Source organism: Triticum urartu, chromosome 5A (genome assembly GCF_056163025.1).
Source record: "Triticum urartu cultivar PI428250 chromosome 5A, HENAU_Tu73, whole genome shotgun sequence".
In the NCBI taxonomy this organism is placed as follows: domain Eukaryota; kingdom Viridiplantae; phylum Streptophyta; class Magnoliopsida; order Poales; family Poaceae; genus Triticum; species Triticum urartu.
This window is the reverse complement of record NC_141877.1, coordinates 72,791,798-72,935,976: the sequence shown is the minus strand read 5'-3', so window position 1 is coordinate 72,935,976 and position 144,179 is coordinate 72,791,798. Positions and strand designations below refer to the sequence as shown.

The 144,179-nt window shown below is 45.6% G+C and overlaps 5 protein-coding genes, 1 non-coding gene and 3 pseudogenes across 6 annotated transcripts; 6 read left to right on the top strand and 3 right to left on the bottom strand.

Moving 5' to 3' along the window:
* Window positions 1-33,607: 33,607 nt before the first annotated feature.
* Window positions 33,608-41,440, top strand: LOC147970314 (uncharacterized). Its single transcript, XM_087523394.1, has 7 exons — window positions 33,608-33,862; window positions 34,672-34,792; window positions 36,799-38,076; window positions 38,926-39,047; window positions 39,170-39,322; window positions 39,415-39,544; window positions 41,075-41,440. The coding sequence occupies exons 1-7, from the start codon at window positions 33,608-33,610 to the stop codon at window positions 41,110-41,112; spliced, it is 2,097 nt and encodes a 698-aa protein (XP_087379520.1). The 3' UTR covers window positions 41,113-41,440.
* Window positions 41,441-41,971: 531 nt separating this feature from the next.
* Window positions 41,972-45,669, bottom strand: LOC125507229 (protein SINE1). The gene is made up of 3 exons (XM_087525541.1): window positions 45,450-45,669; window positions 43,207-44,552; window positions 41,972-42,789 (listed from the first exon to the last, which is right to left on the bottom strand). Exons 2-3 carry the CDS (start codon window positions 44,542-44,544, stop codon window positions 42,307-42,309), a joined length of 1,821 nt encoding a protein of 606 aa, XP_087381667.1. The 5' UTR covers window positions 44,545-44,552; window positions 45,450-45,669; the 3' UTR covers window positions 41,972-42,306.
* Window positions 45,670-52,239: 6,570 nt separating this feature from the next.
* LOC125529067 (uncharacterized) lies at window positions 52,240-67,011 on the bottom strand. The gene is made up of 15 exons (XM_087523392.1): window positions 66,954-67,011; window positions 66,655-66,756; window positions 65,534-65,697; window positions 64,869-64,979; window positions 64,125-64,183; window positions 62,916-63,040; window positions 60,863-61,116; window positions 60,533-60,738; window positions 59,924-60,129; window positions 58,237-58,388; window positions 57,498-57,601; window positions 56,468-56,554; window positions 54,433-54,911; window positions 52,999-53,127; window positions 52,240-52,856 (listed from the first exon to the last, which is right to left on the bottom strand). The coding sequence occupies exons 1-5, from the start codon at window positions 67,009-67,011 to the stop codon at window positions 64,154-64,156; spliced, it is 465 nt and encodes a 154-aa protein (XP_087379518.1). The 3' UTR covers window positions 52,240-52,856; window positions 52,999-53,127; window positions 54,433-54,911; window positions 56,468-56,554; window positions 57,498-57,601; window positions 58,237-58,388; window positions 59,924-60,129; window positions 60,533-60,738; window positions 60,863-61,116; window positions 62,916-63,040; window positions 64,125-64,153.
* LOC147970313 (heat shock 70 kDa protein BIP1 pseudogene) lies at window positions 54,510-54,872 on the bottom strand (annotated as a pseudogene).
* Window positions 67,012-67,819: 808 nt separating the features above from the next.
* On the top strand, window positions 67,820-72,753 carry LOC147970312 (uncharacterized). Its single transcript, XM_087523391.1, has 2 exons — window positions 67,820-68,038; window positions 71,509-72,753. Exons 1-2 carry the CDS (start codon window positions 67,820-67,822, stop codon window positions 72,751-72,753), a joined length of 1,464 nt encoding a protein of 487 aa, XP_087379517.1.
* A 3,741-nt stretch (window positions 72,754-76,494) lies between these two features.
* Window positions 76,495-85,088, top strand: LOC125529063 (receptor-like protein EIX2). Its single transcript, XM_087522627.1, has 2 exons — window positions 76,495-77,896; window positions 84,265-85,088. The coding sequence occupies exons 1-2, from the start codon at window positions 77,242-77,244 to the stop codon at window positions 85,086-85,088; spliced, it is 1,479 nt and encodes a 492-aa protein (XP_087378753.1). The 5' UTR covers window positions 76,495-77,241.
* Window positions 85,089-86,804: 1,716 nt separating this feature from the next.
* Window positions 86,805-94,988, top strand: LOC125529065 (receptor-like protein EIX2; annotated as a pseudogene).
* Window positions 94,989-96,025: 1,037 nt separating this feature from the next.
* On the top strand, window positions 96,026-118,802 carry LOC125529064 (disease resistance protein RGA2). The gene is made up of 3 exons (XR_015603477.1): window positions 96,026-97,110; window positions 97,200-97,551; window positions 116,183-118,802. It is a non-coding gene; the product is annotated as a disease resistance protein RGA2 (transcript).
* LOC147970311 (small nucleolar RNA Z247) lies at window positions 98,324-98,462 on the top strand (annotated as a pseudogene).
* Window positions 118,803-144,179: the final 25,377 nt, after the last annotated feature.

The following is a 144,179-nucleotide window of genomic DNA, read 5'->3' as shown; positions in this document are numbered from 1 at the left end:
CAATCTTGCGGTGTCCTTTCCCAGTGACAGTAGGGGCAGCAAGGCACGTATTGTATTGTTGCCATCGAGGATAACAAGATGGGGTTTATATCATATTGCATGAGTTTATCACTCTACATCATGTCATCTTACTTAAAGCGTTACTCTGTTCTTATGAACTTAATACTCTAGATGCATGCTGGATAGCGGTCGATGTGTGGAGTAATAGTAGTAGATGCAGGCAGGAATCGGTCTACTTGTTTCGAACGTGATGCCTATATACATGATCATACCTAGATATTCTCATAACTATGATCAATTCTATCAATTGCTCAACAGTAGTTTGTTCACCCACTGATGTCTACTACACAACCTTCTCCTTGTAGACGTTGTTGGGCCTCCAAGTGCAGAGGTTTGTAGGACTGTAGCAAATTTCCCTCAAGTAGATGACCTAAGGTTTATCAATCCGTGGGAGGTGTGGGATGAAGATGGTCTGTCTCAAACAACCCTGCAACCAAATAACAAAGAGTCTCTTGTGTCCCCAACACACCCAATACAATGGTAAATTGTATAGGTGCACTAGTTCGGTGAAGAGATGGTGATACAAGTGCAATATGGATGGTAGATATAGGTTTTTGTAATCTGAAAATATAAAAACATCAAGGTAACAAGTGGTAAAAGTGAGCGTAAACGGTATTGCAATGCTAGGAAACAAGGCCTAGGGTTCATACTTTCACTAGTGCAAGTTCTCTCAACAATAATAACATAATCGGATCATATAACTATCCCTCAACATGCAACAAAGAGTCACTCCAAAGTCACTAATAGCGGAGAACAAACGAAGAGATTATGGTAGGGTATGAAACCACCTCAAAGTTATTCTTTCCGATCAATCCATTGGGCTATTCCTATAAGTGTCACAAACAACCCTAGAGTTCGTAGTAAAATAACACCTTAAGACACACATCAACCAAAACCCTAATGTCACCTAGATACTCCAATGTCACCTCAAGTATCCGTGGGTATGACTATACGATATGCAGCACACAATCTCAGATTCATCTATTCAACCAACACAAAGTACTTCAAAGAGTGCCCCAAAGTTTCTACCCGAGAGTCAAGAAGAAAACGTGTGCCAACCCCTATGCATAGGTTCATGGGCGGAACCCGCAAGTTGATCACCAAAACATACATAAAGTGAATCACGTGATATCCCATTGTCACCACAGATAAGCACGGCAATACATACATCTAGTGTTCTCAAATCCTTAAAGACTCAATCCGATAAGATACCTTTAAAGGGAAAACTCAATTCATTACAAGAGAGTAGAGGGGGAGAAGCAACATAAGATCCAACTATAATAGCAAAGCTCGCGATACATCAAGATCGTGCCAAATCAAGAACATGAGAGAGAGAGAGATCAAACACATAGCTACTGGTACATACCCTCAGCCCCGAGGGTGAACTACTCCCTCCTCATCATGGAGAGCATCGGGATGATGAAGATGGCCACCGGTGAGGGATCCCTCCTCCGGTAGGGTGCCGGAACAGGGCCCCGATTGGTTTTTGGTGGCTACAGAGGCTTGCGGCGGCGGAACTCCAGATCTATTCTATTCTCCGAAGTTTTTAGGGTATTTGGGTATATATAGGAGGAATAAGTACGTCGGTGGACGTCCGGGCTGTCCACAAGTCAGGGGGCGCGCCCTAGGGGGTGGGCGCGCCCCCCACCCTCGTGGGCAGCCCGGGACTCCCCTGGTGCAACTCCGGTACTCCGTGGGCTTCTTCTGGTCCAAAAATAAGTTTCGTGGAGTTTCAGGTCAATTGGACTCCGTTTGATATTCCTTTTCTTCGAAACTCTGAAATAGGCAAAAAAACGGCAATTCTGGGCTGGGCCTCCGGTTAATAGGTTAGTCCCAAAAATAATATAAAAGTGGATAATAAAGCCCAATATTGTCCAAAACAGTAGATAATATAGCATGGAGCAATCAAAAATTATAGATAGATTGGAGACGTATCAAGCATCCCCAAGCTTAATTCCTGCTCGTCCTCAAGTAAGAAAATGATAAAAACAGATTTTTTTTATGTGTAGTGCTACTTGGCATAATTTCAATGTAATTCTTCTTAATCGTTGTATGAATATTCAGATCCGAAAGATTCAAGACAAAAGTTCATATTGACATAAAAATAATAATACTTCAAGCATACTAACTAAGCAATTATGTCTTCTCAAAATAACATGGCCAAAGAAAGTTCATCCCTACAAAATCATATAGTTTAGTTATGCTCCATTTTCGTCACACAAGAATGCTCTCATCATGCACAACCCCGATGACAAGCCAAAAAATTGTTTCATACTTTAGTAATCTCAAACCTATAAACTTTCACGCAATATATGAGCGCGAGCCATGGACATAGCACTATGGGTGGAATAGAATATGATGATGGGGTTTATGTGGAGAAGACAAAAAGGAGAAAGTCTCACATCAACGAGGCTAATCAATGAGCTATTGAGATGCCCATCGATTGATGTTAATGCAAGGAGTAGGGATTGCCATGCAACGGATGCACTAGCGCTATAAATGTATGAAAGCTCAACAAAAGAAACTAAGTGGGTGTGCATCCAACTTGCTTGCTCAAGCCATGAAAAATTCCCACTAGTATATGTAAGTGACAAAACAAGAGACTCTATATCATGAATATTATGGTGCTACTTTGAAGCACAAGTGTGGCAAAGGATAGTAGCATTGTCCCTTCTCTCTTTTTCTCTCATTTTTTTGGGCCTTCTCTTTTTTTATGGCCTTTCTTTTTTTTGGGCCTTTTTTCCTTTTTTATGGCCTCTTTTTTCGTCCGGAGTCTCATCCCGACTTGTGGGGGAATCATAGTCTCCATCATCCTTTCCTCACTGGGACAATTCTCTAATAATGATGATCATCACAATTTTATTTTCTTACAACTCAACAATTACAACTCGATACTTAGAACAAGATATGACTCTATATGAATGCCTCCGGCGGTGTACCGGGATATGCAATAATTCAAGAGTGACATGTATGAAACAATTATGAATGGTGGCTTTGCCACAAATACGATGTCAACTACATGATCATGCTAAGCAATATGGCAATGATGGAGCGTGTCATAATAAACGGAACGGTGGAATGTTGCATGGCAATATATCTTGGAATGGCTATGTAAATGCCATGATAGGTAGGTACGGTGGCTGTTTTGAGGAAGGTATATGGTGGGTGTATGATACCGGCAAAATGTGCGCGGTATTAGAGAGGCTAGCAATGGTGGAAGGGTGAGAGTGTGTATAATCCATGGTCTCAACATTAGTCATAAAGAACTCATATACTTATTGCAAAAATCTACAAGTTATCAAAGCAAATTATTACGCGCATGCTCCTAGGGGGATAGATTGGTAGGAAAAGACCATCGCTCGTCCCCGACTGCCACTCATAAGGAAGACAATCAATAAATAAATCATGCTCCGACTTCATCACATAACGGTTCACCATACGTGCATGCTATGGGAATCACAAACTTTAGAACAAGTATTTATCAAATTCACAACTACTCAACTAGCATGACTCTAATATCACCATCTTCATATCTCAAAACAATTATCAAGCATCAAACTTCTCATAGTATTCAACACACTCATAAGAATTTTTCTTTTACTAATCTTGTATGCCTATTAAAGCAAACTACCATGCTGTTTAAGACTCTCAAAATAATATAAGTGAAGCATGAGAGTTCATCTATTTCTTCAAAATAAATCCACCATTGTGCTCTAAAAGATATAAGTGAAGTACTAGAGCAAATGACAAACTACTCCGAAAGATATAAGTGAAGATCAATGAGTAGTCGAATAATTATGCAACTATGTGAAGACTCTCTAACATTTAAGAATTTCAGATCTTGGTACTTTATTCAAACAGCAAGCACAACTAAAGAAAATAAAATGACGCTCCAAGCAAAACACATATCATGTGGTGAATAAAAATATAGCTCCAAGTAAAGTTACCGATGAACGTAGACGAAAGAGGGGATGCCTTCCGGGGCATCCCCAAGCTTAGACGCTTGGTTATCCTTGAATATAACCTTGGGGTGCCTTGGGCATCCCCAAGCTTAGGCTCTTTCCACTCCTTATTCCATAGTCCATCGAATCTTTACCCAAAACTTGAAAACTTCACAACACAAAACTTAACAGAAAATCTCGTGAGCTCCGTTAGCGAAAGAAAACAAAACACCACTTCAAGGTACTGTAATGAACTCATTCTTTATTTATATTGGTGTTAAACCTACTGTATTCCAACTTCTCTATGGTTTATAAACTATTTTACTAGCCATTGATTCATCAAAATAAGCAAGCAACACAATGAAAACAGAATCTGTCAAAAACAGAATAGTCTGTAGTAATCCGTATCAAACGTATACTTCTGGAACTGCAAAAATTCTAAAATAAATTGGTGGACCTGAGGAATTTGTCTAGTAATCATCATCAAAAAGAATCAACTAAATAGAACTCTCCAGTAAAAAGTTTAAGCTAATCTCGTGAGCGCTAAAGTTTCTGTTTTTTACAGCATGATCATAAAGACTTCACCCAAGTCTTCCCAAAGGTTCTACTTGGCACAAACACTAATTAAAACATAAAAACACATCTAAACAGAAGCTATATGCATTATTTATTCCTAAACAGAACCAAAAAGCAATAAACTAAAATAAAATTGGGTTGCCTCCCAACAAGCGCTATCGTTTAACGCCCCTAGCTAGGCATGATGATTTCAATGATGCTCACATAAAAGATAGGAATTGAAACATAAAGAGAGCATCATGAAGAATATGACTAGCACATTTAAGTCTAACCCACTTCATATGCATAAGGATTTTGTGAGCAAACAACTTATGGGAACAAGAATCAACTTGCATAGGAAGTTAAAAGAAGCATAACTTCAAGATTTTAAGCACATAGAGAGGAAACTTGATATTATTGCAATATGTAGAAGCATATGATCCTATCTCATAATAATTTTCAGTAGCATCATGAATGAATTCAACAATATAACCAGCACCTAAAGCATTATTTTCATGATCTACTTGCATAGGAATTTTATTACTCTCCACATAAGCAAAATTCTTCTCATTCGCAATAGTGGGAGTATCATAAGAGACTTGAATACTACAAATTGTTTCCACATTAAAAGAGTAATGTTCAGAAAAAGGGTAATCATAATCATGACAAGTTTTATAAATATAATCATCACTACTTTTTATAGCATAAGTTTCATCACAATAATCATCATAAGTAGCAACTTTGTTCTCATCATAATCAATTGAAACCTCTTCCGAAACAGTGGATACATCACTAAATAAAATCATGACCTCTCCAAATCCACTTTCATAAATATTATAAGATTCAACATCCTCCAAAATAGTGGGATCACTACTTCCTAAAGTTGACGCTCTTCCAAACCCACTTTCATAAATATAATCATCATAGGTAAAAGGCATGCTATCATCATAACAACTTTGCATATCAAAACTTGAGAGGCTAAAAGTATCATCTTCATTAGACATAGAATCCCCAATCTTGGGACAAACATTAATTGCAGGAAATATATTCTCAAAGACATCATCTTCATCAAACATAGCTTCCCCAAGCTTGGGCCTTTTCATATCATAAGCATAATCACTCTCATCATTAATAGTATGGATAGCACCAATAGTATAGCAATTATCATATTCTTCCAAGCAAGTGCCAAAAAGATTTTCAAGATCATAAGAAGTATCATTATCTTCCCAATCATAATCATAACAACAAGCAATAGGCATAACGAGATCATCATCAAGTGCATCATCTTCCACAATTATTTTTGATTCATTTTCATGAGGCACAACAATAATAGGAGCAACATTATTTGGGAGAGATACCTTTTTACCTCTCTTCCTTTTTCTTTCCTTCTTCTTCACCACATCATGTGTGGGTTCAATCTGTTGGAAATATGCCCTAGAGGCAATAATAAATAAGTTATTATTATATTTCCTTGTTCATGATAATCGTTTATTATCCATGCTAGAATTGTATTGATAGGAAACTCAGATACATATGTGGATACATAGACAACACCATGTCCCTAGTAAGCCTCTAGTTGACTAGCTCGTTGATCAATAGATGGTTACGGTTTCCTGGCCATGGACATTGGATGTCGTTGATAACGGGATCACATCATTAGGAGAATGATGTGATGGACAAGACCCAATCCTAAGCATAGCACTAGATCGTGTAGTTCGTATGCTAAAGCTTTTCTAATGTCAAGTATCATTTCCTTAGACCATGAGATTGTGCAACTCCCGGATACCGTAGGAGTGCTTTGGGTGTGCCAAACTTCACAACGTAACTGGGTGGCTATAAAGGTACACTACGGGTATCTCCGAAAGTGTCTGTTGGGTTGGCACGAATCGAGACTGGGATTTGTCACTCCGTGTGACGGAGAGGTATCTCTGGGCCCACTCGGTAGGACATCATCATAATGTGCACAATGTGATCAAGGAGTTGATCACAGGATGATGTGTTACGGAACGAGTAAAGAGACTTGCTGGTAACGAGATTGAACAAGGTATCGGGATACCGACGATCGAATCTCGGGCAACTATCGTACCGCTAGACAAAGGGAATTGTATACGGGATTGATTAAGTCCTTGACATCGTGGTTCATCCGATGAGATCATCGTGGAACATGTGGGAGCCAACATGGGTATCCAGATCCCGCTGTTGGTTATTGACCGGAGAGTCATCTCGGTCATGTCTGCATGTCTCCCGAACCCGTAGGGTCTACACACTTAAGGTTCGGTGACGCTAGGGTTATAGAGATATTAGTATGCGGTAACCCGAAAGTTGTTCGGAGTCCCGGATGAGATCCCGGACGTCACGAGGAGTTCCGGAATGGTCCGGAGGTAAAGAATTATATATAGGAAGTGCTATTTCGGCTATCGGGACAAGTTTCGGGGTCACCGGTATTGTACCGGGACCACCGGAAGGGTCTCGGGGGTCCACCGGGTGGGGCCACCTGCCCCGGGGGGCCACATGGGCTGTAGGGGGTGCGCCTTGGCCTACATGGGCCAAGGGCACCAGCCCCTAGAGGCCCATGCGCCAAAGGGACAAGAGGAGGGGAGAGTCCTAAAGGGGGAAGGCACCTCCGAGGTGCCTTGGGGAGGATGGACTCCTCCCCCCCTTGGCCGCACCCTTCCTTGGAGGAAGGGGCAAGGCTGCGCCCTCCCCCTCTCCCTTGGCCCTATATATAGTGGGGGGAAGGGAGGGAAAACCTAACCCAAGCCCTGGCGCCTCCCTCTCCCTCCCATGACACATCTCCCTCTTCCCGCAGCGCTTGGCAAAGCCCTGTTGGAATCCCGCTACTTCCACCACCACGCCGTCGTGCTGCTGGATCTCCATTAACCTCTCCTTCCCCCTTGCTGGATCAAGAAGGAGGAGACGTCGCTGCTCCGTACGTGTGTTGAACGCGGAGGTGCCGTCCGTTCGGCGCTAGGATCATCGGTGATTTGGATCACGACGAGTACGACTCCATCAACCCCGTTCTCTTGAATGCTTCCGCTTAGCGATCTACAAGGGTATGTAGATGCACTCTCCTTCCCCTCGTTGCTGGTCTCTCCATAGATTGATCTTGGTGACACATAGGAAAATTTTGAATTTCTGCTACGTTACCCAACAGTGGCATCATGAGCTAGGTCTATGCGTAGTTTCTATGCACGAGTAGAACACAAAGTAGTTGTGGGCGTTGATTTTGTTCAATATGCTTGCCGTTACTAGTCTTATCTTGATTCGGCGGCATCGTGGGATGAAGCAGCCCGGACCAACCTTACACGTACGCTTACGTGAGACCCGTTCCACCGACTGACATGCACTAGTTGCATTAGGTGGCTGGCGGGTGTCTGTCTCTCCCACTTTAGTCGGATCGGATTCGATGAAAAGGGTCCTTATGAAGGGTAAATAGCAATTGGCATGTGACGTTGTGGTTTTTGCGTAGGTAAGAAACGTTCTTGCTAGAAACCCATAGCAGCCATGTAAAACATGCAAACAACAATTAGAGGACGTCTAACTTGTTTTTGCAGGGTATGCTATGTGATGTGATATGGCCAAGAAGAATGTGATGAATGATATGTGATGTATGAGATTGATCATGTTCTTGTAATAGGAATCACGACTTTCATGTCGATGAGTATGACAACCGGCAGGAGCCATAGGAGTTATCTTAATTTATTTATGACCTGCGTGTCAACATAAACGTCATGTCATTACTTTACTTTATTGCTAACCGTTAGCTGTAGTAGTAGAAGTAATAGTTGGCGAGACAACTTCATGAAGACACGATGATGGAGATCATGGTGTCATGCCGGTGACGATGATGATCATGGAGCCCCGAATATGGAGATCAAAAGGAGCAATATGATATTGGCCATATCATGTCACTATTTGATTGCATGTGATGTTTATCATGTTTATGCATCTTGTTTACTTAGAACGACGGTAGTAAATAAGATGATCCCTCATTAAAAATTTCAAGAAAGTGTTCCCCCTAACTGTGCACCGTTGCGACAGTTCGTTGTTTCAATGCACCATGTGATGATCGGGTGTTTGATTCAAACGTTCACATACAACGGGTGTAAGACAGATTTACGCACGCGAAACACTTAGGTTGACTTGACGAGCCTAGCATGTGTACAGACATGGCCTCGGAACACAGAAGACTGAAAGGTCGAGCATGAGTCGTATGGTAGATACGATCAACATGAAGATGTTCACCGATGATGACTAGTCCGTCTCACGTGATGATCGAACACGGCCTAGTTGACTCGGATCATGTAATCACTTAGATGACTAGAGGGATGTCTATCTGAGTGGGAGTTCATAAGATGAACTTATTTATCCTGAACATAGTCAAAAGGATTTCGCAAATTATGTCGTAGCTCGCGCTTCAGTTCTACTGTTTAGTTATGTTCCTAGAGAAAAATTAGTTGAAAGTTGATAGTAGCAATTATGCGGACTAGGTCCGTAAACTGAGGATTGTCCTCATTGCTTCATAGAAGGCTTATGTCCTTAATGCACCGCTCGGTGTGCTGGACCTCGAATGTCGTCTGTGGATGTTGCGAACATCTGACATACACATTTTGATAACTACGTGATAGTTCAGTTAAATGGTTTAGAATTGAGGCACCGAAGACGGTTTTGAAACGTCGCGAAACATATGAGATGTTTCGAGGGCTGAAATTGGAATTTCAGGCTCGTGCCCACGTCAAGAGGTATAAGACCTTCGACGATTTTCTTAGCCTGCAAACTAAGGGAGACAAGCTCAATTGTTGAGCTTGTGCTCAGATTGTCTGAGTACAACAATCATTTGAATCGAGTGGGAGTTGATCTTCCAGATAAGATAGTGATGTTTCTCCGAAGTCATTACCACCAAGCTGCTAGAGCTTCGTGATGAACTATGATATATCAGGGACATATATGATGATCCTTGAGATATTCGCAATGTTTGACACCGCGCAAGTAGAAATCAAGAAGGAGCATCAATTGTTGATGGTTGGTGAAACCACTAGTTTCAAGAAGGGCAAGGGAACAAAGGGATACTTCATGAAACGGCAATTCAGCTGCTACTCTAGTGAAGAAACCCAAGGTTGAACCCAAACCCGAGACTAAGTGCTTCTGTAATAAGGGGAACAGCCACTGGAGCAGAATTACCCTAGATACTTGGTAGATGAGAAGGCTGGCAAGGTCGATAGAAGTATATTGGATATACATTGTGTTGATGTGTACTTTACTAGTACTCCTAGTAGCACCAGGGTATTAGATACCGGTTCAGTTGCTAAGTGTTAGTAACTCGAAATAAAAGCTACGGAATAAACGGAGACTAGCTAAAGGTGAGATGACGATATGTGTTGGAAGTATTTCCAAGGTTGATCAAATATCGTACGCTCCCTCTACCATCGAGATTGGTATTAAAACCTAAATAATTGTTATTTGGTGTTTGCATTGAGCATAGACATGATTGGATTATGTCTATCGCAATACGGTTATTCATTTAAAGAGAATAATGGTTACTCTGTTTATTTGAATAATACCTTCAATGGTCTTACACCTGAAATGAATGGTTTATTGAATCTCGATCGTAGTGATACACATGTTCATGCCAAAAGATAGTAATGATAGTACCACCTACTTGTGGCACTGCCACGTAAGTCATATCGGTATAAAACGCATGAAGAAGCTCCATGTTGATGGATCTTTGGGCTCATTTTTTTTGAAAGGATTGAGACATGCGAACCATGTTTGTTGGTAGATGTGCATGAAGAAACTCTATATAGATGGATCGTTTGGACTCACTTGATTTTGAATCACTTGAGACATGCAAATCATACCACATGGGCAAGATGACTGAAAGCCTTGTTTTCAGTAAAATGGAACTAGAAAGGAACTTGTTGGAAGTAATACATTTTGATGTGTGCAATCCAATGAGTGCTGAGGCATGTAGTGGATATCGTTATGTTCTTACTTCACAGATGATTTGAGTAGATGTTGAGTATATTTACTTGATGAATCACAAGTCTGAATTATTGAGAGGTTCAAGTAATTTCAGGGTGAAGTTGAAAGATCGTCGTGACAAGAGGATAAAAGATCTATGATATGATCATAGAGATGAATATCTGAATTACGAGTTTGGCATAGAATTAAGACATTGTGGAAATTGTTTCACAACTAATACAGCCTGGAACACCATAGTGTGATGGTGTGTCCGAACATCATAACTGCACCCTATTGGATATGATGCATACCATGATGTCTCTTGTCGAATTACCACGATAGTTTATGGGTTAGGCATTAGAGACAACCACATTCACTTTAATAGGGCACCACGTAATTCCGATGAGATGACACCGTATGAACTATGGTTTAGAGAAACCTAAGCTGTCATTTCTTAAAAGTTTGGGGCTGCGACGCTTATGTGAAAAAAGTTTCAGGCTGATAAGCTCGAACCCAAAGTGGATAAATGCATCTTCATAGGACACCTAAAACAATTGGGTATACCTCCTGTCTCAGATCCGAAAGCAATAAGGGGTTGTTTCTAGAATCGGGTCCTTTCTCGAGGAAAAGTTTCTCTCGAAAGAATTGAGTGGGAGGATGGTGGAGACTTGATGAGGTTATTGAACCGTCTCTTCAACTAGTGTGTGGCAGGGCACAGGAAGTTGTTCCTGTGGCACCTACACCAATTGAAGTGGAAGCTTATGATAGTGATCATGAAACTTCAGATCAAGTCACTACCAAACCTCGTGGGATGACAAGGATGCATACTACTTCAGAGTGGTACGTGATCCTGTCTTGGAAGTCATGTTGCTAGACAACAATGAACCTACGAGCTATGGAGAAGCGGTGGTGGGCCCGGATTCCGATAAATGGCTCGAGGCCATAAAATCCGAGATAGGATCCATGTATGAAAACAAAGTGTAGACTTTGGAAGAACTACTTGATGGTCGTAAGGCTGTTAGGTACATATGGATTTTAAAAAGGAAGACGGACATGATGGTAAGTATCACCATTAAGAAAGCTCGACTTGTCGTTAAGATGTTTTCCGACAAGTTCAAGGAGTTGACTACGATGAGACTTTCTCACTCATAGCGATGCTAAGAGTCTGTTGGAATTATATTAGCGATTACTGCATTATTTATGAAATCTTGCAGATAGGATGTCAAAACATTGTTTCCTCGACGATTTTTGAGAAAAGGTTGTATGTGATACAACCGGAAGGTTTTGTCAATCCTGAAAGATGCTAATAAGTATGCAAAGCTCCAGCAATCCTTCTAAGGACTGGAGTAAGCATCTCGGAGTTGGAATGTATGCTTTGATGAGATGATCAAAGATTTTGGGTTTATACAAAGTTTATGAGAAACTTGTATTTCCAAAGAAGTGAGTGGGAGCACTATGGAATTTCTGATGAGTACATGTTGTTGACATATTGTGGATCAGAAATGACGTAGAATTTCTGGTAAGCATATAGGGTTATTTGAAAAGTGTTTTTCAATGGAAAGCCTGGATTAAGCTACTTGAACATTGAGCATCAAGATCTATAAGGATAGATCAAAACGCTTAATGGTACTTTCAAATGAGCACATACCTTGACATGATCTTGAAGGTGTTCAAGATGGATCAGTCAAAGAAGGAGTTCTTGCCTGAGTTGTAAGGTATGAAGTTAAGACTTAAAGCTCGACCACGGCAGAATAGAGAGAAAGGACGAAGGTCGTCCCCTATGCTTAAGACATAGGCTCTACAGTATGCTATGCTGTGTACCGCACCTGAAATGTGCCTTGCCATGAGTCAGTCAAGGGGTACAAGAGTGATCCAAGAATGGATCACAGGACAGCGGTCAAAGTTATCCTTAGTAACTAGTGGACTAAGGAATTTTCTCGATTATGGAGGTGGTAAAAGAGTTCGTCGTAAAGGGTTACGCCGATGCAAACTTTGACACTAATCCAGATTATTCTGAGTAGTAAACTGGATTCGTATAGTAGAACAGTTATTTGGAATAGCTCCAAATGTAGCGTAGTAGCTGCATCTACAAGATGACATAGAGATTTGCGAAGTACATACGGATCTGAAAGATTCAGACCCGTTGACTATAACATTTCTCACAAGCATAACATGATCAAACCCAGAACTAATCGAGTGTTAATCACATGGTAATGTGAACTAGATTATTGACTCTAGTAAACTCTTTGGATGTTGGTCACATGGCGATGTGACCTGTGAGTGTTAATCACATGGCAATGTAAACTAGATTATTGACTCTAGTGCAAGTGGGAGACTGTTGGAAATATGCCCTAGAAGCAATAATAAATAAGTTATTATTATACTTCCTTGTTCGTGATAATCGTTTATTATCCATGCTAGAATTGTATTGATAGGAAACTCAAATACATGTGTGGATACATAGACAACACCATGTCCCTAGTAAGCCTCTAGTTGACTAGCTCGTTGATCAATAGATGGTTACGGTTTTCTGGCCATGGACATTGGATGTCGTTGATAACGGGATCACATCATTAGGAGAATGATGTGATGGACAAGACCCAATCCTAAGCATAGCACTAGATCGTGTAGTTCGTATGCTAAAGCTTTTCTAATGTCAAGTATCATTTCCTTAGACCATGAGATTGTGCAACTCCCGGATACCGTAGGAGTGCTTTGGGTGTGCCAAACGTCACAACGTAACTGGGCGGCTATAAAAGTACACTACGGGTATCTCCGAAAGTGTCTGTTGGGTTGGCACGAATCGAGACTGGGATTTGTCACTCCGTGTGACGGAGAGGTATCTCTGGGCCCACTCGGTAGGACATCATCATAATGTGCACAATGTGATCAAGGAGTTGATCACAGGATGATGTGTTACGGAACGAGTAAAGAGACTTGCTGGTAACGAGATTGAACAAGGTATCGGGATACCGACGATCGAATCTCGGGCAACTATCGTACCGCTAGACAAAGGGAATTGTATACGGGATTGATTAAGTCCTTGACATCGTGGTTCATCCGATGAGATCATCGTGGAACATGTGGGAGCCAACATGGGTATCCAGATCCCGCTGTTGGTTATTGACCGGAGAGTCATCTCGGTCATGTCTGCATGTCTCCCGAACCCGTAGGGTCTACACACTTAAGGTTCGGTGACGCTAGGGTTATAGAGATATTAGTATGCGGTAACCCGAAAGTTGTTCGGAGTCCCGGATGAGATCCCGGACGTCATGAGGAGTTCCGGAATGGTCCGAAGGTAAAGAATTATATATAGGAAGTGCTATTTCGGCTATCGGGACAAGTTTCGGGGTCACCGGTATTGTACCGGGACCACCGGAAGGGTCTCGGGGGTCCACCGGGTGGGGCCACCTGCCCCGGGGGGCCACATGGGCTGTAGGGGGTGCGCCTTGGCCTACATGGGCCAAGGGCACCAGCCCCTAGAGGCCCATGCGCCAAAGGGACAAGAGGAGGGGAGAGTCCTAAAGGGGGAAGGCACCTCCGAGGTGCCTTGGGGAGGATGGACTCCTCCCCCCCTTGGCCGCACCCTTCCTTGGAGGAAGGGGCAAGGCTGCGCCCTCCCCCTCTCCCTTGGCCCTATATATAGTGGGGGGAAGGGAGGGAAAACCTAACCCAAGCCCTGGCGCCTCCCTCTCCCTCCCATGACACATCTCCCTCTTCCCGCAGCGCTTGGCAAAGCCCTGTTGGAATCCCGCTACTTCCACCACCACGCCGTCGTGCTGCTGGATCTCCATTAACCTCTCCTTCCCCCTTGCTGGATCAAGAAGGAGGAGACGTCGCTGCTCCGTACGTGTGTTGAACGCGGAGGTGCCGTCCGTTCGGCGCTAGGATCATCGGTGATTTGGATCACGACGAGTACGACTCCATCAACCCCGTTCTCTTGAACGCTTCCGCTTAGCGATCTACAAGGGTATGTAGATGCACTCTCCTTCCCCTCGTTGCTGGTCTCTCCATAGATAGATCTTGGTGACACGTAGGAAAATTTTGAATTTCTGCTACGTTACCCAACACAATCCTCTTTTTGGAGCTCCTTATTAATGAGATTGGTTGAATAGAAGGCTCCTCCTCGTTACCTGATTCATCATAAGAAATAATAGGAGGATATTGGGAAGTCTCTTCCCTTTCGTTAGTATTCTCTTCATCTTCTATTTGTTTTCTTCTCTTTATGTAATTGGCAATATAAGGATTTTCAATGCAATTCACCGCACAATACATATAAATCTCTTCTAGATCAATATCGAGGAATTTCTCAAGGTTATATTCTGGAATATGCTTAGTTTGATGTTTCATTTCTTCATAACCCAAAAGCAAACTAATTTCATTATGATGTGCAAGGGAAATCAAGTCATCACAATTTTTGGACACGATTCGATCATGAAACAATTTGCATTTGATATTTAAATGACCATGTTCATTGCAAAGTTCACAAGTACGGTAAAGATATTTTAAATTTTCAGCACTCACATTTAGCCTTTCTTGCAACCATTTAGTTTCTAAATACTTATGCCTCTTGCAATATCTATCTTCCCTATTTGGTGTGTACTTGCAAACCCAATGCACTCCACAAAAATTGACATGTTTATAGGAGACATTTTCATCATAACTAGTGCAATCATCATTAGTACCATGGATATTCAAGGAGTTCATACTAACAACATTGCAATCATGCTCATCATTCAAAGATTTAGTGCGAAACATTCTATGTAATTCTTCTTCTAGTACTTTGGCACAATTTTCCTTTCTATCATACTCACGAAAGATATTAAAAAGATGAAGCGTATGAGACAAACTCAATTCCATTTTTTTGGTAGTTTTCTTTTATAAACTAAACTAGTGCTAAAACAAGAAACAAAAAGATTCGATTGCAAGATCTAAAGATATACCTTCAAGCACTCACCTCCCCGGCAACGGCGCCAGAAAAGAGCTTAGTTCACGGGGTGTGAGTGCCGCTTACCTAGCCTCCCCGGCAATAGCGCCAGAAAAGAGCTTAGTTGACGGGGTGTGAGTGCCACTTACCTAGCCTCCCCGGCAACAGCGCCAAAAAAGAGCTTGATGTCTACAACAAAACCTTCTCCTTGTAGACGTTGTTGGGCCTCCAAGTGAGAGGTTTGTAGGACAGTAGCAAATTTCCCTCAAGTAGATGACCTAAGGTTTATCAATCCGTGGGAGGTGTAGGATGAAGATGGTCTCTCTCAAACAACCCTGCAACCAAATAACAAAGAGTCTCTTGTGTCCCCAACACATCCAATACAATGGTAAATTGTATAGGTGCACAACTTCGGCGAAGAGATGGTGATACAAGTGCAATATGGATGGTAGATATAGGTTTTTGTAATCTGAAAATATAAAAACAACAAGGTAAAAAGTGGTAAAAGTGAGCGTAAACGGTATTGCAATGCTAGGAAACAAGGCCTAGGGTTCATACTTTCACTAGTGCAAGTTCTTTCAACAATAATAACATAATCGGATCATATAACTATCCCTCAACATGCAACAAACAGTCACTCCAAAGTCACTAATAGGGGAGAACAAACAAAGAGATTATGGTAGGGTACGAAACCACCTCAAAGTTATTCTTTCCGATCAATCCATTGGGCTATTCCTATAAGTGTCAAAAACAACCCTAGAGTTCGTAGTAAAATAACACCTTAAGACACACATCAACCAAAACCCTAATGTCACCTAGATACTCCAATGTCACCTCAAGTATCCGTGGGTATGATTATACGATATGCATCACACAATCTCAGATTCATCTATTCAACCAACACAAAGTACTTCAAAGAGTGCCCCACAGTTTCTACCGGAGAGTCAAGACGAAAACGTGTGCCAACCCCTATGCATAGGTTCATGGGCGGAACCCGCAAGTTGATCACCAAAACATACATCAAGTGAATCACGTGATATCCCATTGTTACCACGGATAAGCACGACAAGGCATACATCAAGTGTTCTCAAATACTTGAAGACTCAACCCGATAAGATAACCTCAAAGGGAAAACTCAATTCATTACAAGAGAGTAGAGGGGGAGAAGCAACATAAGATTCAACTATAATAGCAAAGCTCGCGACACATCAAGATCGTGCCAAATCAAGAACATGAGAGAGAGAGAGAGAGATCAAACACATAGCTACTGGTACATACCCTCAGCCCCGAGGGTGAACTACTCCCTCCTCGTCATGGAGAGCGTCGGGATGATTAAGATGGCCATCGGTGAGGGATCCCCCCTCCGGCAAGGTGCCGGAATAGGGTCCCGATTGGTTTTTGGTGGCTTGATACGTCTCCAACGTATCTATAATTTTTGATTGCTCCATGCTATATTATCTACTGTTTTGGACCATATTGGGCTTTATTTTCCACTTTTTTATTACTTTTGGGACTAACCTATTAACTGGAGGCCAGCCCAGAATTGTTGTTTTTTGCCTATTTCAGTGTTTCGAAGAAACGGAATATCAAACGGAGTCCAAATGGAATGAAACCTTCGGGAACATGATTTCCTCATCAGATAAGATCCAGGAGACTTGGACCCTCCGTCAAGAAAGCCACGAGGCGATCACGAGGGTGGAGGGCGCCCCCCTAGGGTGCGCCCCCTGCCTCGTGGGCCCCTCGAAGCTCCACCGACGTACTCCTTCCTCCTATATATACCTACGTACCCCCAAACGATCAGATACGGAGCCAAAAACCTAATTCCACTGCCGCAACTTTCTGTATCCACGAGATCCCATCTTGGGGCCTGTTCCAGAGCTCCGCCGGAAGGGGAATCCACCATGGAGGGCTTCTACATCATCACCATAGCCCCTCCGATGAAGTGTGAGTAGTTTACCTCGGACCTTCAGGTCCATAGTTAGTAGTTAGATGGCTTTTTCTCTCTTTTTGGATCTCAATACAATGTTCTCCCCCTCTCTCGTGGAGATCTATTCGATGTAATCTTCTTTTTGTGGTGTGTTTGTTGAGACTGATGAATTGTGGGTTTATGATCAAGTTTATCTATGAACAATATTTGAATCCTCTCTGAATTCTTTTATGTATGATTGGTTATCTTTGCAAGTCTCTTCGAATTATCAGTTTGGTTTGGCCTACTAGATTGGTTCTTCTTGCAATGGGAGAAGTGCTTAACTTTGGGTTCAATCTTGTAGTGTCCTTTCCCAGTGACAGTAGGGGCAGCAAGGCACGTATTGTATTGTTGCCATCGAGGATAACAAGATGGGGTTTATATCATATTGCATGAATTTATCCCTCTACATCATGTCATCTTGCTTAAGGCGTGACTCTGTTTTCATTAACTTAATACTCTAGATGCATGCTGGATAGCGGTCGATGAGTGGAGTAATAGTAGTAGATGCAGGCAGGAGTCGGTCTACTTGTCTCAGACGTGATGCCTATATACATGATCATACCTAGATATTCTCATAACTATGCTCAATTCTGTCAATTGCTCAATAGTAATTTGTTCACCCACCGTAGAAATACTTATGCTCTTGAGAGAAGCCACTAGTGAAATCTATGGCCCCCAGGTCTATTCTCATCATATCAATCTCCAATCACTTTATTATTGCTTTGCTTTTACTTTTGCCTTTTTATTTTACCTTGCATCTTATATAAAAAATACCAAAAATATTATCTACCATCTCTATCAGATCTCACTCTCGTAAGTGACCGTGAAGGGATTGACAACCCCTAATCGCGTTGGTTGCGTTGAGCTATTCGTTTTGTGTAGGTACGAGGAACTCGCGCGTGGCCTCCTACTGGATTGATACCTTGGTTCTCAAAAACTGAGGGAAATACTTACGCTACTTTGCTGCATCATCCTCTCCTCTTCGGGGAAATCCAACGCAGTGCTCAAGAGGTAGCAAGAAGAATTTCTGGCACCGTTGCCGGGGAGTCTAGGCAAAAGTCAACATACCAAGTACCCATCACAATCCCTTATCTCTCGCATTACATTATTTGCCATTTGCCTCTTGTTTTCCTCTCCCCCATTTCACCCTTGCCGTTTTATTCGCCCTCTCTTTTCCGTTTGCCTTTTTCTCGCTTGCTTTTTGTTTGCTCGTGTGTTGGATTGCTTGCTTGTCGCGATGGCTCAAGATAATACCAAATTGTGTGACTATACCAATACCAACAATAATGATTTCCTTAGCACTCTGATTACTCCTCTTGCCAATACTAAATCTTGTGAAATCAATACCTCTTTGTTGAATCTTGTTATGAAAGATCAATTCGCCTGCCTTCCTAGTGAAGATGCCGCTACTCATCTAAATAGCTTCATTGATCTATGTGATATGCAAAAGAAGAAAGATGTTGATAATGATATTGTTAAATTGAAGCTATTTCCTTTTTCGCTTAGAGATCGTGCTAAAGCTTGGTTTTCATCTTTGCCTAAAAATAGTATTGATTCTTGGAACAAGTGCAAAGATGCTTTTATCTCTAAGTATTTTCCTCCCGCTAAGATCATCTCTCTTAGAAACAATATTATGAATTTTAAGCAACTTGATCATGAACATGTTGCACAAGCTTGGGAGAGAATGAAATTAATGATACGTAATTGTCCTACTCATGGTTTGAACTTGTGGATGATTATACAAAAATTTTATGCCAAATTGAATTTTGCTTCTAGAAATCTTTTAATTCGGCCGCGGGAGGCACTTTTATGGAAATCACTTTAGGAGATGCTACTAAACTCCTAGATAATATTATGGTTAATTATTCTCAATGGCACACTGAAAGATCTACTAATAAAAAAGTGCATGCGATAAAACAAATCAATGTTTTGAGTGAAAAGATGGATGAACTTATGAAATTATTTGCTACTAAGAGTGTTTCTTCTGATCCTAATGATATGCCTTTGTCTACTTTGATTGAGAATAATAATGAATCCATGGATGTGAATTTTTTTGGTAGGAATAATTTTGGTAACAACGCGTATAGAGGGAATTTTAATCCTAGGCCTTATCCTAGTAATCCTTCTAATAATTATGGAAATTCCTACAACAACTCTTATGGAAATTTTAATAAGATGCCCTCTGAATTTGAGACTATTGTTAAAGAGTTTATGAATTCGCAAAAAAATTTCAATACTTTGCTTGAAGAGAAATTGCTTAAAGTTGATGAATTGGCTAGGAACGTTGATAGGATTTCTCTTGATGTTGATTCTTTAAAACTTAGATCTACTCCTCCTAAGCATGATATCAATGAGTCTCTCAAATCCATGAGAATTTCTATTGATGAGTGCAAGGAAAGAACTGCTAGGATGCGTGCTACGAAAGATGCCTTTATTAAAGCGTGTTCTTCCAATTCCTATGAAAATCAAGATGAAGATCTAAAAGTTATTGATGTGTCCCCTATTAAATCTTTGTTTTGAAATATGAATCTTGATGAAACTGAATATGATCCACCTTTACCTAGAAGACGTTCCAAAAATTTGGAGTATTTAGATCTTGATGATGAAATTGATAAAAGTGGGATTGAAAAGAATAAAACCCTAGATGTTGCTAAACCCACTATATCGGATTTCAAGGAATTTAATTATGAAAGTTGCTCTTTAATTGATTGTATTTCCTTGTTGCAATCCATGCTAAATTCTCCTCATGCTTATAGTCAAAATAAAGCGTTTACTAAACATATTGGTGATGCCTTGATGCCATCTTATGAAGAAAAACTTGAGTTGGAAGTTTCTATCCCTAGGAAACTTTATGATGAGTGGGAAACAACTATTAAAATTAAGATTAAGGATCATGAATTTTATGCTTTATGTGATTTGGGTGCTAGTGTTTCCACTATTACCAAAACTTTGTGTGATTTGCTAGATTTCTGTGATTTTGATGATTGCTCTCTAAACTTGCATCTTGCGGATTCCACTATTAAAAACCTATGGGAAGAATTAATGATGTTCTTACTGTCGCAAATAGGAATTATGTTCCCGTAGATTTTATCGTTCTTGATATAGATTGCAATCCTTCTTGTCCTATTATTCTTGGTAGACCTTTCCTTAGAACGATTGGTGCAATTATTGATATGAAGGAAGGGAATATTAGATTCCAATTACCATTAAAGAAGGGCATGGAACACTTCCCTAGAAAGAAAATAAAATTACCATATGAATCTATCGTGAGAGCCACTTATGGAATGCCTACCAAAGATGGCAATACCTAGATTTGTCCTTGCTTTTATGCCTAGCTAGGGGCGTTAAACGATAGCGCTTGTAGGGAGGCAACCCAATTTTATTTTTAGTTTATTGCTTTTGTTTCTGTTTATGAATAAATAATCCATCTACCTTCTGTTTAGATTTGGTTTTATATTTTAATTAGTGTTTGTGCCAAGTTAAACCTATAGGATCTTCTTGGATGATAGTTATTTGATCTTGCTGTAATTTCCAGAAACTTTTGGTTCACGAAAACAATTATTCAAATTCACCAGAACGTGATAAAATAGTGATTCCAATTGCTTCTGATCAATAAACAAATTTACTAGTTCGTCATATTTTGTATGAATTTTTGGAGTTCCAGAAGTTTGTGTTAGTTACAAATTACTACAGACTTTTCTGTTTTGGCAGATTCTGTTTTCCGTGCGTTGTTTGCTTATTTTGATGAATCTATGGCTAGTAAAATAGTTTATAATCCATAGATAAGTTGGAATACAGTAGGTTTAACAACAATATAAATAAATAATGAGTTCATTACAGTACCTTGAAGTGGTCTTTTGTTTTCTTTCGCTAATGGAGCTCACGAGATTTCTGTTGAGTTTTGTGTTGTGAAGTTTTCAAGTTTTGGGTGAAATCTTTTGATGGATTATGGAACAAGGAGTGGCAAGAGCCTAAGCTTGGGGATGCCCATGGCACCCCCAAGATAATCCAAGGACACCAAAAAGTCAAAGCTTGGGGATGCCCCGGAAGGCATCCCCTCTTTCGTCTACTTCCATCGGTAATTTTACTTGGAGCTATATTTTTATTCACCACATGATATGTGTTTTGCTTGGAGCATCTTCTATGATTTGAGTCTTTGCTTTTTAGTTTACCACAATCATCCTTGCTGTACACACCTTTTGAGAGAGCCATACATGAATTGGAATTTGTTAGAATACTCTAAGTGCTTCACTTATATCTTTTGAGCTTTATAGTTTTGCTCTATGTGCTTCACTTATATCTTTTGAGCTTTATAGTTTTTGCTCTAGTGCTTCACTTATATCTTTTAGAGCACGGTGGTGAATTTGTTTTATAGAAACTATTGATCTCTCATGCTTCACTTAGATTATTTTGAGAGTCTTAAATAGCATGGTAATTTGCTTAATAATAATAATAATATGCTTGGTATTCAAGATTTGTAAAACTTTCTTTTGAGTGCGTTGAATACTAAGAGAAGTTTGATACTTGATAATTGTTTTGAGATATTAAGATGGTGATATTAGAGTCATGCTAGTTGAGTAGTTGTGAATTTGAGAAATACTTGTGTTAAAGTTTGTGATTCCCGTAGCATGCACGGTGGTGAACCGTTATGTGATGAAGTCGGAGCATGATTTATTTATTGATTGTCTTCCTTATGAGTGGCGGTCGGGGACGAGCGATGGTATTTTCCTACCAATCTATCCCCCTAGGAGCATGCGCGTAATACTTTGCTTTGATAACTTCTAGATTTTTGCAATAAGTATATGAGTTCTTTATGACTAATGTTGAGTCCATGGATTATACGCATTTTTCCTTCCTTCCACCATTGCTAGCCTCTCTAATACCATGCAACTTTCGCCGGTATCATACACCCACCATATACCTTCATCAAAACAGCCACCATACCTACCTATCATGGCATTTCCATAGCCATTCCGAGATATATTGCCATGCAACTTTCCACCATTCCGTTTATTATGACACGCTCCATCATTGTCATATTGCTAGCATGATCATGTAGTTGACATCGTATTCGTGGCAAAGCCACCGTTCATAATTCTTTCATACATGTCACTCTTGAATCATTGCATATCCCGGTACACCGCCGGAGGCATTCATATAGAGTCATATTTGTTCTAAGTATCGAGTTGTAATTGTTTGAGTTGTAAGAAAAATAAAAGTGTGATGATCATCAATTTTTAGAGAATTGTCCCAAGTGAGGAAAGGATGATGGAGACTATGATTCCCCCATAAGTCGGGATGAGACTCCAGACGAAAAGTAAAAAAAAGAAGAAGAAAAAAAGAGGCCATAAAAAAAGAGAAGGCCCAAATAAAAAATGATAGAAAAGGAGAGGAGAGACAATGTTACTATCCTTTTACCACACCTATGCTTCAAAGTAGCACCATGATCTTCATGATAGAGAGTCTCTCATTTTGTCACTTTCATATACTAGTGGGAATTTTTCATTATAGAACTTGACTTGTATATTCCAATGATGGGCTTCCTCAAAATGCCCTAGGTCTTCGTGAGCAAGCGAGTTGGATGCACAGCCACTTAGTTTCTTTTGTTGAGCTTTCATATACTTATAGCTCTAGTGCATCTGTTGCATGGCAATCCCTACTCACTCACATTGATATCTATTGATGGGCATCTCCATAGCCCGTTGATACGCCTAGTTGATGTGAGACTATCTTCCCCTTCTTTTGTCTTCTCCACAACCACCATTCTTTTGCCTTTTATTTTACCTTGCATCTTATATAAAAAATACCAAAAATATTATCTATCATCTCTATCAGATCTCACTCTCGTAAGTGACCGTGAAGGGATTGACAACCCCTAATCGCGTTGGTTGCGTTGAGCTATTCGTTTTGTGTAGGTACGAGGGACTCGCGCGTGGCCTCCTACTGGATTGATACCTTGGTTCTCAAAAACTGAGGGAAATACTTACGCTACTTTGCTGCATCATCCTCTCCTCTTCGGGGAAATCCAACGCAGTGCTCAAGAGGTAGCATGGCTACAGAGGCTTGCGGCGGCGGAACTCCAGATCTATTCTGTTCTCCGATGTTTTTAGGGTATTTGGGTATATATAGGCGGAAGAAGTACGTCGGTGGACCTCCGGGCTGTCCACGACGCAGGGGGCGCGCCCTAGGGGGGTGGGTGCGCCCCCACCCTCGTGGGTAGCCCGGGACTCCCCTGGTGCAACTCTGGTACTCCGTGGGCTTCTTCTGGTCCAAAAATAAGTTTCGTGGAGTTTCAGGTCAATTGGACTCCGTTTGATATTCCTTTTCTTCGAAACACTAAAATAGGCAAAAAACAACAATTCTGGGCTGGGCCTCCGGTTAATAGGTTAGTCCCAAAAATAATATAAAAGTGGATAATAAAGCCCAATATTGTCCAAAACAGTAGATAATATAGCATGGAGCAATCAAAAATTATAGATACGTTGGAGACGTATCACCCACCGTAATACTTATGCTCATGAGAGAAGCCACTAGTGAAACCTATGGCCCCCGGGTCTATTTTCCATCATATTAATCTTCCAACAACAAGCTATTTTTATTGCCTTTTATTTTTCTTTTATTTTACTTTGCATCTTTATCATAAAAATACCAAAAATATTATCTTATCATATCTATCAGATCTCACACTCTCGTAAGTGACCGTGAAGGGATTGACAACCCCTTTATTGCGTTGGTTGCGAGGATTTATTTATTTGTGTAGGTGCGAGGGACTTGTGCATGGCCCCCTACTGGATTGATACCTTGGTTCTCAAAAACTGAGGGAAATACTTACGCTACTTTGCTGCATCACCCTTTCCTCTTCAAGGGAAAACCAACACAGTGCTCAAGAGGTAGCATTGTTTTGGTCTTACCCTGATATATATACTTGTGTTCTGTCCTCTACATCATTCACTTATAGCTATATCTTCTTGTTTGAATCTTTTGATCTAAGTGAATGTGATCGGACCCTAACCTCGTCTATGCTTCTACCTCAGATTCTATCTATCTAAAATCATATGCATTCTATTGAAACTGTCGAATGTCTTCTCTGCGTCCTTGTCAGCAGAAGATACAGAGACAAAAGTTAAATCTGCTTTTAATGCTATATTGTGATTGCCTGAAACCCGGAGAAGACGGAACGACCACCCGACAGTCCAGGCGTGCGTGGGAACATGGAACAACTTCCAATGTGTTGCAAGTTTGCCACGTGTCCCTCAGATGTGAACCGCCAGGGGCATCTGTGTAATTGTGCTGCGTTGTCCCTTTCCTTATATATACACAACTCACCGTGGTCACAATCTCTTCTTCCACCTCGCCACCTCGCACAAACCCTATCCCCTCCACTAGCTCGCGTCGACGCCGAAGACGAAGCGCTTAGCTGCCGCAACCTCTTCGACGCCGTCCTCACGCTGGCCGCGGACCTCGTCCTCTCCGCCGCCGCCGTAGGTGTCTTCGGTCGCCAAGTTAGGGCACGGGAGATTGAACTGCTCGGCCTCCCTTCTATCTTCGTCTAGCAGTTCTTCGTGTGGTAATTATATCTTACTTTTACTGCCTTTTTGATTCATCAGATCCATCCACTTTCACCAAAAGTGGTTTCTTGACTTCCAAAACTGGATCTATCTTCTTATGCATCTCACACCTTGCAAAGTATATTCACTTATGCTTCACAACTAATTAGATTCCTCACTTGTACTTATTCTTGGATTCGTACAAATCTGGAACCAACTCTCACTAAATAAGTGAATGTCTTCACGCTATGAGGTCAATGTCTTCAAACTGATTTATCTTCAAAATCTTCTGAGAATGCATATGACCTCTTCCCTTCCCTCGCACCTCTAATGTTGTCACAGGTACATGTCCGTGGGAGAATCCCTTGGTTCTCATAGTCTGCATTCATTTGCAGAATTCTTACAGCGACACATCAACTCTCCTGAAGCCAGTTCCTGTCTGACCAGCAGACAGAAGCCTTTCACAGTTCTGAAGCCTTTCAGCTTGCATATCATGGCCACTAAAAAATCTGCACGGAAAGGCGGTAGACAGCATCGTGGAGATACATCTAAGGATTTGCCAGCAGATCTGTATGAACTGTACAAGACTGACCCTGAAGAAACTTATGGTCAGCGCAATACTCGAATCCAATGGATTCGAAGATATTGGGCAGAACAACGGTTTCTATACAGATATGTGGCTGCTGAGTATGCAGAGAAGAATGCCATCAAGCGACCATATATGGGGAGATATTCTCTACAAAAATCTGCAGCCCAAGTCCAGGACCAAAGCCATTGCTCAAGGCTTCTATCCTTGCATGGTCCGAGGACCACAGCTAGAGAATGCTGACCCATCTTCTCTGCTATGGTGTCGCGATGACAATCTGTTCAAGCGCAATTACAAGTTTGCCAAAGATTCTGCTGCCAAGAACAAGAAAGCATTTGGACTCGACTTCAACACTGGTCCATCTGCTCCTAGGGCTGATGGCACTCGTGATGCTGAACCAAATGTCATCAGGCCCTTCTACAACCTCGAGGGTCTTCTCACTCACATTGTTGTTCAGGGGCAGCTGTGGAGCACTCTGCTATGACGCAAATTCTGATGAAGCGCCAGCTCCACCAAAGCCTCAAAAGCAGAAGAAAACAAAGGCTTTAGAGCCCTCTGCTGCACCAAGAGCTTCGCGTACGAAGCCATTGGCCACTGCACCACCTGAAGCTAGTGTGTAGTCTGAAGATCTTTCTCGTATCTCCAAGAAGACCGAGAAATCTTCAAAGAAGAAGAAGCTTATCAAGAGTTCTGCACCAGAACTGACTCCTGCTGCCGTTCTGCGCAATGAGGATGCCACAATTGATCTGTCCAGTGATGAAGATCTGGCTGATGACGCGCTTGAGTTACTGATCAAGAGCAAGCAACAGGCGGAGATCTTCAATGACCTGCCCCTCTTTGATGTGGACATCTTGAACAACTTCATTGATGAATGGTTTGACAACCCCAGCCTCAGCATCGATGATCTTTAGCTTCCCATTGACATCAGTATCACCTTCCACGGAGCCATTGCTAATGAGCTGGCTCTGGCTCAGAAGATCGTCGAGCTGAAGAATAAGATCGACTATGAGAAAGCACAATTCAAGAGGAACATGGCCAAACTCAGTGTGGCTGATGTTCAAATCTTCAAGCAGATGTTGCATGACCTCAAGGAGGAGTTTCACAAGAAACGTGAAGATGCAAAAGGTTCAAGAGAGCGAATGAAGTATTTTGCTGAGAAATGTGTTCAAGCACACAATGACGCTGAGAAGCGCAAGGCTCTTGGGCGTCCTGGCATCGAGCCCAAGATGGCTGCCAAACAGTCAAAGAAGCATGCTGTGACCCAAGCTGAAGCATCGGGACGGGAAGAACCTCGCATTATCTTCCCTGCCAGCATGACAGGCTCGAAGCCTAAGGTCCCTACAGCAACTTCAGAACTTAAGAAGACAAGGGCAGCTGAGGCCGAAGCCAGAAAGTGCAAGCACTCTGATGGTGCTCCATCAACCAAGAAGTCGAAGACAATGTCTTCGCGAAAAGATCGTGCTGCTGCCACAGAGCCACTTGTTGTCGAGCCCATCTCAGTTGCTCGTCCTGCCTCCACAAACCAAGAGCGTCAGCTAGTTGTTCATGAGCCTACTTCCACAGAGGCTCCTGAAGCCGAAGATATTCCAGCTGTCGACCCCATCACAGCTGAAGACGTTGGTCATCACGACAATGTAGAAGATGATGAAGTCCTTCCTCAGATCGAGCACCAACTGGTATCATCGCCTGTTCTCACGAACATCGAACTCATCAGCATTGGTCGTCCCTTAACGCCAATTGCTCAGGATGCATCATGGGCTGATCACCCCCTACAAGACACACCAAGTCAAGAAACACCCAGTACTCCCCCACCTCAAGCCACCACTCATGTGCTTGATGACGATAATTACATGGTGTAGACCACCCCATCACCAAAGGCATCGCCCGCATTTCGCAGGCTTCGCAAAGGCCCTAGGCCACAGGTCACCATGCCGAGCGTTCCAAAAGGAGAAGTGCAACACAGTTTAGTAGCATGTCAAGTGTTTCCTGAAGCCACTTCAACTGCGGACGTCTCTGTGACTGAAGCAAAAGTTGTTGGGGAACGTAGTAATTTCAAAAAATTTCCTACGCACACACAAGATCATGGTGATGCATAGCAACGAGAGGGGAGAGTGTTGTCTACGTACCCTCGTAGACCGAAGCAGAAGCGTTGACGCAACGTAGAGGAAGTAGTCGTACGTCCTCCCGGTCCAACCGATCCAAGCACCGTTACTCCGGCACCTCCGAGTTCTTGGCACATGTCAGCTCGATGACGCTCCCCGGGCTCCGATCCAGCAAAGCTTTGGGGAGGAGTTCCGTCAGCACGACGGTGTGGTGACGATCTTGATGTTCAACCGTCGCAGGATTTCGCCTAAGCACCGCTACAATATGACCGAGGTGGAATATGGTGGAGGGGGGCACCGCACACGGCTAAGGAACGATCACGAAGATCAACTTGTGTGTTCTAGGGTGCCCCCCTGCCCCTGTATATAAAGGAGCCAAGGGGAGGGGGCGGCCGGCCAAGGAGGGCGCGCCAAGGGGGAGTCCTACTCCCACCGGGAGTAGGACTCCCTTCTTTCCTAGTTGGAGAAGGAGAAGGGGGGAAAGAGGAGGAAGAGGGAAAGGAAAGGGGGGCGCCGCCCCCCTCTCCTTGTCCTATTCGGACTAGGGAGGGGAGGGGCGCGCGGCCACATCTTGCCTCCTTTCCTCTTCTCCCTTAGGGCCCATGTAGGCCCAATAACCCCCGGGGGGGTTCCGGTAACCCCCCGGTACTCCGGTAAAATCCTGATTTCACCCGGAACGATTCCGATATCCAAATATAGGCTTCCAATATATCGATCTTTATGTCTCGACCATTTCGAGACGCCTCGTCATGTCCATGATCACATCCGGGACTCCGAACAACCTTCGGTACATCAAAATACATAAACTCATAATGAAACTGTCATCGTAACGTTAAGCGTGCGGACCCTATGGTTCGAGAACAATGTAGACATGACCGAGACACGTCTCCGGTCAATAACCAATAGCGGAACCTGGATGCTCATATTGTTTCTTACATATTCTACGAAGATCTTTATCGGTCAGACAGCATAACAACATACGTTGTTCCCTTTGTCATCGGTATGTTACTTGCCCGAGATTCGATCGTCGGTATCTCAATACCTAGTTCAATCTCGTTGCCGGCAAGTCTCTTTACTCGTTCCGTAATACATCATCTCACAACTAACTCATTAGTTGCAATGCTTGAAAGGCTTATGTGATGTGCATTACCGAGAGGGCCCAGAGATACCTCTCCGACAATCGGAGTGACAAATCCTAATCTCAAAATACGCCAACCCAACATGTACCTTTGGAGACACCTGTAGAGCTCCTTTATAATCACCCAGTTACGTTGTGACGTTTGGTAGCACACAAAGTGTTCCTCCGGCAAACGGGAGTTGCATAATCTCATAGTCATAGGAACATGTATAAGTCATGAAGAAAGCAATAACAACATACTAAACGATCGGGTGCTAAGCTAATGGAATGGGTCATGTCAATCAGATCATTCACCTAATGATGTGATCCTGTTAATCAAATAACAACTATTTGTCCATGGTTAGGAAACATAACCATCTTTGATTAACGAGCTAGTCAAGTAGAGGCATACTAGTGACACTCTGTTTGTCTATGTATTCACACATGTATTATGTTTCCGGTTAATACAATTCTAGCATGAATAATAAACATTTATCATGATATAAGGAAATAAATAATAACTTTATTATTGCCTCTAGGGCATATTTCCTTCAAAAGCTGCTGCAGACATTCCGGCTGCATCAGCCGATGACACCCAAGAACCGCGTCATGAAGGAGAGAGAGTTGCCACACCCCCCATCACTCAAGAAACTGTTCTCTAGGAGAACGTGTCTGTGCCCGACCCTCCTGCTACTCAAGGGGAGGTTGAAAACATCGAGGCGGCCACAAACAACACTATTGAAGCCAAAGACGTTGTCATGGCTGAAGACAAAGTGGCGCCTGAAGCGAATATGGCACCTGAAGCTAATGTTGCGCCTGAAGCCAATGTGCAATTTGAAGCCCCTGTCAATGCCAATGCTCCTGTAGCACCTCCAAGGCCTCATACTATTGAGCAGGCATTCGATCACGGCCAACTTTTCACTGTCCGATGACCTATTCTGGTTCCTCCGCCTGCTCTCGGACCATAATTTGACTACCATGTGGAGCACAGGCCTCAGGTCTAGAAGCCAAAGCCCAGACTGCCAAGATTTCCCAGCGCTGCAACTTCACCAGGATCATTTAATGTCAATAGCTTCAGGGCTCACAACACCTTCTTTGACAGTGCAAAGAACCCTTACTCAAGGCCAAGGATCTCACCTGTTCGCTTCTGGAGCTATCAGCAGCGCAACTATTACTCTTGCATCTTATACAATCAAGGGCGAATCTTTCCTCACATGCGTTTGGATTGTGAAGCCATTGCTGGTCTGCCCTGCTTGGAAGAAGCTTTAGACTGCTTCAGAGATGTTGGCCTTCTGCAATTTGTCACCGACAAAGAGCATTCGAATGAGGAGCTGTTGCTACAATTCTATGCCACTCTTCACATTCGTGGCTACAACAGGGATCCGAATACTTGGATCCTCGAGTGGATGACAGGTGATGTGCACCACGAAGCCAAAGCCCAAGATATCATTGAGCTTACTTCCCTGCCCACTCCAGGTGAACTCTATGAACCTGGTTGTCAGCTGCACCGCAATGCATTGGAGAGCATATTTCAGAAGCCTGAGCCCAACATGAGTCAGATGCTCAGCATGATGAAGCCTCTGCCACAAGATGCTGAATATCCGAAGGCATTCTTTGTCGAAGACCTAGAGTATCTGCCCCGCACCATTTATCACATTATCAGGCGAACTCTATGGCCTGTCAAAGGACATTCTCCTGCAGCCAAGCTTGAAGGCACAATGAAGACATTGGTATTCTATATCCTCAATGGCATCAGCTTCAATGCTCAAGATTTCTTCATCAGGCAACTTGCAGCATCTGGAGTTGATCTCTTTGGCCTGAAGTTTTATGCTCCGTGGGTAATGCGCTTAATCAAGCTTCACTCTTCTGTCAACTATCAGCCCTCTACACGCAACCATCTTATCTTCTTGCCAGAGGTTGATATGTCTGTCGAAGCCATCTACCCTGAACCTGCAAAGGAGCCAACTTATCTTGATAACATTGATCACCAAAGCTTTTCGCAACCAATTGAGGGAGTTCTTGCTGCAGCTCGTGTTTATCCTCTGGCTGGTACCACACGTGCACCTCATTGTGCAACTACTGAAGCCACTGAAAGCACCATTGCTCAAAGGCCTCGGAAGCGATCTCGTGTACTCAATGACAGAGAGCTTCTTGTGGCCCTGCATCAGAAACAAGATAAGCACCATGATTGGCTGAACCGTCAGATGCAAAGCCTCTTGGTGGATGTTAAACGCATTCGCAATCTTGCCACCAAGAATGCCTTCGTATCACATGAAGCCTGTCGGAGGTCATGGAAGAGTCTGACTTTGCTAAGCTCCGAAGATGATCTTCGTAAGATGGCTTCACTAAGCGCTACAAATTTGATTCCACGCCTCCCCGGAATGCCGTCTTGAGTCGTACTCCTTCCTTAGAAGACTCGGAGTATTCATCCTCGGTTGCCACCATCAATGCAAGAGTCGTCGATGACGAAGACGATGCTACCTCTCCAACCACTACTTCGCCGCGTCTCGACACTGCACCAGGCCCCTCTGCACCACCGGACTCCAACGTCGACCCTGCACCTTCTTCTACTCCTGATGGGAACGAATAGATGCTCTATGTCTTCAAACCTTTTTGGTCCTTACTGACAAAAGAGGGAGAAGCATACGTGTTGATAGTCTTCAAGCGGGTCCATATGGGTGGTTGCTTTATATTTTGCCAAGTGGTTACACCTCCCATTTTGATATATTTGGTTCTTTGGGTTGTAACACTTAAACTTAATGGTCGTCTGCTACTTTGTTTGCTATTCTGTGAGGCAATGATAAATTCCGCATGAAGTCATTCCGCAGACGTCCATTTTTCATTATGCATGTCATTATCTTCGTTACATCTTTGTTTGCATAATGAATTGTCTTCATAAGTTGAAGAGGATCTCCACAAGTAAAACCTGCCATGTGCATTTGCATTCAAGAGCAAGCTACTTATATGCACATCTTCAGGGGGAGCCTTTTGCTACTTATGAAGATAATGCCTTATTCCTCAAAATTTCACATACTTTTATCCCCGTCGAAAACTTCAACCAGTTTGTCATCAATCACCAAAAAGGGGGAGATTGTAAGTGCATCTAGTGCCACCCCTAGTTGGTTTTGGAGTATTGACAACAAACTTGGTTGAGGGACTAATGTGTTTGTGAGAATTGCAGGATAACACAGGTAGTAGTCCCTCATTGATTCGGTTTACCTACTAGAGATGACCCCTAAAAATGTGTGAAGACATTGAAGACAATGGTGGCATGTGAAGATATTCACAACAAAGATTATGACTTGAGAAGACATTCACGTGAAGACTATGGAGTGCGAAGACATAGTTGTTTCATAGTTTCCTTTTCTTCTATGTTGAGTCATAGGAACTACCATACTGTTAAGTGGGGTCCAAGTGAACAAAGTCAGAGTGACTGAAGTGATGCTCAACCAAATCCTATGTCTTCGAGCGAAGACAATGAGAGCAAATCTTATCCAGAGCTGGATGAGTCAGCTTTACTTGTAGCCCAAGTCAAGCTGTCGCTTGTGTTTGAAATCTGACCGTTGGACACGTGTCAGTTCCTTAGTGACCTAGGGTCATTTCGGACAAATCAGGTCGGGTTGCCTCCTGGCTATAAATAGCCCACCCCCTACACCATAAATTGGTGGCTGCTCAGATTTAGTGCACGGCTTTTGTCATTTGAGAGCAACCCACCTCCGAAGTATTTGAGAGAGTGATCCTTGCGAGGACAAAGCCCAAAACACCTAGAGCCAAAGAGTGTTAGGCATCACTGAAGTCTTTCTGTCCGCGTGATCTGAAGACTTGTTACACTTGAGGACTGTGCATCCTTCAGCCGGTTAGGCGTCGCGCTCTGAGCATCCAAGAGTCATTCTGGATTGCCAGTGAATGAAGTCTGTGAAGGTTTGGAAGTCTCCCTTGAAGACTTACCCGAGTGATTGGGCGAGGACTAAGTGTTCTTAGCTCAAGGGGAATAAGGTGAAGACGCGGTCTTCTGAGTTCAATCTCAGCCTCCCTAACCAGACGTACAGTTGTCACAGCAACTGGAACTGGTCCAACAAATCCTTGTCCTCACCAAGCAACTGGTTCTATCTCCTACCTCTCCTTACTTACAGTTTGTCTTCGTGAAGTCATTGCTTGCCTGCTTGATCTGTTTGACTTCACTGAGTGAGGACTGTTGTTGTTTGGCTTCATACTATCTTTCATCCTGATCCATACTGCCTAGCTGTTGATAGTCTTCGTGCTTTCGCTTCATTGCTTACTTGACTATGGCTTGTCTAGTGTAGTCTATCTTCCACTGCATATCAATAGGTTCACTTTTAGTGTTTGTCTTCAAAGCCCCGTGTTTTGAAGACTTTCATAAAAATTGCCTATTCACCCCCCCCCCCCTCTAGTCGATAACTAGCACTTTTAGAGGGACATGCTAGGGTGGCTATGGGCATCCATATCCAGCAGGATAAGGATAGCCATAATTTCTGTTTGGTTGATGGATGAGGTTAGTCTATGTTTTGTTTGATTTGAAGGTTGAATCTTGGTTGGGGATAGCCTCTCTTTTTGGTCAGAAGATGTAGTAGTCGCTGACTTCCCTTTAGCCTTTGACCTGAGCTGCTGCAGCACAAAAAATCAAAAAATGATTAGCAGGTTGGATAGAAAATCAATAGAGAAAGCACACATCAGTACATATGGCCGCCACAGTACATGGAGCAAGTTTGGCAGCACAACTAGCAAGGCCGGCGCAACACGCGCAGCAAGCAGGGCAAGCAGGGCCAAGCAGCTAGCACGGCCGGCGTAGCGCGTGCAGCACCTGCTCACGGGGCTCACAACATGCGCACCTGCCGGACAGATGCGGGGCAGGTGCAGCACGCGCAGCACCCGCGCATGGGGCGCACTGCCGGCGCACTGTACGGAGAGAAGAAGGGCCAGCGTCGCCATCCGCAGGTCTTCGGCGGCCGCGCACGGCACTGGCCTGTGTTGGCCGCCGCCGCCATGGCCTTTGCTGACAGAGGAGGAGAGGAGGCAAAGGAAGGAGAGAATCATGCCGCAGCGCACTCACTGTCGTCCCCGGGCTTCGATCTGCCAGTGCCGCTGCGTCGTCGTCGGGCTTCGATTGCCGCTGCAACGGAGAGAAGAGAGATCCGAGTTGGAAAGGGCCAAAGGGAAAAGAGATAGACAGGGCAGTGAAAAACGTTTCGTGGGCTGCCTTCGCGCCCCCTGCGCGCGGCGGGATGCCCACATCCACGAGATTTTCGCGGACGCGCGTAGCCGTGTTTTGGGCGAATATTCAAAGCATCTGACCATCCCTATCCCAACTCGCCCGTGATCCAAACGACTGGCATCCATGTAAAAAATGGCTATCCCTGTCCCACAGAGGGATAGCCCAACATCCAAACGCATCCACAGATACATAGTAGTAGCGCAAGGACATGAAGAGCGCCACTGATACATAGTAGTAGCGTAGGGACATGAAGAGCACCACTGATACGGCTACTAGTAGTAGCGCTGGGTTAGACCGTGCTACTACTACCAGTTAGCTGTAGCGGCGTAGTAGTAGTGCGGCTATACGCACTACTGATAGCAACAAAACCCGCGCCACTACTAAGGTTTTCCCTAGTAGTGTGTGGGAGGGGGGAGGCGGTGAGTTGGGGGCGATGTGTTGGAGACGTTGGGAGATTGGGAGGAGGCTGCGGTGGAGGGAGAGGGGCCAAAGAGGAGGGTGTTAGGGTTAGGTTTTTGTACGAGGAACAATTAGTCGGGCTTTAGTGGGCTTCAGCGGGCTTGCGGGGCTGTACCAACTCATCCATGACAGTATCTGGAAATGTCATCAGCAATCCGTCATGGATTAACAGGCTCTTTGTAGTGTTTGTTGTACAAGACGTATGGTTTTTCAGGAGGGTATGCATGTCACCTTCGATCTTGGTGATCCTGAAGATGACATCGACGAAGATAATGTCGATGAAGATAATATCGACATTTGGGTCATTGTTGATACGCTTCCACTTCTACCTCTATGTGAGTTTCTCAACCATATTTATTAAGTAATTTAAATTGTTTATATAGTTGTCAGCTTATACATTTCCATTGACAGCTTATTTTCATTCTTCAAAAATATTCGAAAAGTAGTAGACAAAACTCACTACACTGATGGCTCTGAACTAACTTACAGGGAGAAAGATCATCTTGTCTCATTTATTATCGATGTTGAGACTTACAATAAGAATTATGAAACTCCTCCACATTATGGTCAATACATGCCACTAGTCCACGTGTTAAACTACGGCAACATCCATGGAAATGTGACAGTAAGATTTTTTAATATTATGACACCAGTGCATCTTTTGCATACATTTTTCTAAAGCTAAGCTACATTGCTAACCACGTTACTATTATGCTCTTCAACAGATACTCCCGAAGGACTGTGTGCCTGATCTGATGTATATGGAAGGTCACATTGATGTTGCTAGCTTACGATCAAGTCTGCCTAGGCGTCACCGCTGTTCATACAAGATTTCTCGAATAGCTGAAGACCTTACAATCAAAGAATGGAAAAAAGTTACGAATGATCGTAGGGAGCTACTTGGAAGCAACATTGTGTGAAGCCCACGAATTGGAGACATGATAATCTCCATTCTCCATAATGGAGAGTCAGGGGCTATGTTTGTTTTGTGCTATGTTACCTTAGAGAGGGGTAGCAGGTCCTAACTAATACTCATGATCATGTGGTAAGAACTATTAACTAGGGTTGGTTATGACTATGATGATGATGAGTATGACTTGTTATTATGATAACGAGTAGAAGTTGTTAGATGACTATGATGATGATGAGCATAACTTGTTATTATGATGATGATGCTGAGTTGTCATATGAGTATGATGAGTTATTATATATATCAATGGGTGAAATAAGCGTGGACTGGATTCAAGTGGAGGCAATACGTTGGAGATCGAAAGTACTACTAATCCAAACTTGATCATTTAGTTTGGATTAGTAGTACTTTTCGATCTGCACCATGTTGACTCCATTTGAATCTAATCCACGTCTCTTTCACCCACTGATATAATAACTCATCATGATTATAAAAGTATATGATGAGACAACCGTGTAAAATCTTTACAAATACAACGACAATACGTAGAAAAAATAGAGGAGTTGGTTTATACGTAGCGTGTGTTGGTAACAACGCTACTGCTATGCAAATTTAGCAGTAGCGCTGGTGAGCCTACGCTACTGCTATGCAAGTTTAATAGTAGTGCTGGTAAACCCACGCTACTGCTAAGGTTTAGCTATAGCACCGTAGTAGTAGCACGACCACCCACGTTACTACTAGCACTATATCCAGCGCTACTAAGTAGTGCCGGAGCCAGCACCAGCTCCTCCTATGGCTGCTCCGCCTCGTCCTCCTTGGGATCCGCCACCTCCATCGGAGCTGACTGATGCTCTCCTCTTTCTCCTCCTTGTTCGACTCCTCCTCCTCCTCCTTCTCCTCCTTCGGCTCTGATGAGTCCGGAGGCAGGCCGACTGCAACGTGGGCAGCATGCCTCGCCCGGATCTCATCCTCAAATTTGAAATCGGCCAACATGGCATACATCGTCTTATTTTGACGAGCCATGGCGAAGCCGGACGGCGTGGGAAGAGCGACAGAGCAGGATAGAGGTGGATGGACTCGGGCTGGCGGCGCAAAGAGGGAGGAGGTGGATGTGGCTAGGGTCCGACGTGTTTACATATCTGATCGGGTGATTTTTTTTCACGCGGATCTGTATTTTAACGATTATTTTATGGGTTGGGGCATATTATACGGGGTCTGCTAGAGATGCTCTTACGCCAGGAGCCGGCCGGCAAGTTTTTTTAGAACAAAAAATGAATTTTCGGTGACAAAATCGGGATTCGAAACACAGGGCTAAAATTCAGGCGTTGCTCACAGCGTAATAAACGAATTTTCCGCTACATCAGAATAGGACTAGCTTTCGTGCCGCTTACGTTTGGATTCGAATTTGGGATTTTGGGCGTTGCCTCACAGTACATCACAAGGAAAGGGACGGCAGCGTGCCTACCAAATTTATCCCCGCCCACCCCCTTCGTTACCGGGCGTCTTCCCCCGCCGCCCGCTCGCCAAATCCAGCCCGCCGCCCCCAAAACCCTAGCCTCCGAACCTCCATTCCACAACCATGGGAGGGCGAAACAGACCCACGGACAAGCGGGGTGAGCGGAGGAGACCGGTCCGCCGCCGCGACCGCCGCGGCCGCCGCTGCTGCGGCGCATCGGGCCATCAAGGAAGCCTGCGTGGAGGCGCTCGGGAAGAGGAGATCCGGGGATACCGAGGGCGCCCTCAACCTCGCGTGGAACCTCAAGGATAGGTATCCTATGTTTCCCGCCCCGTTGAACCTCGTCGGTAATATCCACGAGGCTGTTGCTGATGAAGTCGAGGCCGCCCTTGCGGACCTCGCCACCAAGGACCACGACGACATAAAGGGATTCGATGACTACAGCGCCAGGATGAGGGCTAAGGTGCGCGCCTGTCGTGAAACAGCGGCCGGATTGTACGCCAAGGCTGTAGAGCTGGCCCCCAAGTGCGCATACACCCGGGCAAGCCGTGGGCGGGCGCTCGCCCTTTGCGGCCATGAGGCGGAAGGCCACATGGAGTTGATTTCGGCCGTCCGCATCAACTTCCCTGACAGCCCTGATGTGGCGAATCCTTGGGTGCTCCCAGATGACAGTTCGGCACAGGAAGAGCTTGCAGTTTTTTTGCATAACTGCGAGGTTGAGGTGTACTCTCGTTCCAAGGTGCTGCTCAAGATGGTTCGGAATGGGTTTGCTGCACAGGCCAAGCACTTGTCATCCGTTCTAGCTTCCAAGTACCCATTTTCTGCTCGCGCTGTGATGCTTGAACCTTATCTAGACAGAGAGATTGCTGAGAAATCCAACAGTACCAGTTGCAAGTATTATGAGAAGCTTGTGAAAGAAACTCTGTGCATGGCAGACACCTTTGACAACTCCTTGGTTGTAGCCTTGTTCAGGATCGAGCTGATGATTGCAGCAGGACAATACAACAGTGCTGCCAAAGCATGCGCAAAAGCTCTGGATATGAAATCACCTGACGATCCGTTGTTCCAGGAGATCCCTCCTGGTGACCGCACATCAGGAGTTGAGCGCCGCCGCGACGCGCGGGTCAAGTGTTTCACTGACAGACTTAAAGAACTGATGGTGCAAAGTCAGCTAAGCTTGAAGTATGATATTCACCAAGTCGATAATAGTTCTGCAAAGAAGCAGGGTCATAAAAAACCCAATCTCATGAAAGGTAATGGAAGAATTAATGTTACATGGGCCCTTTTGCTAGTCATATAGCATACTGCATTGCTTTGTCATATGTTGTAGAGTGGTTCTTGCGTGGTAAGGTTAGCTTGCTTCTTCGTGTGCATTTTGTTATCCTGGAACTAGTTGCAGCTGATTTATTTCACATGTAATGAAGAACATGAACACATATAGGTTTACATGTATCTGTGTGCACATGTAATGAAGAACATGTATCACTATAAAGAACATGAATGGTACAAATACATTAACACATATAGGTTTAGTAGCTTACTTCTTTACAATGATTATTCATTACTGTGTCACGCTTGCAGAAATTCAGATTCTACACTAAAACAGAGCATATTTTCAGTTTTCGTAGTTAAACAAAGAAAATGTTCAGTTTTATCTGAATAAACATTGCATATACTTTCATTTTTCCTAGTTACACAAAAAAAAGTTTCAGTTTCTGAACTTAAAGGTTTTGCACTTGTAAAAACTGAATGTTTGCACTTGCAGTGGACAGTAAAGATCAAGTGAAAACTGAATGTCTGCAAGTGCAAACTGAATAAAAACTACTCCCTCCGTCCCATAATGTAAGACGTTTTTTGACACAGCATCTTACATTATGGGACGGAGGGAGTAATTGTTTGCACTTACAGAGAACATTCAGTTTCTGAATAAATTGAATGTCTGCACTTGCACACAGTAAATCTTTAGCCTTTTCAGTTAACAAAAGATCAGTTGTTCAGTTCTTCCACATGAACAGAGCACATGTTCAGTTTTTCACTCTGTTTTGCACATGTTTTCACTCTGACTATGTTGAAACATGACGGATCTTTGTTTTTCACATCAGTCACTCCAAAGAACCGAAGGCCAAAGCTCAAGCTCTACACGGACAGCGAGGACATGGACATCAACGACTCAGCTTTGAACACCAAGAAGGCTGACACTCCTGTTATTATCAGAGAGGAACAGGTAACTCCCAATTTTGCTCTCTCTTCAACACACGCCTGTCATTATCTTTGTTTTGAAGTATGTTTCTGTTTTTTTTGTTCACGAATATGGCTAATTGTATCTGTTTCCGATTTTATGTGTAGATCATGGGCGACACAGTGGTGCCTCTTAATGTGGTTGATGCGTACGCTGATTATTGTCGCTACCGGGATACTTGTCCCAAAGGAAATGTCGTGTGCCACTTCTGTGTGATCGAGCTTGGGGAGGAACGTCGGTATCACTTTCGCAGAGGCAATGTAAGTATTTATCAATATCTAGATGACTGTAACTTCACATGGTGGCTATGACTTATCTCCTGCGCTATGACTTATATCCTGCCTTCCTATAGCTAATATGGCACTCTAGGAAGCACCAGAAGGGCTCCACAGTTCAGTGTGATGAAAAAGGTTGTGAAACAAGATTGTGCACACAAGAAGATATCGATCGCCATAAGTTTTATTGCCATGAATTTCGAGCAGGTAAGAGCTTCTTGCCTGTTCTGCTACTGTTGAGTGCTAATTACTATTTTGTGTGTGTGAAACAAGAGATTCTATTAACTCACATCATTTCATGTCATGCTGAATGTGTGCAGCCATGTTTGCTTCCTTTCTAAAAAAGAACCATGAGAGAAGAAAAAAAATCAATGTAGACACAGGAAAGCCATGTATAGTTGCCCCCATCCCCATAGATTGAACTTCTCCTCTCCCACACCCCTGTTTTATAAACGTAGTTGCCCCAAAACACGACATTGACAAAAGAAGCATGATATTACCGTTCCTGCTGTTCCTTATGTTGCAAAATTGGATGCGTAGTTGCCATACCCTTTTTAGCAGATGGATGATCATCTGTAGACTGATCTCTTGAATCAACACTCTTGCTTCAATGCCTTGCCCCTGTTGCATGTGGGGAAAATATATTACTATAGTTAGGCAAATTTTCAATATAAGTCGAGCCAAAGTGTTAAAAAGAAGAAACTGTGTGGTAGGCAACTGATTTTGGTTTGTCTTTTAACAAGTCCATGCAAAAAGAGAGTGTGCTATTGCCTGTGACGTCCAATAAATTGTCGGATTTAGGCAGCTTTGCTAGTAGGGTTTTAGGCGATTCAATACTTCCTTCTCGTTGTTCCGCGATTTGCCTACAAATGTTCAGTGCTATTGCCTATCCCCTTCCACGATTCATCAATGCTTTTGCCTACAGAATCCCCTAAAATTTGCCTACAGATGTTCGGTGTTGTTTTCTATCCCCTCCTATGATTCATCAGTGTTGTTGCCTACGAAATTCCCTAAAATTTGCCTATAAATGTTCAGTGTTGTTGCCTATCCCCTCCCACGATTCATCAGTGTTGTTGCCTACAAAAAATCCCCTAAAATATGCCTACAAATGTTCAGTGTTGTTGCGTATGCCATCCTACAATTCATCAGTGTTGTTGCCTACAAAAAATCCCCTAAAATTTGCCTACAAATGTTCAGTGTTGTTACCTATACCCTCCCACGATTCATAGATGGGGTTACTTAGTGATGGATTAGGCGATTTAGAGTATGTGGGTTAGGCGACTCAATGGATGGATGAAATGACTTAGTGTATGGGGTTATAGGCAACTTGGTGGATGGATGACGCGACATACGAGACTAGCTGACCTGCTGCATATGTTAGACAATTTTTAGATATAAGAACTTACATAAAAGTAAGGAGCTGAGCTGACTGTAAACTTGTACTGCTAAAAATGAAAAACAAAACTGCATGTTACCTTTATCTCCATCAACACTCCCTCTTGATTTTTGATACACAAAACATACACATCTAATAGGTAATGTATTGATTGATGTTGAACAGCAAGATTGATAATGGGATTAACTATAGAGTGACATAATTACTTAAAAAATGTAAGGTGTATTTGGTGTTTATAATTACCTGCTTGTTCTTCATTGTGTATTCAGGTTGTGCTAGTCGTCCGTTTGAATAGATTTAATACAAAGTGGGATGATTACAATTTGCATTTTTTTTGCCAGGCTGGTGGAAGAACTGGCCCCCTCTTCATAAAAACTGATGCTTCATGCTGCGGAGATACGGATGAGGTGCTGAAACTGATGGGCTGTACAAACGGATACGGATGATGTGGGTAAATGAGATGCCGGTGACTTGTTGAAACTGATGGGTTGTACAAACGGATACGGATGATATGGGTGAATGAGATGCCGGTGAATTGTTGAAACCGATGGGTTGTGCAAACGGATACGGATGATGTGTGTGATGTTACAGCTTGTGGAACAAGGAAAGATACGTGGGATGTTAATCTGAATATTGTCAGGTACTTGTTTCTGTACAATAGAATCGGGCAAGGCGTTTATGTCTAAAAATTGATGTCTTTGTTTGCATGTTGTCTTTTTGCAACAAGAAAAAAACGCCGAATCAATAGCTAAAGACCTGCATCCTGAGGCCTACTCGTGAGACACATGCCTCGCATGCACCAGCCAGGCTCAAGATGTCCAGCCCGTCCTGGAGCCGATGGCCGGACCTCGTTGCCGTCTCTTCGAGAGCCACAACAGCCACCTGCGTCGCCACTCCACTGACCTTGCCGTCGTCGCAGGAACTGCTCCGTCGACGTCAAACGCCAACCGAGCCGCCTACACGCCATCGCCACGGAGCTCCTCCTTGAGCTCGCCTGTCTTGGAACCAGGCAGGATTGAGTTCCCCGCAACGGTGCTGATCTATCTTCATATACTAACTCTGTAATTCCCCACGACTGTGTTATTGGACAAGGAAACATTTGCATTTCCTTGTCAATCTAGCTTCTACTCCCTTCATCCCATAATGTAAGACGTTTTTTGACACTACACTACTGTCAAAAAATCATCTTACATTATAGGACAAAGGGATACTTCTATCCAGATGATAATGAAATTGGGTGAACAATACCATCAACACCAGTAGAAGACTACATGCCACTCATGTATCTGCTACACTAGCTGCATATACTCTGTAAAACAAATGCTATAAAGTAGAGTAAATCAGAAAATGCAGCAAGGTATATTATGTGCTACGCGTCAGCTTCCCACTGAACACAAAACTATCATGGTATTCATGCCAACAATCAGAATGTACAATCCAGCAAACTATCACTATCGTCTATTGTTCGACTAAATCGACACAACTTCTCAACCCTTACCCCACTTTAACTTGCAATCTACACCAAAGCCAACGCACATCGAAGAACAACCTGCATACGGGCAGAAAGACGCTACTACGTGGGTACAACATACAGCTCCCTCTGATCCTCCTTCCACCAAGCTAGCAAGAGCGCAACGACCAGTATCACTGCAGCACAGACAAGGAGAAAAAGTAGGGTGCCAGAGCAGTTTCTGCTCCCTTTCCTGACTCTGGTCATCTTCTCGTTCTCAGCTCGACATTCTTCGCTTCGAGATTCGCCTGCACTGTCAGAACGCTCACTGTTGGTTGGTGGTAGCTTCAGATCTTCTATCGAGGTATCATTGCTCTGTGCATGACACTGGCTGTCATGCTGAACAGAATCACAGTAGCCGTTCCTTTCCTCAACTTCACCATTTGTACATTGTCCTGAACAGTGCCGTATCCGTCTCAGAGATGGGCTGTCGGGTAATCTGTGAGTATCTCTTTTTGATTCACTGCTAGAGCTATGAAACTGGAGCTGCTTCCTTGGGGTTGACTGCATCCAAACATCTTCTGAGAAAGTTCCTCGCCTTGATATCTGAAACAAGTCCATGAAAGAGAAAGAGAAAGAGCTGTAAATTTATTTGTACCAAAAAAAAGTCAGGCTTCTGCAATTTCGTTCTGCAGCCCAAAAGCATGTATAAAGTGGAACCACTAAGAAACAGTTCTTCAATGCATCAATGGAAATACCATAAGCAATCTACAACATACATGTGGAGGATCTGTTCTGTATACGTGGAGGATATCTGTTTTGCGCATGATATTAGTAAGTTCCTTTTGTACCATACATCAAAAAGTTTGTTATTCCTATCATTTGAAAGATACCATTCCAGAACAGAGTACAAACGCTAACTCAGACACCATAACTTGACACGATAAGCCCCAAAGTTACTATAATTGCTCGTACATATGAGAAGGCAATCAAGTCATCAATCAATTAAGATGTACTGTATACCTGAGAGCATCGATTAGTAGTTCGGGGTGTTAAACACATAGGGCATGGATCAGCAATCCTTGTTGATACATCTGAATACCTCCTCACTGACTTATCTAGCAGACCAGCAGAACCATATTGTGCTAGCACACCAACACCATCACGATAATCAGATACAATAGTGCGAGGAAACTCATCACTGGACATTTGATGCTGTCTGTCAGAACCATTACTCAACAGTCGCCTCCTTACCTGTGCACTTACAGGTACACCTGAGTATTGCCCCACTGAAGGTTGGGAATCATGGTCTCTGAACCGATTAACAGATTGTGTATCATCGTACAGAGATTCATTTGAACCGCAGTCTCTTATCTCCGCATCATCCATAACAGAATGTGAATATGATCCCCTCCTCCTATGTCTTCCATCATGAAATTTTGCCAATGGGCTAATTCTTTTGCCATGTCCACACTCTTCCTGCTTGTACAGTTTATTAGCAGTCTCAGCTGCCTGAAAAGCTGGAGTGCTGATCTCTGGCATGCAATCATTTCGCAATTGCTCCATAGCTTGGATAATGCTACTGATCTCAGAAGATATGATGCTCAAATCCAAAGTCTTCATGATGGAGTATATCATTTGAATGGATGATATGATCATCTGAGAATTGCTTGCTTTAGTACTCTTGTCCAATATACTTAAGCCTGATCTTATCAAAGACCGCCCGTAAGGCTCAAGTGTCAACCAATTCTGTTCTAATAGAGCAACCACTAAGCCTAAGTGTGAAATGGTCTGGCAGCATACCTCCTCTAAGGCCCCTGAGACTTTTAAGCAGATGTCGTTAACTAACTCATGAGATGCAAATTGCCAATTGTTGGACTGGATAAGTGCAGTGACGCAGAGAGCAGAACCAGAAGATACACTCTCCTTGGTGCTCATCAAGCAACCAGAAAAGGGACTGCAGAGAGAGCTAATGATCCCACTTTTCTCTTCTTCTGTTCCCAGGGGATCAATGACATAGCGTGATAGTGTGCGTATCACCTTGGAGCAACCAACACTATGCAAGGACCCTGTGACTGAAGACATGATTCTAATGATGGCTGAAACGATCTGGCTGATATGTGGCACAATGTTGCAGCCATGGACTTCCGCAGCAGTCTCAAACACGCATAAGAGCTCCTCCTCAGAGTACGAGCATGGCTTGTCAGGGTCACAAAGGCGGGTGAGAAATGGTGGGAGTGTGTTCGAGTTGAGTTCTTTCACATACTGCTTCCAACCTCTGAAGGCTTGCTTTTCGCTGACAGGATCTGCCACCGAGTCTTCCAGTTCTGCATGGCGTCCCGCTCTTAAACTCCTCCCCATTGCATACACTGGATATGTTCAAGAAATAGAAGAAGAATCCATAAGTAAAAACCAGAGCCAGTTATGGAAGTAGGTAAATAATCTTAGCTGATCAACAAAGGATGGTCTATCCAATCTGAAAGTACCAAATACAGCATCATTTATTGAAAATGCTTCACTTGATTTGCCACCACCCACACTCTACCAAAAAGCACATACAACGCAAAAGAGAGGACGGATTCCACAACCCATAAAAGGAAATGCACAACTAACTACCAAGCTGAAGACAGGATCCCTACATGTCTGTGTTAAATGCTCCTGATGTAGCACAGAAATGTAGAGCGATAAACCGATAAGACGCTCTCTTTAATTTCTAAAAAAACTTCCGAGATAATGTTCAAAGAGATCATGAGAAGCATCCTATACATGAAAAAAGAAAATCTCCAACATATTAGTAACACCCCATAAAATTCAAAGAACACATGTGTGAGTGCTACTGTAAATTACAGCAGCAAATCTGCAGCAACTGCTGATACCCTTGTGTGGTACCTTCCTGCAAAATCCCCCATTTTTTCAGTACGTACTTCCCAAAAAAGAAAATCCCCAGTTTTCAATCAAACCACCCGATGCAAGTCGGAGGTCTTGGGTCAAAAGAGACCGTGCTCTTCTTACTACTCTCCACCGGATGCCCGGATCTCCCGCACCAACGGTTCGAGAACAGGGGAAAATTTTAATCACACGGAGCGACCAAATCTTCCCCCCAAAACATACCGCAATCCGCGCTAACAGTTGACTAGGGGATTACGGGGAGATCCCTACCGGCGGAAACTAGGTTCGAAATCACGTCAGGAACACGCGGCCGGATTCGGCTGTCCGCGGCGCGGCAGAGACGGGGGAGCAATCCAAGAAAGCTAGGGCTTGCTCACCAGCGAGGGGAACCCTCCCGAGTCCGGTGGAGGCGTGGAGGAGGAGGAGGGGAACGCCGACGAGGGAGGGCGCCCTCCGCTCGACGTGGCAGGCTTGCTCCGGCGGGGGACGGGGAGCGGTTGCGGGCGGGGGCGGCGGCGGCGGTGGGGGTTTCTTGTTTCTTTCCTTTTTTTCTCTTTCCGCTGACTTTGTGGGGAAACCGAAACGGACCGGCCGACGAAGAGGGGGAGCGGGAACCAAATTTCATTGGGTCCGACGGTTGGGAGTGGTAAGTGGGCCTCGTTTCGGCCCAGCCCGTGCCAAGGGCACGTTGTTAGGAGGGTGTTGTTTCGGGTTTCTCAGAAGAAGAAAAAAGGAGGGTGTTGTTTCGCAAATTGCTTCTTCTTTTTTTCGTTCTGTTTATATATAGTGCATCTCATTGATAGATAGAGTAGAACCTATGTTTCATGCATCCACTGGAACCGATGGTCATGAATGCTTGCTCCACCTCAATTTCGGAACTAACTAATTGCCGGTGCGGAAGCATACATATTCTCGTGATCCTTTCATCCGATGCTCGATGATACTCTTCATAATAAAATGTGGTCCTTCCGCCCAAAAGATGATATTCTTCATAATTATGGTGATCTTCCCTTCCAATGAATGATATTCTCCATAATTAATATTATCCTCCCGTCCAATGCTCGATTATATTTTTCATAATTAACATGATCCTCTCGTACAGAGAATGATACTCGCCATAATTATCATGAAACCAACAAGCATATGAAATCAAACCAAACCACGACGTACCATCATGACCACAGAATAACTAGTAGTACAGATATGCATGTAAACTAAAAGAATGATATCATCTAAATCCTCCTCATGCAACCCCAATTCTCTCATCGTGGCTTCCACCTAACTGGCATCTACCTTCGATGAACCAAACGCCCGCTGCTCCATTGCTTTTCTCCTCACCCGACGAATGACTCGTCAAGTAACCAACCCTAAACCCTTCTGCCTCCCCCAACTCCTCAATCAAGACCGTGCAACAATGTGTGATCACCTTTGAGTTAGTCTGAGCCATAATCACGAGGGATCGAGGAATAGGGAAAAGTTTTCAAAATCGTCGTCGATAGGAGATACACCCTAACAGAAGGGGAAAAATTATACATGCATACAATTATACACATCTAAGAGTAATGCTAGACCTGTGGAAGATAACCTATGGATTTAATGGATGGGCAAATGTGAGATGTATAATTGGAAAACACGGATGGAGAGGGTCACCCCAATGAAAACCAGGGGAGGAGGGAGAGTAGAACATGTGTAACTCGTATGTGGGTGTAGGATTATTGCACATGTAATGGCTACATAATTATACACATGTAATCTCTTAGAGATCTCTCCTGCAAAAATAATTCCTGAGGTCTAAACAATAACGAAATAACCGGCTTATCAATATCAGGATCTATAAAAAAAACATGTCATCACGAAAAGACTATTAAGATACGATACACAACAATGAAGATGATGGAGGCTTAGTGCCGACCACCACAACGTTCGCCACCGACACCATCTCACCAGGACGATTGACTACAGTACATCGGCGATCTCATGTGCTAAAGATGAACATCGATGCCTTGTTCTCAGAACTGAATGAGCATGGGGGATGGGGCTAGCGATTCTAGACCACCTTGGTACTCTCATCTATGCTCCTGATAGGTGGTACGAATAGGAGGGCCAGCGCGCCGGCTCCTTCCGCGATGGAAGGGCATCGGGGCCAGGCTTTGCTTATGCCGCCGCCGCAACCCTTCTCGCTGGAACTGTGCGGCGAGGGAGAGTATGGGGATGCGTCGTTCCTGCAGTCGAAGCAGCCCCTCCTTCCCGTTGTTGCCACTGAGTTCGTCCATCGATCTGGTGCTTTTTTTAGTTCGTTCGGTTCCTCAGCTATACTTGTTGAATCCGTTCAGTGGAGCCGCTCCTCATTTTTGCTGCCTCTTGACTCTACTCAGATCCCCATGGCATACATTCCTTTTCTATGTGCAGGACTCTGTCCAAATCCTACATTTTTCGTTTTACATCTAACATGGTTTTGGAATCATGTGTTTGACATGGCATTTTTGTTTCATTTATCTGAAGATTGCCATGTAATGTACCAGTCCAAGGAGAATGCGCAACAGATAATTGCTATGAGTAGTTTTCATGGCAAAAGTTTGTAGGTACTTGCCACGGTAGAATCGCTATGAGTAGTTGCAATTGACATAATTGTTATGAGTAGTTTCCATGGCAAAATTTTGGAGTAGTTGCCATGGCATATTTGTGGAGTAGTTGCCATGAACAGAATTGGTATGACTTTTTGCTATGATTTTTGATATACCCTGGCGATTTGTTTGACAAAGCTGCCATGATAGTCTACTACTTTTTTTTGCCACGACAAATTGTATTCAGTGTTTGACAGATCACCTTTGGCCTTTGTCAATCCACTATCTTGTCTATTTTTGCCATGTTTTTTAGAGATATGTAAATTTGCCATGACAAATTATGTATAGTTCATACCAACTTTTTCATACATTTCTCATGAATTAGCGTCATTTTGTTTCATATACCATGGGAAACCACTATGAATTTAGATACCATTTCGCCATGGCAGATTATCATTAATTGACCTGGCAAATTTACAATCCTTTATAGTCATCATCTTTTTGTTTAGTAAATAGCTGTCATGGAAAAAAATCATATGAATTTGCCATGATTTTTCACGGATCATGGCAACTTAAGTTAACGAAGCATGGCAAAAGCAATTTAAAGGGCATGGATTTTTTTTGTAAAAAATGGCAACAAATTACTTTCTTTTGTGCAACCATGGCAACTTTATTTGCATTCATGGCAACAAAAATTATACAAAGCATGAAAATCATAACTGCCATGATAATTTTTAACATGCATCTACCATGACAATTTTTTAACATCTCAAGTGGTTTTACCATGGCAACTTTTAGATTTCCATTTTCTACATGAGTTTTTTTAATATGAATTTTATTTGGGCATGGCAAAATTTACTATTTTAACCACGACAATGTTTACTTTCTGACCATGGCATTTTTTATTGCTTGCCCATGGCAAATTCATACTCCATGGCCAAAGTTGCCATGGCAAATTTACTGTTTTTAACAATGGCAAAGTTTAATCCAAGTTTAAACATGTGTACATCATAGGATGCCATCTTTTGTTTTTACACATAATAGCTTTTCTATAGTTTTGTTTTGGCATGGTAAAGTTTTGTTGGTTATAGACACAAACATAAATGACCAAACTAGCGGGCAACTCTTTTTCCTTCGTGTGTCCATGGCAAATCTATTACATAGATCATGGCAACTTTTTTGTTTAAACATTCCATGCCAAATTCTTTTTACTCATCTAGCTTGGCAACTTCACATATGCGACAGTTTTCATGATATACAAGGCAACAATGACAATAATGAAGATACGAAATACGAGGTCTACCGGGTCGACTTGGATTCGAGGAAGATGGTGCCCATCCACGGGCTCGGTGGACGCGCGGTGTTTATCGGCTTTGAACATGCCCTTTCTGTCTCACCTTCGGTGTTCCCCTCCATTGGCGCCGACACAATCTACTTGGGATTTGATATGAAGACTCCAGGTATGCAGGACAATAGCCCAATTAATCTCATGGATGGAACCTCTGAGCCTCGTCGATCCGAATATAGCATCGATGGCATGCCACTTCATGAGCCCCTAGGTCTGGACGACTATCTATCATGGTGCGTCACGTGCTATTGTCACTATCCCTACTCATGTGTTCCCTGTTCAGAATTTGCACCAGGAGATATATTTGCCTTCGCTTAACTATTTTGTCAAGGAAAAATGAAAAGACTTGTAAGAATCATTCAACCTGTCTACTGTGATCCTTTGTCTATGAACCATCTGGAACTCACCATGCATGAATTTAAATACCAAGGACACTGTTTATTTCACAAAACTAGTGTGCTTGTTCATTTAATTTCTGTTGTTGAACTACCGTAACTTATTTGCAGCCTGGCGTAGTTAGTTGTCGATTTATTCACTTTGTTGAACTGTACTGATATGCTGTGGCAGCGTAATGTACTTGTGAATTTGGTTTCTGTCGCTGAACTATCATGTGTCTTATGGAATTTTATCCTTGGGAGGAACCGTTTGTGTTATGTATTGAGTTGTTGGGTGTTCCCCTATTTAGACAGGTCATGTGAACTTAGAAGTCTTCGATTCTTTCCAGAAGAACAATTCCTGTCTGTACTGTTGAAGGCTAATTGTTGCTGATTTTCCAAAAGAACAATTCCTATCAGCACTGTGTTCATACGCCATTCCTACCATCAAGAGATCATTTATGTGATATTATGGCTGGATATCTATCTTGAGATGATAATGGCATTGGGTGGCAATACCTTCAAGACTAGAGGCCACTCATATATCTGCTACAATGACTACGAGGGCCCGTCGATCCGCACGTAGCGGCTGTGCGGAGGGGCGAAGGGCGCCGGCACTTCAACCGACTGTACCTCCCACCGACGCGTCCCCCTACATCAAGCTCCTCAGGCGCCTCCTCCGTCCCGGCGCCCCCAAACCGGCCAACGACGGTGACTTGATTTCCCCTCCCCTTTCAGCCTCCTCGATTCCCCTTGCGCTCGCACCACTTACTCTCTTGCTCGTTCTCCAGATCCCACTGAAAACGCCCGCCTTTTACCACCTCGCCCGCGTCCTACCTTCTTTCTTTCTTGCTACTAGATGAATCAGGTCAGTGTCCGTCCGTCCATCCGTCGATATGTATTTTTCCCCTCTGAATCATGGTCTGGATCTATAACTATCTATGTTTGTTTGGTTCAGCGTGGATTTGTGCGCAATTCCGTCGTCCGGATCTCCTTCAAGTGGCCGAATTCTGACAACAAGGGGAAGATTCTAACTGTCGTCCTTCCCGGCACCATCGTCTCCATCAAGGACGACGGATCCTGCGTCGTCATCGCGGATGACACATTCTTCCTAGAGAAGAACTGCCCTTTCGTGGTGAATCTGTCGATTGCCGGGTGCAACCAAATGGTTATCTGCAACCGGTGGCATTTGAGACTGGGCCTGTTCGGCGAGAGGAGAAAGTGTATGGCTTTCTATTTCCCCAAGAGGATTTCTTCACGCCAACGATGTATTGTCCAGGAAACGTCACGTAAGATTACTATATATATATGTATAGAGGATCTATCATTTCTCCGACGAGGTCCGGTCCGGTCCGGCCAAAACAACAACGCAAGAGAGACACAAAACAAAATCAATCAATCTCAAAATACATGACTACATGCCCGGCAGGGCAACACCGACCATTAATCATCATTGTCACTCCAGAGGAATCGTCCCGGCCCCAGCAAGGAATTCAAGATAGAACCGCCCCCCTCATTCTTTCCCCTACCTAGCTTGGTCTATGCTCCCGTGCAAGAACAAAACAAGAGGAAGCAGACTCACTCGCCGAGGAAGAAAGCACGGCCTCTCACCTCTTTCTGAAGTCCAAGTCGCACGCGCACCCCGCATGCGGACACCTCACTACCTCTTGTATATATAATGAAGAGATGACGTACGGCATGGTGGAGAGAAGAGGCTCTGGAAGGCTGCGGCCAGCTCTAGGGACTATGGCCAAAGGAAAGGCCGTGCAAGCCGCGGATCGATGAGGTGGCGCGATCCAAACCCTCCCTCCCTTCCTGCTGTGCTGGCTGATGGGCATCATCCGTAGGCTCTCATCTATTAATCACCGAGTGAAAGATGGAGCGCCAATTTTGCATGCTGATTGGCTCAACCGTTGCTTGCCTCCTTAATTACCCACGCATGCATGGGCGGCTGGCATTAATAAAAGTGGGTGTAAAACTAAACTAGATGCCTGTCTCCATGTCATGTTTGACCAAGCCCGGCATCAAATTCGTACCGTCACGCTACAATTTGGCGGCATAAAAAGGCCCGAATAAACCAAATCAAATCCCTTGTTTTCCCTTCAGCAAAAAAATAAAAATAAAATCATCTTAGTCTGGGCGTGGCACCTATCGAGAATCACCGTCCGAAATATACATCCTAGTCTGAGCGCCAATTTTGCATGCTGATTGTGCTCATAAACTGATTCATTCATGCGCTTCAAAAACAAATACACCCAAACAAAATCTTCAGGGCTACAAAAGGCTCTAAACCAGAACAAATTCCGCCACCGGCCCTCTCTTGGGAATTCAGAAAGATTAACTTATTTTGCCGCACACAGTCCTCTCTTGTGAATCAGAAAGCAGACGATCCAATCAGCGGCATGTTCAAAAATTACAGCAGATTGTTTGGAGCTCACAAAATGCTCTCCAAAGAAAGAAGCATGAATTTTCAAATCCCAAAACACATACACCCCTCCTGTAGACATCATGTCAAGAAGCACCCATACAACAAGACAACTTCTTCCGCCTCAAAATTCTTGTGCTGGATTTTTCTAGATATGGATGTATCTAAAACATGGCTATATACATCCGTATCTAGACAAATCTAAGACAAGAATTTTGAGGCGGAGGTAATACGACGAAGGATTTCTCAGAGATAACTTCTTTCTTTCTAACCGACAGCTACTACATGATTACAAGAGATAAATCTTCAGGACCCTAGGCCCCTGCTTTATCATGAAAGCAAAAATGCTCTAAACCAAAAGAAAATTCACTTCCAGTATACAAGCAGCATCCAAACCCAACGCTAAAGGATTACAAAAAAAAAGAGGGTAAAATAAGTGACTTCTCATTATGTATGGTCCGGAAAACAACGTACAGAACAAGGGACTTCTCATCCATAGTCCAGAATAAGTTCAAGCTCCCTCCTTATGTATGAGTACAAAACAACTACTCCCTCCAATCCAAAATAAGTGAACTAATACCACGCCACTTATTTAGGGTCAGAGGGAGTATTTTACAAGCACAAAAGTACTGCTGCAGGGAGCAGAAAACCCACAGCGACGACTAGCACGCCGACACAGTTGCAATGGACTCTTTTCAGCCAAAACAGAAAAATCATGATCCAAATCAACAAGGGTCTGTTGGGAATCCAGAAACTCATTCACTCATGCACTCGAATCGAATTCATTCCTTTGTAGAGCAACCAGTCCGTCCAAAATCATCCTGCCAAGGCAACATGTTCCACACCAACAAAAATCAACCACATGAAGCTAAGCTTAGCTCTTCAACACAATTCTAAAAACAAGAGGCTATTTCAACACCACAACAAACTAGCTGAGAAGCCTATGAATCTAACAGCCAGCTTCTGGGCACAACCCAGAAAGCCACTTGAGCGTGTCAAGTTCCCTCGATGGCCTGGCTGCTAACAACCACAACTTCCAGGCTTTTCTTTTCTTTAGACAGATATGCTCTCCCCTGTAACATATCCAAAGAAAGAACCAAGTGAGGTTTTTCTATGAACACAAGACAAGACAATGCCAGACTACACTGTTCTACCACAAGCCAAATTGGCAAGCATCAATAGAGGACCAAAGCAACAAGATCAGATTACACATACCGGAAATGTAAAGAAAAATCGACCCATCTTCTCGCCCTTCGGACCATCAGATTTCCAGCAGCTAACTGACCTCCCATCGTCTCAAGCATAGATTGCGTCGCCATCCTCACCATCAAGCCAGGCCACTCCCTGGGTAGAGAGAAAGAAAGATTAATTCCATTGTACGAGGCCATGCAATACAAGAACACTTCAAGATCTTTCTTTTTCTTCTTTTGTTTACATATATATACACGGCCAAAAAATGTTTCATCAAGACAGAATATATAACAAGTCAAGACAGAAAACCACTGTGTTGTACTAAATCAAAGGCACTTATTTTGAGATGGGAGAGTATGTAACAAGTCATCCACATAATTCACTCACAAACGTGAGTGACAAGGATAGCGATTTATGTCGTCGTTTGGCCGGATCAGGAGTTCGCCCACGAAGTAGAACATAGAATTGCCGATGCCCCTAAGGTGTAGGTTGAGTGTCGATTTTCAGCCTCTGCTCATAGTCTTCACAAACAAGAATTCCTTTATTGCAATGCTGTACACTAGCTAGTACTCCCTCGGTCCGATAATTGGTGTTGTTGTTTTAGTTTAAATTTCAACTAAAACCACGACAAAAATTATGGGACAGAGGGAGTACTTGATTAACTGGTTACCCTCGTGCTCAAAATGTTCAATGTATGGGACTGCAATATGCATACCATACAATCATTTCAACATCCTAGCATAAAATTCTAATCTATCATTTTTTTTACAGCATATGAATCTTGTATTCACCAAAACGTTGGCTAATACAGCTAACAAAGGTTGCCTATATGGCTATGCTGACCTATTCCCTCAAGCACAGACAAATCAATCGTAGTAATTATGCAAAAGACAGGTGAGAAAAATACTCTAACTAGAGCAAGTGCAATAAAAGTTTATTCCCTTCATGCCAAGTTCTACAGCCTAGACAGTAGCATGGCAACATCCAAAACAATTATCAATCCCTATCAAATAGCATATACAAATGACATGTTCTCTCTCATGTATTTTTGGTGTAAAATAATTATTGCTGTAAGAACATGCTATGTTGAGTATTTGGCCTTTCTAATGTCCTCTTCATAACTCAGTGTTAGTGCATGCACCCTCAGACGAATTCACAAAACTGATTAAAAGGAAACATGCTACTGATTAAAAGGACACTGAAAATCAGCTAACTGGCACTGTAACTTTGAGGAAGAGCAAACCATTTGATAGTTATCATTGCAACAGCCCACAAACATGCAATCCAATTCCTTCTAGTATATGTGCACTCAATTTGATTAAGCAATTAGAATGGAAAAGAAATCGCAAATCATTCTTCAGAAGTTGTTCTGAAATCCAGCACACCAGCAGTGGAGTAAGTAGGATGCGTCATGCCAGCAGGATAAAGAGAAGAGGCGAGTAAAAAGATTCATCATACCACTGGTTCCGACACCACCCTCCCACTCAAGATGCTTCCCTGCGCTGTAGCACCAAAGGCAACAGCCTCATCAGGGTTCACACCCTTGTCTGGCTCCTTGTCGTCGAAGTAGTCCCTGATGAGCTGCGGGACCTTTGGGAATCCTGGTGCTGCCACCGACAAGAAACAACTTTGTGGATCTGGCTCTCCTCGAGGCCAGCGTCATCCATGGCGTTCTTCACGAGTACCATGGTCATGCGGAACAGATCATTGTTGAGTTCCTCTAACCTGGCATGGGTCGGTGGTTCCGAGAAATCAGTCCCGTCGAAGAGGGACTCGATCTCAACACAGACCGGGTGCTGGTTACTGAGGGCTCTACTGGCACCCTCAGCTTCCTTCCTCAGCTTTCCAAGAGCATGGTTGTCCTTGCTGATCTCCTTGCTATACTTCTTGATCAACATAGATGAAGTAATCCATGATTATGTGGAAAAAGTCCTCACCTGGAGAGAATATATAAACAGCTCAGTTATATATGATCCAATAAAATGCACAACACACAGCTAATGAGACGACAAACTAATCATGACCACATCATTTGAGTTCCTTGTAAGTAAAGCAATAAACCCATGCAGAGCAGCAGAAGAAGAAAAAGCGCGTCACAGAGACATTAATCAGCGGAGAATTACTAGTATATTATCAAGCTAGGAACGTGGACATATGTTCAAGTTCCAGCATAATATTGATCACACAGCTACTGAACCAATGATATTACAACTATGGCCTAACCACAACACATATAGAGAATTAGATATGGTACCAAATTAATCAGGGTATAATCAGGAACCCTAAAAGTTTAACCATGGCACGAAGCCTAAATCCTAGCATTCCATCAACACAAATAAGTAGCTGGTGCAACATTTTTGATACACAAAATGGGATACAGTGAGAGATGATAAGGGTGATCCTAGGAAAACGACAACATGATATTGTCTCCATCCCGAATTACTTGTCTTAGATTTGCCCAGATATGGATGTATCTAGACACATTCTAGAATTTATACTCCATAAGAGTAATAGCAACATCCCAGGACAATTCTATCAACAAGTGACAATATAAGCAGTATGGTGTACACCTATACCTGGCCATCTGCTAGGCCGGGCCAGGCCTAACAAAGCCCAAGGCAGCAAACCTAGTCCCAAGCCGGGCCCAGCCGTCGGGCCTGTTTTTTAGGCCCAGGCCCGGCCTGACGCCTTGGGCCAGACCCCTTCCCTAAAACACGAAAATGCCAAGCCCAGGCCCGGCCCGACGCATGCTTCGGGCCCAAAACTCAGGCCCAGGCCCGGCCCGCAGGCAAGGTCGGGTCAGGCCAGTCGGGCCGGGTATCCCAAGGCCAGGTATATGTACACCTATGGCTGAATTCCACACCACAATGGCAAGCAAGCATATCTGAAATAAATCAGGACAACGAACAAAAAAAAGGATACGAAGAAGGCCAAACAACTACACAGGAGCTAAATGCAATGGCAATCAATTAATCAATTCTTTTTAACAAAAAATTTGGCAGACACAAGTATGCAGAGTCAAACAACAATGACAAAAACATTATCAAGCTAGCTTAGCAAGTGATTGATCAGCAGAGATTTACTAGAACATTATCAAGGTAGTAATAGGACAAGCACGGTGTTCATGTTCCCGCAACCTATGATTTATCTATCTCTAAAGTTATGGCCAATCAGATGCTACAGTAGGTACAAGGAAAAACATGAAGCAAATGACATTATACTAGTGGAGCAAGGGGGACAAAAAAAACTAGTTTACTGTAGTATCAAGGATGTGCATGACCATATATGCTACATCAAGAATGCAACCATATAAAAAGCTAGCAGAGAAATCATAGTAAAGGGCACAAGTAAACTATAGTGACCAAATACGACAAATTTGATTCAATTCAAAACAAAAGCATCAAGCCTTGAACTCCATTAATTCTTCTAAGTTATTTGGACAATTGAACAGACCATTCATCATCAAGAACACACAAATTTCTCCATGACTTACTTGATGAGAGAAGCTGCTCCACAAGCAATGCACCGTGGACAACACGAGAATCATGAAAGCATTGACCAGCATCATCAGCATCCAAGGCTACTCACATAGAAGTTAACAACACGTAATAAGAAATTCTGGGACAAGAGAGCTTCTCGATTCTTTCCATTGATAGAATCAACAAATAAACTTATTGATAAACGGGTGCATATTAATATACATGATATAAAGAATGTATTCAAGAAATTCTCTAGGTGAATGATACACAGGCAAAACACTCTGAACAAAATAAAAGAACTCATCTCATAATCATACAGCAAAATTGCATCTACGTAACATAGGCATTATGAAAGCATAGAAGACGACTGCCCATTTCTGCTAACTTGACATAATCAATAGGATTTATGAATACACTCAATACTTTTAAATGTACAAGATATCGATGATTCATTCAAGTAATCCAATATACTGACAACTCGCACTACCATGAAGAACAACAGTCTTGATACTATTTCAACAAAGGCACACCACATTTAATATTTTGAAATACTTATAGTTGGTACAAAACGAATGGACTTAAACCAGAGCATACCTTCTCGGTAAATGCAACTCTATATTTTTGGGTGTTTTGCTACAGACCATCATGAAACCTACACTACTACCGGAGCAAAAACAGTAGACAACTACTGTACCAACGTCCAACGGTATTACAACAATGCCTATCCACAATCAATATAGAGATGGTACCGAATAAATCAAGGCATAACAAGGGACCCCATAATTAACCATGGCAACAAAAATTTTATTGTACTATCAAGATTGTGTGTGGCCATATATGCTATATCAAGAAAGAAATCATATAAAAAACTAGCAGAGGAATCATAGTACAGGGTGCAAGTAAACCATAGTGACCAAATATGAAAATTTTGATTTAATTCAAGATAATAGCATCAAATTTGAACTCCATCAGTCTTTCTAAGTTAGTTGGAAAATTGATCAGATCATTCGTCAGCAAGAGCACAATAATCTCTCCACGACTTACTAGATGAGAGAAGATTTTCCACCAGCAATGCACCATCGACAGCAAAAGAATCACCAAATCTTGACCAGCATCATCACCAATTCATCATGCAAGGCTAGTCACAGCTAAGGAAACAAAACGTAATCAGGAATTCTGGGACAATATGGCTCCTCAATTCTTTCCACTGGATATAATTAACAGATTTTTTAAAATAAAAAGCGGGTACTTGTGAACGTAAATGATATAAAAAATTTCTTCAAGCAATTCCCTAGGAGAGCAAGACATGAGCACATCACTCAAAATAACAGAATCGCCTATTTGGTCAGCTATCATAGCAAACTACCCATCATAATCATACAGCAAGACAGCATCTACCTAATAGAGGCATTTGAAAGCATAGAAGATGGCTGTCCATCTCTGCTCATTTGATATAATCAATAGGATTTATAAACATAATCAATACTTTTGGATGTACATGATATCAGTGATCCGTTCAAGCAATCCACATATTGATATAACTCACACTACCATGAAGAACAACAATCTTGACACTATTTTATCAAAGGCACACCACATGATGATGGAGTCTAGATATAGAACAACCAGCTTCTTGTGCACTTTCCAGTATAAAAGCACACTTCAATCCAGTTCGCATGCCCATTAATTAAATGAGATAACAAAAGAAGAAGTGAACCATATAATTTCATGGAGTTGATGTTAAATAAAACGGATGCAGTAGTTGTTGGACTTCAGAACATACATCTGTTGTCTGTAGGAGAGGGGTTCCAGCGGTATTTAGTGTCGTTCGACGCCATCGCTAGTTGCTGCATGGGCTCGTCTTGTGCAAGAGACGCCAAACTAGGAGGAAATGGAGGCATCCTCTTTCACGAATTGTCATGCAAACCAAAAAAGCTAGCAGAAAAATGGACTTCAGAGTTGAGAAAAGATACAAGAGCCACAAATATTATTATGTAAAGAAGAGTAAGCTGTTGGTAGAGATACAGCTGCTCCTGGTGAAATATTTAGGATGCAGCAAAAGAGCGGAGTATTCATTCAGCACACCTTCAGTTTATGGATAAAATAAACACGCAAGAGTATGAAGAGTTTGGATCAGGCATATCGGTAGTACCATTTGCACTAGATGGTTATCATATGTGCATGTATATCTAGCTCTATTGCTTTCCAACCAAGAAAAATACTTGCACCATTGCATTCAATCCAGGATGGATGTAGAGTACAGGACCTTAGAGATGGTATTTCATCAGAATATGAAAACTGTCAGAAAAATAAGGTTCAATCAACTCCCATTCACTCTGCATGGATTGTTTGTTACTAGCTACCACGAGTGATGGATGCACCATCATTATTGTCCCGTCAGAAAACAACATGTAAAAGGCTGAAAGCAATTACATCTTGTTAAATCCTATAAATCTCTTCGAACTAGAAACAAAATTCATCATTCAGTCTAGACACATATCTGCAGTCAGCTCGCTACTTTTGTCAGAATTTAAAAGGACGCATAACAAAATTCAACATGTGAGATGAAATTCGTCCAAATGTGAAATTTTTCAACAAAATAAGATGATCTCCCGTGTGACAGTAAAGAGTAACCTAGCCTGAACCAACCTGAATGTCTGCAACAACAACAACAAAGCCTTTAGTCCCAAACAAGTTGGGGTAGGCTACAGGTGAAACCCATAAGATCTCGCGACCAACTCATGCCTCTGGCACATGGAGAGCAAGCTTCCACGCACCCCTGTCCGTAGCTAGTTCTTTGGTGATACTCCAATCCTTCAGGTCTCTCTTAACGGACTCCTCCCATGTCAAATTCGGTCTACCCCGACCACTCTTGACATTCTCCGCACGCTTTAACCGTCCGCTATGCACTGGGGCTTCTGGAGGCCTGCGCTGAATATGCCCAAACCATCTCAGACGATGTTGGACAAGCTTCTCTTCAATTGGTGCTACCCCAACTCTATCTCGTAGTCTGCAAGACCATTATTTCTAATCTTACTCAAAAACAACAGAAGTGTTTCAAATGCATGCAAACAATGAGGGGGCGAAGAGAAGTTGAGTTTTATTGAAGTAGGTAATGGTTTTCCACTCAGAGCACCAAGCACATCACTATTTCAACACTCAAATTCAGAACTGAAGAGTTGCAAATTCAGAACAGAAGTGTTCCAAAAGGAATATAAAACACAGTAAATCCTATCAACTAAGAATCACAGGAGCATGATTAAAGGCTCTAAAATGAACATGAGTATAATACTGACTCCAGGATTAAAATGAACATGACCATAGTTATGATAAAACGAGTTAGACTGCAATCCAACACCCCACAGCTAGCTACGCTAGTTCTGGATTTCACAAGATTCTCTCATAAAAAGCATAGTTAAACACATGAAATTGGAGAACAAAATTTGGTAAGGAAAGGAGTTCATGCTCACCTCACACCATCTGACGAGGTTCGTGGAGGAGCACATGCATGGTACGGTGTTGGGCAAGCCAGCAGCTTGCATCAACGCTGCACATGGCACGAAGCGGGCGTAACCTCGCCACGGCTACAATCATTGGAAGATGAACCCTAACGACAGGTAGCCCACAATGGCACCAGCTCCCCCACAGCGTTGAAATTGAACCGCAGAGCCAAATCCTGCACCAAACCAGCAGAAGTACCATTCATTAAAACAGCACACCCTGAGGCCACGCATGACATGCTCAACAAATCTACTACCACTATAAAAGCACGAGAGGGCGGAGAACCAAATCATCCTATCCATTGAAACCTCCAATCTGATGGTCTACATCCCTCCAGCATACTAAACACGTTTTATACTTTAATTACCCACCATGCCATTAGGACGGTGGCAAAACTGCCCCGACGGCGTGGTCGCGAGAGGGCAGAGGGCAGCGACGTGTTCGTGAGGTTAACCCAATGGCATGGTGGGTAATTAATTAACGTAATTCCGGATTTCACAAGATTCTCTCATAAAAAGCATAGTAAAACACATGAAATTGGAGAACAAAATTTGGTAAGGAAAGGAGTTCATGCTCACCTCACACCATCTGAAGAGGTTCGTGGAGGAGCACATGCATGGTACGGTGTTGGGCAAGCCAGCAGCTTGCATCAACGCTGTACATGGCAGGAAGCAGGCCTAACCTCGCCACGGCTACAATCATTGGAAGATGAACCCTAACAATAGGTAGCCCACAATGGCACCAGCTCCCCCACAGTGTTGAAATTGAACCGCAGAGCCAAATCCTGCACCAAACCAGCAGAAGTACCATTCATTAAACCAACACACCCTGAGGCCACGCATGACATGCTCGACAAATTGCCCAAGAGAAGAAGAGCTGGAAGGGCCTGGAAACGGAGGGTAGGTCACCTGCACAAGCAGCCTAGTGGAGACAAGCTCGGCCAAGGAAGCAGTTGCCGCCCCTCCTACTCTCCTGGCGAGAGATTGTAAAGAAATGGAGGCATCGGGATAGCCAGGCTTGGTCCTCTTGGGCAGCGGGTAGGTGGCGATGTCCACCATCGTCACGGCAGCCGTGCTTCTCGTCTTTTTGGACCACACCATTGATGACCCACGTGGATGCCCTTGTCAATGAGTTAGATGTTGCCTTTGATGCAGACCTGAACCTAAAACCACAATCGGTTAGTAATTGAGCTTTGGTGAGCCCATGCCACCAAAAGGTTAAAAAAACCGAGTAGTCATATTCTTCTCCTTGAGCTTTTGGTTCCCCAAAGAAATAGTGGACGCAAGGACAAGACCCACTTATAAGTTAGAATTTAAACCCACCTAAAATGCCCAAACACCAAAATACAAGCTCAGAATCCAGATGTACAAATTCAAGAAATCCTAGTAAGAGAAGCATGAATGGGAACAACACAGTTCAGCGAAATCCCATCACCGGACAAGAAATGCGAAGAAGGGCAAACGAGCAAGAAGGCAAGCGATTCTCTGTTGTTGCAGGTGCTCCTCGTGGGGGGTTAGTTTGATAAAACAAATTGGGGGGATTTCATTAGCATGGATTATATCTATAGTGCAGTGACCCAACACAACAACAGCTGCAAAAATGATTCACGGAAACAGAGCTTCTGAAGAGGTTGACTTCATATGAAAGGAGAAAAAAAAATTGACAATTCAGCTAGCAATCACAAAGTTCCCTGTACACCGGCCACGTGAAGGCGACTAGTGGGGAGCAGGCAGGCAGAAGATGATTGCGTCCAAAGAACTTTTACAGAAAGGCATGAACTTTTACATATTATACAACAAAATTCAGATTTCCCTCTTAATAATTATCAGAAAGAAAGAAGTTCAGAGTTTGCAGTTTTCAGTGTCATATATGCAAACCAACATCACTAGTGCAGGTTGCCTTTTGGTTTTGGTGCCAGCTAACGGAGGATGTGCAGGTATGCAAGGTCACGAAATAATTTAGGGATTAATCACGTGTGACATGACGACACAATGAGAGGTCAAACAAACAGTAGAGTTGAAAAATCAAAGCCAGCAAGGATAGTTCACAGTAGACTTGCTGTTCTTAGGGAATCCAGGCTATAAACTTGAGAAAAAAGAAGGCCTAGGGCATCCAACTACCTACTGTGAGCATTGTTTATTTACATTTTGCAGATTCATGATTCTGATATGCAATCTCTGATATAAGCATCAACTACCTACCTAAAATGGCAGATTCACTGTGAGCATTGTTTCTCTTATGCACATGATTCTGATATGCAATCCCTGCCGGCAAATTGCCAATTTTGAAGACTGTGCTATAGTGAAACCAAGAGCCCATGCTTGCTTCCAGGACATAGTAAAAAAGATTACTGTTGCTTTCATACAAAATAGCCAAACTTTCCCTAGGCCAATAATACACTTTCTCTAGTTATCAGATCAGAAATGATCTAAATTAAGAGAGCACCAGATTTCATAATTCAACAAGAAAGAAGTTTATGTGTTTTGAACAAGTCGGACTAATCCATCCACAAGCTCTTATCTTATGACCACTCGATGCTTGTACGTCCACCCTAAAGAAAGAAAGTCTTTGCCTTTGGGAAGAAGATACATGCTGCACTCAGGACTAGTGCTGCTATCGGGGGGAGGGGGGCAAGTTCACTACTGTAGTAAGTAAACGAAACTGAGGGAATTTTTTGCATCACGTATGGATCTATCCATCATACGGTAGCAGCAGTAGTACTAGTGGATCAGATCATAAATGACTAAACTTTCTCTTGGCCAGTATACTTGCTCCAGTGATCAGATCAGAAATGGTCTAAATTAACAGAGCACCAAATTTCAGAATTCAACAACATAGCAAGTTTAAGTGGTTTGAACAAGCAGTCAGACTACCGGAACAAGTCACTGAACCTCAGAGTCAAATCAAAAGCAACAGATGTGGAACTAGCAGGGTAAAGAACAAGCAAAAGACTTTCATTACCTCATGCGGACCTCGTCAGGGTATCTTGAGTTTGCAATCCAGGCCCTAAGGCTACAAAGGCAGAATAACTTAGCAGCATTATCATCAAGGGATCTCCGGTAGGTAAGCTTCACAAATCATTTATCCTGTAAGAATTTTTACGTTCACAAGAAGATTTCAGAACAAAGCGAAGAAAACCATGAACTTCATGCAAAATAAGTGTGTACAGACTCAAGAAGATGCATTATTCTTTATTTGTTAAAGCAACTGCCCCAACAGCCATCTATTTTCTAACAAATACAGTAAACTTCATAAATCCAACTGCACCAATCATTCTCATTCAGCCATCTATTTAAATCCAGTCAAGCAAGCAAATCAGGGAACTAAGCCTACAAAATTGAAATCTGAGACAACAGGCAGAGCAAAGTGGTCAGTGCTCAACTCTGCTTGACATTACTACCATGTTGGTTAGTGCAACATAATATAACCTTGCAGACAAGAGCAGACCATAGATAGGAGCAGGATTATTCTTGAAGATGGCCAACCCAGGCTCACATCTTCTGAGAAGACCCAATCCAAGACTATGGATGAACGTAGTCTCGGGAAAACATATAACAACATATCATTTTCCATATCCACAGTGCTGAATAACTAGTAGTCTATCTGTATCTCAAACGAGTAGCCGGTCACCATAAGAACACACACCACAATAAATTCCGTGTTTACTAAGCCGAGCATATACATCGGAAACATATTCGACTACTCCCTCCGTCTCAGTTTACAAGTCCTATGCGTATACCCAGGTTGCCAATTTTATCACCATAATATAAACTATATAACAGAAAAATTATACCATTTGAAAATAGAACATCTGAAGTTTATATTGGTATATTTTTTGTAATATATGACTTGCATTAGGTTGGTCAAATTGACGACCTAGGGGTACGCGCACGCCCTATAAACTGAGAGAGAGGGAGTACAAAAACGCACAATATTTAAGGCAATAAAGTGCATAATATTTAAGACCAGACCTCTGTTGACTAGTAACAGTACATTTTAATACCACCTAAATGGATGTTAGTAAATTGTTTTAGTGATTCAGGTGGTGACTCTTCCCCCCCCCCCCCTTGTTAATTACCTTAAATATTTTGTTTAATGAGAGCAAAGACGTGCTTTTAGTAAGTATTATCACAAGAACGCATCATCTCAGGACCAAGAGTTAAAGACAACCTTTAAGTCAAAACCACGCACGCATCATCTCATGAGATAAAATTGAACCTGTCATCAATCTGCGAGAACAAGAACTTATTAGATATTAACAAATCATAGCAACACGTTCAGAGTTCATCAGGTTCGAACAATCAAAGATGCAGATGATGAGACACTGATTCTTCAGGGAAGATACATTGATGAAGCACAAAATTAATGTTTTTGCTCATTAGCTTCCTTCAATAAGTTTGTAGACCAGAATATCTTCAAATAATCCATGTAATTCATATCTTTTTATAGAACACGAAAGGAACAGTGTACCAATTCAGTTGAAACAAAGCTATTTTAGCTGTTTCTATTACTTTTAAACTGGAAGCTGCTGATTCTGACATTGTTATTTCTTTACAGGGATAATGTTGACATTATGAAGCAGAAAAATAATGCTTCACATAGTCAAAAGTAGGCAGAACAGATGGTATACACTAAGCTTCTGAATCTGGACTCGGCTGACAAAAGCATGTGCATGTAGATGACAACTGTGTGGTTCACTTCTGCTTTTAAACCCAAAGGCACATATGAGAACCAGAGTCACTCAATGCCATGCTCTAGTCTAAGAACAAATACATTTGAGCCCTGATTATTGAACCATTAACTAGAGTAGCTATTGATAAGTTCCTTCAATCAAATTGTGGTGCTTAACTAATCGGCCTACTGCATCCAAAAAGGGACTGAAATTATAGCAATCAGATTAGCAACAGTAGTTACCCTCTTTTCTCTGGCCAAGTAAACATGCCCGAACTTGCCCCTCCCAAGTGCTTTCCCAACGTCAAAGTCAAAAAACACCCACCACTTCTCCTGCTGAGAATGCTGCGAAACCTACAGAGAGGCAACAAAAAGACACCATTAGTGGACACTCGTGGATCTCAAGAAGCCGAGGTTGATCAAACAGTATAATACAAACAAGATGCATGTTCCAACCATGCAAACCATCACAAGAAGCTGATAATTTAGGGCTGCCCAGACCGAGAGGAGAGCTAAGCGCATTAAACACCAATCAGGTGGCACGACGACCCTTAATTGATGGGTGTGTTTACTTTACTGAACCCAAAATAAAATCTTCAACCAAATATGAAGAAAATAGGATGCTTTGGTGCTGTTGGTGCTAGCAGAGTACTAGTAATGCTTAACTGCGATAGCTAAAACTAGTAGCTGTTTGTAAGCGATCAAGTTGTTCAAGCTACCAATATAGTGACTTGTGATGTGCTACTAGCTCACTAATATCCATTGTGCTGATGTTTCATTGTGTTCCCCATTTTTGGATTCAAACAAACCATGGGCAAATCCATAAATATTAATCCACGTAAATGATGGCTGCTACAACAATCACATCCTACCGAGACACTAACAAGTGAGTGGGCGGAGGGAGGTGCTATCTGCAGGGAGTAATTACCGGCGGGCAGTAGGGACCTTGTGATGTGCGCCATCATGGTCAGGCTCGAGCTCAGGTCCTCATCCTCGCCTGCTGCATACATGATACATGCCTGCAAAGATGCAAATACAAGCAAGCAGTGTTTTCTGTAATGAAATACATACATGATTCACCACCCATAATGATTAATCAATCGTGTTTTTTTACTATACTAGTGAGTAAAGGAAAGTGAGGAATTTTTTGCATCAGAGAACAACACACATCCATCATACAGTGGCAGTACTACTAATGTGTATACACTAGTAATAGAAGAACAAGGAAGGAGGTCATTTGTTAATTTGGCATAAAAAATCGCAGCGTTTGGTGGCCAAGGAAGATGACTTGATGGTGCAGCAGGTAGAGGCAAGAGGCATCTCTGACAAAAAAAAAGGGTTCAGGGTAACAAAACAATGTGGATGCATCCTAGTCCTACCATAAAGAACAGTAACATCACATCTTAAAGATAGCTGGAATGCAAAGAACATCATTGAAGAATCGCTACAGTTGCGCCAGACTTTAGTTATCACTTATCACGGGTTATGCTAGTGAGCTAGCTGGTTGAAGGTGTATTTTCAGGTCATTAGAGACCATTGCCTCAATATAAATGAAATAGAAGATCATGCGTATGAGTTAGTCATGCGAACTATCAATATGTAAGGCCTATAAATGACATAATCATACGCAAGAACCCACTGTGAAGTGTGAACTTTCAGTATGGAACATTGACTAATTAATGTGCATCATCCTGATTGAATACCTATCATCCTGATTGCATGCACTGAAAATTATACATATCCATCGGAAGGGTCTAGCTCTGAACGTTCTGTCCAGAAAAACAGCACTGATGGAAATATGAAAATGCAGCAATTTGTACTGCTAATCAGTGGCTTCACAATGTACTACTCCCTCCGATTCACATTAAGTGTCGCAGTTTTGAACTAATGTTGAACTAGCCTTAGTTCAAAACTGCAACACTAATTTTGGATCGGAGGGAGTAGATAACACACACCTAAGGACCATGGCATCTGAATGCCAGTTTCGTTGTAGCACACATATATTCATGAGAAAAGGCGAGAGCTTTACCGATATTGAGCGACAGCCCCATCACGGCAGCTCTCAACCCCATCACCGAGGGACCGCCTCCTCCCGAAGTCCGGCGAGAAGGATCTCCCATATGGTGCATATCTGCAGGACAATTCATGGAAGCATATTATCCTTTCAGTTCCTCACCCATATCTCCTAGTATTACATAATTCACGGAACCATGGGCAAATCCATATATACACAGCCATGTAAATGATAGCTACTAGAACAATCGCACCCTACTGAGAGACTAGCAAGTGAGTGTGCAGAGGGAGGTGCTACCTGCAGGGATTTGTTACCGGCAGGCAGCAGGGACCATGCCGGTGGGGCTAGAGGTCGGGTCCTCGTCGTCATCATCCTCGCCTGCAAAGAAAGAAAATACAAGCAATCACCAGCATTTATTTCTTATCTGCCGATGAAATAGATACAAGATCCTCCTCCCATATTTATTCCTTAACGAAATGATGAAATACTTGAACACAGGGGTGCATGTATGGTTTAAAACTGAAAATTACAAAATTGCAGCTATTCTGAAGTCATTTTGTGATGACAAATCATCCGGAGTCTAAACTGATCCGAGTTCACCATTTGGACCATTTTAGTTGATTAAAACATGGGTGTTATGTTTAGCGGGTAAACTGTAAGAAAGGTTGTTGATTTGGCCAAAGTTTTTTAGGTTGTACTATGTCCCTAGTATAAAGATGGTGATGCTTCTATCCATGTCCACCTAAGGCTACGGGGTCATGTTTTTGGTGGGCATATGGAGGAATCTGTCAGACAACAAGATCAATCAAACTCACTGAAATCAATCAGCGGAACCATAGGTGTGTCATTTATTTTTCTAATAAATAATTTCTGCCCAGGTTGAATTTTATCACACCATATTATCTGATTCGCATTTTACCGGGGATTCGATTCAGGATGTGCAGTCCATGTCGTGTAATTATATGTGGCATCTATCTCCGTAAATTGGGCAATTTACTTACTGGACAAAAAAAGTTTGAGGCTCGCTCGACAGACATGGACGGGGAGAATGGAACAAATCTCAAACTTTCACATGGACGGGGAAGAGGAAGGGCGGAGCAGAGCAGACCTTGGAGTCGTCGAGGCCATGCTGGACCGGCGGCTGCAGGATGCGCCGGCCGGTTCCTGGTGCTAGGTCGGCATGGCGGGTGCTAATAGGGTTTGGGGCTCCTCCTGCCATGGCCTCTTCGTGGAGGAGAAGACGAATCCGCCGGATGGGGAGGCCGTCGCCGTGGATGTAGGAGTTGGCCCCCGGATGCGGAGGTCGATCCGAGAGCAGCAGCCACGATGGAGGGGAGGGGAGACTCTGGTGGCCGGAGATGTGGTGGTTGGCGGCGGCGCTTTGGAGGGGGAGGGGGAGGTGAGTGGGAAGCGGAGCAGGAGGTGGAGTGGATGTGAGATTTGTTTCGAGCTTCGTTTCATCTTCTCTCTTTAATTTCCCACCGAACGGATCGCTTTCTTCCCATTGGTCGAACAAACGCTCTCACGGATCGACCTCTGTCTAGTGCATCTCAGCCGCCTAATTCTTAAGTGGGGAGTAACTTATACTAGTGCCATGTATATGACACTAGTCTAACTTACTATCTTTATAGTGCAAAGTAATATAGTACTAATGTCATAGATGGCCTCATTTATTAGCTTGTAGACTCATTTTGTATTCAAAAGCGCTATGTTACGGTAACATATTATGTTACTACTTCTCATTAACTACTTGTCATATAAGTAAAAAAAAATTGGAGTGCACTATGTTACTCGCTAAGTTACTCACTATGACTAGCCTTAGAAATCCAGCGGTCTCGATCACACATGGCTTAGTTAATCACACAATTAATACAGTCTCATGGATCGATACTTTTTCATTGGTCGTCGCGTCTCCCACGGATTGAGCCCTTCCTAGTCGATCCCGGCTGCCGTCCGACACCTACCCATCCGATGGCCTTTGGCATCGAACAACAAAAACAATGGTTTGCTCAGTGGAACGAACTCGATGGTTTGTTCCATTCTTTTCCTCTCGTTTGTTCTTCTCTTTAATTAGCTTCTTGCTTGGTTAGTCACACGTATATTATCCCATGGATGGATCAATGGTTTTTGATTGGCCACTCGCGCATCCCACGTATCGAGGGCTCTCAGCCGCCCGACCCCTACGGATCCGACAGTCTGCGACGTGCGTGCTTAGTTTCGTAGTACATGCAGTCAGTACTACCCGTTCGTCCGGGCTGATCCGTTGGTTCGATTGATCCGCGTGAGATAGTTCACTGGCTTTCGATTGGTCGACTGCTCCTCCCACTGATCCATCTCCTCTATAACTCGTCCCGACCCTCCGCTCAGATTCAGATCATACATCCCATGGGTTGATGCTCTACCATCTGATGACGGTCCACTAAGGTCTCTCTCCCTCTGTAAATTGCAAACAAAAAAATCCACAAAATAATTCTTGAAAACAAAAGCTGTAATACACCGCCAGTAATGCTACAAGGACATTTTTGTTAGTCCGCCACAAAATAATTCTTGTTAGCCCGGCGAGACACGATGCATGTGGTGATAGCAATTGTGGAGAATGAAGATTGAGAGATGCATTTAGGTAGCATCATCGAGAGAGGGAGTGGACGTATGTACGTACCTACATGTAGCAGTAAGTTATAATCTCAAAATGAATACTTTCCTTTTTTGCATGGTAACCTCCGTCCAGAAATACTTGTCGTTGAAATTAATAAATATGAAGGTATCTAAAACTAAAATATATCCAGATACATTCATTTTTTTGACAAGTATTTTCGGACAGAGGGAATAGCATTTTTAGGGGATATTAATATAAGCTAGCTAATCACGCATGCATGAAGCAGATATCAGCTGTGTACACATGTAATTAAGTTATGTGTACGTTCTTTGTCATGGTTTAATGTGAGCCACCTACGGATGCATGCACGCGAAAATTAATTGGATTGGACTGAGGGAATTAAATGGACCAATCAATGAATGAATAAATTCCCGATGCGCTTGTAAAATCAATGCACCACCCATTGAAATTCAATACTAAACCACGGACGGATCAAAGAAAAGAAAAAAAGCACATAATAATCCACGCATTAAATGAAAAGGAAAAAAGAGATCATGCTGGCATCCACTGTACCAAACCACATACTTTTTTTAGTTGATGAAAATCACGTACGTATCTTGAGTGCCTGATCGAAAGATCCATTACCTGAGCAACTAAGCTCCACGTACATACTTCAAGGGTCTCGTCGACGTCGGTGTAGACACAATCCCCGCCATCTTCCACCACCAACCCGAGTCCCTTCTCCTCGACGACACATCAACTCTTCACCAAAACCACCGCAATTTCTCTGGCCCGGTCATTGACCTCACCGGCCTCGTGGCGCGGTCAAGACGAGCCTTGGCGGTCGGCGACATAAAGGCGGCCGCTGAGACGGTGGGCTTTTTTGGGTGACGTTGGAGTCGGCCATGTCTGACACGCTCGCGACGGTGCGGGAAAATTGGTAGAGGCCAGCAGGGGGCCGTATAAAAGCCTGGGAAATATTATATTGATGGTTATCGTCAAACAATATAGTATATCTCGAGTTTGATCCATCCAGTGACTATACTACTAGTAAGACACAATCAGAAGCCGTGTGGCCATGGTCACCGCACCTACTTGTAGCCAGCCGAATCGGCAAGCATGCGAGGTCCCCTCGGAGACGGCGGCGCTGGCAGACAGATGAAAGTAAGTGGTTAAAGTTAATCAAGATGCCAGCGGCCAGTGAACATTGAGTAGGCTGCACCTGCATGCATTCATGCACATGTGAATGAATATTCATTTTTTCTCAAGGGTATGTGAATGAATATTCGAAACAAAAGCAGTTGTGCGTCCGTCCGTCGATGCATGCATGTGTAAGATAAGGTGTTCTTCCCTAACCTAGCCGCCGCCACGTGAAGGCGACTAGGGAAGCGATCCTCTACCTCCGATCTACACCGGCCAGGGCTGGTTCCCTCTCCCTTCGACTGCTGCTCCAATGGCAGGAGGGAGGAGGTATCCCGTTCCTTCGCTCTATAGTTAGGGTTTGCTTTTGTAGGTCGTGGTGTGCCATTGGGGTGGTGGAAGCGGCGATCGGATGAATAAATCTGCCTCAGCTCCACTCCCACACCGGCGGTGTCCTTCATGTTGTACTTCGATCCGACACCGAATTTTAGAAGTGTCTCCCCAATTGTTTTGCATATACATATTCTCTCGGTTTGTAGCCGAGACGTGTATTTAAAGAAAAGGGTTGTCGATCGGGTACCTGCATGTTGCCGAGCACCCCCCATATATATTGCACTCGGCAAAGCCCTTGTCGAGTATCCGGGAAACGATGAGCTCTCCCAGACGAGACGGTGGAGGTCCGTTGAAGGCCATGCAGGTAGCAGCTCGTTGTAGAGCCGGTACCCAAGGGAAGAGCCGTGGCCTAGATTTGGCAATCCAGCATAGATCGGCGCCGCCGTCTTCCTTGTTGATTTGGCCATGTTCTCTGACGCGGACGCCTACCACGGCGAAGCGAGCCTCATATATCCTGGCTGGCCGGCCGGCCGGCGGCCAAGAAAGATTCGGCAACACGCGCGGCGCGCGAGAGGTGGAAGCGACAGCCCTCGAACGGTTGGTAGGTGGGTCGATCGGACGGCGAAAGAAATCGAGGTCTCAAATTTAAAGTTTTAACGGACGAGGCCGGGCCTGCTCATCTGCTTATCGTCGGGCCGGCCACATGGGTGGTTAATCAGACTTCTGCGTACCATCGAGACGCAGGGGAGACGGATACGAGACCCTCAATCTGCTGTCCTCCAGCCGCCTCCGCCGCCTAGCGAGATGCCGGAGCTCATCTCGGAGCTACCGTCATCGCCCTCCATGCAAGCCAAGCTCGCCTCTCACCCTTCTTCTTCTTCCCATACCCGGACACGTCGGGACTGGACAAACCTCGACGACGGGAGCGCCTCCTCGCCAACGACGTCGCCGACTACGTCTGCTTCCGCGCGGTCTGCCGTCCGTGGCGGCTCTGCTCCACCGACCCGCGCGAGCACGGCGTCCTGGACCGCCGCTTCCACCCGCGCCAGTGGATCATGCTCAGGGGGACGGGACACCGCGGGCGCCACTGCCTCATCAACTCCTCCACCGGCCGCTCGAGGCACGTGGACCTGCCGGAGCTCGATGGGCACGACGTGTTCGGCCCCACCATGGAGGGCCTCCTCGTCCTCCTCCAGAGGGCGACATGGGCGGTCCGGCTGCTCAACCCACTCACTCGCCAGGCGGCCGACCTCCCACCGGCCACCACCCTCCCAAACCAGAACCCGAGGGATCCCAAGACACCAAGGAAAGCGTTGCACGTGTCAGGCGCTGGCCTTGCCGATGACAGCACCGTCGCGGTCGATTTCGATTTGTATGGAATACTTGCCGTCGCCAAGCCAGGCGATGGCCACTGGACGATGGTGGTCCGTCGTTGCCCATACTTCTTGCAGTCCCTGTCTTTCGCCGACCGCTTCTACGGCCTCACCCACAAGGCGGTGATGGTGTTGGAGACTAGTGCAAACCAACCGCCGCGGCTGGTCATCGCCGCCGACCTGCCTACATCATTAGACAGGACAAGGAATTATGATTTCCATCTCGTGGACAATGGCGGGGAGCTCTTATTCGTGTACCGAGGGCAAGGCAACAATGAAAATAATGAAGATACGAAATATGAGGTGTATCGGGTCGACTTGGATTCGAGGAAGATGGTGCCCATCCACGGGCTCGGTGGACGCGCGGTGTTTATCGGATTTGAACATGCCCTGTCTGTCTCACCTTCGGTGTTCCCCTCCATTGGTGCCGACGTAATCTACTTGGGATTTGATATGAATACTCCAGGTATGCAGGACAATTGCCCAATTAATCTCATGAATGGAACCTCTAAGCCTCGTCGATCCGAATATAGCATCGATGGCATGCCACTTTATGAACCCCTAGGTCTGGATGACTATCTATCATGGTGCGTCACGTGCTATCGTCACTATCCCTACTCATGTGTTCGCTGTTCAGAATTTGCACCAGGAGATATATTTGCCTTCGCTTAACTATTTTGTTAAGGAAAAATGAAAATACTTGTAAGAATCATTCAACCTGTCTACTATGATCCTTTGTCTATGAACCATATCTGGAGCTCACCATGTATGAATTTAAATACCAAGGACATAGTTTATTTGACAAAACTAGGATCTTGGTAGTCATTGGCTACATGTTAAAGGCAAAGACAAGTGGAACGCTTAATGTCCTGGCTAGTGGTCTCATCATCTTCCCCTGTAATGTGTTTGTGAAATCTCACATCGATTTTGTGTTAGGTTTTGTGGAATGGGAGACTATCATTAAACCATGGTTACAACATAAGTGCAACAATTGTCCAGAGGCTTTGCCCGCACACCTCACATATTCTCTGACCTCGATCGTTGGAGGCATCAACTCGCTTAATCCTGTCCCAAATCAAACACCGAGAATCCTGTAATCTCATACGCAGTGGAGTTAACTGTTTTAATCCTGTGAAACTACCATCTGACTTGTTATTGCAGCCTAGCCTAGTGTGCTTGTCGACTTAATTTCTGTCGTTGAACTACCATAACTTATTTGCAGCCTAGCGTAGTTAGTTGTCGATTTATTCACTTTGTTGAACTGTAATCTGATAGGCTGTGGCAGCGTAGTGTACTTGTGGATTTGGTTTCTGTCGCTGAACTATCATGTGTCTTATGGAATTTTATCCTTGGGAGGAACCGCTTGTGTTACGTATTGAGTTGTTGGGTGTTCCCCTATTTAGACAGGTCATGTGAACTTAGAAGTCTTCTTTCCAGAAGAACAATTCATGTCTGTACTGTTGAAGGCTAATTGTTGCTGATTCTCCAAAAGGACAATTCCTTTTCAGTACTGTGTTCATACGCCATTCCTACTCTTGGTGACAGTGCCATCAAGAGAACATTTATGTGATCTTATTATGGCTGGTTATCTATCTTGAGATGATAATGGCACTGGGGGTGACACCGTGACAGTACATTCAAGACTAGATGCCACTCATATAATGGCACTGGGGGTGTACTCTGTTTCTACTAGTGCTTAAGTAATCTACCATTCCTTCACAAAATCGCAGCAATTTTTGCTACTCATATTGGAGCAAGACATGATTTTGCTTGTCAATCAGGATTTTACATTTGACATTTGACAAAAAAACAATCATGATTTTGCTTGTCAGTATTACAAACTTCCAGTACACAAATCAAACCATGCAATAAAACTTCAACTTCAAGTAAATCACAGCAACTTCTCAACATTACTCTATGCTTTTTACTTGTAATTTAAACCGTCGACAACTCTTGAAAGCGTATGCACTATCTAGGCTCCTTCTGAGCCTCCTTCAACCAAGCGAACAAGTGCATGACAGTTACTACTACAGCATTAGCGAAGAGAAAAAGTGGTGTGCCAGAGAACTTTGAAGAGGAAAAACAAACTCTTCTTTTGTTCATCTTTCTCTTGACAACCACATTTCATTAATGCAATTTGTCTTTCAATAGCATCGCAGGGATATAAGCTAGCTAATATGAATGCCCACCTTGTGGCCCTTTATTGTATGAGCCTACCACGAACATGTTCAATATATGCGGACACAAAGCAACTTGTCACAGTTGTATATCCTCTACTTCTTGTACTACTAGTTTCTTAAATAGCTCATGAAATGCACAAATTATAACAAGATGGGTTGGTTTCCAAGGGTTAGAGGCAAACTCACCAGTATTGCAATTTGGCTAAGCAGACCAAATATGATTTGAACCAAGCGAAAATGGAATGCTTAACAGAAAACGAGCAACAATAACTAGTGACAAGAGGAAGGGATTCGAGAACAAACCACCTGTTGACAAGGAGCTCTTTTACAGTACCCTGGTACTCCAAAATCACGCACCGGAGTACCAAGCATATCTGACCGTCCCTGATGGAGGGCAGCTTAGTCATTTTTTAAGGGTAATTTGTTTTTCTATTTCATCATCAACCCGGAGGCCACCGTCCCGATCATTCAGCTACCAGAAGAAAAAAGATCTCCTGAATGTCCGGCGCATCCCGGTGGAGTGGCGGCGCCGCCTTCAGCCCAATCCACTTCTCCGGCGCACGCTACTCTGCCTTTCCCCACCGATCGCTCAACTCCGCTGCTCGGGTCGCACCAGGCGCACTAGCACCCGCTGATCCGATTGCTTTTTCTTCGCGCCGCGTGCTTGAGATTGATGTACCACACGTTGACGTCTGGATCAGGAAAACGTCGAGTATAGAGGAAACCAACGGGCAGCAGATTCGTCGCCAGTTCATCGCTCTCGAATACTGCTGAAGTTGTTAATGAACTCGAATAATTTGTAGAACGAGTATGGCTGTGATAAAATAGGAGGCGAGATATTTTTTCTACTAATTCATTCATCGATCCAACTTAAATTTCTTCCAGTCAACGAGCCGCCATAGGGGGCAGAATGGCGTGTGTCTTTTCCAGGCTCATCCGCGGTTCCTCGCCACCATGGACATGCAGAAGCTGCCTCGGGACGGCATGTCCAGGCTTCACCCAAACCCAGGGTGGTGGTGCCGTGGTGGTGGCCGGCAATCCAAGCTCCGGCCGCCATGAATAGAATAGGGTTTGGTAAAAAGGAATGACTTTTTTAGATGCTGAATACTCGGAGGTTACCAGCGGGACAAACAAAAACCAGAGTAAAAAAAGGTCTGTTATGATTACGGTTTTGCCCCTTGGATCAAGGTACTCCGTGACTTTTTGAGTTAGTACTCTGTGTGACTAGTGGTGGAGTACCGAATCACGATGGCCATTGGATCAGGAGAAATAGACGGTCCATATTAATTTTGGGGTACCGTAAAAGAGCTCGTTGACAAGAGGAAACGATACACTCTAGAATGTCCAACTAAGCTAAAAACTCTTTACAAACCTCCATTGGGATATTTGCTAGAACTGTTCGCCATATATTCATCTACCATTATGTTCACAAATGTTACAATTGGCATAACACATATGAACACTTTATAATATCTACCAAACATAATTATTCATGTTTTTAATAATGAACTTTGGTTGTGTAATAACGATTTTTTAATATTAGTAAGGCAACATATGATTGATGTTTTTCATATAATGACAAGTAAATACTTAATATTGTATGATTTGATCTAAAGAAGTAAAAATATTTGGTATAAATAGATAACAACTGTAGATTTTTACTCTCTAATAAAGTATTTATGATTTCACTTAAAAGAATAATATTAGAAGTTAAATGTTGATGGTCAATTTGGACCGTGAAGCATGAAGCCTGGGCAGCTGTGGCGTCCGGCCGCAAAAGCGGTGGGCGAAGTCAGAGGAGGGCTGGACGTGGCATCTCGGCGGAGCAGGGAGTGTACACCATGAACGACGAGCGACACGACTATTTTTTAATTATTTTCTGTAAGTCGAGTGAGAGAACACGTTTCTTCTTATTTTGCTTTTTTCATATGCTCAATTTTGATATTTAAGGACGCCGATAACACCCGAACATTCGGTCTGGGAGCTCCCCATACCCAACGAGACGTTCGGGAGGGACCATCAATAAACACGAATGATCTCGTTCGCCCCAAGGAGGAGTCCACACCGAGCGATTACTTTCCCTTGACCAACAGGCACGAATCCAGACAGCCCAAAAAATCGAAAAAGGCCACCGCAAAAATCGAAAAAGTCCAACAAACACAAATTCAGCCTGGCTTCATGATTCATGGCAAAAAATTGGTGAGTACATGAATCAAAAAATTGGAGTATTGGCTGTTCACTTGAAACGGCAAGCCAATCGCTTCCCCACCTTAACCTCACGAAACTTGAGAAGCTTGATTTGTCCGGAAATCTTTTAGGCCACTCACTTGCATCAAGTTGGTTTTGAAAAGTGGCAGGCCTCAAATACCTCAATCTTGCTACAAATCAATTATCTGGAAACTTTCCAGATGCACTAGGAAACATGACATCACTCAAGGTACTTGATTTGTCAAACAACAATCTGTATATGACTAGAAACCTGAAAAATGTTCTTAAAAATCTTTGCTGTTTGGAAATACTCGATCTCTCTGAAAATTATATGTATGGAGATATAGTGGTGTTGATGGAGGGGGTTGCCGCGATGTGCATGGGACAAACTGCAACAACTGCATTTCAGTCAAAACCAATTCACTGGGACCCTGCCAAATTTTATAGGAGAATTCAACGGCTTGAGCATCTTTGATCTCAGCTTGAATCAGCTCAACGGGACTGTACCAGCTGAATTTGGTGTCCTTAGTTCTCTGACTTCTTTGACATATCAAACAACAACTTGACTGGAAGTATACCCACTGAATTAGGTTCTCTAAAGAATCTGGTTGATCTGTCCCTAAACAACAATAACTTTAGTGGTGTGATCACGAAAGAACACTCTGCAAAGCTAAAAAGTTTAAAGAGCATAGACCTGTCTTACAGTGGTTTGAATATTACGACGGATTTAGATTGGCATTCTCCCTTTCGTCTACAATTTGCATCTTGCCAGATGGGTCCTCTCTTTCCATCTTGGCTTCAACAACAACAGGGAATATATTCGCTTGACATTTTGAGCACTGGTTTAGAGGACGAGTTTCCTGATTGGTTTTGGTATACATTTTCGCAGACAACTGATCTCGACATCTCTAACAATCAAATAAGTGGCGGCTTGCCAGCACATCTGCATGGTATGGCTTTTGAAGTACTCCACCTAAGTTCAAACCTGCTTAGTGGATCAATACCTTTGTTGCCGCCAAATATCACTTGGTTAGACATCTCCAAGAACAACTTCTCAGGAGTAATGCCATCAAAATTTGAAGGCCCCCGACTTCGAATACTAGTTATGTATTCAAATCGAATTGGTGATTACATTCCAAAATCTATTTGCAAATTGCAAAATTTATTGTATTTGGATTTGTCAAACAATTTATTGGAGGTTGAAGTTCCTCAATGCTTTGACATCCAAAAATTACAATTTCTTCTGCTCAGTAACAATAGTTTATCAGGAAATTTTCTAGCATTTTTGCAGAACAACACAGATATGCAGTTCTTGGATCTTGCATGGAACGAGTTGTCTGGAAGGTTGCCCACATGGCTAGGAGATCTGGAGGAATTAAGTTTCGTACTACTAAGCCATAATGCATTTTCTGATAATAGTCCAGTATGTTAGAATTAATGGGCTAGGCCCATAGCAATTTCTGAAATCTCAAAGCCCATGTGTAAAATGGCAAGTGGTGGTGCTAAGTTTAGTCCCACCTTGGAAGTTGAAGAAGAGTTGGACCTCTTTATATAGTGGGTTCTCTCTACCACTCTAAGTGATGTGTGAGAAGAGAAAGGGAAAACCACACGCGCGCGCTCGCTCGCCTCGCCGGGGCGGGGCGGGGCGTACATGCGCGTGAATGGTCCGCCGAAATCCGGTCCGTCTCCTTGCAAGAGCGCAGCTTCCTTTTGCCGTTTTATTTTTTATATCTTGGCAGACAAGTTTTTGATTTCTTGTCCGGTAAGTATACGAATTAGAAACCGAGTCGGTTTGGGATTGTGGTCGCGACACAATACCGCCTCTGGTCCTAATATATATACAGCTACCGGCTGCGGCCAGAGATACACCGAAAAACACCTAGGGTTTTGCCTCATCTCACAACTTGCGCCGCCATCGTAGTCTACTCCATCCCAAACGCCGGCGTGCATCGGCGCGTGGGAGAGCAGGTCTCCGGAACCTTTCGTCTTTGCGATCCTGCACCGGGAGAGGACGAATTAGGTTTTTGGGTCATCACGGGTCGTCTTCCGTCCAAGTCGGGCGGTGCTACTCATCGTCGTATTCATCGCCGTCAGCAGCAGATCGTCGCTAACATCGTCATCAACACTGTCGCACCCATAATAGCTAACGATCAGTACATCCAACATCCTCTGTTCATGTCTGTTTCTACATCTACTGTTACGTGTTTGCTGCTGTTATGCATGTCTTGCTGTTCTTCTAGTTTGCTAGATTTTTGCATGCTAGTATCTCTTCTAGTCATGAATTATTTACTGGAATTAATCATGAACTTGCCTAATTTTCCAACAATCCAAAAACCTAATTGTAGGCAATTTCCTGAGTTAACTATGGCTGGATTCGCTGATGCACTGAGGCCGGATAAGTTTACCGGTGTGCACTTTAAGAGGTGGCAGGTGAAGACCACGCTCTGGCTTACTGCTCTAAAAGTTTTCCACGCTAGTGTTGGTGCTCCAGAGGGAATGACCGACGAAGATCGGAGAAAATTCCAGGAAGCCAATACTATGTTTGTGGGATGCATTCTGAGTGTTCTTGCTGACCGTCTGTGTGATGTGTACATGCACATAAACGACGGAAAAATTCTGTGGGATGCACTGAATGCAAAATTCGGTGCAATAGATGCAGGCAGTGAACTGTACATCATGGAGAGTTTTCATGACTACAAGATGGAGAATAACCGTTCTGTGGTTGAACAAGCTCATGAGATACAGTGCATTGTGAAGGAACTTGAACTCCTTAAGTGTGTTCTACCCGACAAATTCGTGGCTGGGTGCATGATTGCAAAGTTGCCTCCTTCATGGAGGAATTTCGCCACAACTCTGAAGCATAAGAGACAGGAGATATCAGTTGAAAATCTGATTGCATCTCTTGATGTTGAAGAAAAAGCTCGGGCTAAAGATACCACTGAAAAAGGAGGTGAGGTTCAGCCTACTGCTAACATGGTGCAGAGGTACCCACAGAACAAGAACAAAGGGAAGAACAAACCTGTTTCCAACAAGCCTACCAAGACTACTACCTTCAAGAAGAAGAAGTTCAACAAGGCTGAGCTAGAGTGCTACGCCTGTGGGAAGCCTGGACACTTTTCCAAGGAATGCCCTGAACGTGCAGACCGCAGAGGGAAAACAAGCTCCAAGACTGTCAACATGGTGACCGCTAGCAATACTGATGGGTATGGTAATTTACCTATTGTGCTTTCAGTATTTCAATCATCTTCGTGGTGGATTGATTCGGGTGCTAACGTTCATGTGTGTGCTGACATCTCCCTGTTTACTTCGTATCAGGTCGCAAGGGATTCTTCCGTCCTAATGGGGAATGGGTCACATGCTTCTGTTCGTGGCATTGGCACGGTGGATCTGAAGTTTACTTCGGGAAAGATCGTGCAACTAAGGAACGTGCAGCATGTCCCTACTATGAACAAGAATCTAGTTAGCGGCTCCCTTCTATGTCGAGATGGATTTAAGGTAGTTTTAGAGTCCAATAAAGTAATCGTGTCAAGATTTGGACAATTTATAGGAAAAGGCTATGAGTGCGGAGGCTTGTTCCGCTTTTCTCTTTCAGATTTTTGCAATAAGTCAATAAACCAAATTTGTGCTAGTGTTAATGATGATGCAAGTATTTGGCACTCTCGTTTATGTCATATTAATTTTGGTTTAATGTCTCGGCTATCCAGTATGAGTTTAATTTCGAACTTCACAGTTGCCAAAGGTTCTAAGTGCCATAGTTGTGTGCAATCTAAGCAACCTCGAAAGCCTCATAAGGCTGCCGAGGAGAGAAACTTGGCACCTCTAGAACTCATACATTCTGATCTTTGTGAGATGAATGGTGTGTTGACAAAAGGTGGAAAGAGATATTTCATGACTTTGATTGATGATGCGACTAGATTTTGCTATGTTTATTTGTTGCAAACTAAAGATGAAGCATTAGACTACTTTAAAATCTATAAAGCTGAAGTTGAAAATCAACTAGAGAGAAAGATCAAGCGTCTTAGGTCCGATCGTGGTGGAGAGTATTTTCCAAAAGTTTTTGATGAATTTTGTGAGGAACATGGTATTATTCATGAGAGGACGCCTCCCTATTCACCTCAATCAAATGGAGTGGCCGAGAGGAAAAACCGCACTTTGACTGACTTGGTGAATGCCATGTTAGACACTGCTGGTTTATCTAAGGCATGGTGGGGGGAGGCTCTATTGACTTCATGTCATGTCCTGAATAGAGTTCCCAACAATAATAAAGAGAAAACCCCTTATGAGGAGTGGGTTGGAAGAAAACCATCACTTTCTTATTTGCGCACTTGGGGATGTTTGGCAAAGGTCAATATTCCTATTCCTAAGAAACGCAAACTTGGACCAAAGACAGTGGATTGTGTCTTTCTAGGGTATGCTCAACGGAGCATTGCTTATAGGTTTTTAGTGGTAAAATCTGAAGTACCTGATATGCATGTTGATACTATAATGGAATCTCGTGATGCAACATTTTTTGAGAACATATTTCCTATGAAAGATATGCATAGCATTGCTAGATTTTCTTCTGAGATAATTCCTGAATCTAGTACAACTGATGAATATTTCGAACAATCACATAGGAAGTCCTTGAGAAGGATAACAATGAAGTTCCTAGAAGGAACAAGAGACAAAGGATTGCAAAATCCTTTGGTGATGATTTCATTGTATACCTTGTGGACGACACACCCAAGACGATTGCAGAAGCATATGCATCTCCGGATGTAGATGATTGGAAAGAAGCTGTTCATAATGAGATGGACTCAATTCTTTCTAATGGACTTGGGAACTAACTGGTAGACCATATGGTTGTAAACCTGTGGGCTGTAAGTGGGTGTTCAAAAAGAAGCTAAAGCCTGATGGTACTATTGATAAATACAAGGCGCGGCTAGTGGCCAAGGGCTACACTCAGAAAGAAGGCGAAGATTACTTTGACACCTATTCACCCGTTGCTAGAATGACCACCATTCGAGTGTTACTTTCCTTGGCTGCCTCTTATGGTCTTATCATTCATCAAATGGATGTAAAGACAACTTTTCTCAATGGAGAGTTGGAAGAGGAGATCTATATGGATCAGCCTGACGGGTTTGTGGTAAAGGGTGAAGAGAGAAAGGTGTGCAAGTTGTTAAAATCTTTGTATGGTCTGAAACAGGCACCTAAGCAATGGCATGAGAAGTTTGAAAGAACTTTGACTTCTGCAGGATTTGTCATTAACGAGGCTGATAGGTGTGTTTACTATCGCCATGGTGGGGGCAATAGTGTCATATTATGTTTGTATGTGGATGACATACTGATCTTTGGTACAAACATTAATGCAATTAATGAGGTCAAGTCTTTTCTATCAAAAAGTTTTGACATGAAAGATCTGGGAGAAGCCGATGTAATTCTAAACATCAAACTTATTAAGGATGAGAGTGGGATTACATTAACGCAATCTCACTATGTTGAAAAGGTCTTGAACCGATTCGGTTTTATGGATAGCAAGCCTTCTCCAACACCTTATGATCCCAGCGTGACACTCAGAAAGAACAAGAAAGAAAACGAGAGATCAATTAAGATACTCTCAAATTATCGGTTCACTCATGTACTTAGCTAGCGCTACAAGACCAGATATCTCTTTTGCTGTGAGCAAACTGAGTAGGTTCATGTCCAACCCGGGTGATGATCATTGGCATGCACTAGAAAGGGTCTTGCGCTATCTGAGAGGTACTATGAGTTACGGAATTACTTATTCAGGGCATCCTGCTGTGCTAGAAGGATATAGTGATTCAAATTGGATCTCCGATGTTGATGTACTTTACGCAACAAGTGGGTATGTATTTACTCATGGTGGTGGCGCAGTGTCATGGAGGTCTTGCAAGCAAACCATATTGACGAGGTCAACTATGGAAGCAGAATTAACTGCTTTGGACACAGCTACTGTTGAGGCAGAATGGCTGCGTGAGCTCTTGATGGACTTGCCGGTTGTTGAAAAACCTGTACCGGCTATTCTTATGAATTGTGATAACCAAACGGTTATCGCTAAAGTGAACAATTCTAAAGATAATGCAAAGTCATCAAGACACGTAAAAAGACGTTTGAAGTCTGTCAGGAAGTTGAGAAACTCCGGAGTAATAACTGTTACGTATATACAAACAGACAAAAACCTGGCAGATCCCTTTACAAAGGGACTATCACGAAATGTGATAGATATTGCATCAAGGGAGATGGGTATGAGACCCATGATGTTACACCATAGTAGTAACCCAACCTTTGTGATCGGAGATCCCGTGAATTAGGATCTGGGAAGAACAAGCTATTGGTTAACTGAGGAGAGTAATAACTTATGATCGTCTCCAAGTGAAGATGCAAAACTCTCAGAGCTGTAAGGCTCAGATCTGTAAGGCAGGTCGGCAACATGCCTTAATGTGGTTCTATTGGCTATAATTAGCAAAGATGCTATCCTACAGAGCAGTCTTGAAAGAACACACCTATATGAGTTCTGACTGTAAACGTCGCAGTCTATGAGATTTGGGTGATCTCTAGTAAACTCACGAAGAGACCAGTGAGTATGACGTATAAGCTCCAAACCGCGGGGTAGCCTACTGGCGGTCAGGTACTGGTTAAGACTTTGAGTGAAACCTGTTCACACAAAACTAGCAATTCAAGGCATAGTCCATTGTCAAGTTGTGAATGGATGTAGCTTAAAGTTCTAGGCAGAAGTTCAACTTAACAGTCTCTGCTGAAACACTGGTATATTAAACAAGTGGTGAGAGAAGGCAAATCTCTAAATGGGTATTTGAGATCTGGTGGGGGATTGTTAGAATTAATGGGCTAGGCCCATAGCAATTTCTGAAATCTCAAAGCCCATGTGTAAAATGGCAAGTGGTGGTGCTAAGTTTAGTCCCACCTTGGAAGTTGAAGAAGAGTTGGACCTCTTTATATAGTGGGTTCTCTCTACCACTCTAAGTGATGTGTGAGAAGAGAAAGGGAAAACCACACGCGCGCGCTCGCTCGCCTCGCCTCGCCTGGCCGGGCTGGGCCGTGGCGAGGCGAGGCGAGGCGTACATGCGACATGCGCGTGAATGGTCCGCCGAAATCCGGTCCGTCTCCTTGCAGGAGCGCAGCTTCCTTTTGTCGTTTTATTTTTTATATCTTGGCAGACAAGTTTTTGATTTCTTGTCCGGTAAGTATACGAATTAGAAACCGAGTCGGTTTGGGATTGTGGTCGCGACACAATACCGCCTCTGGTCCTAATATATATACAGCTATCGGCTGCGGCCAGAGATACACCGAAAAACACCTAGGGTTTTGCCTCATCTCACAACTTGCGCCGCCATCGTAGTCTACTCCATCCCAAACGCCGGCGTGCATCGGCGCGTGGGAGAGCAGGTCTCCGGAACCTTTCGTCTTTGCGATCCTGCACCGGGAGAGGACGAATTAGGTTTTTGGGAAGCGCTGTGCGCGACTGCTCAAATTCATCATCACGGGTCGTCTTCCGTCCAAGTCGGGCGGTGCTACTCATCGTCGTATTCATCGCCGTCAGCAGCAGATCGTCGCCAACATCGTCATCAACACTGTCGCACCCATAATAGCTAACGATCAGTACGTCCAACATCCTCTGTTCATGTCTGTTTCTACATCTACTGTTACGTGTTTGCTGCTGTTATGCATGTCTTGCTGTTCTTCTAGTTTGCTAGATTTTTGCATGCTAGTATCTCTTCTAGTCATGAATTATTTACTGGAATTAATCATGAACTTGCCTAATTTTCCAACACAGTAGGCATAGCAAGCCTTATCCATCTTCAATACTTGGATCTATCAAACAACAATTTCTCTGGTGCGATACCTTGGCATATGTCAGTACAAATGGAATTCATGTTTATGGGTGATACGTATAATGGAACCGTGGAAAATGACAACATGATCGGTACAGGAGCTGGCCACCTCGGAGAAATATTGTCAGTAGTAACAAAAGGACAACAACTTGTATATGGTAGAACACTTGTATATTTTGTAAGCATTGATTTATCATGTAACTCTTTGACCGGTGAAATCCCCACTGACATCACTTCCCTTGCTGACTTGATGAATTTGAATTTATCATCAAACAAATTGAGTGGACCAATTCCAAACATGATTGGGGCCATGAAGTCATTGGTATCTCTCAACCTCTCTGAGTACAAGCTATCTGGTGAAATCCCATCGAGCTTATCAAGTCTGACATCTTTGGCTGCCTTGAACCTGTCCTACAATGATTTGTCTGGAATGATACCTTCTGGCCGCCAACTTGACACCCTCAGCGCGGACAACCCATCACTTATGTACATCGGCAACAGTGGACTCTGTGGGCCTCCTCTCCTAAAGAATTGTCCAGGAAATGATTCTTTTATCCATGGTGATCTCGAAAGCAGCAAGAAAGAGTTTGATCCACTGACCTTTCATTTTGGTCTTGTGCTGGGACTCTGGATGGTGTTTTGTGCACTATTGTTCAAAACGACTTGGAGAATTGCTTATTTCCATCTCTTCGACAAGGCATATGATGAAGTCTATGTATTTGTGGTTGTGAAGTGGGCAAGCTTCGCAAAGAACACATCTGCAGAATAAGCATTCCAATTTTCCTGAAGGAGTCAGTGTCTGTGCTGCGACCCATTGAATAAGAGTTCTGTACTACTAACCAGCCTGAGGAAGATCTTAAGAAGCATATGTTGTATCGTGTGCTTTGTTTTTAATTACACCTCTATATGAAGATGAAGATGCTTAGTTCTTCTGATACTTCTATGAGTATAATGCTGTCTAGCTATTGCGGTACATGTGAGACTTTAGTATTGTTTTGTTATCCCCATACATGGAAAGGTTTTCCTATTCATCTGGACTGTCATTATGAGTGTATTTTGCTGAATAATTTCAGCTTCTTTATGTGATCACAGTGAGTTAATTGGTTTTCCTTTGTTGCACGATGGGTTCATCATCTGGAAAAGAAATTCAGCTGTGGAGATTCCTGCAAATTTCAGTTCATAATCTTGTACTCTGTGATGTACTGTTCCCTTGCTTTCGAGGAGTACATTGCACATGATGAGTTTTAGAGCTGTATTTAGTCTCTGTACTGTTCTCCCCTCACATGCTGCTTTTCTATTCGGTTGTTTGGAGCATTCAAACTTCTTGTACCATGTCCTATGTTTCCTGCTTGTTTCATGATACGTCGATCAAGTTTTTCTCTTATCATTTGTAGAAACCAATTTATGTGTTGATTGTAGTTTATAGCATATTATGTATATTACGAATGCTTGATACAAAGTACTTCACATTGAAATAACATTAATTCATCACCTGAGGTGGGAGAGTCAGCAAATATGCTCCCAATGCCACCAGGAAAGTGTAGATTGGAGTTCGGATTTGCATTATTGATTATTCAAACAAAACGGACACCGCCCTAATCACACTAGAAGGTCGGAGGTTTATATTTATCTCTCAGATACATTGGCTTCTATTATATGCTTTGAGTTATGTGTCTATTAGTCTATTTGCACCTTCCATTTTCTTGCCGATTCATTAAATATCACAATAGGCTCTTATCTTTTCCTTGCTATGTGTTTCATCAGTGCACCATCACCTGAAAAATTCAATGCATGAATCTTTTTCTTTTCTGCAGCCAACTGCAGAATTAAAAGTCATTTGCCTTTGGTTATCCCATATTTAACTTTTTTAACCTGTCAAATATTGTTCATGGTAAGTTTTGGTTCGTCTCTGCATGCGAACTGTGAGGAATAGATTCAGTTCGGTCAAGTAGTAGTTGTTTTATCTGTTACCAGTGTTGTTCGCTCGTGTTTGTTCACACCATCTCTTCAACTTCGTTTACTGAAAAATCGTAGCAGCTCCCGTGGATGGAGCAGTCCACCCCTGCAACTCCCGTGGCCAGCCGACGAGACGCAAGGCCGCCTGTCATATGTTGTTCGAAGTCTGAAAACTCTAGAAAGTTTCAGACGGCTGGAATGTTTAAGCGTGCCCCAGTTCAGAGTGCACCATCTACATCCAGCAGAACTGAGTGATGACTTTGACAATACCCTGTGGTTGCAGGCAGGTTACTAGTCGTGGCTGGTAACTTCCATCATAGCTGGCCACAGAATTGTATGAACCAGGCTTGATTGAATGGGTCTCCTCCTTTTTTGCGGGTGATTGAATGGGCCTCCTTGAAACCCTCAAGGACCGGGAGTTTGACCGTAGACTCCGTAGTATGGCCAAACATCTCTGGTAGCATGGCTCTAGTATGTAGCTAAATACTACTCCCTCTGTAAACTAATATAAGAGCGTTTAGATCACTACTTTAGGAGAGGGAGTACCTACACTGAACCTGTAGCATATACATCTAGTGCGTATGATGCTTCCCCAGCTACCCAGCCCTTGTTCTTCCATCATGCACCGCACAACCAGTCTCGTGTTCACCACCCTCCTCATCATATGCATCGCTTCTTTTTCACAAGTGGTGCAAGCACTAGCACTCCAACCCGAGCTTGTTCATGCCCATGGTGGCGCATGCATCCCAGCCGAGAGGGCCGCCTTGCTCTCCTTCAAGAAGGGCATCACAAATGACGGCGCTCATGTCCTCGCCTCGTGGCACGGACAGGATTGCTGTGGTGGAGGGGCGTCAGTTGCAGCAACCGAACAGGCCATGTCATCAAGCTACACCTTCGTCGCAGTACAGTTCAGGACCCTGACGACTATTAATATGATGGGTGCGCTTATGCTAAGTCATTGTTCGGCGAGATAAGTCCCTCTCTCCTTTCCTTGAAGCATCTCGAGCATATGGATCTTAGCATGAACTGTTTGCTAGGGCCAACTGGTCATATTCCTCAGTTCTTGGGGTCCATGGAGAATTTGAAATATATTAACCTCTCCGGTATTCCATTTACCGGTAGAGTTCCTTCTCAACTTGGTAACCTGTCCAAGTTGCAGCATCTTGACCTTGGCCAGGTTGATTATTCTGGGTTGTCCTCAATGGACATCACCTGGTTAACAAAGCTACCATTGCTGCAGCACCTTAGCATGAGCGGAATAGATCTCTCAATGATAGCTGACTGGCTTCACACTTTGAATATGATTCCATCTCTAAGGGTTATCAATCTTGTTGCATGCTCACTTGATACTGCAAGCCAATCGCTTCCCTACCTTAACCTCACAAAACTTGAGAAGCTTGATCTTTCTTATAATAATTTGGACCACTCAATTGCATCAAGTTGGTTTTGGAAAGTGACAACCCTCAAATACCTCAGTCTTCGTCTGAATCAGTTATTTGGAAAGTTTCCGGATGCACTAGGAAATATGACGTCACTCAAGGTACTTGATTTGTCAGAAAACAATCTGAATAAGACTGGAAACCTTAAAAATCTTCTTATTAATCTTTGTCATTTGGGAATACTGGACCTCTCACATAATTCTATGAATGGAGATATAGTGGTGTTGATGGAAGGGTTGCAATGCGCACCGGAAAAATTGCAAGAGTTGCATTTCAGTGATAACAATTTCATGGGGACCCTGCCGAATGTTGTAGGGGAATTCAGCAGCTTGAACATACTTGACATGTGCAACAACAACCTTGTTGGACTTATACCACTAGGGCTTTGGAATTTGGTGCGTTTAACTTACCTTGATCTCAGCATGAATCAGCTCAATGGGAATGTACCAACTGAAATTGCTGCTCTTACTGCTCTAACCTATTCGGTCATATTTAGCAACAACTTGACCGGAAGTATACCAGCCGAGCTTGGAACACTGAAGCATTTGACTACCCTTTCTCTCAAAGACAACAAAATTATTGGACCTATACCACCAGAAGTTATGCATTTAACAAGCTTAACCGCCCTAGACCTCTCCAGTAATCACCTCAATGGAAGTGTACCTAATGAATTAGGTTATCTGAAGGATATGGTTGGACTGGACCTAAGGAACAACAACCTTAGTGGTGTGATCACGGAAGAACACTTTGCAAACCTAAAAAGTTTAAAGAACATATACTTGTCTTCCAATAGTTTAAGGATTGTTGTGGATTCAGATTGGCATTCTCCCTTTTCGCTACAGATTGCAGATTTGGCATCTTGCCAAATCGGTCCTCTCTTTCCAGCCTGGCTTCAGCAGCTGCGGGGAATCACTCATCTTGACATCTCAAGCACCGGTTTAGTGGACAAGTTTCCTGGATGGTTTTGGTATACATTTTCACAGGCAACATATCTCGATATGTCTAACAACCAAATAAGTGGCAGCTTGCCAGTGTAAACTATTGTCGAAGCGTCTCAACTCCCTGGAGGGGAGCCCGCGTGTATATATATTGATAGTGAGGGGAGAACCTCTCGAGAGGGCAACAGGTCGTATGGTTAGAGGACTAACCGAGAGTTTACAGCAGATAGGGAATAGAGATAGATTACAACACCTTTAAACAGAAAAGAAACATATCCCTGTATCCTAGAAGTAGCGCTCAAGACATCTCTCGGAGGCCCATGCTATTGCATGTTTAACACCCTCCCTTAATCTAAACTCCTCAAGTTGAGATTACGTTTAAACTCTTCAAACGGTCTTGTAGCTAAGGCTTTTGTGAAACCATCTGCAACTTGATCTCTGGAGGGTACAAAACGAATGTCCAATTCCTTGTTAGCAACTCGTTCTCTGACAAAATGATAATCTATCTCAATGTGTTTAGTTCTTGCATGAAACACAGGATTAGCAGACAAATATGTGGCACCAAGATTGTCACACCAGAGACAAGGAGTCTGTGTATGACGAAGACCAAGTTCCTTAAGAACAGCTTGCACCCAAATAATTTCTGACGTTGCATTTCCCAATGCCTTATACTCTGCCTCAATACTGGACCGTGAAACTGTAGCCTGTTTCTTTGCACACCATGAGATCAAATTAGGACCAAAGAAAACTGCAAATCCTCCTGTTGACCTTCTGTCATCCACACAACTTGCCCAGTCAGAGTCTGAAAACGCACTCACAAGTGTGGATGAGGACTTACTGACGGTCAATCCGACACTCAAAGTATTCTTCACATATCTCAATATACGTTTTGCTGCAGTCCAATGGGCAGTAGTGGGTGCATGAAGAAACTGGCAAACCTTATTGACTGAAAAAGAAATATCAGGTCTAGTAAGAGTCAAGTACTGTAGTGCACCTACCAAACTTCTGTAGTTGGTGCCATCTCCTGACTCAAAGGTTCACCTTCAGTGAGAGAGAGTCTTTCTGAACTGGACAAGGGTGTTGGTGAAGGTTTACAATTCTGCAACCCAACTCTCCTCAAAAGATCAGTTGCATATTTTTCCTGAGAAAGATGAAGACCACCTTCCCTATTTTTCTTGACCTCAATACCAAGAAAGAAGTGCAAATCTCCTAGATCCTTGAGAGCAAATTCTGAATTCAAATCTGTCAAGAGAGCTGTCATTGCTTTATCTGAAGAACTTGTCATAATAATATCATCAACATAAATAAGCACAAATATTGCTGTATGAGACTTGTTGTAGATGAACAGTGAAGTATCAGACTTTGAAGGAACAAAACCAAACTGTTGCAGTTTCATACTTAAACGGGAGTACCATGCTCTAGGAGCCTGCTTCAGCCCATAGAGAGATTTGTCAAGTCTGCACACATGATATGGTTTGTTCTTATCTTCAAACCCAGGAGGTTGCTTCATATACACTTCCTCTTCCAGAACACCATGAAGAAACGCATTCTGCACATCTAGCTGCCTGAGACTCCATCCTCTAGATACAGCAATAGACAATACAAGACGAATGGTAGCAGCTTTAACAACTGGACTGAAAGTATCCTCGTAGTCTATGCCATACCTTTGCTTGAAGCCCTTAGCAACAAGCCTAGCTTTGTAACGATCTATTGTACCATCAGACCATCGTTTGATTCTGAACACCCACTTGCAATCAATCACATTTTTGCCTTGTCGTGAAGGAACCAAATGCCAAGTACGATTTTTTGAAGGGCCTGGAATTCATCATCCATGGTTGTCTTCCACTTCGGATCAGCAAGAGCCTCATGATGTGTGCGTGGTTCACCTGTGGATGTAGCCAAACCAAATTTTGTTTTGTAATTTATAGGCTGAATAACACCTGCTTGGAGACGTGTACGTGGAACCAATCCTGGCGATGAAGCAGGTCGTAGTGCAGAAGATCCAGAGAAATATACACACGACCAGTTGGAATATCTAGACATTTGACACCCTTGTGTTGAGCACTATAGACAAGAAACACGCATTGTTGTGAGCGAAACATGAGTTTGCGAGCATTGTAGGGACGAAGATTAGGCCAACACGCGCACCCAAAAACACGAAGTGTAGTATAATCAGGGGTGACATGAAGAAGACGTTCAGTGGGAGTTTCATTGGCAATAGTGTAACTAGGCCACATGTTGATAAGATGGACATCAGTAAGAAAGGCTTCGTCCCAAAACTTTAAAGGCATGGAGGCCGCAGCTAGGAGAGCTAGGCCTACCTCAACAATGTGTCTATGTTTCCGTTCTGCGGAACCATTTTGCTGGTGGGCGTGGGGGCAGGACACATGATGAGAAATACCTATCTTTTGAAAAAAAGAATCCAGCTTCTCATATTCCCCACCCCAATCAGATTGCACGACAATGATTTTGCTATCAAACTTGCGTTCTACGAGAGCTTGGAAATTGTGAAAGACTTGAAAAACATCCGAGCATTTTTTAAGAAGATAAATCCAGGTATACTTGCTAAAATCATCAACGAAACTTACATAGTAAGAATGTCTACCAACCGAAGTGGGTGCAGGACCCCATACATCAGAAAAAAAAAGTTGTAAAGGTTTGGTAGATACACTAGTGGAAACAGGGTACGGTAATTGATGACTTTTTGCTCTTTGACATGAATCACAAATAGTTTCTGAATCTCTCTCACCAACAACTGGGAGTTTATTTCTACTAAGAATTTGATGAACAGTGGAAAAAGACGGATGACCTAAACGACTGTGCCATCTTTCAGCGGAGAGTTTGATGGCACCATAGACTTGTTTATTAAACTTGCAGTATTGAGGAAGCAACGCATATAGCCCTTGAATACAGACACCCCTATGGAGAACTCTCTTCGTGGCCTGGTCCTTGATAAAAAAATAGGGGTGAAATTCTAGAAAGACATTATTATCAAGAGCAATGCGATGGACTGAAAGAAGGGTTTTGGAAGCATTAGGAACATGTAAGATTTCTTTTAGGACAAGATCTTTATGTGGGGTTTTGATGATTGATTGACCAATACGATTAATCTCCATACCTGCACCATTAGCGGCGGTGTAGATCTGATCGTGGCCACGATATTTGTCATGCATGGTCAGCTTCTCCAACTCTCCAGTAATATGGTTTGTTGCACCCGTGTCCATGTACCAATTGGTATCAACACCATATGATCCTTCTGCTGCAACTGCTATTTTCTTTTTCTGGGAGTTGTCATCGGCGTAGCGCCAATCACAATCCTTAGCAATGTGGTTTGTTTTCTTACATATTTGGCACTTGCCTTCATAGACCTCATAGCCTTGGAAGGGGCGCCGGTTGTTATTGGAGGTGGATCGTCGATTGTTGTTGCTGCCATTGTTGTTGGAGGAGTGATAGTAGCCGCCGCCACCACCACCCTGATAGCCGCCACCACCATTGTTGTGGTGATAGCCGCCGTTGTAGCCTCCGCCACCACCATTGCTGTGGTAGCCGCCGCCACCACCACTCCCTTGGTAGCCGCCGCCACCACTAGTAGGGCCACCGCCACCACCAGCATGGCCGCCGCTGCCAGGGCCTCCACGGGATCCATTGCCAGGGCCGCTCTTCTAGTTGCGATAGCCACCTCTGCCTCCCTGCCTGCCTCGGGAAGCAGAGTTCGCTGAGGATTTGAACCCGCCTCTGCCGTTTCCGTGGTACAGTTCGACCCGCTGATCAAAATTGGCCACCAGAGAGAAAAGGAGATCGACCGTGATGGGCTCGGTGCGGACATCAAGCGCAGAGATAAGTGGCTGGTAATCCATATCAAGGCCGGCGACGATGAACGAGATGAGTTCTGGCTCTCCGAGAGGTCTGCCCGCCGCCGCGAGCTCATCGGAGAGGGAACACATATAGCCGAAGTATGTTGAGGCAGATTGTGTGCCCTTTTGGGCGTTGGTGAGGGCAGCACGAAGATTGTTGACGCGAGAGAGAGAGACCGCAGCAAACATGTTGGAGAGCGCCGTCCATATTGCATGCGAGGTCTCCAGCGAAGCCACCTGGACGAGGACCTCCTTGGAGAGATTTCGGAGAAGGTAGGCAACGATTTGCTGATCTTGGACTAGCCAGGGGGCATAGGCAGGGTTCGGCATCTCCTGATCCTTGCCGTCTTTATCCTTGGCGATGATGGTCTTGGGAGGCTCCGCTATGGTTTTGTCGACGTAGCCATACAGGCCGGCGCCCAGTATTTGGGATCGGGCTTGAGCTCGCCAAAGGACATAGTTCGTCCTGGTGAGAGGCTCGGAGATGTTGTAGTTTAGGCCGGAGGAGGGAACAACGGAGGAGGAGGACATGGTGGCGGTGGAGTTGATCGATGGAGGTAGATGAGCTAGATGCGATGGAAAATGCCTGCTCTGTATACCATGTAAACTATTGTCGAAGCGTCTCAACTCCCTGGAGGGGAGCCCGCGTGTATATATATTGATAGCGAGGGGAGAACCTCTCGAGAGGATTACAGGTCGTACGGTTAGAGGACTAACCGAGAGTTTACAGCAGATAGGGAATAGAGATAGATTACAACACCTTTAAACAGAAAAGAAACATATCCCTGTATCCTAGAAGTAGCGCTCAAGACATCTCTCGGAGGCTCATGCTACTGCATGTTTAACAGCCAGCACATCTGGATAGCATGGCTTTGGAGGAACTCTACCTAAGTTCAAACCGGCTCACAGGGTCAATACCTTCGTTGCTGACAAATATCACTATTTTAGATATCTCCAAGAATAACTTTTCAGGAGTAATACCATCAAATTTTGAAGGACCCCGGCTTCAAATATTGATTATCTATTCAAACAGAATTGGTGGGTACATTTCAGAATCTCTTTGCAAATTGCAGCAGCTAGTTTATCTGGATTTGTCAAACAATTCTTTGGAGGGTGAAATTCCTCTTTGTTTTCCCATCCAAAAAACACAATTTCTACTGCTCAGTAACAACAGTTTATCAGGAAAATTGCCAGCATCTTTGCAGAATAACACAGCTATTAAGTTCTTGGACCTTTCATGGAACAAGTTGTCTGGAAGACTGCCTTCATGGATAGGAGATCTGGGGAACTTGTGTTTTTTACTACTGAGCCACAATACATTTTCTGGTAGTATTCCAATTAATATAACAAGCCTTGGGCATCTTCAATACTTGGATCTATCATGCAACAATTTCTCTGGTGCAATACCTGGGAATCTATCAAACCTAACACTCATGAAAATAATACAAACGGAATTCATGGATATGGATGATGCACATGATTTCGGAGACAATTCCCTGGAGATTGGGGTTGGTCACCTTGGAGAAATATTGTCAGTAGTTACGAAAGGACAGCAACTTCTATATGGTACAACACTTGTATATTTTGTGAGCATTGATTTATCATGTAACTCCTTGACTGGTGAAATCCCTACAGACATCACGTCCCTTGCTGCACTGATGAACTTGAATTTATCATCGAACAAATTGAGTGGAAAAATTCCAAACATGATTGGCACCATGCAGTCATTGGTATCCCTTGACCTCTCCGAGAACAAGTTCTCCGGTGAAATCCCATCGAGCTTGTCAAGTCTGACATCTTTGGCCGCTCTGAACCTGTCCTACAACAATTTGTCTGGAAGGATACCTTCTGGCCGCCAACTTGACACCCTCAATTCGGACAACTTGTCAATTATGTACATCTGCAACAGTGGGCTCTGTGGGCCTCCTCTCCAAAATAATTGTCCAGGAAATGATTCTTTCATCATCCATGGCGATCTAGAAAGCAGGAAGCAACAGTTTGATCCACTGACCTTTCATTTTGGTCTTGTGCTGGGACTTGTGGTGGGGCTTTGGGTGGTGTTTTGTGCATTGTTATTCAAGAGGACACGGAGAAGTGCTTATTTACGTCTCTTCGATGAGGTGTATGATCAAGTCTATGTATTAATTTGTGGTCGTGAAGTGGGGAAGCTTTGCAAAGAACACAACAGCAGAATAAGCACTTTTTTCCTCTGAAGGGGTCGGTGTCTGTGCTGCAACCCATTGAAGGGGAGCTCTGGACTATTAATTAACCAGGGTGAGGAATATCTTCAGCAACATATGTTTTATCGTGTGCCTTGTTTATATACCTCTAAATAAAGATGAGTCTGTTAGTTCTTCTGATACATTTATGACATCATTATTGTATAATTATTGTGGTACATGCAACACTTATGTGTTGTTCAAATACTTTATACTATTTTTCTGTACTGTAATCACGAACGTCTTTTGCTGAATATTTTGAACTCATTTCTGCAATCAGGATGAGTTAATTTTTGTTGTTGACTTGTTGTTGTTGCAATGGGTTCTTCATCTGGAGTAAATCACTCATGCAAATTCTCACAAAACTTCAGTTTATAATCCTGTACTCTGCTATGTACTCCCTTTCTCAAGAGTACAATGCACCATTTCAAGAAAAAGAGTACAATGCACATGATGATGTTTAGAACTGTATTTGGTCCTGACGTGCTGCTTTCAAATTGGTTGTGTGGAGCATTCAGACTTCTGGTACCATGTCTTAAGTTTTCTGCTGGTTCATGGTACTTGGATGAAGTTTTCCTCTTACCATTTGCAGAAACCAATTTATGCGTCTATTGGTTTCAGCGATTGTTTTTTTTTCTGGTAATCAAATGCTTGTACTGTTCTTCTGAATTTTTTCTGGACTGAAGCATATGGTTAAACAGAGAGTAACTGATATTCGTAAGTGGTTTAGATCAAGCTGGTAACATTAATTGATAACCGGAGGTGGGACGGCCACAGGCTGGCATCTATCTCGAAGATACATTGGTTTCGGTTATATGCTTCGAGTTATGTGCCTATTTTGTGTATTTGGACCTTTCGATCTTTCACTAACAGTTGGTTAGATTCATTAAATATCACAGAAAATGATTGATTAGAGAGCTAGGCTCTATCTTTTCCATGCTATGTGTTCCATCAGATCAGTGTGCTATCACCTGAAAAATCCAATGCATGATTCTTTTTTCTTTTCTGCAGCCGAGTGCAGAATAATTCAAAGTCATTTGCGTTTGGTCATCACATGTTTGTCTCTTTTATTAACCTTTAGTCTAATATATTGTTCACTGTAAGTTTTCATCCGTTTCTTGTGTGCGAGCTGTGTGGTTCCAACATGTGTATATAAACTGTAATGTATTGGGTACAGATTCACAAATCATGAAACAGTTCCTACGTGGTGTCCTGTCAGACAGTCAGAGTAGACAGTAGAGTACATTATATCTAGATGCTAGTTTCTCATCTCATTTTTCTCTTCAGGGTTAGGACCTTCTCAGCATCAGGGCAATACGTGGTGGTGATGAATATTCAGATCAAACAATTCATGTTTCATGCAAAGTTCAGACTCCAGAGTGCTAGCTCGTAGCGTTTGTTTCTATGCGTAGATGACTATTTCCGTAGAGGAAATGAATGAGTCTCACAGTTCTGCTTACTAGTGGTGAGGTTTGATTCGGTCAAGTCATCAGTTGAGTACAGCAGGCACAAGAGACCTGAGTTGAGCTATGAACACAAACATGTCACACCAAACTCTAGCCACTTGAGGTCCCATATATACTACCCTTTCTTCTTTGTCTGGCAAAGAATAAGAGCTATGACATGCTTTACATTAAGGCAGGTTCCTTCCTCTCGACACTCGAAACGACGAGTGACATATGTTGCGTCTTGTGTCCAATGGAGCAGCGAAATCTCATCTGATAAACTCCACTAGGGAAGGAAAAGAAGGAAGCACCAAAGGGCATCAATCAGAAAGAAGAATCTGCCTACAGCAGATCCTCCATTTGGAAAAGCCACTAACGAACTGCTCATCCTTCCGGCCTGCGGCCTTGTGCATCACAGCAATTATTTGCCTTCACTTTGCTCCACTTGTGCCCACCCAAAAAAAATCAGTAAACTGCCGGCATTCTCACTTGGAAGTAGAATAAATTTTCTGGAACCATCATGCTCTTGGCAATTTGTCCCTTGTACCGTCACTCCGGTGGCCTCCATTATTAAACGCGCATCCCTTGTACTGATCCACACAAGGCGACTTTGTTGATAACGTTGTTGAAAGCATTGTTGAGCTTGGTTGGAAAATCCGCCTTGGGCCTACCATTGGATCCCATTTTTTGTCTTTTCACTCATGGCTTTTACTTGTAGTATGCTCTCCTCCATGTACTCTCATTTCCTCCGCTGCCTCCGGAACCACCAAAAGCATCACGCATGACCAGAGTCGAGCCGCCCAGTCGTCGTTGTTCCGCCACGGACGGTTGCTATTCTCGTAAGAGGTGAGATCGAAGCAGTCACGCATATCCGTCTCCCGCTCTCCAATCACCAATCACATTCAGTCGGAGCCAAGCAGCAGGTGCTTGATCCAAAAGTGTGAGTGTACTCAACTTGTTTGATGTGTTGCTCCTAGACCATCTTTGACTAACTGTGCAATCTCACCACTCTGCAACTTTTATCAGCAGGGACCTGAGGATGAACGCGGCCGTCAGTGCGGCGGTGTGGGTGGTAGGCAAGGCGCTGGCCCCAGTTTCGGATGGATTGCTGGAGAGCTGGGCGTCCAGTGACAGTCTCGACCCCAACATCAGCGCCCTCGAGAGGCAGCTGTTGCGTGCGCAGGGGATACTCTACACCGCGCACGACAGAGAGTTCATCACCCACCCTGCCCTCAAGGAGCTGCTGCACGTGTTGCGGCAGCTCGCGGACGGGGCCGACAATGTGCTCGATGAGCTGGACTACTTCCGCATCCACGACAAGCTCGACAATACCTACGATGCCGCCGATAGCCATCCCGAGGGTTGCATCTGTTAAACACATATTCATGTCATGTTGGAGTCCAGACTTGGCACACAAGGAGATGTCCAGGAGATAGACTAGGTTGTTAGACAAGTAGTTCAATATCTTGTAAACCTCTTATCTCTTTATCTCTTCCTCCCCAAGTTGTAATCTTCTCCAACAAACTTGTATGCGCTATTTGCCAGAGAGGTGCGCCCCTGCAGCCTATAACATGCAACGCGCCCCCTCACATCGAGGGTAAGACGCTTTCGCCTATTCGCACATGGTAATCAGAGCCTCCTTTTCCAAAACCCTAGCTGCCATCTAGTGCCAAGCCATGTCTTCCTCTAGCGCCGCTCAATCCAATCTCAGCGGCCAAGTCACGGAGAAGCTCTCCCGGACGAACTACGTCCTGTGGCGAACGCAAGTTACGCCGCAGCTGAGGGGAGCCGGGCTCTTCGGCTATGTCGATGGAACCATGCCGGAACCCACCCGCCTCCTCGTCACCAAGGACAAGGAAGGCAAGGAGACGACCGAGCCCAATCCTCTCCATCCCATCTGGGTGAGGGAGGATCAACAAGTGCTCGGCTACCTCCTCAACAACCTCTCCAAAGAAGTATTGATCACGGTGACCGCGATCACCACCGCGCATGCTCTCTGGGCGTCGCTCGTAGGCATGTTTTCCTCTCAATCTCTGAGTCGTGTTAACAACATTCGCACTGCTTTGATCAATGCACAGAAGGGCAACCAATCTGTTGCCGCGTACTATGCCTCTATGCGCGGCCTGGCCGATGAACTCGCCGCGGCCGGCAAGCCCATCCAGGATGATGAACTGATCTCCTACCTGCTGCACGGGCTGGACATGGACTACCAGCCCCTTGTCTCTGCCCTCGACGCCCGCGTCACGCCGGTCTCTCTCGATGAGCTGTACGCCATGCTGAGCAACTTTGATCAGCGTGTCGCGCAGTTCCATAGCACCGGCGGCGGCTTCAAGTCTTCGGCAAACGCGGCCACCCGCGGGTGCGGCGGGTACTCATCCCGTCACCGTGGTCCTCCTCGATACAAGGGCAAGCAAGGTGGTGGCGGCTCCAGCAACTCCGGCTCCCGCAGCGGGCGCCCTAACTTCAACAACAACAAGGGTCGCCATGGCGGGGGGTGGCAGCGGCAGTGGTGGCTCGGGACGGTCACGACCCGATGCTGTACGCTGTCAAATCTGCGGCAAGCCTGGCCACTCGGCCAGGGATTGTTGGTATCACTTTGATGAAGATGAAGCTTCCTCGTATGAAGAAGACAAGGTTGCTGCCGCCGCCGACGGGTCCTATGGTGTGGATACCAACTGGTATATCGACAGCGTGCCACAAACCATCTCACGGGCGAGCTCGAGAAGGTGACCCTCCGTGAGAAATACCATGGGAAGGACCAGATCCACATGGCAAGTGGTGCAGGTATGAGGATAAGTCATATAGGTCATTCTGTTATACGTACCCCTTCCCGCAAAATTCACCTTAGAAAAATTCTGCATGTTCCTAGTGCCAACAAAAATCTTCTCTCTGTTCATCGTATCACTATTGATAATCATGTGTTCATTGAATTCCATCCTTTCTTCTTTTTGATCAAGGATCAGGCCACGAGGAAGGTACTCTACCGCGGTAGATGTGTTCGAGGGCTTTACCCGTTGATTCCGGAGTTTAGAAGATCAAATAAACAAGCTTGTGGTGCTATCAAGCTTTCCTCCACACGATGGCACGATCGTTTAGGACATGCATCTTTTTCTTTAGTTAAACGCTTGCTTAAGAAAAATAAGCTCCCGTTTGTTGGTGAGCGACACAGTGAAACTATCTGTGATTCTTGCCAAAGAGCAAAATGTCATCAATTACCTTATCCCATATCTACCAGTGTTTCTACTCAACCTTTGCAATTAATTTTCTCTGATGTTTGGGGGCCTGCCCCTACCTCGGTGGGTAGACACACATATTATATTAGCTTCATTGATGACTATAGCAAATTTTCTTGGATTTATCTCCTCAAGAAACGATCTGGCGTTTTTCAAGTGTTCAAAAATTTTCAAGCACTTGTAGAACGTAAGTTTGATAGCAAAATTATTGCTGTCCAATCCGACTGGGGGGGGGGGATATGAGAAGCTCAATTCCTTCTTTCAAACACTTGGCATATCTCACCATGTGTCATGCCCCCACGCTCACCAACAAAACGGATCTGCCGAACGCAAGCATAGGCACATAGTAGAGGTCGGTTTGGCCCTCCTTGCCGGTGCTTCCATGCCCCTAAAATTTTGGGACGAAGCTTTCCTCACAGCCGTTCACATCATCAACATGCTTCCTAGTCGAGTGATCAATAATGAAACACCCACCGAACGGCTTCTCCATATCAAACCAAACTATACATCACTTCGTGTGTTTGGATGCGCCTGTTGGCCCAATCTCCGACCATACAACTCTCGCAAATTAATGTTTCGGTCAAAACAATGTGTTTTTCTTGGATATAGCACTCAACACAAGGGGGTCAAGTGTCTAGATGTTTCTACCGGTCGAGTATACATATCTCGTGATGTTGTGTTCGACGAAACTAAATTCCCCTTTGCTAATCTACATCCAAATGCCGGCGCTTTACTTCGGAAAGAAATTCTACTTCTTCCTCCTACTCTAACCGGCCTTGATCCAGGGGAATATAGCTCTAATGATCCTACTATGACTAACCCTCTCACCACTTTGCCTGAGTTGTATGATGATGCAGGAAGCCATGTTGAAAAAAACGGAGCTGAAAACGATGAAGAAATCTGCCCAACAGGGCCATATTTCATGTGCCAGGATCGGGGGAGCAAATCACCCTTGGGATCAGTTCCCGCAGACCTGGTGGCAGAATCTGCCTCGGGATCGCCGCCTGGAGATGTCGTGGTTCTAACTCTGACAGTGATGTATGGGGGTGAGTATGGAGAGGCGAGATCCTAGCTATTGGGAAGTTGTTACACGCGAGGTTTACGAGTTCAGGCCCTTCTCGGAGGAAGTAATAGCCCTACGTCTCGGAGCCCGGAGGCGGTCGACTGGATTTATGCGTGTATGGATTACAGGGGTGCGAACCTCTCCTACTGAGGAGGGGGGTGGCTTATATAGAGTTCGCCGACCCCCTCCTGCCCTCAGTAATGCAGGGTTTAAAGTACATTTAAGATGGGGCGTTACTGGTAACGCCTCTAATAAAGTGTCGTAATGACCATGAAGACTACTTAACAGCTGACCGTTTGCCTACGGAGTGACTGTAGATCTTCTGGCAGTCGAGTGAATAGCTTCATGGTTGAGTGGTAGCTTCTTGGTCGAGTGTCTTGAACCTGTCGAGTGGGATGCCTTCAAGTCGATTGAAAGATGATTTCTCCCAGGGGTGTCCTAGAGTAGGACTCTTCGGTCAGGTCCGTGTCCCTACCCTAGGTACATGTCTTCATCATTAGCCCCCGAATGGATCGAGGTTAGAGTGGGGAAAGAGTTGGAGATCTTTCCGACTGGTTCTTCGGGCTATGTGAGCGCCTCGTTTCGGGACAATCGTCACGGATGACGTTGCCAACTTTTTTCAGTCGCCTTGATCCATTCCAGGCCTTCCGTCGAGTGAATTTCTTTGTATGTGCCATACCGAGTGCCGGCACGATCGGGGTCTTCTGTTTTTTAGCAAGTTGTTCTGCGGCCCGCGGATGTCGCGGGATTTGGATTTTGGGAAGCGCGCGGGACGGGAGCAGCCGCAGTAATCGGAAGCGATAAAGCGGAAGTTCCTCGATCTCCGCGTCGCCTTTTTCGCCACGTACTACGCGCGCGTCTGTTGCGGGATTTGACTGGATGGCCTGGGCCTACCGGTCAGCCACTCGGGAGCGGCCCCTTATAAGTTGCTGGCTCGGGGTTTCCAGGCCGTGCGCCCTCTTCTCCTTCCTTCTTCCTCTCTCCCTTTGCCAGTCTCTCTGCTACCTCCGCTCTCACCCTAGCGCCGCGAGCCCGTGCGAGATTTCTCCGGCGACGATGGTGAAGGGCAAGACCACCGCTTTGGAGCGCGCGAAGAAGGCGGCGGCGGCGGGGAAAGGGAAGAGATCTGCTCGGGGCGGATCCTCCTCCAGGACCGCTCTGCCCAAAGGCTGGATCCAGGGCGACTGGATGCCCTCGGTGCTCCGGCAAGACGATCTTGACGACATGGTCGAGGGGGGAGCCATTCCCCACGAAGCTGCGCGTATTCCGGAGGGAGAGATTGAACCTCAACCCCGTGACGGTGAGTGTGTGCTCCTAGCCACCCACATCGACCGAGGGTTTTCTCTGCCGCCCCATCCTTTCTTTCGGAGTTTCTTGAATTTCTTCGGAGCGCAGCTCCATCACTTTACCCCCAACTCCATAGTCTATCTTGCCGTGTTCATTTCCATGTGCGAGACCTTCCTGGGTTGCCGTCCGCACTGGGGGCTTTTCAAGCATATCTTCACTTGCCGCTCTCAGTCGGTTAAAAAGGCCAAGTCGAGTGATGAAAAGACGCAAGTGATCCAGCTGTGCGGGGGCCTGGCGATCCAGACGAGGGGGAAGAGCTGTTTTCCCTCTATCACCTTCCCGGAGTCGGTTCGCGGCTGGCAGTCGACCTGGTTCTACTGCCAGGACCAGGCGACCCCCGGACAGTCGACTGGTCTTCCTCCTTTTTCCCTCGACCGAGCCGAGAAGCCTGTCTCTCTGAAAGTCACGCCGAAGGAAAGGGCCCAGGTCAAGGTGTTGGCGGGTCGAGTGGTTGAGCTTGTCCGCGAGGGGGTGACTGGGATGGACCTGTTAGAGGTCTTCCTCCAGAGGCGCATTCAACCGCTCCAGGCGCGAGACCACCCGATGTGGCTTTATTCTGGCCTTGACGACACCACTCGGATCCACCCGGAGGAGGTCACCGATGAGATGCTGGCGGGGTGGCTGTCAAGTATCATGGGGAACAAAGACAACCCCCGAGGAGCCAGAAGGGTGATTCCACTCGACAACTCATATGAAGTGGATCAGGTATGTCTTTGTGTCGGATATCTGGCCTTCTGTGTTAGCCTTCTTTGTATAAGTCGACTGACTTTCGTCCTGTCTGTTGTCCTCCAGGCCACCACTGAGATGTACTCGATGCCCAGCGGGGCACAAGGGTCGACCGAGGAAGGTGAGGGGAGCGGAGGCGAGAGCGGGGACGACCAGGTCGAGTGGGAGTCCGACGGCGAGGGAGAGGAGGGCGACGACATCTTCTCCAGTGAGGAGGAGGAGGAGGCTGAACCCTCCCGCCCGGAGGGACGGTCCAAGCTCGCCCACGATCCAGCACAGGAATGCGGCAAGGCGGCCGCTCCCGTTGGGCAGTCGTCAAAACGCCCTCGGACTTCTTCTCCTCCGCCGACCGGGAAGGCTCCCAAGCACCCACGAACGGTGCCATCTAAGCCGCCCAAGGCCTTGCCCAAAATGAAGATAGCTGTTCCCACCATTTCGGGGTAACAACAATACTTGCTTTCCTTTGTCGACTGTGGACGGATCCTTGGTCGATTCACTGGGTCAACTGACTAACTTTCGAGATTTGCAGTGGTGCAACTTCTGAGGTCTCCGCCAGGAACGACGACCAAGAGATGGAGGACGCTGTCACCTCCAACCCTGGTACGATCACTGCCGACCTGCTTACGAGTCGACTGAAGAAGGTGTTGGTCGATTGAATGTTTTCCTTGCAGCTCCTCCTCATGTTATCGATCTCCCGGACGACGACGACAACACACCACTGAGGGTGAAGAGGAAGAAGAAGGTGTTGGCTGGCAAGGCTCTGCAATCCACTCCCGCGCCTGAGGCTGCGGTTCGGGATGATGGCGAACCCACTCGGGCTTCCGTGACTTTCGCTGTTCCTTTGACGAGTGTGCAGCCTTCAGCGTCGGCTGCAGATCCGTCTTCGCTTTTTGCTGCGTACCCCGGCCCTGAGGACTAGGCGGCTGCTGCGAAGGAGGCTGTACGCCAGGCTGGAGTCATGATGGAGCAGGTAAAGGTGGCTCGGGAGGCTTGCCAGGCGGCTTACGACGCAAGCTCGGCTCTTCAGAGCAACGTCCAGGTCAGTCGACTTCAACACTTGGTCTGTTTTGGTATGTTCTTTGAAGAATCTCTTTTCCGAAGGTCTTTAAGTTTGTACACCCACTGGGTGTTTTGCCAATTCTTGGATGAGTGGGGGCACGCTAAGTGCACCCACTGGGTGTAGTCCCCGAGACTACGGTCGACTGCTGGCAGTCGACTGGAGTCTTTTTAAATTGAGTCGTAGTTGAGTTTCTTCGCTCTGTCTGATCGGGTCGTGCCGAATGGAACCTCGTCGGCTGCGGGCAGTCGACGTCTTTTCTCTTCTTTGTTTTTACTGTGGGGGCATGCTGAGTGCACCCACTGGGTGTAGCCCCCGAGGCTACTGTCGAATGTTTTGCTTCGGCTGTAGTCTTAGAAACTCTGTTATTGTCTCTTAACTGCTCAGAAGCAGCTTGTCTTGTACTCGACTTTCACGGAACGGTCGAGTGGGATAGGAACCGGTGGGGGCACGCTAAGTGCACCCACTGGGTGTAGTCCCCGAGACTATGGTGGACTGCTGGCAGTCGACCATAGTCTTAGTATTTACTGCCTTTGTTGCTTTTTTCTTTTTACTGAAACTGTAACTCCTCCTCTTTGACTTCAGAAATCTTGTGATCTTGGAACCCGTTTGGCTGACTTGGAGAAGCAGCAAATTCAAATGAACCTTGATCTGGAGCTGGCCAGGATAGAGCTGCAGAATGTCAGAGACGGCGCCGCAGGTAAGACACTTTTGTCGACTGGTTGGTTTTTAGGCTTGAGTATCTTTTCGCTTGCTCCGACTCAATCGTCATTTTTTGCAGAAAAACTGAAAGAAGCTCTGGCGAAGAAGGATTAGGACTTGGCTGCTGCCCGTAAGGAGGCTGATGATAAGACCGCTCTGGCCGCGCAGAAGCTGGCTTCGGTCGACCAATTAGAAGGGGAGAACACCAAGTTGAAGACCGCTCTGAAGGAAGCCAACAGGGAGTGTTCGCGTTGGAAGAAGGAGCACCTTACCCTGAGTGAGAAGCTGGAAGGCCTCGCTCGTGGGAGAAACGACCTGGAGAGCTACTTGGGGAGCCTCGCCAAGAAGTTGTACCTTAAGCTTGAAGGTGCGCATTCAGTTCCAACTGGTTTTCGAGTCGACTCATTCTGTGAAAATTGTCTTATCCTTGAATCTTGTATGCAGAGCTTTGCCAGAATTTTGAAGAGGAGACCAGTCGAGTGGAGCCGAGCTTGGACCCTGTTAACTCTCTTGTGAAGGACGAGGCCGCAATGAACGTGCTCCGTCTGGAGTCTCGTGTTGACGGCGTCGTGGATTACTTAGCTCGACTGAAGGCTGCCATGACGCGGATCGACTCGACACTTTGGCCGGAATCTACGCTCCAGAACGATCTCGAGTCTCTGATGAATCGACTCAATGGAATCTCTGACCGAGTGCAGGAGTGGAAGAAGTCTTCAGCTCGGTGTGGCGTTGACGTGGCTCTGTCCCTGATCCGCGTCCATTGTAAGGAGGTGCGGGAGGAGAAGCTGGCCGCCATCCAAGTCGCCAACACGAGGAAGCACAACTTCCAGGACTTCATGGAGACATTTATTGCTGCTGCTACCCGCATCGCAGATGGGATCGACTTGGATGAGTTCGTGGCCCCTGCCAGTCCTCCTCCTCCTGAGGAATGAAAAAACTTGCCTCGGAATGCCGAGTGTATTTTGTAAACCGTTAAACTCTGCCTTAAATTTGCCTCGGAATGCCGAGTGGAAGTGTAACAGTTAAACTCTGCCGAGCCGGGGGCTCGAGTACTTTGACCTGAGGTTTCTAGGACCTTTTAGGCTTTATCCGTAATTGATTTGTTGTTGAATCTCTTTGTGGATGACCCGTCGAGTGGGATTTGATCTTCACTCGAAGTAACTTTGTGTCTGTGGTGCAGCTCCGAAGGAGAAGGTGGCAGTCGACCTGCCCCTCGTCGTCCTTGGGACACGAGAAATGTTTTCACACTTAGGCGAGCACTGGGCTGCAGCTAAGTCTCCGAGCGGGAGGTTTGCTCTCGCTCGGTAGGGTTTTAAACTTAGGCGAGTGCTGACTGCAGCTAAGTCTCTTCGTAGGAGAACTTAGGCGAGTGCTGGACTGCAGCTAAGCCTCCGAGTGGGGGGTTTGCTCTCCACTCGGTAGGATTTTTCAAACTTAGGCGAGTGCTAACCACAGCTAAGTCTCTTCGTAGGAGAGCTTAGGCGAGTGCTGGACTGCAGCTAAGCCCCCGAGTGGGAGGATCGCTCTCTACTCGGTAGGATTTTTCAAACTTAGGCGAGTGCAGACTGCAGCTAAGTCCCTTCGTAGGAGAGCTTAGGCGAGTGCTGGACTGCAGCTAAGCCCCCGAGTGGGAGGATCGCTCTCCACTTGATAGGATTTTTCAAACTTAGGCGAGTGCTGACTGTAGCTAAGTCTCTTCGTAGGAGAACTTAGGCGAGTGCTGGACTGCAGCTAAGCCCCCGAGTGGGAGGATCGCTCTCCACTCGGTAGGATTTTTCAAACTTAGGCGAGTGCTGACTGCAGCTAAGTCTCTTCGTAGGAGAGCTTAGGCGAGTGCTGGACTGCAGCTAAGCCCCCGAGTGGGAGGATCGCTCTCCACTCGGTAGGATTTTTCAAACTTAGGCGAGTGCTGACTGCAGCTAAGTCTCTTCGTAGGAGAACTTAGGCGAGTGCTGGACTGCAGCTAAGCCCCCGAGTGGGAGGTTTGCTCTCCACTCGGTAGGATTTTTCAAACTTAGGCGAGTGCTGACTGCAGCTAAGTCTCTTCGTAGGAGAACTTAGGCGAGTGCTGGACTGCAGCTAAGCCCCCGAGTGGGAGGTTTGCTCTCCACTCGGTAGGATTTTTCAAACTTAGGCGAGTGCTGACTGCAGCTAAGTCTCTTCGTAGGAGAACTTAGGCGAGTGCTGGACTGCAGCTAAGCCCTCGAGTGGGAGGATCGCTCTCCACTCGGTAGGATTTTTCAAACTTAGGCGAGTGCAGACTGCAGCTAAGTCCCTTCGTAGGAGAGCTTAGGCGAGTGCTGGACTGCAGCTAAGCCCCCGAGTGGGAGGATCGCTCTCCACTCGGTAGGATTTTTCAAACTTAGGCGAGTGCTGACTGCAGCTAAGTCTCTTCGTAGGAGAACTTAGGCGAGTGCTGGACTGCAGCTAAGCCCCCGAGTGGGAGGTTTGCTCTCCACTCGGTAGGATTTTTCAAACTTAGGCGAGTGCTGACTGCAGCTAAGTCTCTTCGTAGGAGAACTTAGGCGAGTGCTGGACTGCAGCTAAGCCCCCGAGTGGGAGGATCGCTCTCCACTCGGTAGGATTTTTTGAAACTTAGGCGAGTGCTGACTGCAGCTAAGTCACCCACTGGGGGATTTCGTATGTAAACAAAGGTGACAACAATTAATGGAACACTCTTGCCTTTGATAAAAACGAACTGCGGGAATTTTTCTTATTACATCTCGTCCAAGATTGAGCTCAAGTGTAAAAGGGGCGGAGTAGTTCCGCATTCCAAGATCGAGGCTCGTCGATCTGGCGATCAACATTGAAGAGGTGATACGCTCCGTTGCGGAGGACTCTGGTGATGATGAAGGGGCCTTCCCAAGTGGGAGCAAGCTTGTGTGGTTTCTGTTGATCCACTCGGAGGACCAAATCTCCTTCTTGGAAGGCTCGACTCTTCACATGCCGGGCATGGAATCGACGCAAGTCTTGCTGATAAATGGTCGATCTGATCATGGCCATCTCTCTTTCTTCTTCCAGGAGGTCTACTGCATCTTGCCGAGCCTGTTCTGCTTCATCTTCAGTGTAAAGCTCGACTCGGGGAGCGTTGTGAAGGAGATCACTTGGCAGAACGGCTTCGGCTCCATAAACAAGAAAGAACGGGGTTCTTCCAGTCGACCGGTTAGGGGTGGTCCTTAATCCCCACAGAACTGACGGAAGTTCGTCGACCCAGGCACCTGCTGCGTGCTTGAGATCACGCATTAGCCGAGGCTTTAGTCCTTTGAGGATCAGACCATTTGCTCTTTCAGCTTGTCCATTCGACTGGGGATGGGCGACTGACGCATAGTCGACACGAGTGCCTTGAGAGGCGCAAAAGGCTCTGAACTGGTCTGAATCGAAGTTTGACCCATTGTCAGTGATGATGCTGTGAGGGACTCCATATCTGAATGTTAGTCCTCTGACGAAACTAATAGCAGTGCCAGCATCGAGGTTCTTGATGGGTTTAGCTTCAATCCACTTGGTAAACTTGTCGACTGCCACAAGCACATGGGTGAAACCGCTCCTGCCTGTTCTCAGAGGACCGACCATGTCCAGTCCCCAGACAGCGAAGGGCCAGATGAGTGGAATGGTCTTCAGAGCTGATGCGGGCTTGTGGGACATGTTGGAGTAGAACTGACACCCCTCACACTTGTCAACTATCTCCTTTGCCATCTCATTTGCTCTTGGCCAGTAAAATCCCGCCCGGTATGCTTTGGACACAATGGTTCGGGAGGACGCATGGTGACCGCAGGTTCCCGAATGGATCTCATCAAGGATCATCTGACCTTCTTCCGGAGTTATGCACTTCTGACCGATTCCAGTCGCGCTTTCTCTGTACAACTGCCCCTTTATGACTGTGAAGGCCTTGGATCGGCGGACCATCTGTTGAGCCTCTTCCTCGTCCTCTGGGAGCTCTTTCCTTAGGATATACGCGATGTATGGTATCGTCCAATCGGGAGTGATGGCCAAGACTTCCATGATCAAGTCGACCACAGCAGGAACTTCGACTTCAGTCGGATCTGTGGCACTTTTTGGTTGTGGGGCTTCTTCTGTGAAAGGATCCTCCTGGACTGACGGCGAGCGGATGTGCTCCAAAAACACATTGCTGGGAATGGCTTCTCTCTTGGAGCCTATCTTTGCTAGATCATCGGCTGCTTGATTTTTCAGTCGGGGGATGTGATGAAGCTCTAACCCCTCGAATTTCTTTTCTAGCTTTCTCACTGCATTGCAATAACCAGTCATAGCTGGACTTCTGACGTCCCACTCCTTCATCACCTGATTAACCACCAAATCTGAGTCGCCATAGACCATGAGGCGACGGACGCCGAGTGAAATGGCCATGCGCAACCCATACAAAAGTGCTTCATACTCTACTTCATTGTTGGAGGAATCGAAGTGAATCTGGAGAACATATCTGAGCTTATCTCCTCGGGGGGAGACTAGAACTACTCCAGCACCGGAACCATTCAGCATCTTAGATCCGTCGAAAAACATGGTCCAGTTCTCCGAGTGAACTTGAGTCGGGAGTTGCTGTTCAATCCACTCGGCGATGAAATCTGCGATTGCTTGGGACTTGATAGCCTTCTTTGCTTCAAACTTGATATCTAAGGGAAGGAGTTCGATCGCCCACTTGGCCACTCGACCAGTTGCATCTCTGTTATGCAGAATCTCTGACAGTGGGGCGTCGCTGACGACTGTAATGGAATGGTCAGAGAAGTAGTGTGCAACCTTCTTCGTGGTCATGTAAATCCCATATACAAGCTTCTGGTAGTGAGGGTATCTTTGTTTTGAAGGGGTCAAAACTTCAGACAGATAATAGACTGCGCGCTGAACTCTGAAGGCCTTTCCTTCTTCTTCCCACTCGACCGTAAGTACTGTACTGACAACTTGTCCCGTGGCCGCAATGTACAGTAGCAGAGGCTCTTTGCTGATTGGGGCAGCAAGCACCGGCTGGGTGGAGAGCAGAGCTTTGAGTTCTACAAACGCTGCGTCAGCTTCTGGAGTCCACACGAACTTGTCAGACTTCTTCATCAGTCGTAGAGAGGCAACACCTTTTCACCGAGACGAGAAATGAATCGACTTAAAGCGGCCAAGCAGCCTGTAAGTTTTTGGACATCGTGCACGCGTACAGGGCGCTTCATCCGGAGTATGGTGCCAATTTTCTCAGGATTGGCATCGATCCCTCGTTCGGAAACGAGAAAACCGAGTAACTTTCCGCCTGGAACTCCGAATGTGCACTTTGATGGATTGAGCTTGATATCATACCTCCTGAGGTTGGCAAAAGTTTCGGTAAGGTCAGCTCGCAGGTCGGAACCTTTGCGTGACTTGACCACAATATCATCCATGTATGCCTCCACATTCCGGCTGATTTGAGTGAGTAAACACTTCTGAATCATTCTCATGAACGTGGCTCCGGCGTTCTTGAGGCCGAACGGCATAGTGACATAACAGAAGCATCCGAATGGGGTGATGAAAGCTGTTTTGATTTCGTCGGGTCCATACAGACGGATCTGATGGTATCCGGAATAAGCATCTAGAAAAGACAACCTCTCGCACCCCGCAGTTGAGTCGACTATTTGGTCGATGCGAGGGAGAGGAAAATGATCCTTTGGGCAGGCCCGATTGATATGTTTGAAATCAATGCACATGCGAAGAGACTTGTCCTTCTTGGGGACCATGACGACATTGGCGAGCCACTCGGAATGGTAAATTTCTCGGATGAACTCTGCTGCTAAAAGCCGAGCCACCTCCTCGCCAATGGCTTGCTTCTTCTGGACGGCGGACCGTCGAAGATGTTCCTTCACAGGCTTGAATTTTGGGTCGACCCGTAGACGGTGCTCAGCCAGCCCCCTGGGAACTCCAGGCATGTCGGAGGGTTTCCATGCGAAGATATCCCAGTTCTCACGGAGGAGCTGGATGAGCGCTTCCTCCTATTTGGAGTCGAGCGTCGTTGAGATATGAGTCGGGGCAGCATCGAGGTCGGTCGGGTGAATGTGGACTGTCTTCGTTTCACCAGTCGACTGAAATGCTGAGTCCGAAGCGGGCTTCTTGGCCCGTAGCAATTCACTCGGATCGGCAGTCTTTTGGTACTCTTGCAGCTCGACCACTGCCATCTGAGCATCTGCAATCTTTGAGCCCTTCTGAAAGCACTCTTCCGCCTTCTTCCGATTGCCTGTGACAGTGATCACACCTTTGGGGCCAGGCATCTTCAGTTTGAGGTACACGTAACATGGCCGGGCCATGAAGCGTGCGTAAGCTGGCCTGCCCAAAATGGCGTGATAAGCACTTTGGAAGTCCACGACTTTGAATGTCAACTTTTCCTTGCGGTAATTCTTTGAATCACTGAAAACCACATCAAGAGCGATCTGGCCGAGTGATTGGGCTTTCTTCCCAGGAATGACTCCATGGAAACTCATGTTACTGGTGCTGAGTCTGGACATCGGAATGCCCATTCCTTTCAATGTTTCAGCATACAGTATGTTCAGGCCACTGCCTCCATCCATCAGGACTTTAGTCAGTCGAGTGCCTTCAATAATTGGGTCGACCACCAAAGCTTGCCTTCCAGGGGTGGCAATGTGCGTCAGGTGATCAGACTGGTCGAATGTGATGGCAGTCTGTGACCACTTCAGGTAACTGGGTGTTGCCGGGGCAACCATGTTCACCTCTCGGTTAATGACTTTCAGTTGACTTTTGCTCTCGACATCGGCGAAAATCATCAGGGTGGAATTGACTTGGGGGTATCCATCGTCGCTGTCTTCCTTGTCCTCGACCCTGTTCGACTCTTTTTCCTTATCCTTGGACTGCTTTCCTTGGAACTGCTAGATCAGGAGTCGGCACTGTCGAGTGGTATGCTTTGGGTAAATAAAATTACCCTCTTCATCCTTCTTGGTGTGGATGTGACATGGCAGATCCAAAACATCATTTCCGTCTTGATCCTTGACTTTTTTGGGCTTCCAGGTGCCCTTGGGTTTTCCCTTGAAGTTTCCCTGGGCTACGGCCAGGGCCTCCCCAGGAGCGGCTGGTTCGGCCTTCCGCTTCTGCTTCCGACTGGAATTGCCTCCAGTTTCCTGGGCGACTGCTTTCTGCTTGCCACTCCGGAGTCGATCTTCGTCTTCTCCGTTAGCATACTTGGTGGCAATCTCCATCATCCGATTCAGAGACATCTCTCCAGTTCGACCGAACTTCAGATTCAACTCTCTGTATTTAACACCTTCCTTGAAGGCACAAACTGCTTGATGGTCCGGCACATTCTCAACTGAGTGATGCAGCGTGATCCACCTCTGGATGTATTCCCTCAGAGTTTCATTCGGCTTCTGCACACAAGACCGTAACTCTGTAAGGCCTGCAGGTCGCTTGCATGTTCCTTCAAAGGTTGTGATAAACACTCGGGAGAGGTCCTCCCAAGTGTAAATGCTGCTGGGTGCCAACTGATTTAGCCATGCTCTGGGCGAGCCCTCTAACATGAGAGGTAAATGCTTCATGGCCACCTCGTCATTGCCACCGCCAATCTGTACAGCCACTCGGTAATCTTCGAGCCAGGTGTCAGGCTTAGATTCACCAGTGAACTTGCCGATTCCAGTCGCCAACCTGAAATTGGGAGGTATCACTGCGGCTCTGATGGCTCGACTGAAACACTCTGACCCTGAAGCACGTACTCTGCTGCTGGCAGGCGCATCTCTGTTGTGGCCTTCACAATGAGCTCTGTTCCTGTCAACCAAACCTTGAACGAGGATGGATCTCGCATCAAAGCCTGGGTCTCTAGGGTCGACTGGAATCCTCTGCCCAACACTATGAGGGCGCCTGTCATCTTGCCGTCGAGGCGCATATGACCCACTCCTCGGGGGAGGGGTTAGCACTCGACGTCGATCATCACCGTCGAATCGGTGATCATACTGCTCATTCCTCCTGTACTGATCATGCTGGCCACCACGTCCTTCACGCCTCGGGGGCGATCTCAGGCTGTGAGCTGACTCGACAGTATCGGTTGCGACGGACCGACTGTGGATCCTATTCCGCGACTGAGAGACAGCGAAATTCTGGTCTCCCGCCGCCCGGAGCAATGCTCTGATCTGTAACAAGCCCCTGCCAGCCTCCGACTGGGAGGGCTGAATCGATTCTGCTATACGGGCCGCGGCGGCCAGATTCTGAACTGGGGTTCGATATACCTGCGTCGGCGGGAAGAGCTGGCGTCGACTAGACTCGGGAGCCCGCTGACGCGCTTGTTCGTCGAGTGCTCGCTGGAGATTCTCCAGTCGAGTGCGCTCGGCCAAGTTGGCCAAACGCGCGTTCTCCAAGGCCCGGGCCTCGGGGGTCTCTCCGACGATGGGAGTGTGAAGCGCGTCCATGTTCCGGCGGCGAAGCTCCTCTCGCTGCAATGACGTGAGAGGTTTGGGGAGATACTCGTCGTGGGGATGCGACGGATCGCCCCCACCCGCGCCCCCATTAGTGCGAGGGAAACCAGGGGGACTGTGTGCTCCATCGACCGCCAGAACCTCAGCCGCTGGATCGCTGTTGTGGCACTCGGATGCGGTCTCCACGGAGCCAGTCGACAGGTCGAACAGGCCGTAGAGGGATTCGACGGGCTCGATGGCCGCGACTTGCGGGGCTGCCGATTGGCGAGCCACAGCGTGCCTCACCCACCGCTGAAGTCTTGACCGACCGGAGCGCTTGCGCTGGTGGGAGACAGGGCGGGGAGACGATACGGGGGCCGACCCATATTGGGTCGACGGTTGCCGTAGGAGGACGCCACGAACGCATGCGTGGAAATGCGTCGCACCGCGAGCGGGGAGTGCATCGATGTCGAGCGGTGCCTCCTGAAGCCAGGCGGAGTCGTCGACGATGAAGGTGAGCGCGCCGAGACGGATCTCGCGGTCCTCCACCAAAACTCCGCAAGAAAACATGATCAAAGGAATCGAGAAAAATCACAACTTCTCCAACTAAGCGCTAAGATTCCAGCCCCACGGTGGGCGCCAACTGTCGTGGTTCTAACTCTGACAGTGATGTATGGGGGTGAGTATGGAGAGGCGAGATCCTAGCTATTGGGAAGTTGTTACACGCGAGGTTTACGAGTTCAGGCCCTTCTCGGAGGAAGTAATAGCCCTACGTCTCGGAGCCCGGAGGCGGTCGACTGGATTTATGCGTGTATGGATTACAGGGGTGCGAACCTCTCCTACTGAGGAGGAGGGTGGCTTATATAGAGTTCGCCGACCCCCTCCTGCCCTCAGTAATGCAGGGTTTAAAGTACATTTAAGATGGGGCGTTACTGGTAACGCCTCTAATAAAGTGTCGTAATGACCATGAAGACTACTTAACAGCTGACCGTTTGCCTACGGAGTGACTGTAGATCTTCTGGCAGTCGAGTGAATAGCTTCATGGTCGAGTGGTAGCTTCTTGGTCGAGTGTCTTGAACCTGTCGAGTGGGATGCCTTCAAGTCGATTGAAAGATGATTTCTCCCAGGGGTGTCCTAGAGTAGGACTCTTCGGTCAGGTCCGTGTCCCTACCCTAGGTACATGTCTTCATCAGGAGATTCGTCAGACAGATCCTCCCCGGACTCCGCACCTTCGGCTGCTCCCGTTGCGGTCGACCGCGCGCCAGTGGGTGGACCCGCCTACGCCACGCGACCCACAGCAGCTGGAGGAGACGCCAACCCCGCGCCGCGCTCACCTGGGCCCACGGGCGGGCGTTTGCCCGTCCAACCCGTCTGCTACAAGCGGAGGGACCTGCGCCATCCGACCAACGCAGGCCCCACGTCCGGTGCCAGGGGGAACTGGCGAATCATTGGCGCATGATGAGCCGGGCCCGGCAGGATCTTTTGTGCCGCAGGCGGTTTCTTCACGTGCTCCTGGTGTGCCGCGACGCACAGAGGATCCGGCGCCTGCTCCCAACGCGGCTGCTGCGCCTGATCCCGAATCCACCTCGGGATTAGCCCTGCAGTTCAGCCGGGATTTTCTGTGCCACAGCCAACCTCGTCGTGTCGCACTCGTCTTCAAAAAGGGGTAATACAACCTCAAAATTATAAACACATGACAAAGTTTGGGATGGTATGTTCCACAGGTGAACCAGGCGAGCCACATACACTTGAAGAAGCACTTAGTGATGAAAACTGGAAGAAAGCAATGAGAGAAGAGTACTCAGCCTTGAAACGAAACAACACATGGCACCTGGTTCCTCCACGGCAAGGTAAAAACCTTATTGATTGCAAGTGGGTATTTAGATTAAAGAGGAAATCCGATGGAACCATTGATCGTTATAAGGCGAGACTTGTAGCAAAAGGATTCAAACAGCGGTATGGCATTGATTATGAGGATACCTTTAGTCCAGTTGTAAAAGCTGCCACTATCCGTCTTGTTTTGTCCATTGCTGTCTCTAGGGGCTGGAGTCTCAGGCAGCTAGACGTTCAGAACGCGTTTGTGTTCTGGAAGAGGAAGTGTACATGAAGCAACCTCCTGGGTTTGAAAACAAAAATGCACCTCATCATGTGTGCAAACTTGACAACGCATTATATGGACTGAAACAGGCTCCTAGAGCATGGTACTCACGTCTGAGTCATAAAATGCAAGCACTTGGCTTTATTCCTTCAAAGTCTGACACCTCCTTGTTCATTTACAACAAATGAAACACTCACATATTTGTTCTCATATATGTTGATGATATTATTGTCACCAGCTCATCTAATGAGGCTATTACAGGACTTTTGAAGGATCTCAGTGCAGAATTTGCTCTTAAGGATCTTGGAGAGTTGCATTATTTTCTAGGGATTGAAGTAAAGAAGCATGAGGATGGACTTCATCTCTCCCAAGAAAAATATGCAACAGATTTGGTAAAAAACGCTGGTTTGCAAGGGTGTAAACCTTCACCTACTCCACTGTCCAGTTCAGAGAAGCTGTCTCTTACAGAAGGACAGCCCTTAAGTCAGAATGACAGCACAAGGTACATGAGTTTGGTAGGTGCACTTCAATATCTGACGTTTACAAGACCTGATATCTCATTTGCTGTCGATAAGGTATGCCAGTTTCTTCATGCACCTACCACAGTTCACTGGACTGCTGCAAAGCGTATAGTTAGATATGTCAAGAACACTCTGAGTATTGGTCTGAATTTCAGCAAGTCATCATCCACACTTTTGAGTGCCTTTTCAGATTCTGACTGGGCAGGTTGCTTGGATGACAGACGGTCCACTGGTGGCTTTGCAGTATTTTTTGGTCCTAATCTAATTTCATGGTGTGCTAGAAAACAGGCTACTGTCTCTCGCTCTAGTACAGAGGCAGAATACAAACCATTGGCAAATGCTACAGCTGAGATTATATGGGTGCAATCACTGCTGAAAGAACTTGGTGTAAAAAGTACTAAAACTCCATGTTTATGGTGTGATAACCTGGGTGCCACATATTGTCTGCTAATCCAGTGTTTCATGCTAGGGCCAAGCACATTGAAATTGATTTTCACTTTGTCAGAGAACGAGTGGCTCAGAAGAAGCTTGACATACGTTTTGTGCATTCCAAGGATCAGATAGCAGATGGATTCACAAAACCTTTACCCGCAAGAAGTATTGAAGACTTCAAACATAATCTCAACTTGATGAAGTTGTGATTAAGGGAGGGTGTTAAACACATATTCATGTCACGTTGGAGTCCAGACTTGGCGCACAAGGACATGTCCAGGAGATAGACTAGGTTGTTAGAAAAGTAGTTCAATATCTTGTAAACCTCTTATCTCTTTATCTCTTCCTCCCCAAGTTGTAATCTTCTCCAACAAACTTGTATGCGCTATTTGCCAGGGAGGTGCACCCCTGCAGCCTATAACATGCAATGCACCCCCTCACATCGAGGGTAAGACGCTTTCGCCTATTCGCACAGCATCCACAACCTTGGCCTCAATGTGTGGCACACTGCTAGAGCCATTGCTAATAAATTCAAGCTCTGCTCTAAGGCACCACCAGAAGATGGCACAATGCAAACATACAAATTGAAGTTTAACCGTGTGGAAATGTCTAAACAGATGGCACACATTATTGTACAACAGCTGGATCCCATATGTGCCAAGGTGAAGGAAATCCTTGATCTAGAGCTCCGCAAACCTACCAAAGGCAGCATTATTGGAGACATACCCAAAACCACCCCAGCAATAATAGAGCCAGAGTTATTTTTTTTCGAAAAGGACATTGTAGATGGCATTACCCATGGAAAATATTGTGCCGATGGACTCACCGTGCTCCAAATTGTCGGCCCAGCGGGTATATCAAGAAGTGAAGAGCTCTTTTGATGTTACAATTTGGGTTTGCGTATCTCTGAGTTTTGCTGCAAATGCGTTGGCACTAGAGATTGTGAAAAACATCCCTATGGTTAATGGTGAAATGGAAAATGCTATCGATGAAGAGCTTATTGAGCAAAGAGTAAAACATAAGAGGTTCTTGCTGGTCTTGGATGATGTCTGGACATATCATGAGGATGAGTGGAAGAAACTATTAGCTCCCTTCAAAAAAGGAGAGGCAAGAGGTAATATGATTGTTGTCACTACTCGAATTTCAGAAACAACAACAGCGGGAAAAATAGCTGATCATTCTATAAACTTGGATCGCTTAGGACCTGAAGATTTTATGCATTTATTTGAAGCATATGTATTTGGTCACCAACAGTCATGGGAAGACCATCCTGAATTGCTTAATGTTGGAAGGGAAATAGTGGTCCATTTGAAGGGGTTCCCTCTTGCAGCAAAAACTGTAGGTAGATTACTAAGAAACCAACTTACATTGGCCACTGGACAAGAGTTCTGGAAAGCAAAGAATGGGAGTTACAAAGCAGTGACTATGACATTATGCCAGCACTGAAGCTTAGCTATGATTATCTCCCTTTCCATCTACAACAGTGTTTTTTTCTACTGTGCTTTGTTTCCCGAAGATTATGAGTTTCGCAACGAAGGGTTGGTTCACTTATGGATAGGGCTCAATAGTTTAGATTCGTGTGATCAAAGGAGAAGACTTGAAGATGTTGGACTATGCTATTTAAATGACTTGGTTAATCTTGGTTTTCTCAAGAAGAACATGAAAAAAGATGGCAGTCCTTATTATGTTGTGCATGACCTACTGCATGAGTTGGCAGCGAAGGTTTCATCATCAGACTGTCTTAGTATGTCTAGTTCTAATGTGAGATATGTATCTTCTCCATCTATACGTCACTTGTCTATCATTATAAATGCGAGAGATGTCAATGATAGAATGACCTTTGAGGATTTTAAGAGGGACTTGAGTACATTACCTGAAAATTTGACAGTTGAAAATCTACAAACTGTGATGTTGTTCGGAAGATTCCATGGAAGCTTTGCAAAGACTTTTGGTGATTTATTTGCAGAAGCAAAAGCCCTTCGTGTTATTCTTTTGTCTGAGGCATATTGTAGTTACATTTTGGAGGATGTGTTCCGCAGCCTTCCAAGATTTATCCATGTTCGCTACCTAAGGATAACTATAGAAATTAAGGGGAAATTAAGTTTGAACAGCAACATCTCAAGATTTTATCACCTGAGGGTCCTGGATGTTCAAGAATGCAATGTCCACCTTGGTCTTCTCAAAGCAATGAGCAACCTTGTAAAACTGCGCCATTTTCTTGTCCAATACGGTGGTTTCGAACTAGGGCAGATAGGACAGTTGGTAGAACTTTTTGGGTTACTGAGGGTCCATAACATTGAGAATGTTGAACGAAAGGAAGAAGTGAGTGCAGCAAAATTGATACAAAAAATCCACTTAAAGAAGCTAATATTAGAGTGGGGTATTTATGGACACAATAATGATTTTGTGCAAGAACAAGTTCTTGAAAGTCTTAAACCTCATAGCAATCTCCTGGATCTGCACACTAAAGGGCATAGAGGTGCTACTTGTCCGTCATGGCTAGGTGGGAACCTCTCAGTTATGAATTTGGAATCTCTGTCCCTGCATGATGTAGGTTGGGAAATTCTTCCACCTCTAGGGGAGTTGTGGTCAGTTAGTGAGCTTGGTGACGAGTATCAAAGTTCTATCTCAATTCAAAGATTTCAAAATCTTAAAAGGCTAGAATTAGTTAAGACACCAAGGTTGAGAAAATGGGTTGAAAATAGCACTTGTCATTTCTTATCTCCACTAGAAGTTCTCATTGTTAAAGATTGCTCTGAACTCATGGAGCTGCCATTTTCATGCCGTCAATCAGACCAAGAAGCAAATATGACTTGGTTTCCTAGATTGCGGGTTCTCGATATTGTAGACTGCCCAAAACTGTTGTCACTACCTCCTGTCCCTTGGACTACCGCTGCATCCTCTGCCATGATAAAGCGGGTAGGATCTGGTTTGGAACGGCTGGAGTACTCAAAAAACTACAGGTCAAAATTAAGCTTGGGGGTTACGGGGAAGGATGGGCAAGATGGCATGTTCTGGAATATGTTTGTGTTCTGTAATCTAGCTGGTCTAAAAGAGCTGAAGATGAAGAATTGCCCCCCTCTGCCATTGTATCACCTCTAGAAGTTAACATCTCTGAAGTCCCTTGAAATAGATTATTCGAGTAATAGCAATGTCTTGTTGACAACTGACAATGAGAGTGATATCATGTACAAGTTACCAATTGAACAACTCAGGGTTATGTCTTGTGGTGCCCGTGAGAAGGAATTAACGCAGTTGCTCTCTCATTTTCAAGATCTCAGCAAGTTGGAAATAATTGGTTGTGAAAAGGTAACAAGATCTGGCATTTTGATGGCGCTCCCTTCCCCTCTCTCCCCTGTGGCGACGCCACCCGCCCCCTCCTTCCCTCCGACGGCGACATCGTCTCGTGTGGCCTCCTCCCCCTCTTCTTCCCCGCGGTCTCCTCCCTGCTCCTCCTCGGCGGTGCGCCTCGCTCCCCTCCTCCCCGGCTTCCTCGCCTCGCTCCATCCTCCTCGCTCCTCCCCGGGCAAACATGTTTTGGGCGCTTGATTCGGATGGTTCTGGGTCGGACTCTGAGGCGTTTCCTTCCCCTCCTCGTCTGGTCCCTGCGGGAGGCCTCCTCGTGGCTTCGGCGTCGGGCTGTCGGTGAAAATTCTCTCCTGGCGGGCGGGGTCGGTTCGTCAGGCCCGTGGGGGAGGAGGATGGCTGGCGACGTGTTTCCCGTGGGCGCCGTCGTGCTGCGGCCTGGTCTCCGGCTTGGGCGTCGCTGGGCTCTGGTGGGGTTGGGGGTGCGGTGTTGCCGTCCTCCTCTCTGGTGGTCCTCCTTGCCTGTTCGTCTTCTGGGGGTGCGGCTCCGGCTTCTCTGTCGGTGGCGGCGCCGGCGCCTGCCCTAGATCTGGAGCTGGGGTTGGTGGTGGAGCCTGCGTCTGGGTTGCGGGCCCTTGTGCCGTGTGATGGGCCTGGTGGGCCTGGATCGGTCCCTGCCTTGGCTTGTGTGTCTATTTTTTCCCCTCCCTTCTCTGGACTCTGGGCCACGGTTGGCCCAGGCCCAGCCCCCCTTGGTGCCGTATGTCGAACCGGGCCTGGCTCGGACCGGGTATATATGGATCCGGAAGGGATCGGTTCCCCCATTTCTAGGGTTTCCTGCCTCCTCCTCCGATCTGCGTCGGCGCCGCCTCCCCATTCGCTCCTTTGTCCGATCTGCTCCTCCTCCTCCCCTTTCTCGTTCGTTTGCAGCGGTGGTCGCGATGGACCATTCGCGCGGGTCCTCCAGCGAGGCTGTCTTCGGCCAGAAGCGGGGGCGCGATGGATCTGGCGAGGCAGCGGCCGATCTGGAGTATGAAGCTGCGCTGCGCGCTAAGCTCCAGGCGTCGCTCGCTCCGGAGGCGGGGTCGTTAGCGGCGGCGGCCGTTTCATCCCCGCGCGCCTCGATCTGGGCCGTCAGATCCCTTGCTGCCCTTGCATGGAGCTCCTCCGGCTGCAGTCGATCCATGGGAGTTGGCAGCTGCGGGGAGTCAGGCTGGCTCGTCGGGGCCGGTCCCGCCGCCTCCTCCGCATGGTGCTGCTCCCCTGGGTGGTGGGTCGGTGCGGGCTCCGGCGGTGGCTGGTGGGGGTCCGTCTCGTTTCATTCCGCATGGTGCGTCGGGGGCTCCGGCTCGCCGCCCCGTTGGCACTGCTGCTGGGCGGGGCGTCGGATCTGGGCCTGGCGCGGCTGGTGATGGTATTCTGCTTCCTCCCCCTCATGGTCCTGGTCGCATTCCTCCTCAATCTCAGTTCACCAACCCCACTCCCACCTGCTTCGAGTGTCACCGTCCTGGTCACTTTTAGTCCCGGTGCCAAAACCCCCCTTCTGCCTCATCTTTAGGGAAGATGGCCACCTCACGGTGGACTGTCAGAATCGTTCCAAACCTCCTGCCTTCGTTCACTATGGCCTTGGCCTTCCTGGGTGCTCATTTTTTGCCTTAGATAGGGAGGTCCCTGCTGCAGCTCCTATCCCTGCGCTATCCAACGTCGGCATCATCTCTGTCCAGTCCAAACGCATTACATCCCAGGTCCTTCTTGATGAGCTCCGATTGTGGGACGAGGGAGGGTGGGATTGGCAAATCCGCCAGCTTTTAGATTTCGAGTTTGCTGCGACCTTCCCTTCCAAAGAAAGTCTCCGCATGATTTCCTCCTGTACTAGGTTCACGCTACCTCTGAATCAATTGGTTGTTTCGGTCAAGGCTGCTTCTAATGGTTCCAAGGCTATCTCCTCCCTGTCTGATGTATGGGTTCTAGTTGAAGATGTTCCTCCTACAGTGTGTACCACGACGTTTCTGATGGCGTTCGGGGTACTCATCGGCAAGCCTATTGAGGTCGATCAAGATTCTTTGGCTATCCTCGGGCCGATCTGTCTGCGGGTATGGTGTGTGGACCCCCTGTGTATTCGTGGTTCCATTGATGTCTTCCCTTCGGCTGGTGGCTTTCGGCTCAGGGTTCGAGTGGAGGGTGCTTTGAGTCCGGTGTCGCCCCCACCTCCTCCCCCGCCCTCGGCCTCTGGCAATGACGACAAGAGCAAAGATGGGGATGGTTGCCCGGACGATTCTATGCATGGCACTGACCAGCGCTTTACCCAGTCGGAGTGGGACATGCTCTCCCCTGAAGACCAGGATATGTTGAAGGAGAATGCTCCGGTCGGTCGGGGGGGGGGGCAATGACTCGCTGGCGGACTTGGTTGGAGGGGATGCTGCTTCTGGTGGGGCCAAGGGTACACCTTTCTCGGCGGTGTGCTCTAATCTTCCTGCCCATCCTGCCTCTCCTTCCCTCTCTGGCATTGAAGATCTGCCCCCGGCTGGCCCCTTAGCTCCAAGAAGAACAAGAAGTCGTCGGTCAAGAAATACTCTGCTAAGAGCAGGGCGTCTGGTGATTCAAGGCAGTCCGCGGCTGGGCTCTGTCGCAGGCTCGATACTGACTTGGGTACGGCCTCGGGCCCGTCTTTTGCTGCGGCGTCTCCCTGCCGTGCTCGCCCTGTGCTAGTGCGTTCGCCCGCTTCCACGGCTCGTAAAAGTGGCCGCGTCTCCAACAGTGGTGAGTGGGTGGCTGATCGGGCTGCTCGGCGCGCTGCAGCTCGGGATCTGCCTCCTTCAGGTTCGCGCCCAGACCCCTCCTCCTCTTTCCCCGATGTCCATTCTCCTGTTCGTTTAGTGCTTCCGTCTCAATCTGGTGAACATTTGCTTAGTATATTAGATGATGTGGGCATTTGCTTAGACGCTAGTTTGGGCTCTCCCTCTTCTCTACTTGGTGTTATTAGGGCTAATGTATTAGCTTAGGCTGACATTGCAAAAGCCAAGGAGGCTGGGGTGGGACCGAGTGCCCCACTGGTTGTGGCTGGTGGGGATGAGGGGGGAGATGACAGGAGTCAGGCTTCCCTAGCTGTATCTAAATGCGGGGCTGGGAAACGTGCTAAATCCTGCAAGGCTCCGAGCAGGTCGAGTCTTAGAATTAAAAATATTTCCTTCAGATGAAGGCCCTATTCTGGAACATCAGAGGTTTCGGCGCTAGGGGGCACAGGGACCAGCTTAAAGACTTGGTTCGTTCTGAAAATGTTGATTTTATTGGCCTTGTCGAGACTCTCAAACCCTCCTTCTCCCCTAGTGAACTCTCGGCCATTGCTGGGATAGATAGATTCAATTGGAATTTTGTGGCCCCTGATGGTCACTCGGGTGGTATTCTTCTTGGCACCAAAAAAGATGTTTTTGATTTTGTCGCTTTTGATCATGGCATTTTTTGGGCTAGCACGGTGGTCTCTCATCGATCCCTTAACTCTTTACTTGAAATCATGGTGGCTTATGGTCTGGATGATCATTCTATGTCTTATATTTTTCTGGATGAACTTAGTAATAAAATTGATTCCTGTCAGCTGCCACTCTTGATTGGGGGCGATTTCAATTTGATGCGATACCCGTCGGATAAGAGTTCCTCTAATTTTTCTTGGCCACTGGCCGATGCTTTCAATGCTTTCATTAGGGACTCGTCTATCCATGAAATCCCTAGGGTTGGGGCCCGTTTCACCTGGACGAATCGCCAAACCTCTCCCATACGTTCTCTCCTTGATCGGGTTTTCTTGTGTCCTAGTTGGGACTCACTGTTTCCCCGTGTCAGCCTCAGAGCCCTAGCTATAGTGGGACCTGATCACTCCCCCCTGATTCTTGATGATGGTACTCGCTCGGTTGCCTTCCCGAGGTTTCAGTTCGATGCTTCGTGGCTCCAAGTGGAGGGTTTCGCCGACCTGATTGCACAAAAGATTTCGGTTTTCCGGTCTTCTAACTGCCGATCTTTTGGCCCGATGGACAACTGGCATCAATGCTCCTATTTTCTTCGTAGATTCCTTAGAGGTTGGTCTAAAAATCATTATGCTGAGTCAAGGCGGGACAAAGCTAGGCTGTCTACTCAAATTGAGGTGCTTGATGCTCGTGCGGATAATTTAGGCCTCTCCGCGGCCGAATGGCAGACCCGCTACGGTCTTGAAGAGGCTCTTTTGGGTATTCATCGTCAGGAGGAAGTGTATTGGAAGCAAAGAGGCACTATTAACTGGACCTTAAAGGGTGACTCGCCCACGGCCTATTTCTTTGCCATTGCAAACGGTAGACGTCGGAGATGCCTGATTGATAGTCTCCTTATCGAGGGCGTCAGGGTCTCTGATCAGTTTGTGATTATGCGGCACGTGGTCCACTTCTTCTCTACCCTCTTATCTGCTAAACCTGAGTTGGGTTTTAGGTTGGCGCCATCCTTTTGGTCTCCCCTCGAACAGGTTTCGAGTGCTGAAAATGAGAGTTTGATGATTCCCCCTTCTGAAGAGGAGATTTTCGAAGCGATTCGATCTGCCAATTCTAATGCGGCTTCCGGGCCTGACGGATTCTCCATTCCTTTCTTTCGGCAATTCTGGCCTCAGTTAAAAGGCCTCATTCAGGCTATTACACAAGGTTTTTGGCTGGGAACTGTTGACATCTCTAGACTGAATTACGCGGTACTCACTCTCATCCCTAAGGTCAAAGGTGCTAACTTGATTTCCCAGTTTAGGCCCATTGCTTTAATTAACAACTTTGCGAAGATTCCGGCTAAGGGTTTGGCGACTAGGGTATCTCCGATCGCCCATCGTGTCATTAGTCCTTTTCAATATGCGTTCATAAAGGGGAGATTTATTCTGGATGGGGTGCTTTGCTTGCATGAGATAGTCCATGACCTGCGGACCAAGGGCACTAAGGTTGTGGTTCTTAAGCTTGACTTCGAAAAGGCCTATGACTCGGTGAGTTGGAATTTCCTTCACCAAGTTCTTCTTACTAAGGGCTTCGAGGGAGTGCTAGTTCACCGTCTTATGCAGCTTGTCTCGGGCGGGCACACGGCTGTGGCGGTGAATGGTCAGATTAGTAATTTCTTTGCTAATGGTAGGGGCCTTAGACAACAGGGGATCCGGCGTCCCTGTTGCTCTTTAATTTTGTTGCGGATCCTCTCTCTCATATCCTTTCTCGAGTAGCTACTGCTGGGCACATTACGCCTGTTAGTTCTCACCTTATCCCCAATGGCATCACTCACCTTCAATACGCGGACGATACCATTATTATGGTTGAACTTAATGAGGACAGCCTCACGAACCTGAAATTTCTCCTCTTATGCTTCGAAGCGCTTTCGGGTCTTAAAATTAACATTTGAAAGAGCAAAGTTATTGTGACTCGGGTGCCTGATTCGGAAGCTCAGAGAGTGGCGCATCTTCTCAACTGTTCTCTAGGGTCTTATCCTCTCAAATACCTGGGCCTACCAATCTCCCTTCTCAAGCTCTTGGCAAAAGATTTTGCCCCGACAGTGACTAAAGTAGGAAATAGAGTATTGCCATGGAGAGGTCGTTATAATTCCCAGGCGGGCAAGGTTGCCCTTACTAATGCGTGCCTCTCCTCCCTTCCGATGTTTCTAATGGGCTTCTATCTCTTGTCCGGAGGGATTCACGCTGGTCTCGACAAGCATAGGGGTGCTTTCTATTGGAACTCCTCTGATAATAAGCGCAAATATAGGATGATTAAGTGGGACCTGATTTGCAGAGCTAAGAGCATGGGGGGCCTAGGCATCATTAATACTTTGGTCATGAACAAGTGCCTCATGATAAAATGGTGGTGGAAGATTATGTTCCTCGAGGAGCGTCCCACCTGGCTATCTCTTCTCAAAGCTAAGTACTTCCCCTCCTCGAGCCCTATGTTCGCCTCCTCCTCTGGTGGCTTTCAGTTTTGGCGTCAGCTCGTTAAAGTTCGACCGATCTTCCGATCCCTCGTTAAATTTGTAGCTCGGAATGGTAAATCCACTCGTTTTTGGTTAGATTGGTGGGTAGGGGATACTACGCTTGCGGTGGCCTACCCGACCCTGTTCTCGTATTGCGCTGAACCCGAGATCTCTATCTTTGAACTCTCGGCTCATGACTGGGTCCTTGATTTCCGGCGTACTCTTTCTCCTGTGGAGTTGGATGATTGGCAACGTCTTACTGCCTGCTTCCCCTTGCTCTCGGAGGAAGATGACTCGGTGGTCTGGCCTCACACTGCTTCGGGGCGTTTGTCAGTTAAATCTGCCTACTCCAAACTTATCTCTGGTGCCCGCACAGCTAAATTCAAGGATATTTGGCCAGCTCGTATTCCTCCTAAGATAAATTTTTTCCTATGGCAAGCTTTCCAGCGAAAACTTCCTACGGCCGATCAAATTAGGAAGAGGAACGGCCGGGCTCTGATAGATGCGCGCTTTGTGGGGCTCTTGAAAACACCGAACACATATTTTTTCATTGTTCTTTGGCTAAATTCCTCTGGAGTTGCATTAGACTTTGGCTTCATGTTAATTGGAATCCATCCTCTTTTGAGGATTTACGGCGTTGTGTTCATACTTTAGCAGGCCGGTCTAAGAGGGTATTCTGGGTTGGCTGGGCAGCGATCTGTTGGTCGCTTTGGCTAATGCAAGATCATAGACAACACACCGAGGTACGATATTTGTTAACGAGGTTCACCGATATGGCTACATCCCCGGGGCATGACTACGGGCGCTCCTCCCCAAGATACCGCAACACCGGCCGCCCGGGCGCCGGCACAAGCCGTCGGCTCCCCCGCGTACCTGTTGCTATCAAGTCGTCATCATGGGTTACAACGTGTGGTGCCCCTCCGTATATAAGAGGCCTAGGATACAAGTGTCCGACTCCTACACAACTCGTACCTAACCACACCAATTACAACTCCAAGTCCACGTAACCCCTTGCGTACATAATATTCGACACAAATATAACAAACTCCACCTTGGCGAATATTCTCCACCACTTAGAAGTCGTCCATGCTCGAACCTCCATGTACTCCGGACTTGGGTTGTCTCCTTTGTAGCTTACTGAGAGCTACCCGACGGGCCAGACCCGCCGCCACCGTGGGACTTCACTGCTACTCGTGCAGCTCCACTCTCCATGGCTCCACCTGCAATAGTGCTCCCTTGCAACTTGTAAAGATGCGAAGCCGTCCTCTCTCCTATCATCACGGTCACCCCATCTTCCATGATTTCCATGGTCTTCGTATCCCGATCACAACAGAATTCCATACCACCATCATGAAGAACATCAAGCGAAATTAGACTCCTCCTTAGCCCTGGCACATGCTTGACTCCCCGAAGCATCCGCTCAACTCTGTCAAACATCTTGATTTTGATGTCACCTACTCCAGCAACACGATAACCTGTATCATCGCCCACATAGGCTACACCAAACTCACCAGACTTGTACGAAGAGAACCACTCCCTGTTGGGAGTCGCATGAAAAGAGCAAGCTGAATCCAACATCCATGCTTCAGTTTTTGTTGACTGCCTGTTTGATACAATGAGAACATCACTATCACTGTCCGAGCCATCACCATGAGTAGCCGCATTAGCACTTGCCCCACCCTTCAGTTCTGGGCATTCCCTCTTTATATGTCCCCAGTCCTTGCACCTGTAGCACTGCACCTTTTTATTCTTTTTCTTCTCCGCCTCTTGTCCCTTCCTGAGCTGATAACCTTTAACTGCCAACCCCAAACCTTGAGTACTCTCCTCTGTAGCATTCTTTTGCTTCCTCAACTCATGCCCAAGCAATGCTGTAGTGACTTCCTCATTATTGACGGTTGTCTTTCCATGTGTCAATGTAATGACCAAATGCTCATAGGACGGTGGCAACGAAACAAGAAGAAGTAGTGCCTTATCCTCATCCTCAATCTTCACATCCAGACGCGCTAGATCCGTGACCAACTGATTAAAGGCATTCACATGCTCCACAAGATCCGACCCCTCATGCATCTTCAGCCCATAGAACTTTTGCTTCAAATACAGCTTATTGGTCGCTGACTTGGACATATAACGATTTGCCAACTTGTCCCAAATTCCCTTAGGAGTATCTTCGTCCATGACATGATACATGACCTGATCCGCAAGACAAAGCCGTATGGTAGCGGCCGCCTGCACTTGCACATCCTCCCACGCATCGTTGTCAACCTTGGCCGGCTTCGTCTCCTGCAAACCCTTCAAGATTCCCTGCTGCGCCAGAATATCCTTGACTCTTGTCTACCATAGACCGAAGTTACCCGTGCCATCGAATTTCTCCAAATCAAACCTGGTGAATCCCGACGCCATGCCGAGCCGTGATTTAACTGACCTGTTGCCGCCGGTCTGACCACCCTTGTTTTCTTCTATGACTTCCTCATGAAAAAGATCACTGATCCCGTATTCCTCGTCTGAAGCCACGCCGCAGTCTGCGATTGTCTAAGAAATCTGACTTGCACAACCTTATTGTCTGCCCTTTCAGAAAATCACCGTGAAGCCGTGCCGACATGCAGATGAACTTGCCCTCTGCCGAAACCTACTGCTCCACCTTTTCCTGAACCTGCAGACTATTTTCTGTGCCTTCGCTGCCTCGCGTCGCCGGCCTTTTATTACTGCTGAATCAACCCACAGCCTTGCCTTTTCCTTCCCTGACACGGAAATCAAATCACAGACCGTGCAGATATATACAATCCAATACAGTACCAATCTCCAACGGACCAAACATGCATGCACACGGCTCCTTGAATCACAAATTAGCAGGCCTGTCCCCTAGACCCAAAACGCACATGCACGCACGTATCATCAGATAGGTTCACCGCATGTATGTTAGTCCCCTTGACTCCTGCCACAACACGATTTTTCTATCCTTGTGCACCGCACTCCGTCCGAGAAACCTACTGCTTTGTCCTTCCTTTGTCTTGCACGTCGCGCGGCTGCCGAGAGCGATTGCCACACGCCTCCGAGGCTCCAAGCGGCCGTGTCGCGCAACGCCAGGTACCGAAGCCTGTCCAACCTTTTCTCTGTCCGCGTCTCTCAGAAAAAGTCGCCGCTGATCTTGACGACAACTTCTGCCATGTCTCTTTTCTTGGTTCTCGCCAGCTATCTGTAACAACCCTGTCGCACGTACTCATCTGACATCAACCCTGCCGAAACAGTCGCCACCTCGCGCATCGTCCATGCACGAGCCGTGCCGTACCCTGGCCATCCACGTCGCCGACACAATCCGTCTGCAGTATCGCGCCGTCACCCTTGTACAGCACCGAGCGCATCATCTCGATGCTCTCACACTCCGATCTATCTGGCCGTCCCCCACGTCTGGTTGCCGGTCTGATCGCGAGCCGAATCCATCACCTCCGCAACGTCTTCAACAGCCACTACGCCGGTCCGATCGCCACGTCTAGCCGATCCTTACCGACCGCAGCCCATCAATGGTCCAGGCCTCCTGCCCGAAGTGTCCGACACCACTGACCGCATCCGCAATCGCCGCCATGCTCCACCTTGCGCCAATCGGACGTTCCCGGGCACCCGTCAAGCATGATCCTCGTACCTCTGGATGATCTTCCACACAGCCTTCTCGCAACCTTGCTCATGATACCACTTGTTAGAATAAAACGCTAATGCAAGATCATAGACAACACACCGAGGTACGATATTTGTTAACGAGGTTCACCGATATGGCTACATCCCCGGGGCATGACTACGGGCGCTCCTCCCCAAGATACCGCAACACCGGCCGCCCGGGCGCCGGCACAAGCCGTCGGCTCCCCCGCGTACCTGTTGCTATCAAGTCGTCATCATGGCTTACAACGTGTGGTGCCCCTCCGTATATAAGAGGCCTAGGATACAAGTGTCCGACTCCTACACAACTCGTACCTAACCACACAAATTACAACTCCAAGTCCACATAACCCCTTGCGTACATAATATTCGACACAAATATAACATCCCGGCTAACCCTATGAATTGCTTATTTAAAGCCAATGTATTTTTGCAGCAGTGGAGATCATTGACTAAGGAAGGGGACCTAGAGGCATTCGACGACATGTTATCTAAGATGAGATCTACAGCGTCTTCCCTACCGTGGCGCTCTAGGAGGATGGCTTAATATCCGGTTCTTTTGGACTCTTTGCTGGCATGTGTGCCATGTTTGGCTGGTTGCCATGTACTCGCACTTCCTAACTCTGTTCTGCTCGGCTTATGTGTTGTTCTGGGGGCTGTGATATGACTCTGCCTGGTGGCTTTATTTATAAAGTAGGGCGCATGCCTTTTATCTAAAAAAACATAACAAGAGTTGGTGTGGTGCAGCAGCAGCAGATGACAAGACGAGAGGAGGGAATTAGTGATCGAGAAGGTGGAGTTTTGCTCTCGTCTCCCCATCTGCAAGGATTGGTGATCGATAATTGCCCAGAGCTGAGCCTACTCACGAGTTCACTCCAAGGCCTCCGCTCCCTCCACTCATTGGTGATCATGAATTGCCCAGAGCTGAGCCTACTCGCCAGTTCGCTCCAAGGCCTACGCTCCCTCCAGTCATTCTACATACATGGTTGCCCCAAGTCCTTCTCCTCTTACTTGTCCTCTTCTTCATGCATACGGCCTCTCCTAGCGCATGGCTGCCTCACAGAATTATTTGATAAGAAAATAGGCAGTTTTCCGATTAAATTAATCCATGAATAAATCATGAGCATGACATTGACAGCATTGATAACACACTGATTATGATCTAACAGAGCATGTACTACGCATATAGTAGAAGCATCTACGCATATCGCTAGTACTGCTACAACAGAAAGAAACACGAGAGGGATAAACGATGTATACCCTCCAATCGTCCATGCGGCGGCGGTGGCAGTAGCTGCGGCATCCTCGGCGGCCTTCTTCTCGGCCTCGGCCTTCTCAGCGGCGGCACGGTCGGCGTCGGTCGACATGGTGATGACGAAGGTGATGCGGAAGCAGATGAACAGAAGCGAGCAGTCGTGTAGTCGCTACCCAAAAACCTAATCGCCCCTCTCCCGTACAGGATCCGGAGAGGCGGGGTTTCAAAGGCCTGCTCTCCCGTCAACCGTGTACACGGTGAACGGGACGGAGTCGCCGGCGGCAGCAGCAGCAGAGGAACGACGTGGGCGTGGAGGCGGAGATGCGTTCTGTTTCGTGGCGGCTAGGGTTGGCAGCGCCCCACATATATATGTGCGGCCGCGCGTGGAGAGACGTGGGCTGGACCCACGTCCAAGTCGGTAGCCCACGATCCGATGTCTCAGATCGTGGCCCCACCTGTCACAGACTCTCTGTTCCTGACCGGCAAAAAGAAGCGCATAGGAGTGAGCTCGGCTCGGCTCAATCCCGCAACCCGCGGCGCGTCGTGACGAGGCGTGGCGTGGCGAGGCGAGCGGAGGAGGAGGAGTGCGTGAGGGTCTCATCTCTTCTCAAGCTCCAATAGCATGAGGGAGAGATCCCTTATAAACCACTCCAACTCTCCTTCCACTTCCGGGATGGGACTAAACTTCCCACCACCTTGTCATGCCACCTACATGGGCCCTTAGAGATCAAATCTGAAATTGTCATATGGGCTCTAGGCCCATCTCATATTTCAACAATCCCCCACCAGATCTCAGGGGCCCAGTTTTGTCCTTTGTTCCAAACGCTGTTTTGATATACCAGCATCTCAGTGGAGACCAATTAAGGTTGAGCTCCACCTAGACCAAGTAGTTACACTCTTTCACAACTGAACAATGGACTATGCCTTGAATTGTCAGTTTGGCGTCAAGAAGTTTCACCACAAGTCTCACTGATACGAGGCTGCCGAAGGCCGACCCCTCGGGTGGAGCATATTAGTCACACTCCTGACCTGTTCATGAGCTTGCTAGAGATCACCCCAATCTCATAGACTGTGACCAGCAGTCGGGCTCATATAGGTGTGTTCCTCCAAAGATCGCTCTGTAGGATAGCATCTTGCTTATGCATATAAGCCTTGGAACACATTAAGACAGTAGTCATCCTTCCATATAGTTTCCGAGAGTATTGCATCTCCAACGGAGTGGGTTAGTAAAGTTACTCTCCTCAGTTCACCACTGGCTTATTTTTCCCAGGTCCTACTTCACGGGATCTCCGATCACATAGGTTGGGTTGCTACCATGGCAACTCATGTGGGTCTCATACCCATCTCCCTTGATGCGTTATCTATCACAACACGTGATAGCCCTTTAGTAAAGGGATATGCCAGATTCTTAGCCATTTGAATATAATCCAATGCTATCACTCCGGAGTTCCTCAATTTTCTGACAGCTTTCAATCTCATTCTTATGTGTTTGTTGGACTTCATGTTGTCCTTTGAACTCTTCACCTTGACAATAACTGTTTGATTGTCACAGTTCATAAGGATGGCCGGAACCGGCTTCTCAACCACTGGCAAGTCCATCAACAGATCTCGAAGTCATTCTGCTTCGCCACCCGATGTGTCTAATGCTGTTAATTCTGCTTCCGTTGTCGATCTTGTTAAGATCGTTTGCTTGCAAGACTTCCAGGAAGCAGCACCACCTCCAAGAGTAAATATATACCCAGTTGTGGCCTTCATCTCATCAGCGTCAGAGATCCAATTCGCACCACTATACCCTTCAAGTACCGACGGGTATCCGGTATAGTGAAGTCCATAGTTCATAGTACCTTTCAGATAGCGCATAACTCTCTCAAGAGCATGCCAATGTACATCACCCGATTTGGAAACAAATCGGCTCAGTTTGCTAATAGCAAATGCAATGTCAGGCCTCGTTGCGCTCGCTAGATACTGAAGTGAACCAACAATCTGAGAGTATCTCAATTGATCTATAGACTCTCTCAATTGATCTATAGCTGTGCCTTTAGACTTTCGAATCAGCACACTAGAATCATATGGTGTTTGAGATGGTTTGCAGTCCGAATATCCAAAACGACTCAACACCTTCTCAACATAATGGGATTGCAGAAGTGTAATCCCACCCTCATCATCTCTCAATAGCTTGATGTTCAAGATAACATCAGCCACTCCAAGGTCCTTCATCTCAAAGTTCTGAGATAGGAAAGACTTAACCTCCTCGATCAACTTGAGATTAGTCCCGAATATCAGTATGTCATCAACATACAAACACAGTATAACTCCTTCGCCCCCACCATAGCGATAGTATACACATTTGTCGGCCTCATTAACAACAAAGCCAACAGATGCCAACGTTTCATTAAACTTGTCATGCCATTGCTTAGGCGCTTGTCTCAGGCCATACAAAGATTTCACCAACTTACACACCTTTCCTTCCTGACCATCCATCACAAAGCCATCAGGCTGTTGCATATAGATTTCCTCCTTTAGCTCTCCGTTCAGGAAAGCCGTCTTAACATCCATCTGATGAATGAGAAGACCATGCGAGGCCGCCAATGAGAGTAATACTCAAATGGTGGTCAGTCTGGCCACAGGTGAATAAGTGTCGAAGAAATCTTCTTCTTCTTTCTGGGAGTAGCCCTTGGCCACAAGCCTAGCCTTGTACTTTTCTATCGTACCATCGGGCCTAAGCTTCTTCTTGAACACCCACTTGCATCCCAATGGTTTGCAACCATAAGGACGTTCAGTAAGCTCCCAAGTCCCGTTAGCCATGATGGAATTCATCTTGCTACGGACCGCATCCTTCCAGTAGTCAGCTTCTGGAGATGCATATGCTTCTGAAATAGAAGTGGGATTATCCTCCACGAGGTATATGAAGAAATCATCACCAAAGGTCTTTACAGTCCTTTGTCTCTTGCCCCTACCATGGGATTCCTCATTATCCTCCTCAGGATTTTCATCATGTGTTTGATTATAATATTCCATCGGAATGGCAGGTTCAGGAGTCTCCTCAGATTCTTGTCTAGAAGTGCTTTGTACATCTCTCATGGGGAAAATGTCCTCAAAGAATGTAGCATCTTTAGACTCCATAATTGTACCGACCTTCATGTCAGGTACCTCAGATTTCACAACTAGAAATCTATAGTCAACACTATTCATAGCGTAGCCCGAATTAACACAGTCCACAGTCTTTGGTCCAAGCTTACGCTTTTTGGGGATCGGCACATTAACTTTCGCCAAGCAGCCCCAGGTACGTAAGTACGAGAGTGTTGTCCTTCTCTTGGTCCACTTCTCGTAAGGAGTGATCTCGTTATCCTTTGTCGGAACTTTATTCAGGACATGACATGATGTCATTATAACCTCCCCCACCATGCCTTGGATAAACCCGACGTATCTAACATGGCGTTAACCAAATCAGTTAGAGTACGGTTTTTCCACTCGGCAACCCCGTTTGACTGGGGTGAGTAGGGAGGCGTCCTCTCGTGAATAATACCGTGTTCCGCACAAAAGGCATCAAACTCTTTCGAGAAGTACTCTCCACCACGATCTGACCGGACTCGTTTAATTTTCTTTTCAAGTTGATTCTCAACTTCTGCCTTATAGATTTTGAAGTAGTGTAGAGCCTCATCTTTAGTATTTAACAGATACACATAGCAATATCTAGTGGAATCATCTATCAAAGTCATGAAATATTTCTTTCCACCTTTAGTCAACACACCATTCATCTCACAAAGATCAGAATGCATGAGTTCCAGTGGAGCCAAGTGTCTCTCCTCTGCTGCCTTGTGAGGCTTGCGAGGTTTCTTAGATTGCACACACGAATGGCACTTAGAACCTTTGGCTAAAGTGAAACTTGGGATTTTGCTAGCCGCGTCATAACACCGAAACTAATGTGACAAAGACGTGAATGCCAGACTTCAGATTCATTAATACTAAAATGAATATTGTTCACGACTTTATTACATAGATCTGCAAGAGAAAGGCGGAACATGCCTCCGCATTCATAACCCTTTTCAACAAATAGTCCATATTTCGTAACAACTAATTTATTAGACTCGAATACCAACTTAAACCCTTCTTTACATAGAAGGGAGCCACTAACAAGGTTCTTCTTGATGGCAGGGACATGCTGCACGTTCTTAAGCTGCACGATCCTTCCCGAAGTAAACTTCAGATCGACCGTGCCAACACCAAGAACAGAAGCACTCGCGCCATTCCCCATCAGTACGGACCCATGACCCGTGGCCTGGTAAGAAGAAAACAATGAAATGTCAGCACACACATGAACACCTGCACCTGTGTCGACCCACCAATCGGTGGACGACCAAACTGAAAATACAACAAATAAATTACCGTACCCAGATGCACCACTCTCATTGTTGCTCACAATCATATTGACAAACTTGGAGTCCTGCCCTTGCTTCTTATACTTGTTTGGGCACTTGTTGGCCCAATGTTCAAGCGAACCACAAGTAAAGCAGCCCTCATCCTTCTTGTTCTTCTTGAAGGTCTTCTTACCCTTCTTCTTAAAATCGGCACTCTGTTGGACACCGTTCTTTCCCTTGGGCTTGTGGGAATTGGAGTTCTTCTGATGCACCATATTGGCCACAGAAGTTCCTTCGACCCCTTTTCCGTGCGAGTCCTTTGCCCTTGAATTCTGCTCAACACTCAGATGGCCAATGACATCCTCCACAGAGAATTCACGCCTCTGATGTTTTAGAGTGGTGGCAAAGTTCCTACAGGAATTGGGAAGCATAGCGATTATGCAGCCCACGACAAACTTGCCCGGTAACTCGCACTTAAGAAGCTCAAGCTCCTTAACAATCCATATTATCTCATGAGCCTGCTCCAATATAGGACAGTTTTCAACCATCTTGTAATCGTGGAACTACTCTATAATATACATCTCGCTCCCTGAATCGGCAGCCCCGAACTTAGATTCGAGCGCCTCCCACAATGTAACACCCCGGATGTAACTTTCCCAATTTGTACTCCAACTCTTGCCGTTTCCGGCGTTAAGTTATATTTATTTCTCGGGTTCGGGTCTTTGTCTCCGTGTGTTGTTTTCGTTTTCATGCATCTCATATCATGTCATCATGTGCATTGCATTTGCATACGTGTTCATCTCATGCATTCGAGCATTTTCCCCGTTGTCCGTTTTGCATTCCGGCGCTTCGTTCTCCTCCGGTGGTCATTTCTAGCTTTCTTTCGTGTGTGGGAATTAAACATTTCCAGATTGGACCGAGACTTGCCAAGCGGCCTTGGTTTACTATCGGTAGACCGCCTGTCAAGTTTCGTATCATTTGGACTTCGTTTCATACTCCAACGGTTAACCGAGGGACCGAAAAGGCCTCGTGTGTGTTGCAGCCCAACACCCCTCCATTTTGGCCCAAAACCCACCAAACTCTGCTCCATGTCCTAGAGCGTTCGATCACGATCGCGTGGCCGAAAACCGCACCTCATTTGGACTCTCCTAGCTCCCTCTATGCCTACATATACACCCCCCCATTCCAAATTCGCGGATCCTCTCCCCCTAACCCTAAATCTCAGATCCGCCGTCGCCGGACACGTCCGCGCTGCCACCGCCGGCCTACCATGAACCGACACGTGGCCTGCGCCACTCCCTCCGCCGCCGGCCCGGGGCGGCCCGCATCCGGCCCCCCCCCCCGGCCCACGAGCGCCAGCCGCCGCCCTCCTCCACGCCAGCCGCCGCCGCCGCCCACGCGCCGCGCCGCCGCCGCTACACGCCGCCGCCACCGCCCCATCGCCGGATCCGCCGCCTCCAGCCGCTGCCGCGCCGCCCGCCGCCTCCGGCCGCGTCGCCGGACCGCATCGCCGCCGCCGGCGGCGACCTCCCTCCGGCCGCCGTCTTCCTCTCCGGTGAGGTCCGATGGATCGGGACGAGATCCACCGGGATCTCATCCAAACGCAGCCCCGCGCCGCCCGGATCCCTCCGTCCCGGGATATCCTCGTCCCGTTGACTTTTGCACAGGGTATAAATTTCGTCTAAGTCCCAGAATTCCTGATCCAAGTTGCTCTGTTCGAGGCCCCGTAACTTTGCATCCGTAGCTCCGATTCATGCATATAGCATATCAAAATGTTCATCTCAGATAGTACATCATTTCATTCCATTGCATCATTTTCATTTGAGCTCATCTTGATGCCCGAAATGCTGTTAGAAGAGGGCTACTTGAGTTAATCGTCAGATATGCTAGTTCATCTTAGACTTTTGTCATTTTTGCCATGATTGTTGTGTGCATGATATGCCTATGAGTCCTTCATATGTTTTGTTAAGGATTTTGTCTTCTTTCCAGAGGTGCAACCCATGCATTTTTGTGATGTGTTTGGTGACTTGTGCAAGCTTGCAAAGTGAGGCACCCGGTAAATCTGTTTTCAGGGACTTATAGTTTTCACTAAGTCTGGGATTATTTAGTTCATGATGCCATATGTTCGTGCTGTTTCCTAGTGATCCGTGACTCTTTTGAGGATGATCAATAAAGGAGTTTTGTTAATCTTGTTATGCTCTATCCATCCATGTCTTTGTTTGCAATTATGGAGCACCCTAGCTTGAGTCAATTGAGCTCTATTTTTGCTTCGTTGTGAATCTGGGCAGATCGTCAACTCGTTTGCGATTTTGCCGATGTTATTGTAGTTGATCCGTGCACGCTATGCCATTGTTCTTGCCATGTCTAGCTAGCATTTTGTGCCTTATTAATGGATGTATGCTTTCCTTGCCATGAATTGCACCGTAGTGAGTGCATCGAGCTTGTTTACATGCCTTCGTGAGTTATATTTCAGCATGTCTCAGTTTTCACAAAGTCTGAAAACTGATTGTGTTTTAGCTATGTTCGTGTGCCCGTTAGTATAATTTGTGAACCCTTTTGGCCCCAGGTCACTTTGGGTCTTTTGTTAAGCTTGTTAATTAGATCCATGCCATGTTCTTACTTGTCTTAATCAGGTCATGTATCATGTTGTTTTGCTGCTCCGAAGAGGGCTTCGTGATCTGAAATTTCAGACAAGTGTTAATTTCACTAAGTCTGAAATCTGTTTTGCATTTGCGTTTTTTCCATGCTTGTTTGAACCTCATAATGGATGAATTGGCCGTGGCTCAGTGCTAGTATTTTGTTAAGCATCTTGTGTGCATCCCTGCCATGCATTTTGTTGTCATGTTTTGGTGCTGTAGCATGTTCATTTCATTGCATTTAGATGCCTACTTGCTGTAAATCGCAGACCGATGTCATTTTTTTAAACGCTTGCCATTTCCAAACCGTAACTCCGATTCCAGTGAGCTTTATATCGTTTTCAAGAGATTTCATCTCATCTTTCCAGTGGCACCCTTGGAATTCCATGTTGAGGCCAGGTTCATGCATTTCCTGTCATATCTTGCATTTTGCACCCCGCATCGCATCCCGCATAGCATGTCATCATTGCATCTTATTGTTTGAGCTTGCACGTGGTTGATTGTATCCTTGTTGCTTGTTTGTATTGTTTGGGTAGAGCCGGGAGACGAGTTCACTAACGAGGAGCCCGTTGAGTTTGCTTTTGAGGATCCAGTCAACTCTAACAGCTTTGCAGGCAAGATGATCATACCCTCGAAATCACTACTATCTTTGCTATGCTAGTTTGCTCTCTCTTTGCTATGACATTGCTACGATGCCTACCACTTGCTTGCAAGCCTCCCAAATTGCCATGTCAAACCTCTAACCCACCATTGTCCTAGAAAACCGTTGATTAGCTATGTTACCGCTTTGCTCAGCCCCTCTTATAGCGTTGCTAGTTGCAGGTGAAGTTTGGAGGCCGTTCCTTGTTGGAACATCTTTTGTTTACTTGTTGGGATATCATTATATTATCTTGCTATCTTAAATGCATCTATATACTTGGTAAAGGGTGGAAGGCTCGGCCTCTCGCCTAGTGTTTTGTTCCACTCTTGCCGCCCTAGTTTCCGTCATATCGGTGTTATGTTCCCGGATTTTGTGTTCCTTACGCGGTTGGGTTATAATGGGAACCCCTTGATTTTTCGCCTTGATTCAAGCTTTTCCAGCAATGCCCAACATTGGTTTTACCATTCGCCACCTAGCCCCTTTTTCTTTCCCTTGGGTTCTGCAGACTCAAGGGTCATCTTATTTTAACCCCCCCGGGCCAGTGCTCCTCTGAGTGTTGGTCCCACTGAGCGATGTCCGAGGCTACCAGGGGCAACTCTGGGCTGGCCTACCCGACGTCTGGCTCATCTGAGTGTGCCCTGAGAAAGAGATATGTGCAGCTCCTATCGGGATTTGTCGGCACATTCGGGCGGTGTTGCTGGTCTTGTTTTAACCTGTCGAAGTGTCTTGAGTTACCAAGATACCGAGTCTGATCGGAATGTCTTGGGAGGAGGTCTATTCCTTCGTTGACCATGAGAGCTTGTCATGGGCTAAGTTGGGGCTCCCCTGCAGGGATTGAACTTTCGAAAGCCGTGCCCGCGGTTATGGGCAGATGGGAATTTGTTAATGTCCGGTTGTAGATAACTTGTACCTTAATTAATTAAAATGAATCAACTAAGTGTGTTACCGTGATGGCCTCTTCTCGGCGGAGTCCGGGAAGTGGACACGGTGTTGGAGTAATGCTTGCGCAGGTTGTTCCTCTAGTTTTTCACGCTCGCGCTTTGCCTCCTCTTCTCGCTCTCTTTTGCGAATAAGATAGCCACCATATATGCTAGTCGCTTGCTGCAGCTCCACATATATTTGCCTTACCCTTCCTATAAGCTTAAATAGTCTTGATCGCGAGGGTGCGAGATTGCTGAGTCCCTGTGGCTCACAGATACTATAACTCCAGATGCAGGTCCAGGTGATTCCGCTCCAGGTGACGAGTACGAGCTCAAGTGGGAGTTCGACGAAGACTCTCAGCGTTACTACGTGTCTTTTCCTGATGATCAGTAGTGGTGCCTAGTTGGGGTTTGATTCGGGGCCTTGTCGCATGTTGGGTTCTTTTCTATTTTGGCGCCCTAGTCGGGCCATGAGTGTTTGTATGATGGATGTTATTTATGTACTTTGATGTGACGTGGCGAGTGTAAGCCAACTATGTATCTCCCCTCTTTTATTATATATTACATGGGATGTTGTGATGATTGCCTAACTTGCGACATTGCTTTCAATGCGGTTATGTCTCTAAGTCGTGCCTCGAGACGTGGGAGCTATAGCCGCATCGAGGGCGTTACAAGTTGGTATCAGAGCCTTCCCCGACCTTAGGAGCCCCATTGCTTGATCGTTTTTAGCGGCCGAGTTGTGTCTAGAAAAATGTTTTGAGTCACTTAGGAATTATATAGCGGAGAGATTAGGAATTCTTTTTACTTCCCAGTCTCCTCATCGCTCTGGTAAGGCATCTTGACGTAGAGTTTTGACTCTTCTCTTCTCAAATTTCACTAAAAAAAATTTTAGGATCACGCGAGTATCTTGGAATCGTTCCGATGGCTTATGATGAGAACATTGACTTGGTGCCTCCTGCCAGGGGTTTAGTGGAAGTGTCCCGGGGAGTTGAGCTCTGAGGTGTTGTCATCATAATTTTATCGTTGCAATTCTGGAATACTTGAGATATGTTCGCCGACATCGAAAATCTCTTTTATGCAGTTCGTTGGTGAGATAACCTCGACGCCACCCAGTACTGGGGCGGGAGTTCGGGAGTATCGCCATAACTTGCACAACGGATGCTTTTCGAAGGTTGAGGTAGATGGTTTCCGAAGTTTTCTTGGTTATGTGTTGAAGGATGGATACAGCTGGATGTAGGATTTGCTAGTTTGGGTGAATATTATGCTTCCCCTGTATCCCCAACACCTGATTGCATAACCGGAAAGGTTCGAGAGTTTCATAGGTGGGAATTCTAGTAGCTCTAGTTCTTCTTCCACGGATATTGGTTTGAGATTGGGATTTCTTACCGATTATTCGTTCTTGATCCATACCTTGTTGATTTATTTCTCTACCTTAATTCTACGTGGCTTCTCAATTTATGTATATGTGACCATTTCAAGAGGAATGCATTCGTTCATTTTGTTCGGATGTGAAGACCATATGTTGCAATTTTCATTCCGTTGGATTCAGCTTCAATATTTATCTGTCAATGTGCTAATGGTGGTCAAACTCTTCAGGATGGCTCCTCCAATGCGCACGACTCCGAATCCTGATCCGCCACCGCCTCCACCTCCTCCAGAGGCATGGCAAGCTGTGATGGCCGCAACCAATGCAAACACACAGCTGATCATGCAAATTCTCCAAGAGCGCAATCAAGGCAGTCAAGGGAATCAAGGCAGCAATCAGAGTCACTTTGCTACACTCAACCAGTTCCTTGCTAATGGGCCAAAGACTTTCAGCAATTGTGTTGAGGCAACCGATGCTGACGATTGGCTTGTGGATCTGTGTAAGCATTTCGAGTGCAGTAACGTCAGGCCTGAGGACTTTGTCAAGTTCACTTCCTTCCAACTCAAAGATCAAGCTGCAGAATGGTTCCAGCAGTACAAGGATTCCAGAGGTGGACGTGTTATCACTTGGGATGATTTCCGTCGAGATTTCCGAGCTCATCATATTCCGCAGAGCGTGGTTGAAAGCAAGCGCGAGGAATTCCGCAATCTGAAGCAAGGCTCTTTGTCTGTCTATGACTACAACAAGTTGTTCCAGAAGCTTGCCCGCTTTGCCAAGCAGGACGTGCCTGATGAGAAGAGCATGATATATTAGTTCAGGGGTGGTCTCAGAGAAGAAATTCAGCTCGCTCTTGTCCTCTTCGAGCCCTTGAGATACGATGAGTTCTACAACATGGCACTAAAGCAAGAGGCTGCTCAGTTGAGGTGTGATGCTTCCAGGAAGCGAGTCAGAGATGTTACTCCTTCTTCCTCTACTCAAGTGGCCAAGCAACAGAAGTTTTGGCTTCCTCCTCCTCCGTTCCGTCAGCCGTATCAGCAGAAGAGCAAAGGTGGCAGTGGTTCTTCCCACCCACCCAACCCTGGCTTTCAGAACAAGGCTTCGTCTCAAGCTCCAAGATCGAGTGCTCTGTACCACCGTCCGCTTGCAGAGGTCACGTGCAACAAGTGCCAACATAAGGGTCACTATGCCAACAAGTGTTTCAACCAGAGGCGTCTTCCTCCTCCTCCTCCTGTCAGATCGGCAAGTACAGCTGTCGTCAAGCATAACCCCAAGTCCGCCAAGGTCAACTTGATGAATGCAGCTCAGGCAGAGGACTCGTCAGATGTGATCATGGGTAACCTTCCTGTTAATGATATTCCTGCTAAAGTTCTTTTTGACACGGGTGCATCGCATTGTTTCATCTCGAGGCCATTTGTTTCTAAGCATGAGTTGCCTTTGCAAGATTTGCCTAGACAGTTATCTGTTGTTTCTCCGGGTAAATTTATGAATGCAAGCGCTATTGCCCCAGATGTTTCTATCACATTGGGAGATTACAAGTTTCTTTCTTCTCCGGTGGTTCTTGGTAACTCGGATATTGATCTTATTCTCGGAATGGATTGGCTTTCTAAGCACAAGGCTCAGCTTGATTGTGCAGCCAGGCAGATTCAATTGACTCATTCGTCTGAGGATGTAATTGTCTTTGCCGCTCGTGATGATACTATCCGTCTGTTTTCTCTCGATGAGAAGGGTGAATTGGATGCTATCTCTCAAATTCCAGTCGTTTGCGAATATCAAGACATCTTTCCAGAAGAGCTCCCAGGAATGCCTCCGCACCGGCCAGTTGAATTCATTATTGAACTTGAGCTTGGCACGGAACCTGTGTGCAAGCGTCCTTACAAGCTCGGACCTGAAGAGTTGAATGAGCTGAAGAAGCAACTCGATGAGCAAGAAAGAATGGGTCTCATCCGGCCTAGTTCTTCTCCGTGGGGTTGTGGTGTTCTTTTTGTGAAGAAGAAGGATGGAACGGACCGACTTTGTGTTGATTACCGTCCAGTGAACAAGAAGACCATCAAGAACAAATACCCACTTCCCAACATCAACGAGCTGTTCGAACAACTCAAAGGTGCCCAAGTATTCTCCAAGCTTGATCTCTGTATGGGTTATCACCAGATTCGCATTCGTGAAGAAGATATTCCCAAGACAGCATTCAGAACAAGCTTTGGTTCATATGAATACACTGTCATGTCTTTTGGCCTCGCCAACGCTCCTCCGACGTTCTCTCGCATGATGAACTTCATCTTCAACGCCTACACCAATGACTTCGTTTTGGTCTATCTCGACGACATTCTGGTTTTCTCGAAGAACAAGGAAGATCACGCCAAACACTTGCGTTTGGTTCTCGATAAGCTCAGAGAACATCAGTTCTATGCCAAGTTCTCCAAGTGTGAATTTTGGCTCGATGAGGTTCTTTATCTTGGTCATATCATCTCTGCTAAGGGCATTTCCGTGAATCCTGAGAAGGTGTCTGCAATTGTGAATTGGGAACCTCCTCAGAACGTGAAGCAACTCCGCAGTTTCCTCGGTCTCGCAAGCTATTGCAGGAGATTCGTTGAAAACTTTTCTAAGATCGCGAAGCCTCTCTCAAATCTTCTTTAGAAGCACGTCAAGTACGTTTGGTCTCCGGAGTGTGACATTGCTTTCAACGCTTTGAAAGAGAAGTTGATCACCGCTCCAGTTCTGACTCCGCCTGATGAATCCAAGCCGTACGAGGTCTTTTGTGATGCCTCTCTCCAAGGTCTTGGCGCAGTATTGATGCAAGATAAGAAAGTTGTTGCTTATACATCTCGCCAGTTGAAGCCTAATGAGAAGAACTACCCCACTCATGATCTCGAGTTGGCGGCAGTTGTGCATGCTCTTTTGACTTGGAGACATCTTCTATTGGGAAGAAAAGTGGACATTTTCACTGATCACAAGAGTCTCAAGTACATCTTCACTCAGCCTAATCTCAACCTCAGGCAAACTTGATGGGTCGAAATGATTCAAGAGTATAATCCGAGTATCGAGTATACTCCAGGCAAGGCCAATGTGATTGCTGACGCTTTGAGCAGAAAGGCTTACTGCAACAGTCTGATTCTTAAGCCTTATCAACCCGAGCTTTGTGAAGCTTTCCGCAAACTTAACCTGCAAGTTTTTCCTCAAGGTTTCCTCGCCAACCTTCAAGTCTCTCCTACCTTAGAAGACCAGATTCGCCAAGCCCAGCTTCTTGATGCTATGGTGAAAAAGGTGAAGATTGGGATTGCCAAGAGTCAGTCCAAGTACAAGTGCTACCACCTTGATGACAAGGACACTCTCTTCTTCGAGGATCGTATTGTTATGCCCAAAGGTGAACTTCGTAAAGTGATCATGAATGAGGCTCACAATTCTCTCCTCTCCATCCACCCTGGGAGCACGAAGATGTATCAGGACCTCAAGCAAGCTTATTGGTGGACTCGAATGAAGCGCGAGATCGCTCAATTCGTAAACGAATGTGATGTCTGCAGAAGAGTGAAGGCAGAACACCAAAGGCCAGCTGGTCTCCTCCAACCTCTTGCCATTCCAGAATGGAAGTTTGACCACATTGAGATGGACTTCGTGATTGGGTTTCCAAAGTCCAAGCGTGGCAATGATGCTATATTCATTGTCATCGACAAGCTCACCAAAGTGGCTCACTTTCTGCCTATCAAAGAGTCGATCACTGCAGCTCAATTGGCGGAACTCTATACCTCTCGTATTGTCTCTCTGCACGGTATTCCTCAAGTGATCTCTTCAGACCGTGGCAGCATCTTTACCTCGAAGTTTTGGGATTCTTTCCAGAAGGCCATGGGCACTAACATCCGCTTCAGCACAGCTTTCCATCCTCAAACAAGCGGTCAAGTCGAGCGTGTCAACCAGATTCTTGAAGATATGCTCAGGGCTTGTGTGATCTCCTTCGGCATGAAGTGGGAGGATTGTCTTCCTTATGCTGAATTCTCATGCAATAACAGTTTTCAAGCAAGTTCGGGCAAGGCCCCTTTTGAAATTCTGTATGGCAGGAAGTGCCGTACCCCTCTCAACTGGTCTGAAACCGGTGAACGTCAGCTTTTGGGTAATGACTTAATCACAGAAGCAGAAGAAATGTGCAAAGTCATTCGTGATAACCTCAAAGCAGCCCAATCCCGTTAGAAGAGCTACTATGATAGTAAGCACCGTGATTTGGCTTTCGAGATCGGAGATCATGTTTACCTCCGCGTCTCTCCTAGGAAAGGTACTCGTCGCTTCGGTATCAAAGGGAAGCTTGCCCCTAGATACGTGGGACCTTTCAAAATTGTCATCAAGACAGGCGTCCTCGCCTATCAACTCGAGCTTCCTTCAAACTTTGCAAATGTTCATGACGTGTTCCATATCTCTCAGCTT

Excerpts from the sequence above, each read along its gene's own strand:
- LOC147970314 (XM_087523394.1), top strand. The coding sequence starts at position 33,608 with ATGCGCACCTGCCGGACAGATGCGGGGCAGGTGCAGCACGCGCAGCAC. Across the intron at positions 39,048-39,169 it reads TTATTATCAGAGAGGAACAG|ATCATGGGCGACACAGTGGT; the intron begins GTAACTCCCAAT and ends TTTTATGTGTAG. Across the intron at positions 39,545-41,074 it reads TTGCCATGAATTTCGAGCAG|GCTGGTGGAAGAACTGGCCC; the intron begins GTAAGAGCTTCT and ends TTTTTTTGCCAG.
- LOC125507229 (XM_087525541.1), bottom strand. The coding sequence starts at position 44,544 with ATGGGGAGGAGTTTAAGAGCGGGACGCCATGCAGAACTGGAAGACTCG. Across the intron at positions 42,790-43,206 it reads CTACTAATCGATGCTCTCAG|ATATCAAGGCGAGGAACTTT; the intron begins GTATACAGTACA and ends GACTTGTTTCAG.
- LOC125529067 (XM_087523392.1), bottom strand. The coding sequence starts at position 67,011 with ATGATGACGACGAGGACCCGACCTCTAGCCCCACCGGCATGGTCCCTG. Across the intron at positions 64,980-65,533 it reads GTAATTACTCCCTGCAGATA|GTTTCGCAGCATTCTCAGCA; the intron begins GCACCTCCCTCC and ends GCCTCTCTGTAG. Across the intron at positions 64,184-64,868 it reads ACTTGGCCAGAGAAAAGAGG|ATTGATGACAGGTTCAATTT; the intron begins GTAACTACTGTT and ends TTGTTCTCGCAG.
- LOC147970312 (XM_087523391.1), top strand. The coding sequence starts at position 67,820 with ATGGCGGGTGCTAATAGGGTTTGGGGCTCCTCCTGCCATGGCCTCTTC. Across the intron at positions 68,039-71,508 it reads CTTTGGAGGGGGAGGGGGAG|CGAGATGCCGGAGCTCATCT; the intron begins GTGAGTGGGAAG and ends TCCGCCGCCTAG.
- LOC125529063 (XM_087522627.1), top strand. The coding sequence starts at position 77,242 with ATGGGTCCTCTCTTTCCATCTTGGCTTCAACAACAACAGGGAATATAT. Across the intron at positions 77,897-84,264 it reads TTCTGATAATAGTCCAGTAT|GCATAGCAAGCCTTATCCAT; the intron begins GTTAGAATTAAT and ends CCAACACAGTAG.